This window comes from Lolium rigidum, chromosome 7 (genome assembly GCF_022539505.1).
Source record: "Lolium rigidum isolate FL_2022 chromosome 7, APGP_CSIRO_Lrig_0.1, whole genome shotgun sequence".
In the NCBI taxonomy this organism is placed as follows: Eukaryota; Viridiplantae; Streptophyta; class Magnoliopsida; order Poales; family Poaceae; genus Lolium; species Lolium rigidum.
Genome location: NC_061514.1, coordinates 318,278,615 through 318,419,910, shown reverse-complemented (window position 1 = coordinate 318,419,910; position 141,296 = coordinate 318,278,615). Strand labels below are relative to the sequence as shown.

Sequence of the window (141,296 nt, the reverse complement as noted above, 5' to 3'; positions counted from 1 at the left end):
CTGTACACTACCGATGGATGTATCCTTATGAAAGGTCAGTTTATATGGTATTTTTTTGGCAAAACATTATTAACTCAGAATTACATCTAAAAGAAAATTCTAACTTTCCTTAGGGCCATGGGGAAGTCCAAGAAGTGGGTAAAAAATAAAGCCCGTGTCGAGGGTTGCATAACAGAGGCTTACATAGTTGATGAGATATCAAACTTCGTAAGCTTATATTTTGCAAGTGATGTACCCTCATCACGTAACAAGAAGCAACGTGTTGATGATGGATATGACACATTTTGTACTGGCTGTAGCCTAAGCACATTTCAGGTCCCAGGCAGAAAGTACGGAAATATGGGGTCCCGTGATTTAAGCAGAGATGAGCACAAGGCGGTAATGTTATACATATACACAAATACTCTTGAGATGGAAGATTTCGTCAAGTAAGTCAATAACTTATTTAGCTAGTAAACATTTCCTGTTAACTTCAACTATTGTGGCGAGGTAGAGGGCAACCAACAAGTCGCCAACTAGATAAGTTGAGAAAGAATGGTGCAGCAAGAGGCCATCCTAATTTAATTGATTGGTTTAGATCATATGTAAGTATATGTTTGTGATTTTATACATAAACTATCAGCTTAACTCTGAATTCTTCAACTAATTATACTTGCTAATTATTGTAGTGCATGAATACATCAAGCATCAACAAAGATTTGGCTCAGATTTCGCATGGTTGTCGCACTCGAGTTCTATCACTTAGTGGATATGATGTCAATGGCTATAGATTCCGTTCTGCGAAGTATGAACGTCGAAAGCCAAGTTTGACTACAATTAATAGTGGTATTTTCACAAGTAGCACAGAGGAGGACGTTACAACAGAGTACTTCGGTATCATTGAAGATATCATAGAGGTTACTTTTGATGGCACAAGGCCATTTAAGTTAGTGCTCTTTGATTGCCGTTGGTTCCACCCAGTTAGTGGAGTTCGTCGTACTCCTAGACTTGGTTTAGTTGAGATAAAAGCACAACACCTCACTTCCAGGGTTCGAGCCTTTTATTCTACCTCACCAATGCTCCCAAGTATACTATACTCCGTATCCATGCAAGTCGGGTTCTCTCAAAGATTGGTGGGTTGTTCACCATGTCCCTAAGCATGATGATATACAAATTCCTGCGCTGAAAATCCAAGTCAACACCCTAATACAGAAGTTTACCAAGAGCGTTCTCATACTAATACATTTGGGGTGGATCCTGGCAATGGGTTAGATGATACATTCATACCAAGTGGTGCCGATATAGTGCAAGATGACACAGACTTGGAAATTTTAAATAAGCAACCAACTTCAAATGATCCTCCAGAGCCAAGTGAACCTCCGTTGGATGGCCCATCATATGATAAAGTGGAATCAGATGACAATGATGAAGGGATAATATACGATGATCCTGAAGATTTCTGATTTTTGTTATATTTTCAGACCATTCTGATTTTTATTCCATAACTAATAGCATTTTTTACTTTGTAATTTGAGCATTTAAAATTGGAGATGACATGGCTATGAGTTATTTCTGTTTTGAATTTTACCATCATATAGTGGATACAATTGTTGACATGATTATATGTAGATTACCTACATGTGTGTTGGTTTACATGACTAGCAAATGCAGGAGTCAACTTTTAGCTTCCCAACGCTCTTCTCGAAAAAAACGAGGGGTGAATGTAGATCCAGAACCATCCATTCAACAACCTGCAAATGATGATCAAGACAATGACCCATCAGATGAAGCCCAAGAAGATGTAACACAGCCTGGACAAGTGTTGTTAACTGTTAGAGGGAGAATCTGGACTCCGAGGGCTCCAACCTCAATTCCTGCCGCTCCTGAAACCCATGCTGCCAAGAAAGTTCTCAAACCTGATGGCAGCGCGTAATATTCTGTTCTAATGACATTTATTTGTTTTATGTTACTTATTCATATAATTTTAACCATATTTCCCACCCCATGTGAAAATATAGGAACTGGAAAGAGGTGCCTTTCAGTCGGAAGTCGCGCATGCCAAATATTGTTCTTGGTGCACTCTTGCGATACCATTATCCTCAAAAGGTTTATGATAAAACTAGTCGGCCACCAGCAGATGTGCCTGCAACAAAATGGCAGCATTGGTACATGAAGGGTGAGCTGGGCGACACCATGGCTGATAGGGTCAAGAATGAATTTAAGGTATGATTGTAGAAGGTCTCTACATGTTGCTCACATCGAATCAAAGTCTAAACCATGTGGTCATTCTAAATTAAACCTTGTAGGCAAGATACAAATGGCCAGATAATGAGCCCGAGCAACAAACCAAGTTTGAGAAGACGTTGGAGAACTGTTGCAACAAGCTTGCAAGACAACAAGTATATAATGCTCGTATTTTTGCGGTGCAAGCATTCTATGCAGAGGAAAAACATGAAGCAATCACTTTCAAGGCTGCTAAAACCAAGTACCCGGAGGCACGTGAATATGAGCGAGTTCCGTTCAGCTGGATTAATACTGATGCATGGATCAGTCTAAGTAGCCGGTGGGCTTCCGATGCATTTATTTCAAACAGTAAATTTAAAAGAGCCGCTCGCCTAAGCCGCCCTGAATCAGTCCACCATGGTGGATCATGTTCAGTCACTAGGAATTGCCAGCAAATGGTAATTCATCTGAAATTTTGATATATTGGTTTTTTTCTTTGTTCATTGGTAACCGGTGGATGTTTCTAGGAGGAGAAGTATGGGAGGCCATTTGGAGTACTGGAGGGATATGCTATACATGCAGGCGCGTCAAGAGAAGAAATCGCAAATTTGGAAAATAAAGACATGCCTGAAATCGCTAATACTCGTGCCCAAGAGTACATGGTATGTGCCTAGACTGAGTTATTTTGACCTCTCTTAAGAAGTAGCAAGAGCTAGTATGTCTCGAGAAGAATTAGAATCTGAGATGAAACATTTACAGGAACAATATCGTGATGCTATGATCGAGAGGAATGGTGAAGATGTTGATTGGCTTCATGGTCCCTTTGACTGACAAAGGATTAATTTGTCAATGCCTACAGATTGTAGACTAGGGTTTTGCTAGAAGTAGAGGGCAAGTAGATCTCGAAGGTTTCAGCCGAAAAGTACTCGCTGATTGTAAAAACTAGGGTTACGTTGACAATAGATTCGATCCTTTCTTTGTCCCTCGACTCCCCCTTATATAGGAGGTGGAGCCGAGGGTTTTCGTAATACACAAGTTACAGAGTCCGAGAGGGTTTCATACCCGTCCCGTAAGATTACAAGTTTCTATATTTCCTAATACAATCTATCTTTCCTTAATACTAATTGGGCTTCCGAATCTTCACATCCTTCGAGTCCTGGGCCTTCAATAAACCCCGGGTACTACTTTCGGCAGGCCCATTGGGGATGCCTATGTCAGTAGCCCCCGAGATTTTACTTGAATCAAAGAATCAAGAAAAATCTCCAACTTTAATCATTCAATAATCTTGCTGAATTTATTGCATAACTTTTAGATATGCGAATACTATATTGTACAGGGATAATGGTAGTTGGGGCTAGTTCATCTGACGGATCAGGTACTAGTTAACTGCTCTAGTGGCAATCCGCAAAAACCTACTTCAAGATCACGTCCCTGGACATGATCTCGAGATACTAGTGTAAACTTCGACATGTGCCGCTTAAGGTCTTACCATTCTGTCGAGTCCCAGTCATATTTTATCGGGTACCTAACGCGTCCGTTAGGATTTTTCTTCGCATCTGTTGATACGGAAAAAAGTAGCAAACCGCCGTCAGAGACGGTGCCACGCCGCTCAGAACGGATCTAGGGTCTTACCTTCGCAAAGTTTTGCGGCATTCAGAGATTATTCGCGACTTTTATCGCTCTGAGAATATATTGTCGAGTGCTTTTCGGCTGTTGGAATAGCACATTTTATTGAGTCATATTTTATGACTTACTTTGCCTTCCCGATGGGAGTATATGTAGAGTTATCTGTATAACTCGAAATATACTCACTTCCTTTTTCTTTCTCTATATTTTTGTACAATTTCATCGGGCACGCGAACAGCGTTCCCGATGGGAGTAACCCCCGAGGCTACAGCCAAGGACTTGTGCTTGGTTGTAGGCTCAACAGATTAATATCTTCTGTCGCTATATTGTTAATCATTCTCGAGCTTTTCATATCTATCGGGTGCGCGACCAGCGCTCCCGATGGGAGTAGCCCCCGAGGCTATGAACAAATACTTTTATTTGGTCATAGACTCTCGCCATTTCTATTTTGTCATACTCGAAATTTTCTTTCTTTTTCCAAAGTAGCCCCCGAGCATTTGGGCAAAAACTTGTATTTGATCAAAGGCTCTCGAAATAATCTTATGTTGTCGACATTCTCACTATGCTTCTTAGTCGAATTTTTCTTTTGCCAAAGTGACATCATTGCTGATGATAGCCACGATTACTGTATTGGGAACATGCGAAAACCGCTCCTCTCACTGCCTCGTGGGTCCAGATTCCCTATCCGGTGGACACGTCGTGCAAGTGGGGGACACACGTCTCCCGCTTTTACTGGCACATGCACTGCAGGTCCTGTATTTTATTGTCTTAATGAAATTACCCTTTACCCCTTGTCCACGTGTACACCATCTACTCCGCAATTTCTTCATCCAACGGTGCGTCGTTTCACCGCACCTGCATATAAGGTTATCGTCTTCCTCAATCAACACTTCCACTCGCGCCGCACCTCTGTTCCTCTGCAAAATATCCTCCATTGCGCTCATCGCTTTGTGCGCTCCTCCACGCTCGTGCTGTTCTTCTCCATTCTAGTTGAAGCCACCACGCTCGCGGCTCACTAGGCATAGCACTCCAGAATCCCCAATGGCCACCGAAGATTTGGAGTGGGAGAGATCCAAGATCTCCAGCCAGGACATGAACCTGCTGAAGAAACTGGGGTTCACCAAGAAGAAGGACGCGCTGTGCTTCCCCCATGAGGAGAGCTACCCATCTCCTCCAATGGAGTACCGGGTCAGTTTCGTTGATCATCTCATCCGCGGTCTTTCCCCTCCTATCCATGAGTTTCTTCGAGGTCTTCTCTTTGTTTATGGGCTTCAGCTTCATCAGCTGACGCCCAATTCTATCTTGCATGTGTCGATTTTTATCACATTGTACGAATGCTTCCTCGGAGTCCAACCTAATTGGGCTTTGTGGAAGCGTATCCTCTGCCTCCGCCGTAATGGCTCCCACGGCGTCGCCTATAATATCGGCGGCTGATACGTCTCCGACGTATCGATAATTTCTTATGTTCCATGCCACATTATTGATGATATCTACATGTTTTATGCACACTTTATGTCATATTCGTGCATTTTCTGGAACTAACCTATTAACAAGATGCCGAAGTGCCGGTTCTCGTTTTCTCGCTGTTTTTGGTTTCGAAATCCTAGTAACGAAATATTCTCGGAATTGGACGAAATCAACGCCCGGGTTCCTATTTTGCCCGGAAGCATCCGAACACCCGAGAGCAGCCGAGAGGAAGCCCTGGGGGCCCCACACGCCACCCTGGCGCGGCCAGAGGGGGGGCCGCGCCGCCCTATGGTGTGGTGGCCCCAGGCCCCCTCCGAGGCTCCCCTTTCGCCTATTTAAAGGTCCTGACCTAAAAACCCCGAGGGAATAAGCCACGGTACGCGAAACCTTCCAGAGCCGCCGCCATCGCGAAGCCAAGATCTGGGGGGACAGGAGTGTCAACACCCGGATTTTTAAGTCCGGATGCCTATTATGTCATACATCGCAATCCCAGGAATATTGTTGTTGCGAGGCATAATAGTTAAGTATCACAGTCATCATTCATTACAACTCATAAAGTCTTACAAATTGGAATCACATGATCCATATTACACAAATAGTTGATCTAATGATCAACGAACTGATCAACGAACGAACACAAGTTCATAGCGGAAGCGTAAGATACAAGGACTCTATAGTCCACGAGGCCAACGCTTGACGTTAGCGGACTCCTAGTTGTTGTAGACTTCCTGCTGACCGTCCTCCTCGTACTGCTGCTCCTCTTCATAGTCTGGCCATTTGAATAGCCAGGGACACAGCCGTGAGTACTTTATGTACTCACAAACTAATACTAGTGTAAGTGCTAACATTTCTAGTAAGGGGGTGCTAAGCTCTAGTTTCTTTGCATAAAGCTAGTTTGAGTTCACAAGTATTTACTAAAGACTTATTCAAGTGCTAACTAACTCAAGTGGGAACATTAGTGTCATTCCCACAACTCGTTGTGTTTCAAAATACTCAAGTCACCATTCACCATTCATATCAACAACATGATCAAATTCTAATACTGGAAACTGTATGGCCTTTCCAACCGTCCGTAACCGTGGACACGGCTATTCGAATAGATTTACACTCTGCAGAGGTTGCACACTTGTGCCACAACATTTGATTTCATCCGTCGGGATTTCCCCGAATCATCGTAACACAGTACGCGGATCATCAACCCTAACCTTTCATTTACTAACCCTAGTATGAGCACCTCTCCCCATGAGCTTGGCCTCCCAAGTGATGACCAACTCGTCATCCCGGGAACCGCACGAGGCTTGGCCGTACAATTCACCTTCAATTCACATCATTCATCAACAACGGAGGCAGCCTCGGCATAACCCCTATGATGTGTGTTCAGAGGGAACTCATACTAAGGTACATAAACTTCTAGTTAAGCCCTTACCCATAATCAGGTATTGTGGGGGTACTCAATAATTGGAAAGGTATCGCATCCAATCCAATACTAGTTTTTAATCAAAAATCACCATCTTCTCTTGGTCATATTCACCTTCAAAATCATTTCATTATTTCACCACACATGTTCCCAGCTAGATGAGTAGTCATGTTTAATTTAGCACTAGCATCTAAGGATGAGGGGTGCTAAGTAATTTGCTTTGCTTCTAGGCTAACTTTGATACTCTTGTACTAATCTAACATTAACCCTATTGCCTTATGAAACACTAGTACCAAATAACAGTAAGTAAAACTTAAAGAGTAAAACTGGGAATTAGGCTCATAATATAAAGTAAAATGGGTGGTGCTTGGCTCAGGATGAGCTAGCACTTTGCAAGAGTATTATCTTGCCTTGGTTGGGAAACTGGTCAAAGTGGTCTTCTTCTCCTTGACAGTAGACCTCCTCCTCCTCCGGATACTCCTCGGTACTAGCGTCTAAAATACGAATACGGGATACACAATCATCACACCAATTTATTTACTAAACTAAGCCCACACATGATTCACACAAATTAAACTAGCATCACATGCTACTATTTTGTTGGTGGATGGGTTTTTCTTATTAATTAGGAAAAATAATTTCCTCTCATAATAATCTTAAATGTTGCTTTGAATTATTCAGAGAAATAATTTCCTCTCATTATCTTTTTAAGATTTAATTTCTCTTATGTATAATATGTGACCTAGGTTGACCCAAGTCAACCTCTTCACACTTATCATTATGAGAAAATGATTTAAATGGGGTGTAGCACCCCATACAATTTAATTCTAGCATGGTAATGATTTAATATCATCAACAAACCACATGAGATTTTTATGACCAGAGTCTTCACCTCATATTGGATTGTTCATGACAAGATTTAAATGGAAGAAAAGCTCCCATATGATTTACTAATATTTTTGGACAATAGTTTTGACTAGAAATAGTCCTATAGTCCTTTAATGTAACTAGGCCATGATCATACACAGTAAGCATGGCATAGTTTTGTAGAAAGAATTAGTATAAGTGAGATGTGAAGTATAGGAGTTGGAATTAACTTAAAAGCATGTTTGGTTGATTTTTAATAATTATTCTAAGGCAGAAAAGTCCCTGCCTTGTTTATTTTCTTAGTTTAATTCTATAATAGATCTATAGTTAATTCCAGTGGCATTGTATAGATAAATTCCTAAGGATTCCAAATATATAAAGTTTGTAAAATTTGACTGAGTAGATTTGTCTCTATTAATTTTCAAAGTTTGCATCAGATTGCCAATTCTATTTATCTGAGAAAATCGAATTTGAACTGGTGGGCTCGCGCGGGAAAACCAGTTGGGCTGCAGAGGGAAAAGAAGTTGGGCCGGCCCAGCTCTGCGTCTGGCGCAGCGGGCCGTCTGACTGGCGGGGGCCACGCGTCAGTGGGGCTTGGCGCCCGAAGCGGTACGGGGAAGGGGAGCCGTGCGATTAGAACACGATCGCACGATCCACGCGCGTCGTCGTCGACGGCGGGCGAGGAACTCACCGGCGGCTGCAGTAGGGGGTCGGAGGGCGCCTGAGGGCTCCGGCGATCGCCGGCGGGATGCGCCGCGACGTTGTCGACGATGAGGAAGCTCCTCGGAAGCGGTTGCGTCGCTCGGGGTGGCCTCCTGCTCCGGCGGACTCCGTGTACTGGCGGCGGCGACGGTCTTGCAATTGGCGGCCTCCGGCGACGATTGGGTGAAATTGAAGTGGCGAGGAGAAGCTAGGATAGGAGAGAAGATGATCGGTGTGCTCCATTTGGTGGGAGAAGCCCTCCTTTTATAGGAGCGGGAGGTGGCTGTGGCGCGGAGCTAGGGTCGCCGGCGTCGTCGTCGGTCCAGGGCTGCGAAGGGGCAAGGCATGGGCGCGGCGTGTTGCTGGGGCACTGGCGAAGGTGACGCGCGTGATCGTGGCGCAGGAGGGGCTCTGTAGAGATGGTGCGCTTGATGGGAGTGCTCGGTACTGCGGCGGTGATCGTCGTCGTGGTCGTCGACTGCGGCGTTCCCGCGGGCAATTGGCCGTGTCCAGGCGCGTCAGTGAAGTGTGAGGCGTCGACTGGCGGTGAGAGGCAGGCTTGAGGTGATGCGATGACGCCGGGCACCGTCATGCTCGGGCGTCCGGGGTGTGCGCCATGCGCGCACCGGCGCGACATGGGCATGCCCGGGCATGTCTGGGCATGGCGTTTTCTGCCCGTTGTGGTGCACGCATTGGTCGTGGCTTGGTCTGGGCATGCTCAGGTGAGTGTGAGGAAGAGGTTTGACATGACAGGGCTTGCTGGAATTGACCAGAGAGAGGAAGAGCATGAGGGTGGCATGACATGCCACGGCATGGATGCTCTGGTCAACATGAGCACGCTCCAGTGCTTGGCAAGTGGTGGAGATGGTGCAGTGAGGTGAGAGGGAGGTGTCAGGGTGCAGAGAGGGCAAAGTTGGACCAAGTCCAAGCCAAACTTTTCAGTATGGGCACATTTGGATACCTGATGTCTACGTTCCCCCTCCTTTCCTGTAGACAGTGTTGGGCCTCCAAGTGCAGAGGTTTGTAGAACAGCAGCAAGTTTTCCCTTAAGTGGATCACCCAAGGTTTATCGAACTCAGGGAGGAAGAGGTCAAAGATATCCCTCTCATGCAACCCCGCAACCACAAAGCAAGAAGTCTCTTGTGTCCCCAACACACCAAATAGGTGCACTAGTTCGGCGAAGAGATAGTGAAATACGGGTGGTATGAATATATATGAGCAGTAGCAACGGTGCCGTAGAAAATAGCTTGCCGGCGTGTAGTTGATGGTGGTAGTATTGCAACGAGTAGTAACACGAAGAAACAAGAAACAAGCAGTAGTAACTCAGCAGTATTTAGGAACAAGGCCTAGGGATTACACTTTCACTAGTAGACACTCTCAACATTGATCACATAACAGAATAGATAAATGCATACTCTACACTTTTGTTGGATGATGAACACATTGCGTAGGATTACACGAACCCTCAATGCCGGAGTTAACAAGCTCCACAATAATGCTCATGTTTAAGTAACCTTAAGTGTAAGATAGATCAAAACGACTAAACCAAGTACTAGCATAGCATGCACACTGTCACCTTCATGCATATGTAGGAGGAATAGATCACATCAATATTATCATAGCAATAGTTAACTTCGCAATCTACAAGAGATCATGATCATAGCATAAACCAAGTACTAACACGGTGCACGCATCGTCACCTTTGCACACATGCAGGAGGAATAAAACTACTTTAATAACTTTGCTAGAGTAGCACATAGATAAATTGTGATACAAACACATTGCAATCATCAAGAGATATAAATAAGCACTTCACTACGCTCTTCAACGAGTGAATAAGTACTTCGTGAAATATAGCCTAAGAGACCCACACGGTGCACACACTGTCACCTTTACACACGTGGGACAAGGAGTCTCCGGAGATCACATAAGTAAAACCCACTTGACTAGCATAATGACATCTAGATTACAAGCATCATCATATGAATCTCAATCATGTAAGGCAGCTCATGAGATTATTGTATTGAAGTACATAGAGAGAGATGAACCACATAGCTACCGGTACAGCCCCGAGCCTCGATGGAGAACTACTCCCTCCTCATGGGAGCGGCAGCGGTGATGAAGATGGCGGTGGAGATGGCAGCGGTGTCGATGGAGAAGCCTTCCGGGGGCACTTCCCCGCTCCGGCAGGGTGCCGGAACAGAGACTCCTGTCCCCCAGATCTTGGCTTCGCGATGGCGGCGGCTCTGGAACTTTTCTCGTATCGTGACTTTCGGTAAGGGTTTTCGATGCAGGGGCTTTTTATAGGCGAAAGGGCGGCGTCAGAGGGTCGAAGGGGCGACCACACCATAGGGTGGCGCGGGCCCAGCCCTGGCCGCGCCACCATGTCATCTGGGGCCCACAGGGCCCCCTCCGGCGGCTCTCGGGTGTTCTGGATGCTTCCGGGCAAAATAGGAACCCGGGCGTTGATTTCGTCCAATTCCGAGAATATTTCGTTACTAGGATTTCTGAAACCAAAAACAGCAGAAAACGAGAACCGGCACTTCGGCATCTTGTTAATAGGTTAGTTCCGGAAAATGCACGAATATGACATAAAGTGTGCATAAAACATGTAGGTATCATCAATAAAGTAGCATGGAACATAAGAAATTATCGATACGTTGGAGACGTATCGGCATCCCCAAGCTTAGTTCCGCTCGTCCCGAGCAGGTAAAACGATAACAAAGATAATTTCTGAAGTGACATGCCGTCATAAACTTGATCATATTGTAAACATATGTAATGAATGCAGCGATCAAAACAATGGTAATGACATGAGTAAACAAATGAATCATAAAGCAAAGACTTTTCATGAATAGTACTTCAAGACAAGCATCAATAAGTCTTGCATAAGAGTTAACTCATAAAGCAATAAATCAAAGTAAAGGTATTGAAGCAACACAATGGATGATTAAGTTTCAGCGGTTGCTTTCAACTTGTAACATGTATATCACATGGATAGTTGTCAATGCAAAGTAATATAATAACTGCAATATGCAAGTATGTAGGAATCAATGCACAGTTCACACAAGTGTTTGCTTCTTGAGATGGAGAGAAATAGGTGAACTGACTCAACAATAAGAGTAAAAGAATGGTCCTTCAAAGAGGAAAGCATCGATTGCTATATTTGTGCTAGAGCTTTTATTTTGAAAACATAAAGAGAGCATAAAAATAAAGTTTTGAGAGGTGTTTGTTGTTGTCAACGAATGGTAGCGGGTACTCTAACCCCTTGCCAGGCAAACCTTCAAAGAGCGGCTCCCATTTTATTTTGTTTTTGGGTGGCACTCCTTCCAACCTTTCTTTCACAAACCATGGCTAACCGAATCCTCGGGTGCCTGCCAACAATCACATACCATGGAGGAGTGTCTATTTTTGTTAATTAATTTGGGACTGGGAATCCCATTGCCAGCTCTTTTTGCAAAGTTATTGGATAAGCGGATGAAGCCACTAGTCCATTGGTGAAAGTTGCCCAACAAGATTGAAAGATAAACACCACATACTTCATCATGAGCTATAAAACATTGACACAAATAAGAGGTAATAACTTTTGAATTTGTTTAAAGGTAGCACTCAAGCAATTTACTTTGGAATGGCGGAGAGATACCATGTAGTAGGTAGGTATGGTGGACACAAATGGCATAGTGGTTGGCTCAAGGATTTTGGATGCATGAGAAGTATTCCCTCTCGATACAAGGTTTAGGCTAGCAAGGTTATTTGAAGCAAACTCAAGGATGAACAAGTGCAGAAAAACTCACATAAAAGACATATTGTAAACATTATAAGACTCTACACTGTCTTCCTTGTTGTTCAAAACTCAATACTAGATATTATCTAGACCTTAGAGAAACCAAATATGCAAATCAAATTTTAGCAAGCTCTATGTATTTCTTCATTAATGGGTGCAAAGCATATGATGCAAGAGCTTAAACATGAGCACAACAATTGCCAAGTATCACATTATCCAAGACATTTTAGAATTACTACATGTAGCATTTTCCAATTCCAACCATATAACAATTTAACGAAGAGGAAACTTCGCCATGAATATTATGAGCTAAGAACACATGTGTTCATACGAACCAGCGGAGCGTGTCTCTCTCCCACACAAGGATGAACTTATTCAGAGAACTAAGATAACAAAACAAAAACAAAAATAAAAGCACACAGACGCTCCAAGTAAAGTACATAAGATGTGACCGAATAAAAATATAGTTTCACTAGAAGAAACCTGATAAGTTGTCGATGAAGAAGGGGATGCCTTGGGCATCCCCAAGCTTATATGCTTGAGTATTCTTAAAATATGCAGGGATGAACCACCGGGGCATCCCCAAGCTTAGACCTTTCACTCTTCTCGATCACATTATATCACCCTCTTCTATTGACCCTTGAAAACTTCCTTCACACCAAACTTCAAGCAAACTCATTAGAGGGTTAGTGCATAATCAAAATTCACATGTTCAGAGGTGACACAATCATTCTTAACACTTCTGGACATTGCACAAAACTTCTGAAAGTTAATGGAACAAAGAAACCCATTCAACAAAGCAAAAGCGGCAATGCGAAATAAAAGGCAGAATCTGTCAAAAACAGAACAGTCCGTAAAGACGAATTTAAAGATGGCACCAGACTTGCTCAAATGGAAAAACTCAAAACTAATGAAAGTTGCGTACATATCTGAGGATCACGCTCGTAAATTGGAAGATTTTTTCTAATTTTCTACAGAGAACTGTGCCCAGATTCGTGACAGACAGCAATGCTGTTTCTGCGCAGCAATCCCAAATATAACATCAACTTTGACATAGAAACTTTACTTGGCACAACAACATGATAAGGAGAGGTTGCTAGAGTAGTAAACAACTTCCAAGACACAAATATAAAACAAAGTACTGTAGCAAAATAACACATGGGTTATCTCCCAAGAAGTTCTTTCTTTATAGCCGTTAAGATGGGCTCAGCAGTTTTAATGATGCACTCGCAAGAAATAGAAGTTGAAGCAAAAGAGAGCATCAAGAGGCAAATTCAAAACACATTTAAGTCTAACATGCTTCCTATGCATAAGAATATTGTAAATAAACAAGTTCATGAAGAGCAAAGTAACAAGCATAGGAAGATAAAACAAGTGTAGCTTCAAAAATTTCAGCACATAGAGAGGCATTTTAGTAACATGAAAATTTCCGCAACCATATTTTCCTCTCTCATAATAACTTTCAGTAGCATCATGAGCAAACTCAACAATATAACTATCACTTAAAGCATTCTTATCATGAGTCTCATGCATAAAATAATTACTACTCCCAACATAAGCATAGTCATTCTTATTAATTGTAGTGGGAGCAAATTCAACAAAGTAGCTATCAAATATAGGAGGTATATTGTAATCATAATCAAATTTATCCTCCATAACAGGTGGTAACAAAAGACTACTATCATTATAATCATCATAAATGGGAGGCAAAGTATCATCAAAGTAAATTTTCTCCTCAATGCTTGGGGGACTAAAAATATCATGCTCATCAAAACCAGCTTCCCCAAGCTTAGAATTTTCCATAGCATTAGCAACAATGGTGTTCAAAGCATTCATAGTAATAACATTCCCATTAGCATGCATATAAATTTCCATGGGTTTCTTAATTCTTTCTTCAAACACATCATGTCCTAATTCAAGATAAAGTTCATAAAGATCTCTCATATTTTTGTTGTTTTCCATTATGCCTAACTAGTGTAAACAAGAAACCAAATGTCGCAATTGCAGAGTCTAAAGGAAATAGCTTTGAGTACTTACAACGGCGCCGGAAAATAGCTTAGTAGCCGAGGTCCGGAGTGTGAGTACCTTTTACCTTTCCTCCCCGGCAACGGCGCCAGAAAATAACTTGATGTCTACGTTCCCCCTCCTTTCCTGTAGACAGTGTTGGGCCTCCAAGTGCAGAGGTTTGTAGAACAGCAGCAAGTTTTCCCTTAAGTGGATCACCCAAGGTTTATCGAACTCGGGGAGGAAGAGGTCAAAGATATCCCTCTCATGCAACCCCGCAACCACAAAGCAAGAAGTCTCTTGTGTCCCCAACACACCAAATAGGTGCACTAGTTCGGCGAAGAGATAGTGAAATACAGGTGGTATGAATATATATGAGCAAGTAGCAACGGTGCCGGAAAATAGCTTGCCGGCGTGTAGTTGATGGTGGTAGTATTGCAGCAGTAGTAACACAGTAAAACAGTAAACAAGCAGTAGTAACTCAGCAGTATTTAGGAACAAGGCCTAGGGATTACACTTTCACTAGTAGACACTCTCAACATTGATCACATAACAGAATAGATAAATGCATACTCTACACTTTTGTTGGATGATGAACACATTGCGTAGGATTACACGAACCCTCAATGCCGGAGTTAACAAGCTCCACAATAATGCTCATGTTTAAGTAACCTTAAGTGTAAGATAGATCAAAACGACTAAACCAAGTACTAGCATAGCATGCACACTCGTCACCTTCATGCATATGTAGGAGGAATAGATCACATCAATATTATCATAGCAATAGTTAACTTCGCAATCTACAAGAGATCATGATCATAGCATAAACCAAGTACTAACACGGTGCACGCACTGTCACCTTTGCACACATGCAGGAGGAATAAAACTACTTTAATAACTTTGCTAGAGTAGCACATAGATAAATTGTGATACAAACACATTGCAATCATCAAGAGATATAAATAAGCACTTCACTACGCTCTTCAACAGTGAATAAGTACTTCGTGAAATATAGCCTAAGAGACCCACACGGTGCACACACTCGTCACCTTTACACACGTGGGACAAGGAGTCTCCGGAGATCACATAAGTAAAACCCACTTGACTAGCATAATGACATCTAGATTACAAGCATCATCATATGAATCTCAATCATGTAAGGCAGCTCATGAGATTATTGTATTGAAGTACATAGAGAGAGATGAACCACATAGCTACCGGTACAGCCCCGAGCCTCGATGGAGAACTACTCCCTCCTCATGGGAGCGGCAGCGGTGATGAAGATGGCGGTGGAGATGGCAGCGGTGTCGATGGAGAAGCCTTCCGGGGCACTTCCCCGCTCCGGCAGGGTGCCGGAACGAGACTCCTGTCCCCCGGATCTTGGCTTCGCGATGGCGGCGGCTCTGGAACTTTTCTCGTATCGTGACTTTCGGTAAGGGTTTTCGATGCAGGGGCTTTTTATAGGCGAAAGGGCGGCGTCGGAGGGTCGAAGGGGCGACCACACCATAGGGTGGCGCGGGCCCAGCCCTGGCCGCGCCACCATGTCATCTGGGGCCCACAGGGCCCCCCTCTGGCGGCTCTCGGGTGTTCTGGATGCTTCCGGGCAAAATAGGAACCTGGGCGTTGATTTCGTCCAATTCCGAGAATATTTCGTTACTAGGATTTCTGAAACCAAAAACAGCAGAAAACGGAACTGGCACTTCGGCATCTTGTTAATAGGTTAGTTCCAGAAAATGCACGAATATGACATAAAGTGTGCATAAAACATGTAGGTATCATCAATAAAGTAGCATGGAACATAAGAAATTATCGATACGTTGGAGACGTATCAATACCCTGCCTGCCAAGTGTTTGTTATAATGCCCGCAAGAAAAAATATTTTCGAATTTTGCAATTCTTTTTGGTGGGTTGTAATAATATATTTAATAGAGTATATTGGTGGTGGTGGTGGTCAAAATGGAATTGAAATGCAAAAATTTATTTTGCATATGATCTTACATATGTGAGTTTGTCCCAACTTTGCATGCTTCTCATTTGAAATTGGTACAGAATTTGGGGTGGTGGATTTGGGCAAAGTTGTAGTGCTTGATGTTGTCTTGGATGAGGTGAAAAGATTTGACCAAGTGTAGAAGTGAAAAGTGAAAATACAGGGGCTCAAAGTGAGCAGCAGAGTAAAAAGGGCACAAGTGACCATATTGCATGTATCTTGGAATTTGAATTTGATTTTGGTTTGAGTTGAGTTTCTTCACTTCCAAAAGTATTTAAAAGTGTTTAGTAACCATCTACACCCAATGGTGCAAACCAAATTGGCCTAGATCAAAGATTTGTAAAAATGGCCTATGCCCTATGTGTGTGTGAGATTGATTTTTATTATTTCTTTTCCCTTTTCTTTTTATTTGATTTTGGATGATCAAGTGATCATTGCTAGGGTTTTAGAGTGAGGGAGAACACATAAGCAAGTATCATGGCAATTGCACACTCAAATAATTAATCAAGTGATCTACATGCATAAACCTTTATGATGAGAAAAAGTTTTTGTTAACCCTAATTTTTGGGATCTTGAATTTCTCTCTTGTTCATTTGATTGAAATTTGGGATGTTACAAACCCTTCCCCCTTACAAAAGATCTCGTCCCGAGATCGAGAGAAAACTAGGTACTAAAGAGATCGGGGTATTCTTTCTTCATGTCTTCTTCGCGTTCCCAGGTGGCTTCGTCTTCAGTGTGATTGCTCCACTGAATCTTCAAGAACTTGATACTCCTGGTGCGGGTGGTTCTGTATGCTTCTTCCAGGATGCGGATTGGTACTTCGCGGTAGGTCAAGTCTGTGTTAATATCCACCGAACGATGATCTATATTCTTGAATACTTCAGTCTTCTCCGGTACTTCCAGGCACTTCCGTAGCAGTGAGATGTGAAACACATTGTGCACAGCTGCCATTTCTCCAGGTAGTTCCAGTTGATAAGACACCTCGCCTCGGCGGCTCAGAACTTTGAAGGGTCCGACATATCGGGGTGCGAGTTTTCCTTTCAGCTGGAATCTCTGCATTCCTTTGAGGGGGGACATTTTGAGGTAGACAAAATCTCCAATCTCAAAGGTCATCTCTCGGCGTCTTTTGTCAGCGTAGCTCTTCTGTCGGGATTGTGCAGTCTTGAGGTACTCGCGGATCTTGTGCACCTTCTCTTCGGCTTCTCGAAGAACATCTGGTCCAAAGACTTGGCTTTCTCCGACTTCGGACCGGTTCGAGGGGTACGGCATTTCCTTCCATACGGGGCTTCAAAGGGGGCCATCTGTAAGCTGGCTTGGTAACTGTTGTTGTACGAGAATTCTGCATAAGGCAAGCAGTCTTCCCACTTGGATCCATATGCTAGTACACAGGCTCTCAACATATCCTCCAGTATCTGACTGACTCTCTCGGTCTGTCCGTCAGTCTGCGGGTGATAAGCGGTGCTGAAGTTCAGACGGGTTCCTAGTCCTTCATGCACTTTCTGCCAGAATCTTGAGGTGAACTGTGATCCTCTATCTGACACAATTGACTTCGGGGTTCCGTGCAGGGCTACTATCCTTGAGATGTATAACTCAGCTAACTTTGGGCCTTGGTAGGTGGTCTTGACAGGGATGAAGTGTGCAACCTTGGTCAACCTATCAATGACAACCCAAATGGAGTCATTTCCTCTGCTAGATTTGGGCAATCCTGTGATAAAGTCCATACCGACAGAATCCCATTTCCATTCCGGAATCTGTAAGGGTTGCAACAGTCCTGCGGGTCGTTGATGTTCTGCCTTGACTCGCTGACATATATCGCACTTGGCGATATAACTTCCTATCTCTCGCTTCATTCCGTGCCACCAGAATTGTTCCTTCAGGTCTTGGTACATCTTGGTTCCCCCGGGGTGAATGGAATACAGGGTGTCGTGAGCCTCCTTCAGTATGACTTGCTTCAATTCTGAATCTGACGGTACACACAGGCGACCGTTGTACCAAAGTACTCCTTCTTCATCGATGGTGAATCCGGGTGCCTTTCCTGCAGCTATCTGACTCTTGATTCCGTCAATGCTGGCATTTCCCTTCTGGGCTTCTTTGATCTGTCCAACCAAAGTAGGCTGCAGTTCTATGCTGGCTAGGTATCCTTCACTAACGAGCTCCATTCTGAAATGTTCAAACTCTTGGTGTAGGCTAGGCTGTTCATGTGCTATCATGGAGTTTAACTGACAAGGCAGTCTACTCAGGGCATCTGCTACTACATTGGCCTTGCCGGGGTGATAGTGGATCTCCATATCATAATCCTTGATTAACTCTAACCATCTGCGTTGCCTCATGTTCAGCTCCTTCTGGGTGAAGATATACTTTAGGCTCTTGTGATCTGAATAGATCTCGCATCGATTACCCATGAGGTAATGACGCCAAACTTTCAGGGCTAATACTATGGCTGCGAGTTCGAGGTCATGGGTTGGGTAGTTCTGCTCATGCTGTTTCAGTTGCCGGGACAGGTATGATATCACTTTGCCTCCTTGCATCAACACACATCCAAGACCAATCTTGGACGCATCACAGTAGACATCAAATGGCTTGGTGATATCCGGCATGATCAATATTGGGGCTGTGGTCAATCTGTTCTTGAGCTGTTGGAAACTTTCTTCACATTTGGCAGTCCATTCAAACTTCTTGTCCTTCTTCAGCAGTTGAGTCATGGGTCGGGCTATGCTGGAAAATCCTTCAACGAATCGGCGGTAATATCCCGCTAATCCGAGGAATGCGCGGACCTCGGTCTGAGTGGTTGGGGCTTTCCATTCTGTGACAGTCTTGATCTTGGCGGGATCTACGAGCAATTCCTCCCGCGGACAATATATGTCCCGGGAATCCTACCTCCTTCAACCAAAACTCACACTTACTCGAACTTGGCATATAACTTGTGCTGCCTCAGGGTTTCTAGGATTATCTCCAAGTGTTGTTCATGTTCCTCTTCGGTTTTGGAGTAGATAAGAATGTCATCGATGAAAACAACGACAAACTTATCCAAAAAGTTCATGAAGACCTTGTTCATGAGGTTCATGAAATAGGCGGGGGCATTGGTTAATCCAAATGACATGACATTGTACTCATACGATCCATATCCGGTGGTGAAGGCGGTCTTTGGAATATCATCGTTGCACGAATCTTCGGTTGATGGTAACTCTGTCCTCGGGTCAATCTTGGAGAATACGGTGGCACCGGCTAGCTGGTCAAACAGATCTTCTATCTTTGGCAAGGGGTATTTGTTTTTGATGGTGACATCGTTAAGTTTACGATAATCCGTACATAACCGATTGGCACCATCTTTCTTATCCACAAATAAAATCGGTGATCTCCAAGGTGACGAACTTGGTCGAATCGGACCTTTATGCAACATATCATCCGATTGCTTCTTCGGTTCTCTCAATTCTGCCGGGTTCATGCTATAGGCTCTCTCGGGCTATAGGTCCTGTTCCAGGGATTAACTCGATGATAAACTCGATATCCCGATCCGGGGGCATACGGGTAGATCATCCGGAAACACATCGGCGTATCGACAAACGACCCCGATCCGATCCGAGTTGGTTTGGCTACTCCTTGGTTGCAAGTGAAATTTCGGGGAGTTTTTCGGACACATGTTCTATCGTTATTCCGGTGCTACTAGTCATGGTGATGGCCTTCTTGGCGCAGTCTATCAATCCATGATGTTTCGCCATCCAATCCATTCCTAGTACTACTTCCAATCCTTTTGTTCCCAGAACAATTAAGTTTGCAAAAAACATTATTTCTTGAATTACGATGGGTACTTCTTTGCAAAATTTTCTAGCTTTAGTTGTTGATCCAGGTATTTGAACTATCATGACATGTTTCAAGCTGATTGGTTGAATCTTACTAGTGCTCACAAAATCTTCAGTAACAAATGAATGTGATGCTCCGGAATCAAACAACACTCTTGCTGGTACTGAGTTAACAGAAAACATACCCAGCACCACATCTGGGGCTTCCTGGGCTTCTTCGGCGTTCATGTGGTAGAGGCGACCTCCGCGGTTGTGCGGGTTGTTGGGGGCGAACTTCTTGCCGGTGGAGACACGGCGTTGCTGCTGAGCAAAGGTGCGGCGGTGTTGCCGGCGAGCTTGGCCAGCCTTTTGGGGCACTCATTGGAAAAGTGTCCCACCACTCCACATTCATAGCAGGTGATTGTGGACTTGTCTTTGGCTCCAACCGGAATAGCATTGCTTCCGGTCCTTGGTGCGATGTTGGTGTTGGTGTTGTTGGTGTTGGGGGCCCGCGGCGGAGCGCGGTTGAAGTTGTCGTTGTGGTGCACATAGGAATTGGGGTTGTTGCTGTTGTGGTGGGGGCCTCCCGGCCTTGGGTTTCCTCCGCTCCGGTTCCGAAAACCGGGGCGCGACACTTGGTTCGGGGCTTGTTGTTTACGGGGGCGAAACCACTCGCTTGAGCTAGGGCGGTATCTCGGGGCATTGCTGGGCCCACTCGGTTCATCATGCGGCGCTTGCGGTTTTCATTGGCCTGGTGCAACTTGCCTTCCATTTGGATGGAAGAATCCACTAAGGCTTCAAGGTCGGCAAAGGGAATGTTGACCAAGACCTGTCCGCATCTCGTCGTGCGGGCCGTTCGGGAATCTCTCCTTCCTTTTCTCATTGGTGTCAGTTTCATCGGGGGCGTACCTTGACAGGGTGAGGAACCTGTCGCGGTATTCTACCACCGACATCCGGCCTTGCTTCAGTTCCCGGAATTCATCCCTCATCTTCTTGATCAAACCTGGGTGGTACATGGTACTTGCTAAACTTGAGCTTAAAGTCAGCCCAAGTCATCATCCGTCCGGCATTTAATGCACGGGCGCTAGTCCACCAAGCTCTTGCTCGGTCCCGCTAAGTAGTGCGTAGCAAACAGCACTTTCTCATTCTCATCCACTCCAGCCTACTTCCAAGTTATTCTCCATGGTTTGCAGCCAATCATCCGCATCTAAGGGTTCTTCGGTCTTGCTGAACACGAGTGGGTTGGTGTTTTGGAAATTCTTGAGTTTGGATCCTGGATGGTCATGGTGTCCATGGCCCTGCTGGTTGTTGGCTAACTGTTGCGTGTCTGCGAGGCTGGCTTGACGTTCAGCTCGGTCCGTCTCCCTTTCGCCATCGGGGTCCGCGCGCAGCTTGCATCATCGCATCCGAGTTCGCGTTGCGGTGAGCCATCTGAACAGATAGATAGATCATGAGATAAGAGGGAATTTTTCTATGGCTTATTTTGGGTAAATTTTAAACTTTAAAGACTTTTGATGATGCATATAACACACCAACATTCATTCATTCATAACAAGCATTACAGCTTACAAGCTAACACACTAAGGGTTTTAAGAACCCTTTCTTCTTCCTTCTACGATACAAGGGACCGGATACATACTCATACCCAGGGTTTTAAGAACCCTTCATGCTACGATACAAAGGACGGGGTACAAGCCATTCCTACACATGTGATCTAGTGCAACACTACTCGTCATCTTCATCCACATCAATGGGAATGATCCCATCTTCCGCGGCTTCCAGAAACTCGTAGTCCTCCTCATCAGTGAACTCATCATCCTCAAAGTCGTTGTCATCACTCAGGAAGTCATCGCCTCCCTGAAGGTCATCTCCTTCCTCCTCCATCTCCTGGATCTGGTCCTGCTGGGTACGGACAGTCACCTCCAACGTGCGGATCTTCTCGCGAAGGCGGCGGATAGTGGCATCCTTCTTGGCGCGCTGCAGGCGGAGTATCTTGCGGTCCTTGGCGAGCATCTGGATAGCTTCGGCATGGTGAGCTACAGTCATCTGGGCACGGTGGTTGTGAACCCGCGTCCGCTCCAGGTCCTTCCGGGTCTCATGAAGCATGAAGTCCAAATGCTGCACATGGATCATGAGCACCGGGTGCGAAGAGGGTGCCATGGGTTCTCCCATGGTGTCGTGCCTGGCGAAGTAGGCGAAGCGGCTTCCCCGGAGTGCGGCGATGTGCTGTCCGCACACCCGAGCAAGTCCCTCCTGAAGAGCGTGAGCAAGCCCGTCCGGCCAGTTGCATGCCTTGAAGGAGAAAAGGATCCTCTCCGAGATGGGAGGCTCCGAACTTCCCTTCAAGTCAGCGGTGATCATCCACTGCTGTTCCCCGGTGGGGGTGTCGTGGATCCGGACGCCATGGAACTTGGGAGGTGGACGTTCGAGCCTCTCGGACACAAGGTACAAGTCGCGCTCGAACACCAGACTTCCTCCGTTCTCCAAGTCGTAGGTCTCCGTCTGGACGTAGGGCTCCATCTGAAAGTGAAATGGATGAGTAAGTTAGAGATGTGACTAAGTGTGGCAATATTTTAGATGTATTTAAAAAGAAGAGCATGGTCATCATTTTTGAAAAGATCCGGTAGAAAAGAGAATGAGTAAGTTTTTCCCAAGTATTCACTCACTTTGTTTTAGAAATTAAATTTTTCGGAACGTCCATTCTAAACTAGGGTCTCCTAAGGTCAAACAATGGCTCTGATACCAACTTGTCAACACCCGGATTTTTAAGTCCGGATGCCTATTATGTCATACATCGCAATCCCAGGAATATTGTTGTTGCGAGGCATAATAGTTAAGTATCACGATCATCATTCATTACAACTCATAAAGTCTTACAAATTGGAATCACATGATCCATATTACACAAATAGTTGATCTAATGATCAACGAACCGATCAACGAACGAACACAAGTTCATAGCGGAAGCGTAAGATACAAGGACTCTATAGTCCACGAGGCCAACGCTTGACGTTAGCGGACTCCTAGTTGTTGTAGACTTCCTGCCGACCGTCCTCCTCGTCTTCGCTGCTCCTCTTCATAGTCCGGCCATTTGAATAGCCGAGGGACACGGCCGTGAGTACTTTATGTACTCGCAAACTAATACTAGTGTAAGTGCTAACATTTCTAGTAAGGGGGTGCTAAGCTCTAGTTTCTTTGCATAAAGCTAGTTTGAGTTCACAAGTATTTACTAAAGACTTATTCAAGTGCTAACTAACTCAAGTGGGAACATTAGTGTCATTCCCACAACTCTGTTGTGTTTCAAAATACTCAAGTCACCATTCACCATTCATATCAACAACATGATCAAATTCTAATACTGGAAACTGTATGGCCTTTCCAACCGTCCGTAACCGTGGACACGGCTATTCGAATAGATTTACACTCTGCAGAGGTTGCACACTTGTGCCACAACATTTGATTTCATCCGTCGGGATTTCCCCGAATCATCGTAACACGATACGCGGATCATCAACCCTAACCTTTCATTTACTAACCCTAGTATGAGCACCTCTCCCCATGAGCTTGGCCTCCCGAGTGATGACCAACTCGTCATCCCGGGAACCGCACGAGGCTTGGCCGTACAATTCACCTTCAATTCACATCATTCATCAACAACGGAGGCAGCCTCGGCATAACCCCTATGATGTGTGTTCGGAGGGAACTCATACTAAGGTACATAAACTTCTAGTTAAGCCCTTACCCATAATCGGGTATTGTGGGGGTACTCAATAATTGGAAAGGTATCGCATCCAATCCAATACTAGTTTTTAATCAAAAATCACCATCTTCTCTTGGTCATATTCACCTTCAAAATCATTTCATTATTTCACCACACATGTTCCCAGCTAGAGTAGTCATGTTTAATTTAGCACTAGCATCTAAGGATGAGGGGTGCTAAGTAATTTGCTTTGCTTCTAGGCTAACTTTGATACTCTTGTACTAATCTAACATTAACCCTATTGCCTTATGAAACACTAGTACCAAATAACAAGTAAGTAAAACTTAAAGAGTAAAACTGGGAATTAGGCTCATAATATAAAGTAAAATGGGTGGTGCTTGGCTCAGGATGAGCTAGCACTTTGCAAGAGTATTATCTTGCCTTGGTTGGGAAAGCTGGTCAAAGTGGTCTTCTTCTCCTTGACAGGTAGACCTCCTCCTCCTCCGGATACTCCTCGGTACTAGCGTCTAAAATACGAATACGGGATACACAATCATCACACCAATTTATTTACTAAACTAAGCCCACACATGATTCACACAAATTAAACTAGCATCACATGCTACTATTTTGTTGGTGGATGGGTTTTTCTTATTAATTAGGAAAAATAATTTCCTCTCATAATAATCTTAAATGTTGCTTTGAATTATTCGGAGAAATAATTTCCTCTCATTATCTTTTTAAGATTTAATTTCTCTTATGTATAATATGTGACCTAGGTTGACCCAAGTCAACCTCTTCACACTTATCATTTTGAGAAAATGATTTAAATGGGGTGTAGCACCCCATACAATTTAATTCTAGCATGGTAATGATTTAATATCATCAACAAACCACATGAGATTTTTATGACCAGAGTCTTCACCTCATATTGGATTGTTCATGACAAGATTTAAATGGAAGAAAAGCTCCCATATGATTTACTAATATTTTTGGACAATAGTTTTGACTAGAAATAGTCCTATAGTCCTTTAATGTAACTAGGCCATGATCATACACGGTAAGCATGGCATAGTTTTGTAGAAAGAATTAGTATAAGTGAGATGTGAAGTATAGGAGTTGGAATTAACTTAAAAGCATGTTTGGTTGATTTTTAATAATTATTCTAAGGCGAAAAGTCCATGCCTTGTTTATTTTCTTAGTTTAATTCTATAATAGATCTATAGTTAATTCCGAGTGGCATTGTATAGATAAATTCCTAAGGATTCCAAATATATAAAGTTTGTAAAATTTGACTGAGTAGATTTGTCTCTATTAATTTTCAAAGTTTGCATCGGATTGCCAATTCTATTTATCCGAGAAAATCGAATTTGAACCTGGTGGGCTCGCGCGGGAAAACCAGTTGGGCTGCGAGGGGAAAAGAAGTTGGGCCGGCCCAGCTCTGCGTCTGGCGCAGCGGGCCGTCTGACTGGCGGGGGCCACGCGTCAGTGGGGCTTGGCGCCCGAAGCGGTACGGGGAAGGGGAGCCGTGCGATTAGAACACGATCGCACGGTCCACGCGCGTCGTCGTCGACGGCGGGCGAGGAACTCACCGGCGGCTGCAGTAGGGGGTCGGAGGGCGCCTGAGGGCTCCGGCGATCGCCGGCGGGATGCGCCGCGACGTTGTCGACGATGAGGAAGCTCCTGGAAGCAGTTGCGTCGCCTGGGGTGGCCTCCTGCTCCGGCGGACTCCGTGTACTGGCGGCGGCGACGGTCTTGCAATTGGCGGCCTCCGGCGACGATTGGGTGAAATTGAAGTGGCGAGGAGAAGCTAGGATAGGAGAGAAGATGATCGGTGTGCTCCATTTGGTGGGAGAAGCCCTCCTTTTATAGGAGCGGGAGGTGGCTGTGGCGCGGAGCTAGGGTCGCCGGCGTCGTCGTCGGTCCAGGGCTGCGAAGGGGCAAGGCATGGGCGCGGCGTGTTGCTGGGGCACTGGCGAAGGTGACGCGCGTGATCGTGGCGCAGGAGGGGCTCTGTAGAGATGGTGCGCTTGATGGGAGTGCTCGGTACTGCGGCGGTGATCGTCGTCGTGGTCGTCGACTGCGGCGTTCCCGCGGGCAATTGGCCGTGTCCAGGCGCGTCAGTGAAGTGTGAGGCGTCGACTGGCGGTGAGAGGCAGGCTTGAGGTGACGCGATGACGCCGGGCACCGTCATGCTCTGGGCGTCCAGGGTGTGCGCCATGCGCGCACTGGCGCGACATGGGCATGCCTGGGCATGTCTGGGCATGGCGTTTTCTGCCCGTTGTGGTGCACGCATTGGTCGTGGCTTGGTCTGGGCATGCTCAGGTGAGTGTGAGGAAGAGGTTTGACATGACAGGGCTTGCTGGAATTGACCAGAGAGAGGAAGAGCATGAGGGTGGCATGACATGCCACGGCATGGATGCTCTGGTCAACATGAGCACGCTCCAGTGCTTGGCAAGTGGTGGAGATGGTGCAGTGAGGTGAGAGGGAGGTGTCAGGGTGCAGAGAGGGCAAAGTTGGACCAAGTCCAAGCCAAACTTTTCAGTATGGGCACATTTGGATACCCTGCCTGCCAAGTGTTTGTTATAATGCCCGCAAGAAAAATATTTTCGAATTTTGCAATTCTTTTTGGTGGGTTGTAATAATATATTTAATAGAGTATATTGGTGGTGGTGGTGGTCAAAATGGAATTGAAATGCAAAAATTTATTTTGCATATGATCTTACATATGTGAGTTTGTCCCAACTTTGCATGCTTCTCATTTGAAATTGGTACAGAATTTGGGGTGGTGGATTTGGGCAAAGTTGTAGTGCTTGATGTTGTCTTGGATGAGGTGAAAAGATTTGACCAAGTGTAGAAGTGAAAAGTGAAAATACAGGGGCTCAAAGTGAGCAGCAGAGTAAAAAGGGCACAAGTGACCATATTGCATGTATCTTGGAATTTGAATTTGATTTTGGTTTGAGTTGAGTTTCTTCACTTCCAAAAGTATTTAAAAGTGTTTAGTAACCATCTACACCCAATGGTGCAAACCAAATTGGCCTAGATCAAAGATTTGTAAAAATGGCCTATGCCCTATGTGTGTGTGAGATTGATTTTTATTATTTCTTTTCCCTTTTCTTTTTATTTGATTTTGGATGATCAAGTGATCATTGCTAGGGTTTTAGAGTGAGGGAGAACACATAAGCAAGTATCATGGCAATTGCACACTCAAATAATTAATCAAGTGATCTACATGCATAAACCTTTATGATGAGAAAAAGTTTTTGTTAACCCTAATTTTTGGGATCTTGAATTTCTCTCTTGTTCATTTGATTGAAATTTGGGATGTTACAAGGAGTCTCTGTTCCGGCACGCCGCCGGGACGGGGAAGTGCCCCCGGAAGGCTTCTCCATCGACACCGCTGCCATCTCCACCGCCATCTTCATCACCGCTGCTGTCTCCCATGAGGAGGGAGTAGTTCTCCATCGAGGCTCGGGGCTGTACCGGTAGCTATGTGGTTCATCTCTCTCTTATGTACTTCAATACAATAATCTCATGAGCTGCCTTACATGATTGAGATTCATATGATGATGCTTGTAATCTAGATGTCATTATGCTAGTCAAGTGGGTTTTACTTATGTGATCTCCGGAGACTCCTTGTCCCACGTGTGTAAAGGTGACAGATGTGTGCACCGTGTGGGTGTCTTAGGCTATATTTCACGAATACTTATTCACCGTTATGAATGGCGTAGTGAAGTGCTTATTCATATTTCTTTATGATTGCAATGTGTTTTGTATCACAATTTATCTATGTGCTACTCTAGTGATGTTATTAAAGTAGTTTATTCCTCCCGCACGGTGTAATGGTGACAAGTGTGTGCATCCGTGTTAGTACTTGGCGTAGGCTATGATTATGATCTCTTGTAGATTATGAAGTTAACTATTGCTATGATGGTATTGATGTGATCTATTCCTCCTACATGATGTGAAGGTGACAGTGTGCATGCTATGTTAGTACTTGGTTTAGTCGTGTCGATCTTTAATGCACTCTAAGGTTATTTAAATATGAACATTGAATTGTGGAGCTTGTTAACTCCGGCATTGAGGGTTCGTGTAATCCTACGCAATGTGTTCATCATCCAACAAGAGAGTGTAGAGTATGCATTTATCTATTCTGTTATGTGATCAAAGTTGAGAGTGTCCACTAGTGAAAGTCTAATCCCTAGGCCTTGTTCCTAAATACTGCTATCGCTGCTTGTTTACTCGTTTTACTCGCGTTACTACTCGCTGCGTTACTATCGCTTGTTTACTTCCTACAATATTACTACCATCAATCGCACGCCGATAGCTATTTTCTGGCGCCATACTACTGCTCATATTCATTCATACTACTTGTATTTCACTATCTCTTCGCCGAACTAGTGCGCCTATTAGGTGTGTTGGGGACACAAGAGACTTCTTGCTTTGTGGTTGCAGGGTTGCATGAGAGGGATATCTTTGACCTCTTCCTCCCTGAGTTCGATAAACCTTGGGTGATCCACTTAAGGGAAAACTTGCTGCTGTTCTACAAACCTCTCGCTCTTGGAGGCCCAACACTGTCTACAAGAATAGAAGCACCCGTAGACATCAAGCTATTTTCTGGCGCCGTTGCCGGGGAGGAAAGGTAAAAGGTACTCACACTCCGGATCTCGGCTACTAAGCTATTTTCGCCGTTGTAAGTACTCGAAGCTATTTTCTTTAGACTCTGCAATTGCGATATTTGGTTTCTTGTTTACACTAGTTAGGCATAATGGACAACAATGACCTTCTTATTCTATTTCCTGATTTAAGACATGGATGGTTTGATGCGAATATTAAAAAACCCATGGAACATATTAATATGAATGCTTTGAACACTATTGTTGCTAATGCTATGGAAAATTCTAAGCTTGGGGAAGCTGGCTTTGATGAGCATGATATTTTTAGTCCCCCAAGCATTGAGGAGAAAATTTACTTTGATGATACTTTGCCTCCCATTTATGATGATTATAATGATAGTAGTCTTTTGTTACTACCTGTTATGGAGGATAAATTTGATTATGATTACAATATACCTCCTATATTTGATAGCTACTTTGTTGAATTTGCTCCCACTACAATTAATAAGAATGACTATGCTTATGTTGGGAGTAGTAATTATTTTATGCATGAGACTCATGATAAGAATGCTTTATGTGATAGTTATATTGTTGAGTTTGCTCATGTTGCTACTGAAAGTTATTATGAGAGAGGAAAATATGGTTGTAGAAATTTTCATGTTACTAAAATGCCTCTCTATGTGCTGAAATTTTTGAAGCTACACTTGTTCTATCTTCCTATGCTTGTTACTTTGCTCTTCATGAACTTGTTTATTTACAATATTCCTATGCATAGGAAGCATGTTAGGCTTAATTTTTTTTTGAATTTGCCTCTTGATGTTCTCTTTTGCTTCAAATACTATTTCTTGCGAGTGCATCATTAAAACTGCTGAGCCCATCTTAATGGCTATAAAGAAAGAACTTCTTGGGAGATAACCCATGTGTTTATTTTACTACAGCAATTTTTGTTTTGTTGAGTCTTGGAAGTTGTTTACTACTGTAGCAACCTCTCCTTATCATGTTTTTGTGCCAAGTAAAGTTTCTATGTTAAAGTTGATGCTATATTTGGGATTACTGCGCAGAAACAGATTTGCTGTCTGTCACGAATCCTGGCATAAGTCTCTGTAAAAATTCGAAAAAATCTGAAAAATTACGAGCGTGATCCTCAGATATGTACGCAACTTTCATTAGTTTTGAGTTTTTCCATTTGAGCAAGTTAAGTGCCCCTTTCAGGTTCGTCTTTACGGACTCGTTCTGTTTTTGACAGATTCTGCCTTTTATTTCGCATTGCCGCTTTTGCTTTGTTGAATGGGTTTCTTTGTTCCATTAACTTTCAGAAGTTTTGTGCAATGTCCAGAAGTGTAAAGAATGATTGTGTCACCTCTGAACATGTGAATTTTGATTATGCACTAACCCTCTAATGAGTTTGCTTGAAGTTTGGTGTGGCAGAAGTTTTCAAAGGTCAATAGAAGAGGGTGATATAATGTGATCGAGAAGAGTGAAAGGTCTAAGCTTGGGGATGCCCCCGTGGTTCATCCCTGCATATTTTAAGAAGACTCAAGCATCTAAGCTTGGGGATGCCCAAGGCATCCCCTTCTTCATCGACAACTTATCAGGTTTCTTCTAGTGAAACTATATTTTTATTCGGTCACATCTTATGTATTTTACTTGGAGCGTCTGTGTGCTTTTATTTTCGTTTTGTTATTTTCATTCTCTGAATAAGTTCATCCTTGTGTGGGAGAGAGACACGCTCCTCTGGTTCATATGAACACATGTGTTCTTAGCTTTTAATTTTCATGGCGAAGGTTGAAACTGCTTCGTTAATTGTTATATGGTTGGAAACAGAAAATGCTACATGTAGTAATTGGTAAAATGTCCTGGATAATGTGATACTTGGCAATTGTTGTGCTCATGTTTAAGCTCTTGCATCATATACTTTGCACCCATTAATGAATAAATACATAGAGCTTGCTAAAATTTGGTTTGCATATTTGGTCTCTCTAAAGTCTAGATAATTTCTAGTAAAGAGTTTGAACAACAAGGAAGACGGTGTAGAGTCTTATAATGTTTACAATATGTCTTTTATGTGAGTTTTGCTGCACCGGTTCATCCTTGTGTTTGTTTCAAATAACCTTGCTAGCCTAAACCTTGTATCGAGAGGGAATACTTCTCATGCATCCAAAATCCTTGAGCCAACCACTATGCCATTTGTGTCCACCATACCTACCTACTACATGGTATTTCTCCGCCATTCCAAAGTAAATTGCTTGAGTGCTACCTTTAAATAATTCAAAATTTATCACCTCTTATTTGTGTCAATGTTTTATAGCTCATGAGGAAGTATGTGGTGTTTTATCTTTCGATCTTGTCATTTACTTTTGACAGACTTTCACAATGGACTAGTGGCACATCCGCTTATCCAATAATTTTGCAAAAAGAGTCGGCGATGGGGTTCCCAGCCCCAATTAATTAACTTTCATTAATAATTCTCTTCACATGTTTTGCTCGATTCATCGATAAGCAACTTAATTCCGCAAATAGACACTCCTCCATGGTATGTGAATGTTGGAAGGCACCCGAGGATTCGGTTAGCCATGGCTTGTGTAAGCAAAAGGTTGGGAGGAGTGTCATCCATAAATAAAGAAAAACTAAACTAAAGTACATGTGTAAACAAAAGAGAAGAGGGATGATCTACCTTGCTGGTAGAGATAACGTCCTTCATGGGAGCCGCTCTTGAAAGTCTGGTTGATGAGGTAGTTAGAGTACCCACTACCATTCGTTGACAACAACAAACACCTCTCAAAATTTTACTTTTTATGCTCTCGTTATGTTTTCAAAACCAAAGCTCTAGCACAAATATAGCAATCGATGCTTTCCTCTTTGAAGGACCATTCTTTTACCTTTATGTTGAGTCAGTTCACCTATTTCTCTCCACCCCAAGAAGCAAACACTTGTGTGAACTGTGCATTGATTCTTACATACTTGCTTATTGCATTTGTTATACTACTCTATTTGACAATTATCCATGAGATATACATGTTACAAGTTGAAAGCAACCGCTGAAACTTAATCTTCCATTGTGTTGCTTCAATGTCTATACTTTAAATTATTGCTTTACGAGCTAACTCTTATGCAAGACTTATTGATGCTTGTCTTGAAAGTACTATTCATGAAAAATCATTGCTTTATGATTCAGTTGTTTACTCATGTCATTACCATTGTTTTGATCGCTGCATTCATTACATATGTTTACAATATGATCAAGTTTATGACGGCATGTCACTTCAGAAATTATCTTTGTTATCGTTTTACCCGCTCGGGGCGAGCGGAACTAAGCTTGGGGATGCCGATACGTCTCCGACGTATCGATAATTTCTTATGTTCCATGCCACATTATTGATGATATCTACATGTTTTATGCACACTTTATGTCATATTCGTGCATTTTCCGGAACTAACCTATTAACAAGATGCCGAAGTGCCGGTTCCGTTTTCTCGCTGTTTTTGGTTTCGAAATCCTAGTAACGAAATATTCTCGGAATTGGACGAAATCAACGCCCGGGTTCCTATTTTGCCCGGAAGCATCCAGAACACCCGAGAGAAGCCGGAGGGAAGCCCCGGGGGCCCCACACGCCACCCGGCGCGGCCGCGAGGGGGGCCGCGCCGCCCTATGGTGTGGTGGCCCCAGGCCCCCTCCGAGGCTCCCCTTTCGCCTATTTAAAGGTCCTGACCTAAAAACCCCGAGGGAATAAGCCACGGTACGCGAAACCTTCCAGAGCCGCCGCCATCGCGAAGCCAAGATCTGGGGGACAGGAGTCTCTGTTCCGGCACGCCGCCGGGACGGGGAAGTGCCCCCGGAAGGCTTCTCCATCGACACCGCTGCCATCTCCACCGCCATCTTCATCACCGCTGCTTGTCTCCCATGAGGAGGGAGTAGTTCTCCATCGAGGCTCGGGGCCGTACCGGTAGCTATGTGGTTCATCTCTCTCTTATGTACTTCAATACAATAATCTCATGAGCTGCCTTACATGATTGAGATTCATATGATGATGCTTGTAATCTAGATGTCATTATGCTAGTCAAGTGGGTTTTACTTATGTGATCTCCGGAGACTCCTTGTCCCACGTGTGTAAAGGTGACGAGTGTGTGCACCGTGTGGGTCTCTTAGGCTATATTTCACGGAATACTTATTCACCGTTATGAATGGCGTAGTGAAGTGCTTATTCATATCTCTTTATGATTGCAATGTGTTTTGTATCACAATTTATCTATGTGCTACTCTAGTGATGTTATTAAAGTAGTTTATTCCTCCTGCACGGTGTAATGGTGACAGTGTGTGCATCCGTGTTAGTACTTGGCGTAGGCTATGATTATGATCTCTTATAGATTATGAAGTTAACTATTGCTATGATGGTATTGATGTGATCTATTCCTCCTACATGATGTGAAGGTGACAAAGTGTGCATGCTATGTTAGTACTTGGTTTAGTCGTGTCGATCTTTCATGCACTCTAAGGTTATTTAAATATGAACATTGAATTGTGGAGCTTGTTAACTCCGGCATTGAGGGTTCGTGTAATCCTACGCAATGTGTTCATCATCCAACAAGAGAGTGTAGAGTATGCATTTATCTATTCTGTTATGTGATCAAAGTTGAGAGTGTCCACTAGTGAAAGTCTAATCCCTAGGCCTTGTTCCTAAATATCGCTATCGCTGCTTGTTTCATTGTTTTACTTGCGTTACTTCTGCTGCTGCGTTACTATCGCTTGTTTACTTCCTACAATATTACTACCATCAATCGCACGCCGAGTAAGCTATTTTCCGGCGCCGTACTACTGCTCATATTCATTCATACCACTTGTATTTCAGTATCTCTTCGCCGAACTAGTGCGCCTATTAGGTGTGTTGGGGACACAAGAGACTTCTTGCTTTGTGGTTGCAGGGTTGCATGAGAGGGATATCTTTGACCTCTTCCTCCCTGAGTTCGATAAACCTTGGGTGATCCACTTAAGGGAAAACTTGCTGCTGTTCTACAAACCTCTGCTCTTGGAGGCCCAACACTATCTACAAGAATAGAAGCACCCGTAGACATCAGCGGCGTCGTTATCTGTGTTCGCTCTGACGTCGATTACTTCGACGTCAAATTCCCCGATTCCGTCCAAGGGTGGCGCAAGAAGTGGCTGTATGTGCACGAAGAAAGCTCTGATTCAGTAGAGTACAACATTGCCCCTTTCGACGGAAAAACCAAGATTCTTCGCCGCCGCTCCTGGGATGCTGAAGCTACCGAAGAAGAGAAATTGGCGACAGAGGCGCTGATGACTCGCATCCGTGAGCTTCAGAATACCCGTGGCAAGGAGCTATCGGGTATCCAAATCACAGCCTACTTCCTTAGGATTAGAGTGCAGCCTCTGCAAGCTCGAAAAAATCCCCTTTGGACGTATGCTGGTGATGAAGACGTCGAGAGGCTCTCCACAGATCTTCCTGCGAAGGACTTGGAGAAGCTGATTCGAAGAATCTCCAAGCTTAACAAAAAGGACACCATTCCATCTTCTTGCAAAGTTAAGCCATTTTGTAGCACCAATCCCCTTCCCGAGGTAATTGTTCTTCCTGGCTATTATATTGTCTTCCCGAATTTTTTTTCATCTGTCGACTACTTTATTGATGGCGCTTTGTAACATAACTGGTTTGTCGATACTCCTTATTTTTCACAGGGCCACCTTGTTCTATCTTCTCTTCCTCCCCTTCCCGAGGGTGGGGAGGAAGAAAAACGGGTTGTTGTCACCGACGACAACCAGGGTACTTCTCGCCCTGAAAGTGGAGTCGCGGGTTCCCAAAAATCCGCGGCTTCTCTTGAAAAAGAGAATGAAACAGAGGCTACCTCGTCGACACGCTCGTCTCTTCCCGCTGCTTCTCCAAAAGGCAAGAGGAAAAGGGATGAAACTGTTGACTCTGGCACCTCCAAAGCCGATGCTTCCCGTGCCGAAGAGACTGCGCCTGATGCTGGGAAGAGAGCTTTGGATCTTTACGGAGCTGCTCTTATCAGCTCGTAAGTTTTTAATGCACTATATTTGTCCCTTCTCGATACTTTTCCAAATTGCTTTCTTATCTTGTCGCCGTATTTGTTGTAGTGGCGATGAAGAAGAAGATGCACCCGTTGACGCGGCTGCTCGAACGAGCACGTCCCGTACTTTGGTTGTTTCGGAAGCTCATCCTGATGGCGATGAAACTTCGCCTCCTCAACAAAACCCGGAACATCCAACGCCAGCTGAGAGCCCCCAGGATCCTTCCCCGAAGAGAGCCAGGGTGGAATCAACCAAGGAACCAACCATATTAGCTGGTTGTTCCTCGACTTCTTTAATGGAAGAAGTAAGTTATCTTCTTTGCCCTATATTGACTTCATTTTTCTGGACTTCCGTCTCTTTATTTCTTCGTGATGTCGAACTTTTTCACTTCCTATATTGATCCCCTTTTTATGATCTTTCTTTAGCCTTTCATGAAGGAGCTTATCCGTTTCGGTACCCAATTTATCGGGTACCGCAAGTATGCCGCCAAACTTGAAGGTACCCTCTTTTTGTTTCTTGTTTTTCTTTTCTTGTCGAGTATATTCTGTCGCTATTTTGTGCTGCGGTACTTTACTCGCCTGTTTTATGTTGGCAGAAAAACTTGCGGAAGCCAACAAACATGCTGACGCTCTTGCTGCTGAGTTAGAGCAAAGCGAAACAGCTCGCATGAAAGCTGAAGCAGATGCTGCTACCGTCGAGGATCTTCAGAAAAGACTCGACGACGCAAAAAATGCTCTGAGTGAAAATGTAGCTCAGCATTCTGCCCGCGAAGAAGAAATCCTTAGTCGACTGGAGTCGCAGAGTCGACGTTTTGTTAGTAAGTGTTCATACCCCTACTGCTTTCTTGCGTCGTCTTTGTTCCCTTTTTCCTTTGATTAACTCTTTTTTATGCTTTAAGCAGGGAGAACAAATCAAGAGTATGAGCTGGAAAACCCTGAAGGTGACCAGCTCCTTGATGCACTCTCTCTTCTTGAAATCCACGGCACTGAAGCCCGTGACGGCCTTGCTGAAGCTAAGATTGGTCTATCGCGGCTTTTTCCATATTTTTTCAAGAAGAAAGAGGAACCCGCAATTTTTGTTGATCTCGCCAAGTGCTTCACTTCCCAAGAAGACCTTGGACTCCAACTTCGCCAAGAAGGGTTAAAAGTTGGTGTCGAAGGTACAATTGCCTTGGTTGCTGAGAGCCAACAAAACGTCGACTGGTCAAGGGTTGGCGATACGGAGGAGATCGAGACGAAGAAGTGGCAGTCGCTGATTAAAGCGGCGAAGCCCAAATCGAAGAAAATCCTTGCCACCCTTGGATACAAGCCAGCTCCTACCCCCAGTTCTTCGAAGCCGGAGGTCAAGTAGACCATTTTGCTTTTTCTTGTATTTTTCCTCTCTTTTGGCGCTGTCGCCTTAGTATCCTTAGCGGTGATTGCTTCAATAGTTTTCTAGGGATCCTTCTTTTGTAATAGCCATGTAAATACTTTGAGAATGAATGGAAATCTATCTTTGCTTGATGATTGATATCGAAACTTTACTTTTTCAGTTGATTTTTGACAATTATACTGCAACTCCCCGTCCTTCCGAGGTTTTTCCTACATCACGTTTGGAGAAAGCGCCTGTCACTGTCGAATTTACTGGAGATTCCTCGAGTAGAAGCTCAGCACAAGATTTGGATGAACTTCGCCAGCAGCTCCAATCCACGAAGAAGCAATCACTTATGCTCATGGAGCAATCTGGAAAATCCTCCGAGAGAGAAAAGGTTGCACTTCAACAGGCTCAAGATGCTATAGCTGAAATGGATACCGCGGTTGCTGAGGCTGCTGCAGCTTCTTCTCGAGAGAATTTCATGCTTCAGCTGCTGACGGATGCTAGCTTGGATATGGCAGGTGTGCTTCATTAACTTTGTCATGCTTTCTTTTTTTTTGCTTGTCTCCTCTTTTCCTGCTGATTCTTTCAAAAATAGGTTCCTTCTTGGACACTGCTACCGAAGATAAACGTGTTGAGGCTCGATCCAATGCGCTTCTCAGACTTGCGCGGGATCATGGTTCAAATTTTTGGGGCACGCCTGAGCGGACTCGCCAGATCGTCAGGTTTCAGGATCGCGCGCTTCAGGTTCGCGAATTTCTCGACTTTTGTACAAGGACCTTGTCTCTGGTCTATGGCACCATGTTTCCACGTAATAAAATGCCAGAGACTCTTCCTACTTTGATGGACAAATTTCGGGATGCTCCTCGAATCCACGGCTTTGTGCGGGCCCAATTAGCTGCTGGTGCAAGGTTTGCTATGATTATGATAAAAATCTGCTACCCGAAGTTAGACGTGGGTCAAGTTGTTCCAAAATGCCTGGCCAAGATGGCGAAGAGGAGAAAGAACTTCAGCAAATATGACGACGTTGTGACCCCTGTTGTCGAAGATATGATGGATGAACTTCTTCGGATGGACGCCGAATTCTTCGTGAAGGGCAGCTATGCTGAACATAGCACTCGCGCTATAAATAATGAACGGTTGACGATAGATAATATACTGGGCAACCCTTGAAGATTTGTTGCCCCAAGAATTGTATCCTGTGTGTTGTAGACATAATCTATATTGTAAAGTCACTAGATTTTTGTTTTTCAATGTCAAGCCCCCGGGCGTTTTGATGGCGATGTTTTCTTTTTATAATGCGAGGTTGTCCCAAGGCAAGATAAATTATATTGAGTGTACTATTTTTGCGGGCGCGAGCCCCCGAACTTTATGTTGATCACTATTTGGCGACACCTTTGTATTTTGGCGAGGTACTTTATACCAAGGCGAGATATTTTGCAGGTTGTATTTGTCGACATTGTGTATATATATATTGTATCTTCTGGGTGGAAGCCCCCGAGCCTGTCGAAAAGATATATAATTCCACTATCTTTAATATATTGCAGCACCGCGAGCCCGGCTCACTAAAAACATTTCCCGGCCCCACTCGGTGCCCCGAAAAAGGAAAAGAGTGCGTCTGAAAACTCGCGGGCGTTTCAGTACATTGTATGTTTACAAAGGAGACTATATTTCGGCTTCTAAGCGTAAAAACGCCTGAGCTACGCCACGTTCCAAGGATTTGGCTCAGCAATCCCCGTCTTCTTGTCCTTGATTCTGTATGCTCCTCCTTCAGTTACCTCTGTGACGATGTAAGGTCCAAGCCACGGTGACTCGAGTTTTTCATGGCTTTTTTGATTGAGTTGTAAAACCAAGTCTCCAACTTGAAAAGATCTTGGTTGCAATCGTCGACTGTGGTAGTTTTTCAGGTCCTGTTGGTACTTGGCGACTCGTGACAGTACTTCATCTCGAGCCTCATCAAGTGCGTCGACATCATCCTCCAGAGCTCTTCTGGAAGTTTCTTCATCATATTCTGTAACTCTTGGGGAATCATGATCTATTTCTATCGGCAGTACTGTTTCAGCTCCATGGACCAGGAAGAATGGCGTCTCCTGCGTCGCCGTATTTGGTGTTGTTTGGATACTCCATAACACACTTGGCAGCTCCTCTGGCCAAGTATGTCGAGCTTTTTCCAATGGACCTAACAGGCGTTTCTTGATACCGTTGCAGATGATACCATTGGCTTTCTCGACTTGACCGTTGGTCTGTGGATGTGCGACAGACGCAAAAGTCAATTTAATGCCCACTTCTGCGTACTAGGCTTTGAACTCCTTGGATGTGAAATTACTGCCATTGTCTGTGACGATGCTATGAGGGACTCCAAATCGAAAAACAATGCTTTTCACAAACTTAATTGCCGACGCGCCGTCCGGTGAATTTATCGGCTTTGCTTCTATCCACTTGGTAAATTTGTCGACGACGAACGAGCATATACTCATATCCTCCTGGCGAAGCTTTGTGTAATTTTCCCACCATATCGAGACCCCATTGAGCAAAGGGCCAAGACAATTGGATTGGCATCAATTCTGCTGCCGGAGAGTGAGGTTTTGCGGCGAATCTCTGGCACGCGTCGCAAGTTCGCACTATTTCCTTTGCGTCCTCAATTGCTGTTAACCAATAAAATCCTGCTCCAAAAACCTTGGCCGCAATAGCTCGACTGCTTGCATGATGCCCGCATATTCCTTCGTGTACATCTTTCAGGATTATCCTCCCTTCTTCGGGTGTGACGCATCTCTAGAGCACACCTGAAATACTTCGCTTGTACAACTCCCATTTGACCACAGTAAAGGCTTTAGAACGTCTAATTATTCGCCTTGCTTCAACTGGATCGTCGGGTATTGTTTTCCTTAGGATGTAAGATATATATGCCTGCATCCATGGAGTTTGCACCATCATGACTAGCTCATGTTCCTCGTCTTCTTCTTCCAGTGATTCTTTTGTAACACCCGAGGGTTTTTCATCCTTCTCCTTCTTCTTGGGTTTCATTGGCTTTGTTGATCTCTCGCTTATTTCTTCCCAAAACACGCCTGGAGGAATCGCGAGACATTGCGACCCGATATTTGCAAGAACATTTGACAAAGGATTAATTTGTCAATGCCTACAGATTGTAGACTAGGGTTTTTCTAGAAGTAGAGGGCAAGTAGATCTCGAAGGTTTCAGCCGAAAAGTACTCGCTGATTGTAAAAACTAGGATTCTGTTGACAATATATTCGATCCTTTCTTTGTCCCTCGACTCCCCCTTGTATAGGAGGTGGAGCCGAGGGTTTTCGTAATGCACAAGTTACAGAGTCCGAGAGGGTTTCATACCTGTCCCGTAAGATTACAAGTTTCTATATTTCCTAATACAATCTTTCTTTCCTTAATACTAATTGGGCTTCCGAATCTTCACATCCTTCGAGTCCTGGGCCTTCAATAAACCCCGGGTACTACTTTCGGCAGGCCCATTGGGGATGCCTATGTCATTGACCCTCAAGTGATATATGAATCTACAGGATGGAAGCCACATGGTCGCTTTGCAATTGGAGATGGCGCCTTTGATAGTGAATCAGTTCGACTTAATTGCAGTGCTGGAGATACTTCTGAATTTCACCGTGCAAAAAGACAAAGAGAAGAGAACGATTTTGATCAACGGTTGCAAGATAGGGAGAGAGAATTTGTTGAACGGATGAAACAACGTGAGATGGAGATAATAACACAGGTTAGGGAGGAAGCCCGTCAAGAGATTCAGCGGGCAAATCAAGAGAGTGACGCTAGACATCAACGACAAATGAGGGAAATGTTCTCCTACTTTCAGCTTTGCCAGGTACTTAACTATATTATTTGACATGCCACATGTTGGTTATTGATATTCATATACTGAAAAGGCACATATGCAAGATTTGACTTACTAGTTTGTTAGACACTGCAGGGCAACACGTTTCCATTAGTTCCACCTTTCAGTTGGAATAATTCCCTCAGCAACCCTTCGAATCCATATCAGGTGTTGCTAACATGTTCACTTATCGTGTGAAAAACATTTTTAGCTAGGATTAAGATATATAATCTACTTGTTAACTCACTTTTAAATATAATTTCAGGTTCATCAAAATTCAAATGAAGCTACGATTCAAAGAACCGGTGATAGTTCATTTGGGTACAGACAAGCTGAACATAACATTGCTAATGGCGGGATCCAACCTCCTACTCGTGGGACAAGTGGTACTGGGAATGGGAATATGGGTGAAAATGTGCATGGGTCAGCTGAGACTACACTTGAGACTAATGGGCACGTGGATTCTTTTCTAGAGCTCCATCATCTGACGCAGACAATGGATGGCTTCTTCGCCTTCTTAACCGTGAACGGCGTTGCCTCCTCATTCTCTAACAAGTCCGGCCCTCCCCTGCTGTGTAACATCCCAAAATTTCAATAAAGAAAGAAAGAGAGTTTTCAAAATGCAAATTTGAGAACCAACAAAAACTTTTTAATACTACAAGTGCTATGCATAGAACTCATCTTTAATTATTGTGTTAATGTGCATTTGCCATGATGATTGCTTGTGTGTGAACCATGATGCTAAAACCCTAACCTATGATCTCATGATCAACCAATAAAGAAGGAAAAAAGAAAAGAGGAAAAGAAATGGGAAAATAAAATCAACACACATATATGGTTTATGCTATTTTTGCAAATCTTAAACCTAGATCATTTTGGTTTGCACCATTGGTTGGAGATGGTTACTAAACACTTATTAACACTTTTGGAACCAAATAAACTCAAATCAAATCAAATTTGAATTCAAAATGAGCTCACATGCACTAATGATCAAATCTGCCATTTTTAGCATGATGCCCTCTTTGAGCCTCTGTTTTGGGAGATTCTTAAACCAAACAATTCTAAATCTTTGCACCTCATCCAAGACAACATCAAGGTGAATAACTTTGCTCAACACAAAAAATATTATGTGCTCCAAAGGTGGAGCCCAGATGCCATTGTATTCAACTCATGGCAGCACTACGGATGCCCAAACTACTAGATACTACACTTCTTCAAGGACTCTAGTGGCGCAACCTTTCACCCCATAGCAATGCAGATCTCCAACTATGATCAGATGGTTGCATCTGCCATTACTTGGCAGAATCCTAAAGACAAAAGCACTTACCTGAAAATAAAGGTGCTCTTCTTTATTTCCAAGTTTCACTCAGAAGACGACAAACCTTACAAAACAAATTGATCAAACACACCATTAATTTTGCAGGTCGTAAACTTCGGCAACAAAGGTGTGGATCTCAACATAACTATTACGGGGTTGGGGAGCGACATCAAGAGCTCTGGTTCGAAGAAGACCGTGTTGACGTCCTCTGCGCCGCTCGACGAGAGCTCCTTCCAACAGCCAGAGAAGGTCAGTACCCACAACACTGAGTCACTGAGAAGAGTCGATTATGATGATGATGAATTCCAGTGCCTATCTAGTGTTTGCTGATATTCTGCAATCGTGTTATAAAATTATGCAGGTGACTCCAGTTTCGAGTTCATTGGCCGATGCCAAGCAGCAGATGGGTGTGTCAGTGTGGGATAACTGTTGGTGTATCTGTTGGGCTGTCTTCTTGTTCTCTTTTGTGGCCCATCTGGCCCAGCCCAGTCCTGACCTATATAAGGTGCTTCTATCTCTGTAACCCTAAGCTGAGAAAGTTCCTCCCTGCAGCCTCCTTCTACCTCGAGGTTAGGCCCTCACCTCTGTCCACATGGTATCGGAGCAAGGGGCGGTGAGGGCAACGACGGGAAGGATCTGCCGATCCGGAAGCCTAGTCTGTCTGTGGCAGCTAGGAGGAAGAGGAAGAGGAAGAGGAAGGAAGCAGTGCTGCTGCGGCGGCCTAGGAGGAAGAGGAAGAGGAAGGAAGCAGGCTGCTACGGCGGCAAGGAGGGGAAGGCAGTGACGAGTAAGAAGACGAAGAGGGCATCCTGCGGGTAAGCCCTTTGGTGTTTCTGAGAGGTTAGTTTGGTGTCAAGCATGGGGGACAACGGGGATTTGGCCAAGGCTCGGAGAAGCTGGCAGAACTTATCACTACCAAAGGAGATGGAGGAGGAGGATCTCGCTGGAGGGGGAGCAATCGTTCCCCATACCAACATCGGTCAGAAACTTGAGCTGCCGGCGAATGAAATCAAGTTGGAAGGAGTGACCAACTATCTCCGATGGTCAAGGAGGGCGCTGTTGATTTTGAACTCGAAAGGGCTGGATGAACGTGTGAGTGGTGAAGCCGCGGAACCAGCGAGACAAGGCCAGTCCGGAATGGAAACAGTGGAATGCCATAAATTCTCCGATTGTGGCATGGTTGCTTAACTCTTTGGTTCCTAACATTGCTGCTTCCGTAGAGGCACTCACAAAAGCTTCGAGAGGTATGGGACACTCTATCAAATCTATATTCGGAAAGGGGAACATTATGTTGATTGCTGAGATTGAGGATAAAGTGCATGACTTGCAACAAGGAAACAAAACTGTGATGGCATATGTGGCTGAGTTGCAGCATCTTTGGGGAGATTTAGATCATGTTGACCCTCTGGAACTTGCCCATGGGGAATGTGTGAGAGTCTGCTTGCAAGCTGGGTTGAACGTCGGCGAGTCATGAAGTTCTTGAAAGGCCTTAGTCAAGATTTTGAGGGGAGAAGGGCTGCTTTATCGCATCAAACCACTACCCCTTCTCTCAAAGAAGCCATTGCAGCTATGTCCGGAGAGGAAGTGCGTCCGAATATGACAAAGGGAAGCGATTATGTCCCTCATCCGACCTTCTACACTATCGAGAGACAAGAGATGAGAGACTGCTATACTTGTGGACGAAGGGACACTTGAAGCATCAGTGTACCTCCTTTGCTACACCCAGTAGGGGGAGAGGAGGATACACACATGGCAGAGGAAGCTACAGAGGAAGAGGTGATGGCAGAGGTGGTGGACAACCATATGGACAGCAGTATGCAAGAGGTGATGGACAGCAGTATGCAAGAGGTGATGGACAGCAGTATGCAAGAGGTGGTGGACATCAGTATGGAAGAGGTGGTGGACAGTCATATGGACATCAGTATGGCAGAGGTGGTGGACAGCCATATGGACAACAATATGGCAGGGGTGGTGGACAACGACGACACTATATCACCCAAGGCACATATGGCAGCAGCCTTCGAGCCAACTACCGGTACCTCTCAGGGACAATCAAAGGAAGAAGGACAAAATGAAGCAACCTTTGGGAACTTTGCTCACTTTGTCTACAAAGATGAAGGTAATATTGATCGAGTTTCTATAGCCACTCATAATGCTAATTCAGATTGGATTCTTGATTCTGGAGCATCCAAACATGTTACTGGGAATATTAGTGAGTTTGACTCTTATACTCAGTATCCTCCCACACATAGAGGCACTATCCAAACAGCAGATGGCACAGCACAATCTATAAAAGGGGAGGGGTCGGTGCAATGTACATCCAACATAAAATTGTCATCAGTTCTACATGTTCCTGCTTTTCCAGTAAATCTGCTATCTCTAAGTGCCCTGATCGATCAGCAGGACTACCGTATAATAGTTGATAGATATATGTGTTTAATTCAGGAAAGGGAGAGCAGCAAGAAGATTGGGACTGCAACCAGGCATAGAGGTCTTTGGCACATAGATCGTGACAAGATGGGGCATGATGCTAGTTCCGTGTTTGCTGCGATTGTTGGAGGAAAGGAGAGTATGGCACTAGTTCATCATTGTCGAATGGGCCACATGGCGTTTGATAACATGTTTCGAGTTTTTCCCGATGTAATGAATGGAGTGGACAAAACCAAATTATGTTGTGATGCACTGCGAATATGCTAAGCATACGAGAACCTCTTATGTTAGTAGAGGAATCGAAGTGTATCCCCATTTGTGTTAGTGCACTCGATGTATGGACGTGTCCTGTTGTGTCGATAAGTGGCATGAAGTACTTTGTGACTTTTATTGATCTGCTATTCCGGAATGACTTGGATTTTCTTATGCGTCACAAAGATGAAGTGTTCACTTGTTTTCGAGTTTTTGTGCCTATGTGAAAAACCAATTCAATGTTCGAGTGCAAGTGATCGGAACCGATAATGGTACTGAATATATCAACAAACCTTTTGTCTGCTTTCTTATCTTCGCAAGGTATACTTGCACCGGACTTCATGTCCCGACACTCCTCCCTAGAATGGAGTTGCCGAGCGGAAGAATAGGCACATTCTTGAAGTGGCTCGATCTCTTATGTTTACCATGAATGTTCCCAAATTCTTATGGAGTGAGGCGATTATGATCGCTACGTATTTGATCAACGGAATGCCTTCAAAGATTCTAGGTATGCGGTCTCCTTGCCAACTCCTTCTAAATAACAATGACTTTGTTGTACCACCCAAACTCTTTGGCTGTACATGTTTTGTAAGGGATCACGAGACCATCTGTTGGCAAGCTAGATCATCGGGCTATCAAATGTATCTTTATTGGCTATTCCTCCAGACAGAAGGGTTACAAGTGTTGGAGTCCCACCGACAGGAGGACATTTGTAAGCATGGATGTTACGTTTTGCGAGTCAGAACCATTTTATGACGGTGAGAGTGATCTTAGTGGCTTGTTCCAGGGGCTTGACCATCTTGGTGATGCTCAAGAGGGGGAGCAACAACAATGTGGTGATCAAGAGCAGCAAGATGGTGACCAACATCAACATCAACATCAACAAATTCCTATTGTTGCGGAGATTCCTGGTACACCTACACCACCTAGACCCGTACCAACACAAAGATGGCTGCAGAATCCACTTGTGTACTCTAGAAGACAAGTACAAAGGGAACAAGTAGATGCACTGGAGGAGCAACAAGACCAGGAGCAGGGGGAGGAACCCATTGGACCTGAAAATCAAGGAAGCACAAGTGTAGATTCTGCTGAGGAGAATCAATCTCAGACTGAGTCCAATAATAGCCTAGACTTGCCAATTGCAATAAGGAAAGGGGTAAGGAAAGTTGGACCCCCAAAGCGGTTGAGTTATGATGACTATTGATGGCGTGTAACTCACACATTCGTTGGGAACCCCAAGAGGAAGGTATGATGCGCACAACAGCAAGTTTTCCCTCAGAAAGAAACCAAGGTTTAATCGAACCAGGAGGAGCCAAGAAGCACGTTGAAGGTTGATGGTGGCGAAATGTGATGCGGCGCAACACCAGGGATTCCGGCGCCAACGTGGAACCTGCACAACACAACCAAAGTACTTTGCCCCAACGAAACAGTGAGGTTGTCAATCTCACCGGCTTGCTGTAACAAAGGATTAACCGTATTGTGTGGAAAATGATTGTTTGCGAAGAAAACAGTAAAGAAAGTATTGCAGTAGATTGTATGCGATGTAAAGAATAGGACCGGGGTCCACAGTTCACTAGAGGTGTCTCTCCCATAAGATAAAAGCATGTTGGGTGAACAAATTACAGTCGGGCAATTGACAAATAGAAAAAGGCACAACAATGCATATACATTATATGATAAATATAGTGAGATTTAATCAGGGCATTACGACAAAGTACATAGACCGCTATCCAGCATGCATCTATGCCTAAAAAGTCCACCTTCAGGTTATCATCCGAACCCCTTCCAGTATTAAGTTGCAAGCAACGAGACAATTGCATTAAGTATGGTGCGTAATGTAATCAACAACTACATCCTTAGACATAGCATCAATGTTTTATCCCTAGTGGCAACAAGCACATCCACAACCTTAGAACTTTCCGTCACCGTCCCGCATTTAATGGAGGCATGAACCCACTATCGAGCATAAATACTCCCTCTTGGAGTTAAGAGCAAAAACTTGGCCGAGCCTCTACTAATAACGGAGAGCATGCAAGATCATAAACAACACATAAGTAATAGATTGATAATCACCATAACATAGTATTCTCTATCCATCGGATCCCGACAAACACAACATATAGTATTACAGATAGATGATCTTGATCATGTTAGGCAGCTCACAAGATCCAACAATGAAGCACAATTAGGAGAAGACGACCATCTAGCTACTGCTATGGACCCATAGTCCAGGGGTGAACTACTCACTCATCACTCCGGAGGCGATCATGGCGATGAAGAGTCCTCCGGAGATGATTCCCTCTCCCGGCAGGAGTGCCGGAGGCGATCTCTTGAATCCCCCGAGATGGGATTCGCGGCGGCGTCTCTGGAAGGTTTTCCGTCTCGTGGCTCTCGGTACAGAGGGTTTCGCGACGAAGACTTTAAGTAGGCGGAAGGGCAACGCGGGGGGCCACACAAGGGCCCCACACACCAGGCCGGCGCGGCCAGGGCCTGGGCCGCGCCGCCCTAGTGTGGCGGCGCCTCGTGGCCCCACTTCCTTCCCCCCTCGGTCTTCTGGAAGCTTCGTGCAAAAATAGGACCCTGGGCGTTGATTTCGTCCAATTCCGAGAATATTTCGTTACTAGGATTTCTGAAACCAAAAACAGCAGAAACAAAGAATCGGCTCTTCGACATCTTGTTAATAGGTTAGTTCCAGAAAATGCATAAATACGACATATAATGTGTATAAAACATGTAGATATCATCAATAATGTAGCATGGAACATAAGAACTTATCGATACGTCGGAGACGTATCAGCATCCCCAAGCTTAGTTCTGCTCGTCCCGAGCAGGTAAACGATAACAAGGATAAATTCTGGAGTGACATGCCATCATAATCTTGATCATACTATTGTAAACATATGTAATGAATGCAGCGATCAAAACAATGGTAATGACATGAGTAAACAAATGAATCATAAAGCAAAGACTTTTCATGAATAGTACTTCAAGACAAGCATCAATAAGTCTTGCATAAGAGTTAACTCATAAAGCAATAAATCAAAGTAAAGGTATTGAAGCAACACAAAGGAAGATTAAGTTTCAGCGGTTGCTTTCAACTTATAACATGTATATCTCATGGATAGTGTCAATATAAAGTAATATAACAAGTGCAATATGCAAGTATGTAGGAATCAATGCACAGTTCACACAAGTGTTTGCTTCTTGAGGTGGAGAGAGATAGGTAAACTGACTCAACAATAAAAGTAAAAGAAAGGTCCTTCAAAGAGGAAAGCATCGATTGCTATATTTGTGCTAGAGATTTTATTTTGAAAACATGAAACAATTTTGTCAACGGTAGTAATAAAGCATATGAGTTATGTAAATTATATCTTACAAGTTGCAAGCCTCATGCATAGTATACTAATAGTGCCCGCACCTTGTCCTAATCAGCTTGGACTACCGGATCATCGCAATACACATGTTTCAACCAAGTGTCACAAAGGGTACCTCCATGCCGCTCGTACAAAGGTCTAAGGAGAAAGCTCGCATTTTGGATTTCTCGCTTTTGATTATTCTCAACTTAGACATCCATACCGGGACAACATGGACAACTGTATAATGGACTCCTCTTTAATGCATAAGCATGTGGCAACAATTAGTGTTCTCATATGAGATTGAGGATATATGTCCAAAATCGAAACTTCCACCATGATTCATGGCTTTAGTTAGCGGCCCAATGTTCTTCTCTAACAATATGCATGCTCCAACCATTAAGGTGGTAGATCTCTCTTACTTCAGACAAGATGGACATGCATAGCAACTCACATGATATTCAACAAAGAATAGTTGATGGCGTCCCCAGAAGCATGGTTATCGCACAACAAGCAACTTAATAAGAGATAAAGTGCATAAGTACATATTCAGTAACACAATAGTTTTTAAGGCTATTTTGTCCCATGATCTATATATTGCAAAGGTGAATGATGGAATTTTAAAGGTAGCACTCAAGCAATTTACTTTGGAATGGCGGAGAAATACCATGTAGTAGGTAGGTATGGTGGACACAAATGGCATAGTGGTTGGCTCAAGGATTTTGGATGCATGAGAAGTATTCCCTCTCGATACAAGGTTTAGGCTAGCAAGGTTATTTGAAGCAAACTCAAGGATGAACCGGTGCAGCAAAACTCACATAAAAGACATATTGTAAACATTATAAGAGCTGTACACCGTCTTCCTTGTTGTTCAAAACTCAATACTAGAAATTATCTAGACCTTAGAGAGACCAAATATGCAAACCAAATTTTAGCAAGCTCTATGTATTTCTTCATTAATGGGTGCAAAGTATATGATGCAAGAGCTTAAACATGAGCACAACAATTGCCAAGTATCACATTGTCCAAGACATTTTAGAATTACTACATGTAGCGTTTCCCGATTCCAACCATATAACAATTTAACGAAGAAGTTTCAACCTTCGCCTTGAACATTATGAGTAAAGCCTAAGGACATATTTGTCCATATGCAACAGCGGAGCGTGTCTCTCTCCCACACAGTGAATGCTAAGATCCATTTTATTCAAACAAAAACAAAAACAAAAACAAACCGACGCTCCGAGTAAAGAACATAAGATGTGATTGAATAAAAATATAGTTTCAGGGGAGGAACCTGATGATGTTGTCGATGAAGAAGGGGATGCCTTGGGCATCCCCAAGCTTAGACGCTTGAGTCTTCTTAAAATATGCAGGGATGAACCACGGGGCATCCCCAAGCTTAGAGCTTTCACTCCTCTTGATCATAGTATATCATACTCCTCTCTTGACCCTTGAAAACTTCCTTCACACCAAACTTCAAGCAAACTCATTAGAAGGTTAGTGCACAATTAAAAATTCACATATTGGAGGTGACACAATCATTCTTAACACTTCTGGACATTGCACAAAGGTACTGGACATTAATGGATCAAAGGAATTCATCCAATATAGCAAATACGGCAATGCGAAATAAAAGGCAGAATCTGTCAAAAACAGAACAGTCCGTAAAGACGAACCTGAAAGGGGCACTAAACTTGCTCAAATGGAAAAACTCAAAACTAATGAAAGTTGCGTACATATCTGAGCATCACGCTCGTAATTTTGCAGATTTTTTGGAATTTTCTACAGAGACTTATGCCAGAATTCGTGACAGACAGCAATGCTGATTCTGCTTAGCGATCCCAAATATAACATCAACTTTAGCATAGAAACTTTACTTGGCACAAAAACATGATAAGGAGAGGTTGCTACAGTAGTAAACAACTTCCAAGACTCAAATATAAAACAAAGTACTGTAGTAAAAACATGGGTTGTCTCCCATAAGCGCTTTTTCTTTAACGCCTTTCAGCTAGGCGCAGAAAGTGTAATTCAAGTAACATCAAGAGTAGAAGCATCAACATCATAACTTGTTCTAATAATAGAATCAAAAGGTAACTTCATTCTCTTTCTAGGGAAGTGTTCCATACCTTTCTTGAGAGAAATTGATATTTAATATTACCTTCCTTCATATCAATAACAGCACCGACGGTTCGAAGAAAAGGTCTTCCCAACACAATGGGACAAGATGCATTGCATTCAATATCCAAGACAACAAAATCAACGGGGACAAGGTTATTGTTAACCGTAATGCGCACATTATCAATCCTCCCCAAAGGTTTCTTTTTAACATTATCGGCAAGATTAACATCCAAATAACAATTCTTCAATGGTGGCAAGTCAAGCATATCATAAATCTTTTTAGGCATAACGAAATACTTGCACCAAGATCACATAAAGCATTACATTCAAAGTCATTGAATTTCATTTTAATGATGGGCTCCCAACCATCTTCTAACTTTCTAGGAATAGAAGTTTCAAGTTTTAGTTTCTCTTCTCTAGCTTTTATGAGAGCATTTGTAATATGTTTTGTAAAGGCTAAATTTATAGCACTAGCATTAGGACTTTTAGCAAGTTTTTGTAAGAACTTTATAACTTCAGAGATGTGGCAATCATCAAAATCTAAATCATTATGAGCTACAGCAATGGGATCATTGTCCCCAAGGTTGGAAAAAATTTCAGCAGCTTTATCACAAGCAGTTTCAAGTAGCTTTAGCAATTTCGAGCGGTTTTGTACGCTTTGCACTAGGAGTAGAAACATTGCCAACACCAATTATTTTACCATTGATAGTAGGAGGTGCAGCAACATGTGAATCATTATCATTACTAATGGTGGTAATAGTCCAAACTTTAGCTACATTATTCTCTTTAGCTAGTTTTTCATTTTCTTCTCTATCCCACCTAGCACGCAATTCAGCCATTAATCTTATATTCTCATTAATTCTAACTTGGATGGCATTTGCTGTAGTAGTAATCTTATTATCAATATCCTCATTAGGCATAACTTTCAATTTTAATAGATCAACATCGGAGGCAAGTCTATCAACTCTAGAAGCAATAATATCAATTTTATCAAGCTTTTCCTCAACAGATTTGTTAAAAGCAGTTTGTGTACTAATAAATTCTTTAAGCATGGCTTCAAGACCAGGGGGTACACTCCTATTATTGTTGTAAGAATTCCCATAAGAATTACTATAACCATTACCATTAGCAGAAGGATATGGCCTATAGTTATTACCGCAGTTGTTCCTATAAGCATTGTTGTTGAAATTATTATTTTTAATGAAATTCACATCAACATTTTCTTCTTGAGCAACCAATGAAGCTAAAGGAACATTATTTGGATCAACATTAGATCTACCATTCACAAGCATAGACATAATCACATCAATCTTATCACTCAAGAAAGAGGTTTCTTCAACAGAATTTACCTTCTTACCTTGTGGAGCTCTTTCCGTGTGCCATTCAGAGTAATTTATCATCATATCATCAAGAAGCTTTGTAGCCGCCCCCAAAGTGATGGACATAAAGGTACCTCCAGCAGCTGAATCCAATAAATTCCGCGAAGAAAAATTTAGTCCTGCATAGAAGGTTTGGATGATCATCCAAGTAGTCAGTCCATGGGTTGGGCAATTCTTTACCAAAGATTTCATTCTCTCCCATGTTTGAGCAACATGTTCAGTATCTAGTTGCTTAAAATTCATTATGCTACTTCTCAAAGATATAATTTTAGCGGGAGGATAATATCTACCAATAAAAGCATCCTTACATTTAGTCCATGAATCAATACTATTCTTAGGCAAAGATAGCAACCAATCTTTAGCTCTTCCTCTTAATGAGAAAGGAAACAATTTCAATTTAATAATATCACCATCTACATCCTTATATTTTTGCATTTCACAAAGTTTAACAAAATTATTGAGATGGGCAGCAGCATCATCGTAACTAACACCGAGAAAATTGCTCTCTCATAACAAGGTTCGATGAAAGCGGGTTTAATTTCAAAGAATTCCGTCGTAGTAGCAGGTGGAGCAATAGGTGTGCATAGGAAATCATTATTATTTGTGTTTGTGAAGTCACACAACTTAGTATTTTCAGGGGTATTCATTTTAGCAACAGTAAATAAAGCAAACTAGATAAAGTAAATGCAAGTAACTAATTTTTTGTGTGTTTTTGATATAGAGAGCAAGACAAGTAAATAAAGTAAAACTAGCAACTAATTTTTTTGTGTTTTGTTTAGGTGCAGCAAACAAAGTAGTAAATAAAATAAAGCAAGACAAAAACAAAGTAAAGAGATTGGGAAGTGGAGACTCCCCTTGCAGCGTGTCTTGATCTCCCTGGCAACGGCGCCAGAAAAAGAGCTTCATGGCGTGTAACTCACACGTTCGTTGGGAACCCCAAGAGGAAGGTATGATGCGCACAGCAGAAAGTTTTCTCTCAGAAAGAAACCAATGTTTAATCGAACCAGGAGGAGCCAAGAAGCACGTTGAAGGTTGATGGTGGCGAAATGTGATGCGGCGCAACACCAGGGATTCCGGCGCCAATGTGGAACCTGCACAACACAACCAAAGTACTTTGCCCCAACGAAACAGTGAGGTTGTCAATCTCACCGGCTTGCTGTAATAAAGGATTAACCGTATTGTGTGGAAGATGATTGTTTGCGAAGAAAACAGTAAAAAAAGTATTGCAGTAGATTGTATGCGATGTAAAGAATAGGACCGGGGTCCACAGTTCACTAGAGGTGTCTCTCCCATAAGATAAAAGCATGTTGGGTGAACAAATTACGATCGGGCAATTGACAAATAGAAAAGGGCACAACAATGCATATACATGATATGATAAATATAGTGAGATTTAATCGGGCATTACGACAAAGTACATAGACCGCTATCTAGCATGCATCTATGCCTAAAAAGTCCACCTTCGAAGTTATCATCCGAACCCCTTCCAGTATTAAGTTGCAAGCAACGGACAATTGCATTAAGTATGGTGCGTAATGTAATCAACAACTACATCCTTAGACATAGCATCAATGTTTTATCCCTAGTGGCAACAAGCACATCCACAACCTTAGAACTTTCTCGTCACTGTCCCGCATTTAATGGAGGCATGAACCCACTATCGAGCATAAATACTCCCTCTTGGAGTTAAGAGCAAAAACTTGGCCAAAGCCTCTACTAATAACGGAGAGCATGCAAGATCATAAACAACACATAAGTAATAGATTGATAATCACCATAACATAGTATTCTCTATCCATCGGATCCCGACAAACACAACATATAGTATTACGGATAGATGATCTTGATCATGTTAGGCAGCTCACAAGATCCAACAATGAAGCACAATTAGGAGAAGACGACCATCTAGCTACTGCTATGGACCCATAGTCCAGGGGTGAACTACTCACTCATCACTCCGGAGGCGATCATGGCGATGAAGAGTCCTCCGGGAGATGATTCCCCTCTCCGGCAGGGTGCCGGAGGCGATCTCCCGAATCCCCGAGATGGGATTCGCGGCGGCGGCGTCTCCGGAAGGTTTTCCGTATCGTGGCTCTCGGTACGGAGGGTTTCGCGACGAAGACTTTAAGTAGGCGGAAGGGCAACGCGGGGGCCACACGAGGGCCCCACACACCGGCCGGCGCGGCCGGGGCCTGGGCCGCGCCGCCCTAGTGTGGCGGCGCCTCGTGGCCCCACTTCCTTTCCCCTCGGTCTTCCGGAAGCTTCGTGCAAAAATAGGACCCTGGGCGTTGATTTCGTCCAATTCCGAGAATATTTCCTTACTAGGATTTCTGAAACCAAAAACAGCAGAAAACAACAACTGGCTCTTCGGCATCTTGTTAATAGGTTAGTTCCAGAAAATGCATAAATACGACATATAATGTGTATAAAACATGTAGATATCATCAATAATGTAGCATGGAACATAAGAAATTACCGATACGTCGGAGACGTATCAACTATGACGTAGGAAATTATATTTCTTACGAGGCATTGTCACCCTCTTTTCGGGCTTTTGTTGCTTCACTACAAACTGTATCTGTTCCTAAGGATTGGAAGGCAGCCAGGTTGGACCCAAGATGGTGCAATGCTATGGTGGAAAAATTAGAGGCCTTGAAGAAAAATAAAACATGGGAGTTGACAGATCTCCCTAAAGGAAAGAATACAGTAGGCTGTAAGTGGATCTATTCTGTGAAACAAAATGCAGAAGGAAAAGTGGAGAGATATAAGGCAAGACTTGTGGCAAGAGGATATAGTCAGACTTATGGCATTGACTATGATGAGACGTTTGCACCAGTGGCAAAAATGAGCACTGTCAGAATATTGATCTCTTGTGCAGCAAATTTCGGATGGCCCTTGCATCAACTTGATGTCAAAAATGCATTTCTGCATGGTGATCTTCAAGAGGAGGTGTATATGGAGATGCCACCAGGATTTGTCAGACTGGAAACTAAAGGGAAGGTATGTAGACTGAAGAAATCTCTATATGGCCTCAAACAATCTCCACGGGCCTGGTTTGATAGGTTTAGACAAGTGATGTGTGGCATGGGATATGGTCAATGCAATGGAGACCATACCTTATTTTACAGACATTCTGAGAAGAGAATCACTATCCTTGCTGTGTATGTTGATGATATTATTATCACGGGAGATGATGATGTTGAAATCGCAAAACTGAAAGGATGCTTGAGTCAAGCCTTTGAGGTGAAAGATTTGGGAAAACTTAAATACTTCCTTGGAATAGAAGTTGCACGATCGTCAAAAGGGATATCACTATCTCAAAGAAAGTATACATTGGATCTCTTAGATGATATGGGCATGCTGGGTTGCCGAGTGGCTTCAACCCCTATTGACCAAAATAATAAAATCACAGCAGAGTCTGGAGCACCCATAGACAAGGAGAAATATCAAAGACTCGTTGGAAGACTAATATACTTATGCCACACAAGACCAGATATATCATTTGCACTGAGTGTAGTGAGTCGCTATATGCATGATCCGAGGGATGGACACTTGGAAGCAGCTCAAAGAATCTTGAGATACTTGAAGGGCACTCCAGGAAAAGGATTGTGGTTTAAAAGTAATGGACACCTAAATGTAGATGGATATTGTGATGCAGATTGGGCTAGTTGCTTAGATGATCGGAGATCCACCTCGAGGTATTGTGTTTTTGTTGGAGGAAATTTGGTGTCATGGAGAAGTAAGAAACAATGCGTTGTCTCGAAATCAACAGCTGAAGCAGAGTACAGAGCTATGTCACAGGGCCTGGGTGAAATGTTGTGGGTACGAAACCTTCTAAGAGAGCTAAAACTTTTAAGGCAAGGAAGCTTGAAAGTGTGGTGTGATAATATGTCTGCCATAAACATAGCAAACAACCCTATCCAGCATGAGCGAACTAAACATGTGGAGATAGACAGATTCTTTATTAAAGAAAAGATTGATGCAGGGATTATCTTATTGGCTTATGTGAGATCAGGACAACAAGTGGCAGACTGTTTAACAAAAGGACTAGGATCAAAGGAGTGTAATCTTGCCTGTGCCAAGATGGGGATGATTGACATTTATCACCCATCTTGAGGGGGAGTGTGGGATAACTGTTGGTGTATCTGTTGGGCTGTCTTCTTGTTCTCTTTTGTGGCCCATCTGGCCCAGCCTAGTCCTGACCTATATAAGATGCTTCTATCTCTGTAACCCTAAGCTGAGAGAGTTCCTCCCTGCAGCCTCCTTCTACCTCAGGTTAGGCCCTCACCTCTGTCCACAGTCAGTGAGCTCCTATTCTCTCACATCGTTCGATCGCCTGCTGGAACCAAGCAAGCAGTCGACCATATAAAGAAGAAAATAGCTCAAGTGTTAGCTACAGCCTATAGCTGCAGTCAGATCAGTTGCCTCCCATACGAATAGGAAGGAAAGAACAGAAAACAAATTAGTAAATGTATAGTAAGTATTAGCCTGTGCGTATGTACTGTAATTCTGTAAACAAAGATCATGCTGCCAAGTCAGGAACTCGTCGCAAGGATTGCTTGTGTTGCCAAATGGTTGTACGAAGAGTCATTTTAGAATCCAAGCTCCAGAGAGCTCTGTTAAAAAAGAAAATCAAAATCTTCATTCTCAAATCTAAGAAAAATATCTGGAAATAATATGTTGTTATTTATGTACAAAATTTTGCCAGCATAACTTGTCAGTTGTGATCTACAGGAAGACAGATGTGGAGAGCAAAATCAAGTTTCTTGTCTTGAGCCTTTTAAACAATCTTTCTAACTGCTGTCCTTGATGGTTCTGCCAATACAAATATATTAGCCCCCCCCCCCCCCGCCCCCGCCCGTATATTTATTGGATTACAAATATATTAGTCCGCCCATATTTATTGATGAGGTGACCCCATGATATTGCTACCCTCGTGTGGTAGTGTTTACCAAAAAAATAGCTGTATCGTGTACTGAATCAAAGGTTACTTTGCAAGCACACATAAATTGTGCTAGTTGTTCTCTTCACCACCATCCATCTTCTCCCTTTTTTTTCAATACACCTCCCCGGCCTCCTCGGCTCTCTTGGTCAAGCACAAGCTCACAATACACGAATCCCAAAACCTAACATTGGCGATGTCTTGACGAATATATTCATATACTGAGATATTTGAAAGAGAAACACACATGCAGGAGAAAACTTTATTCATATATTATTCCATGGTGACTACATTTATTGGTCCCATACACCGGAACAACGACAAACAATTTATTGGTCACCAAGGGAAGCTAATTAAGCTACATAACTAGCATAGCATAATCAGAAGCAGCCACCGGTGGCAGTGGTGGGAAGGTTGCAGGAGCTTGGGGTCATGTTGCACACGGAGGGAAGGCTCTGGGCCTTCTTCGTCAGACTGGCAACATAGCCTTGCCAGTAAGAGCGAACATACAGGTCAGCATGTTCCAGTAGAAAACCGAGCTCGTTCTGGAATCCTTTGCAGATAGTCTTGCAGCGGCACTGTTGCGGCGTCTCCGCCAGCTGTTGGCAGCACATGCTCTGCACTTTCTCGCAGCTTTTCCGCCATCTCCAGTCCCGGCCCGGTATACACCGATCCGTCATGTAATCCTGGCAAACGTCCAGCTTCTTTATAGTCTCATCTGGGCATTGCTCATAACCAGTATGAGGAGGAATAAGTGGGTCTTTGGTGGTAGTACCCTCTCCTTGAACATCATTGTTGCATTGCGCAAAGACGGTGGTGGTGCTTGCTGCTAGGCTTAGAGAAATGAGAAGGAGCAAGAAGAAGGTCTTCATGGTGTCAATTGAAGATATTTGTTTTGGTGAGATGCATAGATGAGAAGAACTCCCACTTCTATTTATAAAATGAGAATTCTGCTCTTGCGTGCCACTGTTTCAAAAACAAAATTAGTACGGCACTGATAAAGTTACCTTGGAAGCACGCAAAAACTCTGCAAGTTTGTTGAGATAAACCATGTTCCATGTACAAAAGCTGGCCCTTTCTAGATAGGCCAAACCACTCCTCCTTTTGGGTTTGGATTATGCTAACAAAATCGCCTGCTCCAAGCAATGCATAACTTGCGTGAAGCTGAACTTGTAGGATTGTGTGGGTTGTTGAAGATGTATCAAGATGTTTTGGTTTGTATATAAAGTAGTAGTACATGATAAGTAATGTAGGAAGATGTCATCTCGACGCGCACGTTCGGAACCTGGCAACGCGCGAGGTCGACATCCTACGCGTTAATTGCTGCCGTGAGATTAGCACGTAATATAGGCATTAATGAATACGAATCTTTTCCTTCCTTTCGCTGAGCAGATACGTGTGTGTATACGCCCCGCATCGTAGGCAAGTGGGCTGACATTAATTGCAAATTCGGGTACTTGGTGCAGTCCTTCGTCGAGACAGAACATTGATCAGAACATCTGTACCAACGCCCATTTATTCCTCGTCTACCTAAGTTCCTGTCGATCTTCTCCATCCTCTGGATCTTGTGCATCTCAGGCAGCAAAATCGGCCTCTCCAGCCCTCCCCACGACTCCACATACCCTCTCTCTTTCGCTCATCTACACGACGGTGGCGAGAACGGGGGCGACCGGAGCCGGGAGCACGACGAAGCAACGGAGAGGGAGGCGAAGAGCTCACTGGCTTCGTCCTCTCGGTCGACGAGGAGCTCGCCGAACAGGCTGGCATACCCAGCGCCGGTAAAATCATGGCTTCGTGCTCGTGGCCTGATTCGTTGTTGTCCTGCCCAGATCCATAGCATCTAGACATCTTGGTTCCAAGACAGGAAAAATGGCCAGTGTTTCATGCGCTGGGATTCTAGAGAAATTTATCATGGCCATCCCATATCTGCTCGGTGAGGATTTGACTCGATTTACTACAGATTTTTGGTTGGTTGTCGTTTTGGATCTATTTTGGTAGTATTTTGTTTTTTCAGAATTTGGCTCGTTGATGATTATCCACTGAACTTGTTCTGAATTATCGATGAAATCATGTTGATTTGGGGTTGTTTGGTGGATAATTGAGTTTAGCGAAGATTATATTCCATTGAATATATTTTAAATGATGATTAATGACACAATTAACTGCGATACTGGTTCATGTCGGTTTTGGAAATTCAGCGACCACTGATGTGCATGCTGAAAGTTGTATTCAGATTGAATGTTGATTTTGAGCTAGATGAAGCTATTTTCATTATGAGAAAAGATCCTTGTGTTTTTGTAATTTCTGAATATTCAGTAATTCTTTTATCTTGGAGATATCATGAAATCTTTCAAAATAACCAAGTGCAATTCAGAATTTTTTATGCAGATTTTAAAATCAGAATTTATGATCCAGCAAGTAATGTAGTACAACATTTTTACACGGATGAGAATTAGTAGTACAACTTTTTTATATGGCAAAAATTTGGAAAGGATCCATTTGGAGTACTAGTAGTAGTACAACATTTTACTATAGATAATAATTTGAAAAGAGCCATTTGATGTTGTACATCATTTTTACATGGGGCTGTGAATTAGTAGTACAACTTTTTTACATGGTAAATATTTGCAAAGGAGCCATTTTAATAAATAGTACTACATCATTTTACTATTGATAATTTGGAAAGAAGCTATTTGATATAGTAATATATTATTTTTTACACGGGATGTTAATTAGTAGGTGGATCAAACATGACTTGTGCGAAATAAAATTCCTCCACGAAATAAATTAATGACTAGACATTTAATGGTCAATTTATGGACATGTTCTGCCCTTAGAGTAGTTATTGATCTGAGTGGCAGAGTTGCATGCAGGTGAGCGTTGCCCCGCTTTAAAGCCTCGCCCATCCTACACGAGAGTTATTGCTAAGCGCGTGAATGAATACCACGAATACTCATCAACTAAAGCGCTGAATAAAGACAGAATACACAGTTAGTGTTTAATACATTCCTAATCTCGAACCACGGGACGGGCTCGATATCATCCTCGCCCGTTGCCGGGTTCCGTTCGGTATTTTCCGATGTCATCTGGGTTAGTTTTGTCTAATCGTGAGGCCAAGCCTAACGTTTGTTCCCGATCTTTGTTCTTCTGCGGAACAATATTTGTGGTGTTGTACAAGTTTTTAGGATGAATGAGGATGATGATGCATCAAGATTTATTTAAGGGAATAGTGCAATTAAGGAAAATAATATCCAGGTGTCTCGCGTTCTTAGTCCATCGGCCCTCTTGCAGTCCGATATCACAACACTAAAATTTCTCTCTGTCTGATTCACGATGGGCCATTGTCCTTAATTGCACCATTCCCTTAAATAAATCTTGACGCGTCATCATCCTCATCCATCCTAAAAACTTGTACAACACCACAAATGTTGTTCCGCAGAAGAACATAACAAACATTAGGCCTGACCTCATGATTTGAAATACAAGACAAAACTAATTCAGATGGCATCTTCCTGCATTACTTAACATGTACTACTACTTTATATACATGTAAGAGACAATTTTCTAGCAAGTTCTGTAGAAGCCAAACCATCTTGATCCATCTTCAACAACCTGCCATATTTTTGAAAAGTTGTCATTGCCGTTTGATACTATTTATAATTTGTTATATGAATTATTATTCGTGCAGATTTTAAATCTAGACACACTACTGACGAGGGGTGACCTCGGCAATATCCATGGTTATGAACTTGGGTTTCAGGGAAAGAGGTGCGTTGGTGATTTCGTCGGCTTATCAGACAAATAAGGAAGTCCGATGTTACTAATGGAAAGCATAAAGTCGTCGAGTTTACTAGAATCGATCTAAGGTTACGGTGAATATTCCACGAGTTAATCTGGTCCCCTCCCTGCTGGCTCCTTCCAGCCTTTATATGCGAGGCCAGAGTCCAATCCAAGTCGGTTACAAATACAAAGATAAGTTTATGTTAATGTCGGCTACTTGATGGGCTTTTACCTGTTTTTATGTCTGGTTCCTGGGATTTGGATGCTTCCAGGCCCTCTATTTTATTATGGGCCTCATGGCCTCCTTTCTAGATCTAAATCAGGAACGTTAATCATGCGGATCCAATAAATCATCCCCATGTCAGCTACATATTAAAAAAATCAAGACATGCTACCATAACAGGTGTTTGAGACTTCACCGCCGAATGTGTCAAGAAGTCTCATTGGCCTTATACAAGCATCGTGGAATGCCTTGTTACAGTGTCTAGATTCCTATGTATTTCGTTGGAATTTTCTCGGTAGCTTCTATATATAATGCTTTAAACCAACCTGATGTTCCAGTTGATCCTTCTTAAAACTAAGGTGTTTACATGGTATCTTCGTTGATGGGTAATTCTCACCAAATGTAACCTTACAAAATGTGATTGGCAGGAAAGCAAAACATGTTCATTTTATCATCACGGCGAGACTATAAAACACCTATTCTTCGAGTGCAAAATTGTAAGATCTATATGGTCAGCCTCTACCTTATACCCACCACCTAGCATTGCTAATATATTATAGAGTAAAATGCATCTATGGTCCATGAAGTTGTTGGCCATGTCTGAAACGGTCCTTCAACTAAAAAAATGCACCACTACGGTCCTTAATCTCGATCGCTACATTCACATACGGTCCTAGATACGACTGACCACTGTATTTTGCTGATGTGGCACCGCGGGGCTCCCAATCCCGCCCAGCTTCATCTCAATTCCAACCGCTTCTGCCACGTGCTGCATGACACGTTCCTCCATGTTCTCGACAACAACAGCAGTAGCTACGTCGGCAGCTCCCCTAGGACTAGACGGCATAATCCTAAGGGCATCTCCAACGGGACGAAGGAAACGAACGCAGAGCGAGCGAGCGACTGTTTGTGGCTGCCCGGTCATAGAATGCGTCTAGGTCCTGCTCCAGCGGGGCGACTCATAGTGACTTAGTCGTCCGCAGTGATGTAAATCTGGTCCAAATATGCGTCTCGGACGATGCGCGGACGCACAAAGTGTCCGCTCGCGTCTGGCAGACGTTTCGTCGGGTCTGCCTGGCAGTGACCCAGACTCGATGCGTCTTCTCAGGCGCGCCACTACTGGCGTTGAGGTGTCGCTTCGGCAGTCTGCGGCCACGTTAATGGCGATACCTCACGTGGTGCGCGGCGGTCGCCTACATCTGTGCACGAAGTAATGGCGATGCCACGCGTGCCGCGACCGTCGCCTGCCTCTGGCCTATATAAAGATGGGCGCGAGCATCTCATCTCCTCTCACACAAAACCCTAGTTGTCGCATAGCCTCCACCTTAGCGCCGCCCCCGCATAACCTCCACCTTTTGCCATGAGCAGCGCCGGCCGCGGCCAGCCTACCGCGCCTCCACCTCCGACTCCACCTCCCCCGGTCTCGAGCTCCAACGAGGAGTTGGAAGACGAAGACAGCACCGACGACCTCCTCGACCGGTCAGGGACGCAAAGTTCTTGGCTGACGCGGAGAAGGAAGCAGAGGAGGAGCGGGCGTAGGCGGCGGAGGTCCGGCGGCAGGTACCACCGCCTGCGTCGGATCTCCGCGCTCCTATATGGCTTGCGCACAGGCACGAGTGGGACAGGCACCCGGAGGTAGCTGAGCCGCCAGCCGCCAGGCATGTGCACGTCCCCCCCAGCCGTCGCACGGCGTCCAGCTTTCGTGCGTGAGCCGCGCCATGTTGACCAGCGCAGCCACCCTGTGCGGTCGCTCCACCTTCTTGGTGCCCCTGCCAGACGCCTCGTAGTCGTTCTTCTTCTTCCCCATGGTGTCGCGGCAGCGCGCGGCGGTGGTGGGAGTGGAGGTGTCCATGGTGTGATGCCACGATCGATGTCGGTCGACTTTTAAGGCCGGCCGCGTGCGGGAAATGATGCCATTCAAGGCGGCGCAGAAGCCCAGCCGCCGCCCGCCAGTGCGCGCGCACAAGAGACAGACGCGACATTGATGGCGAAAACTGCGGCGCAGACGCGGAAGCGATGCCCTTGATACGTCGCAAGCGTATCTATAATTTCTTATGTTCCATGCTACTTTTATTACAATACTTGAATGTGTTATACATACTTTACAGCATTATTATACATTTTCCGCCACTAACCTATTAACAAGATGCCGAAGTGCCAGTTGCTGTTTTCTGCTATTTTTGGTTTCAGAAATCCTAGTAAGGAAATATTCTCGGAATTGGACGAAATCAACGCCCAGGGGCCTATTTTTACACGAAGCTTCCGAAGACCGAAAGGGAGACGAAGTGGGGCCACGAGGTGGGGACACACCAAGGCGGCGCGGCCCAAGCCCCGGCCGCGCCGGCCCGGTGTGTGGCCCCTCGTGACGCCCTTTGACCTACCCTTCCGCCTACTTAAAGTCTCCGTCGCGAAACCCCCTGTACCGAGAGCCACGATACGGAAAACCTTCCAGAGACGCCGCCGTCGCGAATCCCATCTCGGGGGATTCAGGAGATCGCCTTCGGCACCCTGCCGGAGAGGGGAATCATCACCGGGAGGGCTCTACATCATCATGCCCGCCTCCGGATTGATGCGTGAGTAGTTCATCCTTGGACTATGGGTCCATAGCAGTAGCTAGATGGTTGTCTTCTCAGCTTGTGCTATCATTGTTATAGATCTTGTGAGCTGCCTAACATGATCAAGATCATCTATTTGTAATGCTACATGTTGTGTTTGGCGAGATCCGATGAATATAGAATATTATGTTAAGTTGATTATCAATCTATCATATATGTGTTGTTTATGTTCTTGCATGCTCTCCGTTGCTAGTAGAGGCTCTGGCCAAGTTGATACTTGTAACTCCAAGAAGGAGTAATTATGCTCGATAGTGGGTTCATGCCTCCATTAAATGCAGGACGAGTGACGTGAAAGTTCTAAGGTTGTGGATGTGTCAGTTGCTACTAGGGATAAAACATTGATGCTTTGTCTAAGGATATTTGTGTTGATTAAATTACGCACCATACTTAATGCAATTATCTCGTTGTTTACAACTTAATACCGGAAGGGGTTCGGATGATAACCTGAAGGTGGATTATTTAGGCATAGATGCATGCTGGATAGCGGTCTATGTACTTTGTCGTAATGCCCTGATTAAATCTCATAGTAATCATCATTGATATGTATTGAATCTTGATTTCTCAATTGCCCATCTGTAATTTGTTCACCCAGCATGTTAGTTATCTTATTGGAGAGACACCACTAGTGAACTGTGGACCCCGGTCCATTATTTTACATCTGAATACATTCTACTGCTTTTACTGTTCTTTGCAAACAAACACCATTTTCCACTCGATACATTTAATCCTTTGTTTTCAGCAAGCCGGTGAGATTGACAACCTCACTGTTACGTTGGGACAAATTACTTTGATTGTGCTGTGCAGGTTCCACGTTGGCGCCGGTTTCACTGGTGTTGCGCCGCACTACATTTCTCCACCAACAACCTTCACGTGCTTCTTGGCTCCTATTGGTTCGATAAACCTTGGTTTCTTTCTGAGGGAAAAGCTTGCCACTGTGCGTATCATACCTTCCTCTTGGGGTTCCCAACGGACGTGTGCTTTACCGTCACAAGGAAGTTGTTGACTACGCGCCAGCAGCCCTCGATACAGGCTCGCTACTAGACGGGCTAGGTGGAAATGCGAGCCACTTGGGGTGTCCGCGCAGCGTCCGCCGCGACGCATCCCAGATGCAAATATGCATAGGGTTTGCGTCGCTGCGGATGGCCCGGTCACTATGCGTCGCCCCGCTGGAGCGTGTTCCAGACGCATTTTCGACCCACACGGACGCAATCGGTCGCTCATCGTCCGTTTGCTTCGCCCCGTTGGAGATGCCCTTAGAGCATCTCCAGCAGCGTCCCCCAAAGCGTCCCCCAAACGGCGTCGGATTGAGCGTTTGGGGGACATGTTTCCTTCGTGCCGCGTTTGGGGGAAGTCGCATCCCAGCCGCGTCCCCCAAACGCCGCCCCCAAACAGAAATTCAAATAGTTTGCATTTAAAAGAGATCGTTCCCGCTGAAGTCGTCGCGATCAGAGTGGCGTCGTGGGATAGGCGGTGAAATATGTTGGGAGGGCAGAAATGCGCGGCGGGATAGGCGGTGAAATATGTTGGGAGGGCAGAAATGCGCGGCGGGAGATGCGTGATGTGGCGGGAGAGGCGCGATTTGGCGGGAGAGAGGGACGGATTTTTATGTGCCGCTGACGCATCGGGCACGCGTCTCTCCGCCTCGCTTTTCGTTGTGTCTGGCGTGCCCGGAGCGTCCCCTGTGTAGGGGGAACGTGCTCGAGGCGCCGGACACCGTATCGAATTGCGCCGGATGAAACGAGGTTTTAGGACACGCGGTTGAGAACGATTTTTTGTCCGACACGCCCCAAATCCCTTTGAGACGCTTCGGAACTCGCGGCTCGAGATGCTTTTAGAGCATCCCCACTCGTTGGCGCTCCCCACGCCCAAATCCGGCGAAATTTTCGTCCGGATTGGATCAATTTTTGGCATGGGGGGGCAGTATATTTCCAGTCGTGTGCTCCCCAAGCGGCGCTTCTCGGGGAAAAAGAGGATGGCCCGGGGAGTCCGGACGAAAGAGGAGACACGTGGGGTGGGCGGTTGGTTTTGCTCCATCCGGAGTCCCCGAGCGCTCCCCGGGGGCCGGGGATGGCGTGAGATCGCTTGATGAATTTAGGCCCAAATCCGGACGAAATCGAGGAACCGGAGGCACGACTGGACCGGATTTCGCCGTCTGAATGTAAAAAACGGCTCGTGGGGGCTTCTCGGGAAGACGAGTGGAGATGCTCTTACTCTACCCAGGATTACTTCAGTTTCCGGATGCACGGCGGCGGTGCCCGCTGTGGTCACCACTGTTTGTCTCAGCCTCACTTACTGACGTCCGACGTAGCGAGATGAACACGTTCGAAACATGCAGCTAAGCTAGATCGATTTGCACATACACGCGATTGTATTTGCTACGGAGTACCATCGAGCATGCCTTTTCTTATTGCTTCCGCGACTGGGTACACTGGAAGACCGCAGCGGTCGTCATTTGTACTGAAGATGGACCGTATATGGACATACCTAGCGAGATTGGAGACCGTAGCAGTGATGCATTTTCTAAGTTCCAGAACTGTCTTAGACATAGCCAACAACTTCAAGGACTGCAGATGCATTTCACTCTATATTATAAGCTTTTTTCTGATGTTGGATGTAACTTTTTTCCCACGATCATTTTAATATATTATACGTTTTTTTCCAGCATCATATGCAAAAGTTAATGCTATTTTATTTTTTTCTAAACTTTTTATGCAAAAAAAAGTCAAAAGTCAAAATTTATTATTTTTTCCTAATAGTAGGTTGTGTAACATATAGGAATGTCACATTTTATTTTTAAAATTTTCTATCATTTTCTTTTATGTTTTGCAGAGCTAAAAAAGGATATCCACGGAGGAGGGGGTAGAGGTGCGTGGGGAGCAGGAAACCCTTTAGTATCGGTTCATGTCACGAACCGGTACTAAAACTTCCTTTAGTAGACACGAGCCGGTGCTAAAACTCTAGCCTCTCGAACCGGTACTAAAGGTACTTTTAGTCTAGGTTCGTAGCACAACCGGTGCTAATGCCAAAAACCAAAACCTTTTTTTCTACTAGTGGAATTTTTATTCATAAGCAACAAGGCAAATTACACTTAAAAAAAAACAAGGCAAAGTACAGCCTGCAGTCTCCTCAACCGCGCGCGCACGTCCTGGAATCTCCAACAACTCGCACCGCACCGCTCTAGCTCCATGGGCGCGTGTGCGAAGAACAAGTTCCAAAACCGCCTGCGTCCAGCTCCAAATACGGCCAAGCCACAGTACGTAGTACTACGCGTCATATCTCCTGCCGTCGCCTTGTGTATGGCACCTGCGAGGAAGCTTCGTAAAGTCGTACCACCACCCGCCTCCTTCGATCCGAACTTGCATACAAAAATGTGACCAGGAACGGCATGATCTTGATGAGAAGCCTCGTTTAGTTTTTGGTAGAGTAGCTACTCGCGCTAAAAAAAAAAGGGACATCCCGCATAGTTTTGTTTCCACGCATGTGGCCGCAGAAACACCGTCGTTCTACCTGGATCGACGTCCTTCGTATTGAGAAGAATGTCTGAGCATGTTAATCACGATCCTCATTAGATTACGCTAAACATAAAATAGACAGATCGTAGCAGCTGGTAACCGGAAACCGCAGCACAACGTGATCAAGCCTAACCAAAGTCTTTCTCTCTCCCACTCTACCTGCAAACTCGAAATAGAACTATATGACCAGCGCCCACAACAAATATATCCGATAAGCTAAGAATATAGTACCAATGTGCTCGTTGAAAAACACCAACACAACTGGTGTCACACAGTCTATTCGTTGCAAAACGTTATAGGCCGGTACCGAAAAACATTCTAAAAGTCAGATAAATTACCTGCTAATGGAAAGTTTACCAATCGCTAGCGGGTTGATACCACCCCCAAAGAAATTATGAAAATATTTTTTTAGATCCACCTACTACATTTTTTGCAAACATTCCACGCTATGCACGTTATATAACACCGGTGAAAAGGCGACAATACTCCTTTGTCGCGACTTCGATCCCTCCTCCCGCCAATCGTGATTGGTGCCCTAGCCGCACATGATTTGTCGCTTACTCTCTTTCCAAACAATTCACGCCACGTCCATCATAATATTGTTGAAGAGATTCGATGCCCCTTTGTCGTCACTTTTAGTCTCTGGCCACAATACTGAGCTTCCCCCTAAGTGTGTTTGTTTCGGCCATGAAGTGTTCACGCCCCTTTGTGTCGGTGCGATCTTTGTAAAATGACTGGAAGTCTCTAAAATTATATGCAGGGCAGATACACGGAGTATTACAACAACACCCCTCTAACGGCAACTTTGTTAATAGTAAGAATCAAAAGATACGCATAAAAACATGTAATGGACCCCGAATCCATCATTCCTTTTTAGATAACATGTGGACAACACAGTAATTAAGACTATCATAAGATGCAAATAATTTGATAGTATAGAAAATATTTGGAGATACCATATTGGACGCACACACCCTCCATACTATCACACAACTACATTGGACTACCCCCTCTATCCCCAAATACATGATGTATAAATTTAGTAAAAATCAAGGTTTACTTGACGATATCACTTGGAACCTTACCAAGAATGGCAAAATTGTGGTGCTTGCTCAATATGCAAACGCACGATGTAGTCGATGGATCGCCCGTTTCACTATAAGGATTTGGGATCCCATCAAGGATTGGTGTGTCCTTCATTTCGTCAACCTACATGCTTGGCCAAAGCACTCCATCCACAATTGGTGGAACATCATGACGAGACCCAAGGATTTGGCCTCCCTCGCCCTATTTGTGTCGTGGGAAATTTGGATCGAAAGGAAACACCCGGGTCTTCAAGAACAAGCAAGCTCTACCCCCAATCATTCTAGAAAAAGTTAAGCGTGAATCGAAGCTTTGGGTTTTAGCGGGCGCCAAACGCATGAGCAAATTGATGCTACGATAGTAGAGTGTTTTGTAATATAGTCATTTTACTCTCTTGTAAAACTCATATCTTACATTGAATAGGGCAAATCTTTTGCCCTCGTTTTAAAACAAAACTTCACCAAATAAATTATGACCGTCTATTATCCTACAAACACTTAAATGAAAGCCTCAACATTACTCCCACCGTTCCATAATACAATAATACCAGTAACTCGGACATCGGTGCCAAGAGAAAAACAGAACACAACTAGAAGAGGGTTGCCGTTCCCTGGAGCCGCAGAAAAGCCAGAAACCCAAAATGCCCCATTGTATAATTCAACAACATGCCGTTAACATATTTCAACAGTGTAGGTACGAGGCTGGTGGGGCGGGTTGTTTTGTCTCAGTCTGTCAACCACATGATGCCTTTACAAAACGGAACGGCCAGGAGCCCCATCAAAACGCGAACTCTGGTGATGACCCCCCTTCCTGCCTCTCAGACACACCGCCGCTTCTCCCTCCCTTGTCCCTCCCCGTGAGCCGTCGGAGCGCCTCTCTCCTCTCTCCTCTCCGGCGGCGACTCGCCGCTCTTCTCCCAAGGTACGGCTCCAGCTCTCGTCCTTCATTTACCCGTCTGCACCAGAGGCTGTAGAGTTCTTTGCATTGGTTAGCATCTCGGGGAATTCTGCGGGATGCTTTGATCCTGGTCAGCGCTACGGGTAAGCTAAGGGGATTTCGTTTCTTGCTCGATTGCGGCCGGGGGTGTTGATTCCCTCGGCGTGTGGCGTCCATGTGCAGCAATGTGTCAGCATTTTTTGTTTCGTTTCGACCCCTTCGGAGAAAATACATTTGCAGATTTGCTAGTGATTGTTTGTCTCTGCGGGCAGGAGTTTTCAATAGTTTCGACAATGAACTTTCTACATGAGGCTTCATGCTTGTCTAGAATTTCAATGAATGAATGGCTTTTCTGAACACGACTCTCTAGGTGTTATAAACGGCAAGATCCAACCGCTGAACTTTCTTCCTAGTACTACATGTCCTCTTTCTTCTTCTTCCCGTGTTTGCCTATAAAGGGGTACCTTGACAGCTTCGGTTTGTTTGTTTGATATGGCAAAGGGGGTCCCTGACGTTCGCTACATTCAAGTAGTAACACCCTGAGGTTTAATTGCACGCCTTAACTACTACTATTATTAAGGTTTCTGCAGCTTCCGGGAAATTTCACTGAATGAAACTTGCACCTTGCAGATTTATTATACTACTACTTTTTTTGGGTAACAACTACTAGTAGTATCCTTGTCTGCCTCTACTTCCCCTCTGAACTTTCTCTAGACGACTCCACGGCATTAGATGTCTGAAGTGAGTCATCATCTCTGCAGAGATTTCAGACACACGTCCCTTTTCTCGTGCCGGCGATGATCCTGTGAATCTTAAATTGCAAGTTTTATGAGAAATAATCTCACTCTTCTGATTCAGTGTTTCCATTGTTCAGTCTTTACAGAGTAGGTAAAAGTGGCCTAGGAAAGACTCTGTTCGAAGATGTATAAGGCTAGGAGGGCAGCTTCGCTCAAAGTGAGGCGCCGCGTCGGCAAGTATGAGCTTGGGCGCACAATTGGGGAAGGAACATTTGCAAAGGTCCGGATCGCAAAGAACACGGAGTCTGGGGATCATGTTGCCATCAAGATCCTTGACAAGGTGAAGGTTCAGAAGCACGGATTGGTCGAACATGTGAGTATCGTGCTATTACCTCACATGATTTTTGCACTACTTTCGTAGGTTTTCACAGTATAGAAAAAGTCGCCTAGCTCATAGTAGGTGTTCCGATTTCTAGAAATGAAGCCGCAAAAGGTACATAGCTCCAGTTCTGTAGTGAGCTGCAAAAATAACTTTGCTCATGATATTCGGTTTCACACTAAATAGGAAATAAAGGTTAATATATATGCAACCTTAATGCTGATGACGATTCAAACCTTTTTTACGACAGATTAGACGGGAAATCTGTACAATGAAGTTGATACAGCACCCCAATGTTGTTCGCCTGCATGAGGTAAAGACCAACCTTCGGATTGCCTATATTAGAAATATTTACATTCAGGTTTACAGTTGATAACTAACTGGTCTTCTTCCGCCTTAATTATAACAGGTGATGGGAAGTAAAGCAAGGATTTTCATTGTTCTGGAATATGTTACAGGTGGAGAGCTCCACGATATAATCGTCAGTACCATCACATTTCTTATTTGATCATATCAATATGTCTTGGACGTTTCGCAGTGTACCAATACCAATGACTACAAAATTAATATCTATATCACTGTGGCTGCTATTTACATGACACTTTTATTGATTTCTACCTACTTCATAATCAGGCTGACCGCGGAAGCTTGAAGGAGGATGAATCACGCAAATACTTTCAACAATTGATCAATGCTGTAGATTATTGCCACAGCAGGGGTGTATACCACAGGGACTTGAAGGTATTACTATCAACCACTCCAACCCTTGGTTTTGGTTTACATATCAACAATTATGATCAAGCAGAATTTTTTTAATTGACAAACTGATGTGTTATGTATGCCAGATAGAGAATTTGTTGCTTGATACTGCTGGGAACCTGAAAGTCTCAGACTTTGGCTTAAGTGCTATATCTGAGCAGGTGAAGGTAATATCATATAACAATCTTAAAAATTGCAGAAGTTAGCGCACTTTTCTAGTTTTTCTGTTGGTGGAATTTAACATTTATACCACTCTTCAACTACTTCACCCCTAACAGGCTGATGGATTACTACATACTACATGTGGGACACCAAATTATGTAGCTCCTGAGGTAACTTCTGCTTCTAAAGTTGTTGTCTTTTATCCAGGATTGAAAATGCCTATAATCTAACGATATCTGATATGCAGGTTATTGAGGATAAGGGCTATGATGGTGCACTCGCAGACCTTTGGTCTTGTGGGGTAATTCTTTTTGTGATGCTTGCTGGATTTCTGCCATTTGAAGATGACAATGTCGCATCCCTTTATAAAAAGGTACATAGAAGGAATACAAAAATAAATAAATGACTATATATTTTTATTTACTCTTTTTTCTCTGAACAGATTTCTGCAGCACAATTTAATTGTCCATCTTGGTTTTCTGATGGAGCTAAAAAGCTGATTGCCAGAATTCTGGATCCTAATCCTTCCACTGTAAGTTTTTTTGACATAGCATTCCATTTGTGACATTTAAAATTACTCGCCAAAAGGTCAATAAAACTGATATCATGGAGCCTAAGGAATAGTGTTAGCTTACTGCAATTGTTCGATGTCTATCACTACATTACCTGCCCAGTTCTTTCTTACTTAGTTCTTCATTATTCTATTCAGCGGATAACTATTGCTCAACTACTAAAAGACCAATGGTTCAAAAAAGGGTACAAGCCACCTGTCTTTGATGAGAAATGCCAAACTAGTCTGGATGATGTCGATGCTGCTTTTGGAGACTCGGAAGTAAGTAATCAATTGGATAATCACTGAAAATGCATTGGCCATTTATGGGTGAAATAAGATTAAATAAATGTTTACTACATTTGCCAGGAAAAACTTGTGAAAGAGGACATGGAAGGACAACCAGCTTCTATGAACGCATTTGAGTTGATATCACTGAATAGGGGACTGAATCTAGATAATTTGTTTGAAACTGATAAGGTTAGGAACATATTTTGAAGAGTAGTTATGCAGTTGATGCAGTGAGCTAAATTTTATTAATCTAAAACAGAAGTACAAGAGAGAGAAAAGATTTACATCACAGTGCCCTCCCGGAGAGATCATCACTAGGATAGAAGCAGCAGCTAAGCCACTTGGGTTTGACATTCAAAAGAAAAACTACAAGGTATGATAAGCATCTTCCATTCAATATTACTCATACCACCTTTAACAACGGTTTGCAATTGTTTTTTACATAAACACTGGATATGAGTATGAGACTGTCCTTGTCAATCCCATGTATTAATCTGTTAAACCTTTATTTTATCTCTTATTTTCAGATGCGAATGGAGAACCTAAAACCAGGAAGAAAAGGAAATCTAAATGTTGCAACTGAGGTTAGACAAAAACACCAGCTAGAGAAATGTGTTTCAGGAAAAAGGCAATTAGCGATTAAGAGATATTCTCCTGTGTTATGTTTAGGTGTTCCAAGTGGCCCCATCCTTGCATGTTGTTGAGCTCAAAAAGGCAAAAGGAGATACTCTGGAATTTCAGAAGGTTAGTCTTTTATTTATTTTTTCCTTTTGGCCCTTCTACAGTGTAGCTTATTTCCTGAAACTTGTATGCTATGCAATTATTCATGGTGGTTTATGCAAAGGAAAATGCAGTTTTTTGTATTTATCTTGAGTCCACTGTTATAGGTACAGTACAAGTCAGTTCTCTTCCGATGGTAAATCTTACAAAATCATGTCAACTGTTTGCAGTTCTACACAAAACTCTCCGCTCAGCTGAAGGATGTAGTTTGGGTTTGTGAAGGTGAGGCTGAAGAAAGAAGCTCCGCACCATGAGGCATCTGCAGAGTATCTCCCTCGGGAAGTAGTGTTTTAGGTTCTCTTGCACATAGGTCTCCTAGGACTCCCCTACAGTGTTATGTTTGTTGATCGATGTATAGGTTTTACGTTTGGTTCATGGCCTGGAAGCAGATAAAACATAGACAGTAGGTTGAGGTGTCTTTCCTTTTCTCTTTGAAGGGAAGGCTAAATAGTAGTGTAGCATTTGATGCTCTACTATGTTAATCTTCACTCTCTTTCTCCAAAATTGATCTCAAGATGAAGGATGGACATGGAAGGAAAAAGAAAAGGCGATTGGGAGATTCAGATTCAGACAAGACTGATTTATTCTCTTATCTTAGTGAGACAATACTCGCTAAGTCACGACATATATGGGTGAACAAGTTCCATCACGTATGCTGCATAACGCTATCAAACAACAATGCTTCAGACACCACCACCACTCAACCAGCATAGTTCAGCTACTGGCTACTGCTTCAAGCTGCCACTTGTTCCATCAGGTTTTCTCCTGTCTCCACACAAACGTTGTCCTTATCGGATGGATTCACCGACTCCAAGACCTGAGGAGCATCTGAGCTCTTGAGGTCTTCCAGGATGCTGGAGCTCCACTCAGAAAGCTGCTTCACGGATGCCTCGTCTGCGGAACAAAAACAAACTGTCACTCATTCTATAGATTTTGACAGTAATCCCATTGAAAGATGGGGAAGAGTGCAAACCAAGTCTGGGAACAGTGTGACCCTGGGGATGCCTTATGATGAGAGGGTCATCAAAGGCAGCAGCCAGCTCCTCGGAAGGTATTTTCAGCCAGTCCTTCTCTCCAATGAAATGGACAGATTTCACCTTGATCGGGGCCTTGTAGGCCACATCGCAAATGCTTGGGTCCCTGAACTTGCTCCCAGATACTGACACCATGAACTGAATTGGTGGGTGATCATTCAGCACCTTGCACTAAATAATTGAGCTTAATCAGGATCCACATAGGCAGAAACATCACGCAGTAAGGAGAACAATCTCCCAGGAGAACCAAATTTTCTTTCCAAGTCTCTGTGTTCTTAGTAAATGCCTGTTAGTTAGGTTAGACAGACATAAAGCTGGTATTAAAAATTTATGTGTCAGATTAAGGGATCATTGGCATATGATCTTCAAGAAGAGCTTTCCCTTTACTTGAGTGTTACTATAAAAAAAATATGTTTAGAATAGTAAATTTCTCTTGAGAATAGCTTTCCCGATTGAATGTTAGTGTTGATATAAAAGATTATCTCTTGTCAGGATGAAGACTGAGATCCAGATCCCTATTTATTGATATAATAGCCAAAACCACTTATTGACTGGTTGCTTGCTACTGTTAGTTGATCCATGTTGCTTGCTACTGTTAGTTGATCCATGTTGCTTGCTGTACATTTTTTCCCTCCTTGATGTACTCTTTCTTTTGAAATCTTTGAAACGTTGCTTGTAAAGTGTTGTTTATTTATTATATATAAAATTACACCGTAGGGGCTTCCTCTACAGTAAAGGTGTCAAAAACAATGTAATAGCCAAAACTCACAAGTTAAAACTACCAACTGAATTTGCTAGATCATGGGGATGCTCTGCTTGAAAACGATATCTTGATGTCAAAGCAGTTGACTCACTATATACAATACAAATGCAGTCAGTTGTTCATGTTCCTTTGTATTCTCTCTGTAAATTTACTCAAACTTGCAGAAACTAAGAGTGTACAAACATGTACCTGTGCTTGGTAGCCTATCAAAAGGGCTGCAAGCGTTGCACCCTGGAAACAGAGAAATTACTAGATGAAGTACAACATACAGCTGATTTTCAACAAAAAGAATTTATATCATAAGCACCTCGAACAGCTGAATGCAGTTCTCTTGGACTTTTTACCTGGGAGAATCCGAGCAGGCCATCGAATGGTCCATTCTTCACCATGTAATCGCACAGATATGAAATGCACTCATCCAGATTTGTGTATTCGGTGAATTCCTATGCAAAAATACACGAGTATTCGGTGACCAAACTGGGCTAGATATCAAATGCCAATGGGATTTGGAAGCACTGAATTCAGCTAGGATTTTATCTGAACAGTTTACCTTGTTGAACTGAAACCACTCAAAGTACGGTGGGGGGAATATACCCTCTATATCTGATTTCCCTCCAGCTGGGTAGATACCATCAGGGAAGACCTGAAAACCACCAAAATTAGAAGGAGAGAAACCAAAGTGAAAGGCAAAACAATTGAACGTGATCTATTGTGACCATGTCGAATTGCTCGAAGATGGAAGGGTGCCATTTGCTGATCTGCTTCTTCAAGAAGCTCCCACTTGTCCGGAAGCCGTGCAGGCAGAGCACCTTGTATTTCTTCTCCTGCTCCATGGGTTCTACTCTTCCAAGCACACAGCACGTAAGCAGAAGTAGAGTCAGGCCTTAAGAAGGCCTGAATTGTGTGGTAGTTGCTACCTACCACAGCTCATGCTGCACCGCTGCTATCACAACCAACAACTTGTTAATTGCAACCCACCCAGCAGGCCAGACAGACAGGTCTCTTTTATTGTGCTGAAAAAATGTGTCTGATCCAGCATTATATACATATAGGTCTTATATCTGCAGTTTACAAAATGCATCGCACAGAACCACAAGATAACAACTTAACAACTGTGGTATGAATAAACAGTCAAGGAAATGATAAACACCAGCTTTCCATTGATACTAGAAGAGTCAAGCACAAGATGATGAAAAAATATACTACAAACGGGCCCAACAGCAATCAGGATACACCAGGTAGGGGCAAGTTCACATAAAACACAACAGATCTGGAAACACACTGGATAGAAGGAACATAGCAGGAATTGCGTTGTCCGTTTTAGCAGCAGCTACAGCTAGTAGGATGCTTAACTGGAAATCGATCAAATAAGAGTTGCATCTTAACTAATACGCAATGCACGATCCCTGGAGATGCTCATTTGGCCATCATGACCTTGACAAACTCCTCATAGTTAATCTGGCCATCACCATCAACATCAGCTTCACGGATCATCTCATCGACCTCCTCGTCGGTTAGCTTCTCGCCAAGGTTTGTCATGACATGACGGAGCTCAGCAGCAGAGATGAAGCCATTTTGGTCCTTGTCGAACACCCTGAAGGCCTCCTTGAGCTCTTCCTCTGAGTCGGTGTCCTTCATCTTGCGAGCCATCAGATTGAGGAACTCTGGGAAATCAATGGTGCCGTTGCCATCAGCATCGACTTCATTGATCATGTCCTGGAGCTCAGCCTCCGTTGGGTTCTGCCCCAGCGAGCGCATGACCGTTCCCAGCTCCTTGGTTGTGATGCAACCTGTAAGAGATACGCTCAACCAGTATCAGACACAGAACATTGAGTTGTGCTCAAAACAAAATAATTCTTCTTTGAAGAATGGGAAGTATTTTTTGTACACGACACGTCTAATTATGACAGATCAGCTTGCGAAGAAAAGGAAACAAACTGCCACTTATTGCCAGCAATGGGTAAGGTCCAAACAAGTTTGAAAGTAGTGAAAGAATATCTACGCAGGGTAAAAATATGCTAAAACTAAACGTGTCCATACTATACTGAGTATATCTTGTTCAGGCACAATTTACATATCTAGATTATTCGCTTGAGTGATTGTTCAAAGTTCACATGCTAACATCAAAACAGATTATTGCAATAATATATTTGCTGTGAAATGTTCAGACAGAGATAGTTTCTATACATGATTAACCAACTTTTAACATCAGTACATGACTAACAAATTCAGCTAATCAGGGTACGAAAATACTAGAAAAATGTTACCTGCTCTAGACTAGCTGAGGACAAAAGAAATGTCAGGTAGTACTATATAGAGAACCAAAACAATGTATCCACGCACGGTACCAAAATACTAGAGAATTGTTACCTGCTTGAGTCGCCCAGGACAAAAGAAAAATCAACTACAGTACAGAGAACCAAAACACTGTATCTACACAACTTAACTGCCAGATCATTCAAAGCTGAATAAGAAGTTGGGGTATGTTTGGATTGTGACCGAAGTGTGCCATACCATTTTGTTTGGTCATGACCAAAAGTTTGGCTCTTGTTTGCATAGTTGCCAAGTTTTTGGCTTGCCAGTGCTCCACTACCAACTATATAGTTCATTCTTTTAGCCAATGTTGGCCAGCCAACCAAAATTTTGGTAGGGCCAACTTGGGCAAGAACCAAACGCACTACGACCCAACCCTCTACCATATTTAGAGAAACAGAAGAGTCCCTTTTTTTAATCGCAAAATTACTTCAAATCTTACATTGCACCGCTAGATTCACTGTGTCATCCTTTTAACCCACCCCATAGAATATTACAGAATAATATATCCCTGCGTCAAATTTCTAAATGGTGGCGAATTTTCTACAGGGAATTCCAGATGGACTTATAACTGCCTAAACTGAATTAACCGCAGAACTAGTATTTGTTCAGATGATGCGTCCAGTAAGTAACAGTGGATACGACCGCGACGCGATCCAGACCATAAAACCTAGAAGAAGGCGACGTGATCCCCAAAATTAAAACGTAGACGGCGACGAGGTGCCATTGTCAGGAAAAGGTCAGCTCCGAAGATAAGCGTCCGGTCCGCATCAAACCGGCCACTAGGCGCAGATGACAGCGACACGGTTTGGCCCTCGATTCGGTCCAGATCCGGGCCGGATCTACAATCCGGCGGCTAAAATTTTACGAGAGGGGCATCGCGCGCTCAACAGGGCAATGCAACCGCGCGTGCAGAGGCGAGCATCTCGCATGGCGGAGAGATCCGAAGAGCAGGAGGAGGAGGAGGGAGGGGCTCGCTTACCATCTCCGTCCTTGTCGAACAGGCTGAAGGCCTCCTTGAACTCGGCGATCTGGTCGTCGGTGAGCTGATCCGCCATGGTCGCCGCCGCGGGGGTGGGGGTCGGAGGATCGAGACGGCACGAGCGCACGAACGCCGGTGAACTGGGTAGGCGCCGCGGCGGACGCGAGAGGGGCTGGCTGGGAGCGTTCTGTGGCGTGGCGTCCGGTGGAATTTTCCCGGATTGATTTATACAAGGCCCAGCCTACGCCGCTAGACGCGGCCGTTACCTTCCGCCAGCCGAGTTCCCTAAACTGCCCCTGCCCTGCCTTCTTCTCCGGTCAATGTTTTTTCTTTCTCCTGTGCTGGGATTTTGTACAGGTTAGGTGATGGCATAGTCACCATGGTCAAGATTTTATTGAATAGAAAGAATAAAACTGGTACTATCTCTATTCATAAAAGAATGTTCCAAGTTTATGTAAATTCTGATGTATGACACTCTTTAGTGTATAGATACATATGAATTTAGATAAATATCTAATATTATTTTATAGACGGAGGGAGCACCAACTTATCATTAATCACATTTTCTACTCCCTCTATGTTAAAATTTACTGCGTATAAGATTTTTTTAAAGTCAAGCCGTGTGAATTTTTACCAAGTTTATATAAAAAATATTAACACCTAGAATTTTAATTAATACCATTTAATTAATCATGAATTATATTTTAATATGGTATACATTTCGTATTGCTAATATTGATGATTTTCTTTGCTTCAAAAAATATTGATAATTTTCTCAATAAAATTGATCAAATTTAGTAGAGTTTGAATTGCAAACCATACGCACTACATTATGATAAGGAGGGAGTACCAACTCTGCCGAGCCCAAATAGGAATATAGAGTTTTGATTTTAGCCACACCTGAGCCGCACCACTTCTGATGGCATAGTCACCATGGTCAAGATTTTAGAATAGAAAGAATAAAAGTGGTACCAACTTATGGTCAACCATGTTTTCTACTCCTTTTATGCTAAATCTAGTGTCAAGTATAAGATTTTTTGAAAGTAAAGCCGTGTGAACTTTTACCAAGTTTATATAAAAGTATATTGACATCTAGAGTGTCAAATCGATATTATTTAATTGATCGTGAAGTATATTTTAATATGTTATACATTTTGTATTGTAGATATCGATATTTTTCTCAACAAACTTGGCCAAAGTAGTGGAGTTTAATTTTCACGCAAACTAATGTGTACTATATTATGGCAAGCAAGGAGCCTGCCAAGCTCAAATAGGAATGTTATTTTTATTTTATTTTAGCCACACCACTTCTTGTACCGACTTTACTAGCTTTGTATAGGTACCGGTCTCCTCGTGCTTTCTATCTGTGACATTGACTCCTTCAATGGATCGAAACAAATTTAATTCATCGGCCCTTAGCTTACTCCTCCTCTACCCTTTCTAGGAGGCCATATTTCTTAAGAATGCATGCTGTTTTTTAGGCGTGGCGCCTCATGGAATATGTCGGGCCGATTATACATGTTCGTCCACGCCACTAGACATTGGTTGCTACCTTCTCACAATTGCGTTCCTCAAATTAACCTTTTTTTTTTCCTTTTGTCAATGTGTTATCTTTCTCGAATTGTGGAATATGGTATGCGTTGGTTGATGCCATAGTAGCATGTTCAAGATTTTGGAAAGGAAAGAATGGCACTAGAACCAGCTAGCAATGATTTCTATCAACTCTGCCAATCTTAGATAGGAATGTTGATTTCAATAAGCGCGCCTAAGCCTGTACAATTGCATCCTCTACAATGCCTATTTCTTGTTCCGAGCCTGATTGTTTGATGACAAAACACAGTGAAAAGCACGAAAACATGTCCAAAGAAAAGATGAATTCGCAAAAAAAAAGTCCAAAGAAAAGATGATTAGAGCACTTGTGGGATGACATTTCTTCTCTCTGCGATGCGTGCAAGGGCATTTTTGGTAACATCGAAACGCTCCGTTACGTCCACCAAAGACTCTGTACACGTGGGGCTGCCAAAGTGAGGAATTGCTCGATGATGCACGATCTGCTGGCATCTTTCAAACAGAGCGGAGAAATGACGCAAATGACCCCCACGCGGTTGGGACGCGGAGTGCAACATTTCGCTCATCAGCCCTCCAGTTCTGCAAGTTTCTGTTTAATGGACTCCCTAGGCCTGGGCCTGTTAGCTGCTCATTATCGGGCCTTCCGATTTTTATTAGAGCATTCTAGCACTGCCCGTAAAATGCCCAAACTTTCATAATGACAATTAGTATACGGATTTTGGTCCATAAGGAGTATCCGTATACCGTATAACATTCGGCCCGTAAAAAAAATTCTAGTTCCGGTCCAGTTCAGCTCGGGAACCCCTACTAGTGAGGGCTGGGAGGGTGAACTGAACGCGACCCGCACTGCTCCCTTTCATTGCGTGCAGGGACATTTCACCCCGCCCATCTGCCATCTCCCGCCTCCCGCGCCACCGTCGCTCCCGATCTCCACGCCCCCACCCTCTCCGGCCACCACGTGGTCGGAAGTCGCCGCCATGGACCTCGCAAAGACCCCGCAGACTGCTCAAGGCGTACCGCCGGCGTCGACGGTGGTCGACGTCCCTGTGACCGTCGCTTCCACCGCGTCGGGAGGTCCGCCGACCTCGGTCTAGGTAGCGGCCATGATCTCCGCCACCATCTCGGCGAAGAGGAAGCAGGCGGGCACCCACCCCGTGTATCAAGCCCCGGCGGCCCCCGCTGCTGCGCCGGCAGTGACCCCCGCCACCGTGCCGAAGCCGGGTCGCACAAAGACCAAGTCCACGGGGTCGAAGGGAGCCGCAGCGCCCAAGGTGAAGAAGCCGGTGAGTCGTGTCGAACTTGCTGCCCCGACGCCCAAGGACGCGCCCCCTCCTCCCTGACGCCTCTGGTTCCCAACGTCGTCGACGCTGACAAGGTGTTCGGTGATGCGTCCACATCAGAGTTCATGGATGTCCTCAATGAATCCGCGATGAACGTTGATGATTTCATCGGTCCGTTTGGTGATGAGGTTCACGTCAAGGAGGTTGCCGACGAAGAGGTTAACGATAATGATGTCGATGACGATGATGTGATCGAGATCGACCAGGGAGTGTCCATGCCGGCGAAGCACTTGTCCAACTACATCGATGTTGAAGACGCCACTTTTATTCGTGCTCAATGGTTGTTTTAGGGTTCCAGTTTGGTGGTGGCGTAGAACAGCCCCCTTAAACTCAACCCGTAAAACAGGGTTTACAGGATTGTTCTGCACCACCAGTTTTTGCCCCTTATAAACCGTTTAGCTCGCCGTGTACTCGTCTTTTAAGGACCTAACTTTTACGGGCACTCTTAGGCCTGGACCTGGAGATCGATCCCCTTGTTTTTCTGTACCAAATTGCACAGCAATAAAATGAGTAGTTTAGCACGACAGTAGCCAATGGGAGCTCGGGGTAGGTGAACCGATTTTTCAAAAATCGACAAAAATGATATTTCAAAGTTTCAAAAAAAATAAGTATAAGGTAATATGTACTTGCATGAATTATTTCATTTAAAAAAGTTTGAAAAAAATCGAATTTAAAAAAAAAACAGGCAAGTCTACACCTGCGTCTACCAAATCGGTGACGCAGTTGAGCACTTGAAACACTATAACCTTTTGTGAAAACTGAGTTTATTCTTGGGCACTGTCATCGACTTTGTCTCAATAAAAACCTTCACAATTCCATAACAAATTTAGGACCAGCAAGAGGCTAAATCATTCCTGCATATAGTACACATAACACATTGGTTTATGTTTGTTCTAATCGACAATGTCTTCAGGAAGTCGGCAGCAGCAGCTTTTACACGCTAGCTATCTCTCAATGGCTTTGTAGAGGACGGTGGTGACATACTTGGATCGGAACCGGTGCGTGTGGCCGAGCGCCACCAATGGCTGCGCACCCCACCCCTTCTCGATGTACAGATGGTTGAGCACGACATGCCTCGGCCTCGCGCACTCACGCTCCGAGCTGCGAGAGTTGAGCACGCCGAGGTAGAGCTGCGACGGGAGGGTGGGAGGCTCCTTGCTGAACTCCTTGTCATCGGGGACCTGGAAGCCGTAGCTGGAGTCCGGGGAGGAAGGTGCCATCAGCTCCGATACGCTCTCCACGCTTTCCGGCACAAAATCCTGCATCCACATGCCCAATCGTCAAGAGTAAGAGCACAGTACTTGGTTCAAAGATATGATCAGCGTCAGTGTCCGAAGTGATGCTCTATATATGCTTGGTATGATCATAAATTGATACTCACATTGACGTCAAGAAGATTCACGATGTTACCCATGTTGTCGGTTTCGCAGGGAAGGTCGGGCAGGAATCTCCTTTCTCCGTCGACGATGAATCTGTACCTGTAAACTCCAGATGGAAGCTCTAGCAAGATGGTGTGGTCTTTCCCAGATTTCTGAACAGTTTTCCTGTCATGTATGCTGAAAGTGTCAGTCTTCCATTAAGTTGATCAGTTTTAGGGGGAAAGAGAATATGAAAGTCTTCTATCTGGCTAATGAAAAATGTACTTTGATGTCCAATTATCCCAGGATCCTTCCACGTAAATGTTCTTCCCTCCATGAGGCCACAAAAGCAGAGTAGGAATCCTCTTTTGAGGGGGCCCGTCAGAATCATCCTGTTGATCACGCATCAATATCTGGTTGAACACCGGAGGTGGTACATCTGTAGCTCTTTGCAGTGGAGTTACAGGACTCTGCAGTGTACAATTATATATCAAATCTGTTTCAAAATAATTAAAATCAAACGTATTGGAAAGAAATGATGTGCAAGAAGAGCTGGACCAAATGAGGGGTTGATAAAACCGTTGAAAAGAGAGCAGACCCTGACATGTTGGATAACAAATATACAACTTCTTTTCTAGAACAAATTAAGGCCATTAACAGATCTAACTGTATTGTTCGTTAGAAAACTGTATACAGCAACAAACAGATCTAACTGTATTGTTCATCAGAGATGAAGGAGTAATAAGGACATTGCCGGGAGTGTCTTCGACTAAAAATCTCTCGGCGACCTTCTTTATATACATGCTCTGTACTTTATGTTCAGATATAAAATTGATTTTTATAGATTCAAAACCAGTTGGCATCAATAAAAATTAGCCAAATTAATAACTGTTATTTTATGGGCATAGTTACAGACAGAAACTATGTTATAAACCTGGGGCAAACATCGAGTTGGCTGATACATGTGAATTTATGTTGTTTTTCCTTGTTCATCTCTGACTAGAAACCAGTTCAGTTATACATAATAGCAAATCATCTGAACAACAATAAGTTTCGGATCAACACCTCTTCAGACACCAACGGCGTAATTCTGATAGAGGTAGCAGGGCTCAATTTTTTTAAACATAAGACCGTAGCCCTTCCTTATTAAATTAATAAGGCCATTTCTGGCAGATACAAAGTGCATTACACGGCTTACTAGACTACGAGAAACAAACAAACAGAAGATAAGAAAGAAGCTCTGCTTGAGGATGCCGAGGCTATCGTCTTCCCGAAATTCGACACTAGGGGAGGAGGGACCATAGGAGGCACCATCAATGGAAGTAATCCTTACATCGCTTCGAGATGAACATATTCGACCAGCTCACGGTCTCTGACTCCGAAGAAGGATCACTTCCTTCTCACCCCGGATCGAAGAGCGCCGCACCGTCGAGAGAGAGGCTCCCCCAAGAACGCTCCAGAGCAGAGTCAAGGTCCATTGAAGAAATTAGGATCAGCTGCCGCGTCAGACAACACTATAAACCACAATGGCGCCACAAAGAACACGCAAGCAGATGAGCGAAGAGGCATCGGGGAGATTAGCAAACAAGGAGCAGCAACCACTGTCACCAACAAATGAAGCATCACCAAGCACCATCACCTATGAATGGAAGCTCGCTAGCCATCACAGCAGTCCCGGACGGTGCCTTCAACAAGGTCAACGACGTCATGATGCCGCCACCGTCGACGCGGGGCTTAAGGTTTTCACCCGCGGCAAGGGTGGGTGGGGGAGACGGGACCTCAACGAAGCCTCGGAGGAGGGAACCGGCGCCAAAGGCATCGACAACAACGTGGCTACCGCAAGCTAGGGGTTTCCCCTGGTCCCAAGCACCCCACCACCATCCACCCGGTCAAATCGGAGATCCGGCCGGGGAACGAGATCTCTCATGTATGACACCACTAGTCGACGGAGAGGCCAACACGCCACATCATTAGCCCGCTGCAGCCCCACCGCCCGCACGTCCGGGGACGCAGAGCAGCACTCACGTCCACCGCTCTCGTGAAGAAGACGGTGCCGCCACCACCATCCGAAGCCGCCGCCGGCTTCTAGGACCACCGCCGAGAGCACCACCAACAGCACCTCCACCACCACCACAGGCCACCACCGCCAGATCCCGAGAACCACCCACCGCCACAGATGGAGGGGCGGCCGCCGGTAGCCTGAGGAGAGCGCCACCGGGCAGCGTCCTCAGCCCCGGCAAGCCCAGCACGGTGACCTTCCTTCCATGTGGCCGTGCAGGGAGCCAGGGCCCCAGCCAAGGGCCAGATCGCCGCCACGGCCTTCGGCGGGCAGCACCTCTGGGGGCGACGGGTAGGGGGACAGGGGAAGGAGGACAGGGCGGCAGCGGGCTAGGGTGCGAGAGACGATGCGGTCCGCAGGGCTCAAATTAACCATAGTCATCAGCAAGTAAATCAATGTCTTGCAAGTTCCAACCCCACTGTAATCTAATAGAATCATTCCTCAAAAAAAAAAAATCTAATCGAATCGAGAGACGGTATCCGCCAAACAGGCGCGCGAGGGATCGAATCACTCACACGCTGATCGTGATCAAAACAAAACTGAATTAATCGCAGCACAATTCACAAATTAACCACGCCCTCAATCGCATTGCATTAGACAGATCGTGCAAGACTGCAAGAGAAGAATCGAGAGGGAGGGAGAAAGGATCAGTTACGTGATTGATCGATCTGACTGACCTGGGGCACGAACATGCGCGGCGAGTGCGGCCGCGGCGGGCTCCCCGGCGAGGACGAACCTCCCGCTCCGCCCCCACCCCTTGCTCCTCCGACGTAGCCCGTCGAGGACGCGCGCCGCACGTGGCCGCGCCCACCCTCGTCCATCTCGGCGTCCGCGATGTCCTCCAGCCTGCCGCTCGCGTTGCCCATCGATCGATCTCAGGCCGAGATCGACAACCGCCTCCGCCGCGCGCGGGGCGGGCAGAGGACGAATCTGTAGCAAAGCCAAGCCGGTCGGGATGTCGTCTCTCTCCGTCGTGCCGCCGCTGCGATCGCGGCAGAGAGGGGGAGGACGAAGCGGAACTACCTATGGATCGATCAACCCGGTGCTACTGGGTTTGCCCGGGAAACAAACGAGTCCAACGCGCCGGATGTTGTAGATATAACGTGGCAGCCCAGGCCCATTGGTTTTCCAAGTCCGGTCGCATGTTTCCATTTGTGAAAAGTTTGTATATTCTTCTTTCTGAATTTCTCACGGAAACATCTCATTTTTGGAAGTTTTTTCTCACATTGTACTCCTACTTAGCTGCTAATAATAAATCTGGACCGTGGACGTTTGTGAAAGAATGAGTTTCATATGAGCTCCATGGTCGTCATTTCTTGGGTCGTCCCAAGACATTTAATGGGTTTACGAATAGCTGAGGTGGCATCTAGTGGTAGCCATTTCTGCAAGGTGATCAAAATTTACAATCCTCTAATATTTGCTACTATATACCGAGAAATTTGGGTTATAAATAACCTACCATAGAAGGCGAGCAAAATACTAGAAATGTGGTTAGTAAAAAAATAGACTTGACACAAATGCCATGGTTTTATGGTAATTACTTTTTTTTAAAGACACATGAGAAACGTTAAACTTGTGTAGGGTGAATTGTGAGCCGAATGTGTCACCGACGCGAGGTGTAGTCAATCGTTTGAGACTGCATTGGGGAGATAAGTCTTGTCAAGGACGCTAAAGTGGCTATAATAATGATGAAATAAGGGACGTGGCTATGGGCGTAAAACGTATGCATGGGAGCTTGAAGCTATATAGATTAAATATATCTCTTGGACCGAGAGGTGATGGCGACAGCTCATTTGGATGTTTGCATTGAACCTTGGTGTTAGACATTCGGGAGCATTGTTAAAAAAAACATTCAGGAGCATTCGGACCCGAATACCCCAATTGTATGTGTTTGGTGGGTCAGTGTATTGGACCTAGATATTTGGTCTCAATATCTTGGCCCAGGTCCAAACGGGAAAAAAAAGAACATAGCAAATGCCTAGGGGTTAGAGCATCTCCAGCCACGTCCCCCAAACCGTCCCCTAAAGGAATTTGGGGCGCGTCGGACAAAAAAAAAACCGTTCCAGCCGCGTCCCCCAAAGACCATTTTTGTCCGGCGCGGCCCGATACGGTGTCCGGCGCCCCGAGCCCGTCCCCGTCCCACAGGGGACGCTCCGGGGACGCCGGACACACCGAAAAGCGAGGCGAACCGACGCGGGCCCGACGCGTCGGCCGGCTGTGACGATCGGCCGTCGCCTACGTAGCGACGGTGCAGCTTGCCGGAAGCGGAACCATCGCATTGGCAACCGCGTCGACGACGCGGCAACCGCCGGAATGGAGTCGGGACTCCTCGGAAGAGCAACCGCCGCTCTTTTCAACTCTCGCGCCGCCGTTGATCCGCGCTCAATAAGACCCGTACGTCGGCGCTTTTGGATCTTCACCGGCCGCATCCGACACCTCCGGCGACGATGAGCTACATCTCCGAGCTCCCGTCCGACACCTCCGAGCAAGGGAAAGCCCGCTGGATGGCGCCATTGGTGGGAGAAAGCTCCGACGCCCAGCAGCGACGACGATTCCCTCCCGCCACTTGACAGCGCGGAGGAATGGATGGGCGTGGAGGAGGACGCGGAGGAAGGAGGGTCAGAGGAGGCGGCGGTGGCCCGTGCGAAGGCGGACGCGAAGGCCAATACCGCCAAGGCCAAGGCCAAGGCCAAGGCGCAGCCGGCGAGCACCGACGACAACAAGGAGGACTCCGACGCGTCGGCAGACACCGCCTCTTCGGAAGAGGTGACGAGCAGGAAGCGCCATCGTGATGACGACGACGAGGCGGGGCCATCATCGAAGAAGAAGAAGTAGTAGTTTAAAATAATTTATATGTAATTTAATTATGTTTTTTCGAAGTTTTATATGTATTTTGTTTATGTTGAACCGATTTGAATATTAGTAAAGAGTTTTATTCTACCTATTTAAATTATTTTTAATGTTTGGGGGCGGCGTTTGGGGGACGCGACTGGGGAGCGACGTCCCCCAAACGCGGCACCAACGAAATACGTCCCCCAAACGCTCAATCCGGCGCTTTGGGGGACGGTTTGGGGGACGCGGCTGGAGATGCTCTTAGGGTAGACGTTGTTGGGTATTTCGGTGGCTCCACATCGACTTAACGTCGTGTTTCTCCTTCCCCTTCCGAACTCGTTCGTCTCCCTCTGTTTGGAAATCGACGTATCCCTCGAACACCCTAGCGTCGCCGGCGGTGGCGCAAATACCCTTGAAATACCGATTTCGAGTCTTTGAAATTCAGTTCTAGCTAGATCCATATTCTCGTAGCTATTTTCGAACAGCTTTTTTAAAGGAAAATGAACACTCCATGCTTTTAGACCAAGGGAATACTCCATTCTATTTTTCCGAGATTTTTTTTTTCAAAATCTGGAAGCCCTCAATTTGTTTTTCTTTATAGCATGGAAGCCCTCCATTTGTGGTGTAAGAAGGGCATACTCCATTAGCTGCAGGCCCGTTTGAGCCCATGGCCAAGACCATCATAGCCCACAAGCGTAAACGTGCGCAGTTCTGCGGCGGGCCCAGAAACAGGCTCCGGCCTTCTCCAAGCAACAGCATATTCCGCATCCCATCTTTGTCTCCCTTCGCCGTGGCAAGCGACGAGGAAGACAGCCATGCTTGGTCTCCGAGCAACTAGGGCGGCGCGCTTCCCGTGCCCGTACTCCCCTTCCTCCTCTCCCCAGGCGGCGTCCCTCTCCGGGTTCGCGCGCCTCGCCCCCCTCGCCGCCGGCAGCCCCGCGCCGCCGCCCGCGGCCCTCTCGCTCCTCGCGTCCGCGTCGCCCATCTCCGCGACGTGGGGCTCGGCCATGCGTCCCGCCGGCCAACCCAGGCCCAGCACCAGGGGTGAGTGAGCGCGATTGCCCGCGTCGCGTGTCTGTCGGTTCGCTGCGGAGATTGGGGAGCGTTTTGTTCAGTTTTCGACCGTGCTTCCTTTTATCTTTGCTATATTGTATGCATCAATTTGGGGGTGATTATTAGGTTGTGGCACGGGATTGATTGATTGCTTGGCATGAATCTATGTTTGGCAGTTCTCTGCACTGCTGCCGGTAGCCCTCCGACTCCGAGGGAGGGGAAGGAAGTGCTGGTCCAGCATCTGCTTGTTGGCGAAAAGGATGCTAGGCTTCTGGTCGATCTGGAGAAGAGCATCGCTTCAGGTGACTACTTAGATTGTTCTTATTTTTCCTTCGGGGTGCTTTACTAGTTTGTTGTTTTTGTAATACTGTATCTGATATACTTAGTCTAGAGATTTATACTAATATCCAATGTGAGGTAACATGTACGCCTTGCAAAATGGGTGTCTTCAAGTTCTGATACACGAAACCACTCATGCTTGAATGCATCCAATCCATGTCATTGTATATGTTTAATGTCATAATTCAAGGCCATGTTACAAAATTAAAAAATGCTGATTGCTGAGTATACATGCCAAACTGAACTAACATCATTCATGTGGAATGGATGGTAACATGTATGTTTACTTTTTTTTGGGATAATTATGGAAAAAATAACACTAGCAAGTACAAGACATTAAAAGTGCTCAACAGCTGTTGTTACAATGAGAATCATGTTGTTTATTTTTGCATTTCAGGGGTGGACTTGAGCGATTTAGCCGTGGAGCACTCCTTATGTCCATCAAAAGATAATGGTGGTATGCTTGGGTGGGTTCGGAGGGGGCAGATGGTACAACATTAACTTGCTTTTCTTGTACATACTAGTAGAAGAGTGCTGTAGTAGGACTTCACATATTATTATTGTTCAACTGGGATACCGATGTACCTATGCTGCATCGTGGAATTGTACTGATTATCTAACTATTGCTGGGCATCGGTTGTGAAATCCATGTGGGATTCAATTGGGAGTGTTATTTTTCATAGTACATGTTGTTATTTAGAATTGAATTTATTTGATTCTGTGGTGGTTTTTACTTCTTCTGACCTCTAAATTATCAAGAGCTATCAACATCATTAACTGGCAAACAAGAACATATAAAATATTATTGTTGGTATAGTTTATTCGTTGTTTCCATATTTGCGGGGAACTGCTAGTCTTACAACAAGTTTATATTCCATCTTGTTGAATACATCTATATGTTTATACACATCTAAATCACTCTACCACCAATTCCACTGTTATTGACTGACTCGGTGCTCTCAGATATCTAAGTGTCTTGCTATAACTAGCTAGTTTTCCCCCCACGAAACTCGCATCCTATCATCGATTGCCATCATCTAAATGTTATTCTTTTTATTGTTATATGCACATGCATTCCAGGGATACTGATATTTCAGTTTCTGTTAGTACTCTGGCAATGTGTTCAGCAAACAGTACTTTAGTGTTATTACTTGACTTGAGCAGGTACCAGAGTTTGAAGAAGCAGCATTTAGTGCTCCTTTGAAAAAAGTTGTACGGTGCAAGACAAAATTTGGATGGCATTTAGTGCAGGTCCTCTCTGAGAGGTAGTTGATTCTAACGACACAAGATATTGTATCTCTGTATAAATGTACAAGTATTCATATATTTTACGCCAAATGGCAGGGACCAATGCATGCTTCAAGATATTGCACCAGAAGAGCTTCACGCAAAAATGCAAGATCCTAGTTTTATCGAAGAAGCTCAATTGATTGATGTTCGGGAGCCTGATGAAGTGTAAGATTCTTCACCATCGCATCTATGTCTCAGTTGTTGGCCATACACTGATCCAAAATTCCGAATGACAAGTCCCTCACTAAGTCATGATAATTCATGTATGAAAAGTAATGACACATCTGCGAGGATGTAAGATGCTTCTCCAGTATTTTGCATTTCGCTCAATAGCACAATAAACCTTGCAATAAACTATTAGGTGACAGTCATAATCTTGCCTTCCACGAGAAGATGATAGAGGTTTATGTGGTGTACCAGGATGTTAATGTGGGGCCTTTTTCAAATCTTTTAAAATTGGGTCCTTACAGTGGCATGATCTCAGTGGATAATCAATTTTGCTTGTCTCTTCTGAACAATTATAATGCAAAAGTGTTTGGCAGTTACCGTGTCTCTATTGTCTTTCGGAAACACCTGTCTATATTATCAAGATTAAACTGTTGAACACCAACATAGCTTGCAGGTTTATATAGACTTGCAGAGGTATAGATCCTTATGTAGACTTATAGTGTGCTAATCCCCTTAGACTCGCAAGACCAAATTGGATGCAGAATTCCATGATTCATCATGTACATTCAGATAATTGCCTAAGTTTTTGCATTGCGGGTATATTATTGTTATGACCCAGTTCGGTGTGCTTGCTTATCCTAAATGTTCACTCATTAGTCCATTCCCATGGAGTCGATGCTGACTTTTTACTTATGCTTGGCAGGGAGAGAGCGTCCCTTCCAGGTTTCAAAGTTCTACCTCTCCGCCAATTTGGAACCTGGGGACCAGTCATGGCTGATGAATATGATCCTCAAAAGGACACATATGTTCTGGTAAGTTCGTTAGTACGATTAAAATGGCCTCCAGTATGCTGCATAAAGGCCAGTGACTAAATAAACTGAAGTATTATAGTACTCCTACTTCCTACACATAAAGATTGAGTTGATTCAGTGAATGTGGAAGGGAACTAGCAACTGCATCAGTGGATTATGCCAGTTTCTAACTGTATTTTGCCTCTTTCCTTTGCTTCAGTGCCACCATGGCATGCGGTCAATGCAGGTAGCTAAGTGGCTGCAGTCACAGGTAATTGAAGTATCAACATAAATCTTCAGACTCCTTACCTGTGTAGTGGTAAAATAACAGTATCCTCTGACAAGGTGAACCGTTGTTTTGCAGGGATTCCAAAAAATTTACAATGTTGCGGGTGGAATCCATGCCTACTCGGTGAAAGCCGATTCTTCCATCCCGACTTACTAGCCATCTGGATGATCACCACTCCAAGTACAGAGCCTTCTCTGCATTCTTCTTTACCATACCAAACTAAAGTTATGTCCGGCTCCTATTGGTAGAATTTGGCAATGGTTTTATTTTGGTGTCAGGACTCGGAGCTACAATTTTCTTCTCACGCGAGATCTTGTATGAGGAGTTATCTTTCAAGTTGTATATGGAATTATGGATCATATCAATATGAATAGAAAAGAAATATTTGAGAGATTCTTATTGGATTGATGCAGTCATGTATTGGATTTCGCTTTTGGCTTTCTGAACTTGCGATATAGCAAGTGAAACTCAAAACTGATCCCGGGTGCCTACAAAACATATTTAAAAAAGTTACAAAAATTAGTAATTTTTTCGTATGTAGAGGTACATGTTCTACGTGTGCATGTAAAGTTTCACATAAAACCAACAATATTTGTGCCTTCTGTAAAAAAAAGACAAAAAATGTCTCAAGAAATAGACTATTTTAGTACCAAAAGTTTCTCTTTTTTACATAGGGCACAAAACATATCGGTTTTTGTTGAAACAACTTTGTGAACGTGTAACACGTGAAGATATACACGAGATTTTTTTGTATTTTTTTAAAATTTTTAAATATGTTTAAAATGCATTTCAAATAAAGGATGCATATGCACCCGAGGTGGAGAAACACCTTGTCCATATAGCAAAAGTTTTTTTGTTTCGTTCTTTCAAATACAAGCAGACAACCAAGTGCAGCCTTGGCAAAAATAAAAATCAAGTTAACCCAAATTTGTAAATCGAATCATGTAGAATGCAGTCATGTATTGGATTTTGCTTTTGGCTTTCTGAACTTGTGATATAGCAAAGTTTTGTTTTTTGTTTCGTTCTCTCAAAATACGAGCAACCTAAACATTTTGTTTCGTTCTCTCAAAATACGAGCAGACAAGCACGAGCAGCCTTGGCAAAAATAAAAATAAGTCAAGCGAATTTTGTAAATTCGAATAATGCAGAAGAGAAAAAATCTTGGAGGTGCGGGGAATCGAACCCCGTGCCTCTCGCATGCGAAGCGAGCGCTCTACCATATGAGCTACACCCCCTGTTCTGGTTACTTACCTCGCAAGGAGGTATATGAACAAATGTTTAGTTTATTCGTATGATTTTCTATTTTTCACTACCGAGAAGTGATCATTTAGTCACTCCGTCTATTGCATCTTCCCTGTCTATTGCGTCTTCCAACTTATGCAATTATTTGCGTACCATCGACACTTTCCTGTTTCTTTCGTTTCCCTTCAAATGACCTCTATAAACCTACACTAAAAGGTATTGAAAAATTACAGAAATCTGGTAAAGACTTGTCACCCAAAACAGATACTAGTATTTTTATATTTTTGGAGATGATACAAAAAAAAACACTAATTTGCAGTCACAAGCAACTAGATGGATCGATCAAAACAAGTGCAGCTATGGAAGGCATGGCCTTGGCCATAAAGTAGACTGATTTATCAGCCATCGTTCAAACGGATTGCGCTATCTTGATTAATACTGCAACTTGATTGGTCAAGTTTTGGCCATATTATATGTAAGTAATTGGACATAGATTTTGGCCTCCCGCGGTGGTGACATTCCAAGAAAGGATTTTCCCATCAACTTTGTCTTGTAGGTGTTGAAAGTCCGATCTCCGTATGTACCAAATGGATAACGGCAATCCAATATACTTTAAGGGAAAAGGCGCCCTCTATACCGGAGGCCGTTGAACAATTTCACCAAGGTTGATTTGCCCACATCGAATCGGGACGATGGAGCTCTTTTGGATATTGGTGCAAAGGCCGATAACTTCCCCAAAACCATGCAAACATGAAGAAGCGTTTTGGATATCTAGCTTGTAGGGGGTCACAAAGATAGCCGCATAATCCAAATAACACGAGGTCCTCAAAATGGTTCCACGTGCCCAAATCTTGTGAAAGAGCCCATGAGTAGTGGCAATATTAAGGATTTGAGTGAGAAGGTCGATGCCAATGGCGAAGAGAAGCAGCGAAAGGGGGTCTCCTTGGTGGATCCACATACGAGCTTGATAGGAAGGCCGGCCACTCCGTTGAGGAGGACTTAGGAAGACGAGGTAGCAAACAAAGCGGCAATCCAATTCTAGAATCTACTCGGGAAGCCACCCTTTTGAAGAAGGTCAAGAATATAATTCCAGATAATAGAGTCAAACACCTTGCGAATTTCAAGCTTGAATGAGAGAGTCGTGGTCTTGCACCTGTGAAGCTTTATCACAAGATTCTTGATATAATTTTTTTGGCATGGTACTTCATTTTTTATGAAGGCACTTTGCGCACTAGAGACAAGCTCATTCATGAGTGGCAGAAGAAAATGTCTCAATCTAAACGAACTAGTACAATTAATCAACGTTTCGATATGCAACTACTAAGGATATCAAAAACAAACTACAATCCCTTTGGTTTGAAAGATTTTCAAAGGAATTTTTGAGTAATCCAATCCATAGGTTTTTTTTTCTAAGTAAGCCATTTTGATCAAAGGAATGACATCTTCTAAATATAGATTGCAGTTCTACACCTCAATTCGTACGATTTTTTTTTTTACATCTACTCCATGAGTTGAAAAGTCAAAAGATTCCATCTTTCTCCTTATATATCCTAGCTACAGTAGCCTTGAGAGTCTCCCCTCTCTGCCGATCTCATCCAACTCGAATTCGGTGGCGTTGCCGCCCATAGAAGAGAAGGATGTAGTGCTTGGTCTGTTCATCGTACATTTAGGTGTTTTGGCTTTATGCCGGTAGTTGAGGGGAGGCATGCCAGATCCAAACAGCCGGATCTTGGGCGGTGTAGGGCTTCTGCTTGTGGTTCTCTTTCTCTTGACATTGGAGCTAGGAACGACGAGGAGGGCTTACGACTCCTTCAATAAGGCCGTGGTGTGTGGCCAGCTCTCGGTGTGGAGCACATGTGTGGATAAGCTTCTTTCGGTTGACCATGGCTGTGCTGGGAAGAAGAGTGGTGGTGCTCTATCCTACACATCGAAAAGGTAGCGAGGAAGATCCGAAGGTGCTTCAATTTGGAGTTCATCCTCGGCAAATGTTGATTGGCGGCCTACTAAAGACTTTGGCTGGTAACAACTACAGGTCTCGACGTTGATGCGGCGCCATGCTCTGTTCAACCGACATCAGAGGCTCTATGAAGGTGTTGCGACGTCACACCACTTCCTCCCTACTCCAGATGTTTTCGTCCCCGGAGGTGGTGATGGAGGCTGTTGACGTGATTGCTTTTCGTTGTATCCTTTTATGGTCCTTTTTTTTAGAAACACATAACAAACGCGGTAGCTCTTTTTTTTTTTTTTTGCTTATTTATATGGTTGGAACATACTTTCGCCTTTATTTGGGGCCTAGTTTGCAATTTAGTATGCAACCGCGTTTGATAGACTATTACCGATTTTCCTAAATATTATTATCATCTAATGTATTTTATTCCAACATTGCTATCAATTTTTTTTTTGCTACACGAGTTTGGTAACACCTGAAATCCCCTGGAGCAAATCAACAACGCTAATCATTTTCACTGTAGCAATCACGTGTTCATCGTCGAGCCGTGGCCCGTGGACCACGGTAAATTGGCAGCAGTTCAACCCTCGCGGATAACGCCGTAGCTTCCTCCTCCGTTGCAGTTGCAGCTGCAGGTGGAGAAGTCAAAGACGTGACGAGGGTGAGGACGAGGGCAGGGTTGGTGAGGCAAGCAAAGCACGTGGGCCCCTCACACTGACGCCACCCCGCGCGGCCCCAGATCCACGTCCACGCCACGCGTCCCCGCGGTCCCCACGCGTCAGCGACACGCCGAGCCGTGCGCCGCGACCACGCCAGCCGCCGTCCCCTTTGTTGGCGCCTTCCCCTCCCCCGCTCCGCCTCCACTAGTCCACCTCCACCAGAAACAGCTTCTCGAACCTTCCCCCTGCCTCAATCCCCCACCAAATCCGCGAGCCGGAGCGACGACGCGCCGCCAGCCTCCGGGGAGAACCCGTCGTCGATCCGGTTGCTGAGCTCTGAAGCTCCCCACCCACCACAGACGGACTGGGCGGAGGCGCGGGCTGACCTGACCATGACCGCGGCCCGCCGGCGCCACGCCGAGCCCCGCTCCGGACGCCACCGCCGATCCCACGCGGTATGCCCCCCGATTTCAGCTCCACACCCCCTCCCTGCTACTGCTTTCGGTTAGCTCTGCTGTTTCGGATCAGGATAGTTGGTGTACCTACCTGCTGTTGCTGTACTCAAACGGCGGATGAATCGTGGCTGGTGATGCTGGAGATGGTTTTCTAGTGGCTGGATTTGTGTGTGTTTACTCGGGGTGTCACAGACGGGAGTAGTAATTAGTATGCAGCACTGCCACTGTGCAAACTACTTCTGTGGCCCTCCAGGGAGATTAACCATCACATCCTACCTGTATGTAGGGTTTCAGATCGGCACAAGTGCATAAATGTGCATATCCTTGCTCCGACAGCCTAATTATTTTGATTGCCTTGCCTACTTCGTACTTCCTACTAAGACGCCTATTTCTTTTGCAGACCATACGGCTGTAGCGAAACCCTGAGCCGCCACTGACTTGGATCAGCGAGAAGTAAGTACACACATCTAACTGTACTATGTCGCTATGCATATGCAGCTACTGTCTTCCTGTTGCTAATTTCTCCAACTTTGCTTCGCTGTGCTGTATAGGTTCGGGCAGTGGTTGATCTCACACAACACAGGGCTGGGCTCACCGCCTTGCTGTTAACAAGGGAGGGGCAAAGTGATTTGCTGTCTCCTGGTGAATGTGCTCTGCCGAGGCCCGGTGATGGCAGATGCGAGCTCGAGGACTGACAACTCAATTGTTGTAGACCACGACGGCAAGAACCACAGGGTACTCGTTGTTCTTTTCTTTATTTTATGGGTTTAACCGTTTCCTCCCTCTTCTTTTCTACACAAGCTTCCAGTTGAACTCAACTACTTAAGCGCCTGTGTCTCTTTACCTGCACCAGTTTCTGGAGACAAATAGATAACTGTTATGCTCAGCGTCGTGTTAGCATTTGAACTGTGAATCGCACTGTGGTTGGAATTGATTTCTAAAGCTCAACAACAGAGTTGATAATCTTTAAGTAAACTGCTGGAGACATTTCCGTGTGCTATAACGATTGTAATGAATGACCTGGACTTTTGGGTCATGGTACTAGCAGAGGATGGCATCCAAACTGTTGGCTGCTTCGAGATTAGCAATGTATTCATACCCCCAAGAGTGTATAGCGCATTTCAGTCCCACGTTTAGTTTGGTGTATATTGCTCACACTTATTAGCCCAACGGGTCCACATATGGCCACCATATATAATACAGCTCTGGGGAGATGCCCAACGGTTGTATGTTCCAGTATGACTATAAGATACAGCAATTAATAATCGTGAAGGCTGCCAACAGTTTTTTCACACATTTCATGATTTATTGTGTTTTAAAATTACTCCCTCCAGCCCTAAATATATGTTGTAGATTTAGGTAAAATGTAGGCTAACCTGCGACAAGTATTTAGGGCCGGAGGGAGTACCATTATTTGAAAAAATAATCACTGCAAATTCTGGGCAGCCTACAACTACAAAAAATAGATCCGCTTAATAACTTTCAGGTTTTCTGTATTTATGTTTGAAATATTGTGCAAAGTAAATTTTAACCTTGGACATGAAGAGGAATCAGCAAATAAACAAAAACTAAAATGAAAACCCACTCGACAGCTTTCCTTGGTCAATTATAAATTCTAGTTTTCAAATTGGCATCAATTATTTTTCTATATTTGGAGTTTCATTTGGTTATTGCAAAGATTTCATGATATGTTCAGGACAAATAGTTACCAAATATTTAGGAAGAATAAAAATACAAGAATCTATTCTCATAACGAAATCCACTTTATCAACACATAAAAAGGCAATTCGAAATCAACACTCATTATGCTTCTCCGGTCTGAATACAATTTTCAAGGCAAGACATAATGTAGGTCTTCGAATTTTGAAAAGCAACATTATTCAGTATCCCACTTAATATGAAATAACCATCATGGTGCAAGTAATGTGCAGATATCTAGTCAAAACATCGACGAGGAGATGCATCCATTATTCATATAGCTGATGACGATCTTCATGGCGGAATAATGCCAACCCATTTTCAAAGACCCAGTCAATACAACCAAATGAATCCCAGAATCTTCATGGTACCCCAGTTAATAGTAGACGACTGCCATTTTAGATGTTTTCAACAGAACAATGATTTGTGACCACAAGAATCTTCAGGAATTCATTAATAATTCACACAGGGAGCTTAGTGAATAATCACTAAGCAAGCTATCCAAGCTAACAAAAAACTGTGCAATCAATCGAGACAAATTCTGGAGAAGCCTTAGTAAAAATACAGAGCTTGCAATCAATCGAGGCATCTTGACGGCCGAAACGCCTCTGCGATGCATCTCACTGGTGCAAGAGAAGATCCATCAACTGAAATTTCAAAGAATTCAAAACTAAATAAAACGCTCAAATGTCTGCAAGAAAACCCAAATGTGCAGACCTTCCTTAGCAACTTCATTTGAGAAAAAAAAAGTTCCTGGATTCTGTAGCAAGCTGATCGTTTCGGCAGTACGTCAATCGATCTGCTACTCAACAAATAGATGAAAAAGTTAAATAGATATGCAAGTATACGAATCTAGCTTTTGTCTGGTCGATGAAGATGTCGCGTACATATCTCAAGTAATCTTTTTGGCCACCAAGCGCTATGCCTTGGATACATGAGGTTTTTTGGCAGCTTTCGTCCTGACGAATTGTCGTAGCCTCCGGTGTTGCCGCCACCCGCAGCCGATATGACATAAACCGCATGCAACACTACCGCTATTTAGCAGTGCGGCAAGAAGCAGACTGCGGAGCTGGATCCGCGACGACGACCACATATTTGCACTGTCTCCCCTTCAATGTTGCCTTGTTGTGCACCTCCTCGCTACTCCGGTCACCTCCGCGCCTCCCATCACCGTTGTCAAGAGAGATGAGTGAGACTATGAGAGGGGATACTTTTCTGAGCAGAGAGAGGGTGGTTGGCAGGTAGCGGAAAGCAGAGAGTTTTCCATGAGATGCTGTCCGCATTTGTTGCTTGCCATAAAAACGGTGGTCCATTAGGATTGATTGCTTCACGTATTCCAAATGTATCACACGATTGTTGCGCAGCAAAGATGATGTATTACTTAAATGACTATATAATGGAAAGCAGAGAGTTTTCCATGAGATGCTGTCCGCATTTGTTGCTTGCCATAAAAACGGTGGTCCATTAGGATTGATTGCTTCACGTATTCCAAATGTATCACACGATTGTTGCGCAGCAAAGATGTTGTATTACTTAAATGACTATATAACCTGCTGATCTTATAGCACAAATGAGTCGATTTGATATCATCCTCTGCTAGTACCATGACCCAATATGTATTTTCGTTGTAATGAAATATTAGTTAGAAACAACCCCCTTTAACCTAGATTCACATGCTGTTTCACCTGTTCATATGTACCAACTGCCGACCGATATTCCAAATATGCCAAAGTTATCAAAGAAACTTGCAGTTCTTAGTCTGCTTTACTTACTCATTATGAATTCACTGCCAAGTGATACCCCCAAAATGCTCAAGTTCTTAACTACTTGCAGCTAGAACACGGACAAAGTGGGGCAATCATGGCTTCTAATTCTTCAGATAGGTCTGACAGGTCCGACAAACCTTTGGACCAAAAGGTGATATTCCTGTTACTTTTCTTGTACGTTGCTGTTGTTGTGTATTCTTGCGTGTTTTTATGTTATTAATTGCTTGTCGTATTTGCCATCCGATAGACACTGCGTCGTCTTGCTCAAAATCGCGAGGCGGCAAGGAAAAGTCGGCTGAGGAAAAAGGTATCATTATAAATCTTGCCCTTATTTGTCGTTTGTTCTCTGATGTAAGGAATTTTCCTTTTTTACTTAAATTAATTTAGCAACTTAACCTGATTCAAGCTAGTTCTGTGTAATTTGAGAGTATGCTTATAAAGGAAAGGCATCAGTTATACTTACAGAATTAAGGAGTTTGGAGGTTCTGAGCAGAGCTGTTTGTAGTTGTGTTGATGAACTGAACTGAGTGTTTCTTCACTGTAGTTCTATGTGCCACCATGCCTCCGTTTTATTTTTCGGTTATAATTTTCTTATTGTGTAATAAAATTGCACATTGCATTAAGGGACAAATAACATGTCATATTGTCAGGCACTACTTCATGTGTCTCAGTATATAGGACTTAAATGAATTCTTAGTTGTCTCTGCATAGGTAATTGAATTGTATAAACTAGCCATTGAGGCCAGGGGGGTATTCCTGTTTTCGAAAAAATAGCTGAATTCTTCATGCATGAGCCTTGTGTGTTACTCCCTCCGTCTCATAATATAAGATGTTATTACAACCGCTATACTCCTATATTTGTTGTAATAACATCTTATATCATGGGACGGAGGGAGTAGTATTTGTAGTTTCCACTCAATGATGACTACTTGATTGTTCATTTGGTCTGAGCCAGTAATAATGTTTTTCTATTTGTTTGAAGTCATATGTGCAACAGCTTGAAAGCAGTAAGCTGAAGCTTGCACAACTAGAGCAGGAGCTCCAGAAAGCTCGCCAGCAGGTAAATCTTTACTGGCTGAATGTTGGTTGCGATATTTTTTTGCAGTAGGTTATGCTTTTACTGTAATTAAGATTAATGCTGTATATTTATTTGTAGGGAATCTTCATTTCTAGCTCAGGAGACCAAACCCATGCCATGAGTGGAAATGGTATTTCCTTCTCCAAATTTCCATATGTGCCCATAAATGTTTGCAGCGGCACTCTTTGTTACGTGATGTTCAATAGTATGTGATGTCAATCTATGTTAGAAGTTTATCTGAGCAATAAACTTATCTTTGCAGGGGCAATGACTTTTGACATAGAATACACTAGATGGCTTGAGGACCAAAATAAGCAAATCAACGAGTTGAGGACTGCAGTTAATGCTCATGCAAGTGACAGTGACCTGCGCCTTATTGTAGATGGGATAATGGCACATTATGATGAAATATTCAAGGTCAAAGGTGTAGCTGCCAAGGCTGATGTGTTTCATATACTGTCAGGCATGTGGAAGACACCTGCCGAAAGGTGCTTCCTTTGGCTTGGGGGTTTCCGTCCATCTGAGCTTTTAAAGGTGAGTGAAGTGTGAAATCTCAGGGTTTGTTGTAAATTCAATGCCCTTACCGGTCATGTGATATTTACTGATATCTCCATACGATATAAAATTTCAGCTCCTGGCGAATCACCTTGAGCCGCTAACCGAGACACAGTTGGCTGGATTAACCAACCTCCAGCAATCTTCCCAGCAGGCGGAGGATGCCCTGTCACAGGGGATGGAAGCATTGCAGCAATCCTTGGCAGATACTTTGGCTGGATCGCTCGGTTCCTCTGGTACTTCAGGCAACGTGGCAAACTACATGGGTCAGATGGCTATGGCCATGGGCAAGCTTGGAACACTTGAGAATTTTCTTCGCCAGGCAAGCCTTTTTTTCCTTAAATTCTTGCAGATGTGATACTTCAGCATTTTGACCGCCGTATTTTTCGGATAGCTTTAATCAGTTCTCATTTGGTTCGACCTATTTGAGACTGATGAGAATTTTTGTTTCCATATCTATCAGGCTGACAACCTGCGACAGCAGACTTTGCATCAAATGCAGCGAATTCTGACTATCCGACAGGCCTCCCGTGCTCTCCTAGCTATACATGACTACTTTTCGCGTTTGCGTGCTCTGAGTTCTCTCTGGCTCGCTAGGCCGCGGGAGTGACCAAGGATCGATCGTCGCTCAGTGGAGTTCTGAGTTCCCCTATGCTGATCTGTCCAACACTATGGATGCTCACTATATGACGTATTGCAGATTATGGCTACTCGGCTTCTCCTGTAAAATTATGTGTAGCTATTAATTATTGGGTGTACTCAGGTGGTATACAAGTAGGTGGGATCCTGTAATTTACAATGATTGTGTAACTCCGTCAGTAATAAAAGTTAGATAAATCAGGATCGGTTGTAAACAGTGAACTGTTGATGTTTTGTTGTAAGGAAGCAAACTGTTAATGTGCACTAGAATCTTAGTTGGTTGCTGCAAACGCATTGCTCCATGCAACTCATCTTTGGGGGTAAGGGAAGGGTGGAGAGAACAATAAGCTTTTACATGTCTCATTCTGGTTTGCTGAATGTCTGCTCCCCACTTCGCAATGCGTAAGCATGTTCTGAGCTGGTACAGTAGTACAAATCATCAGTTGTGCATGAGAATTTGTTTCAGACTTCGCTGTCAGCTATGTACTCTGGTTGCAGAGCGTCTGCAGAGGAAGCCGAGGGGTGTTGTGCTCTGAGGACAGTATCTTATCGGCGACCATCCGGTTCGCCGCCTCCGTGTAGTGCACCCCGTCCCAGCTGATGTACCTGACGCCGTCTGCCTCCGGGCAAGCCTTCGCCTTGGCACTCCCGCACGCCGCCCCGGGCTGGTAGTTGTATGGCGGCCCGCCGGCGCCGCAGCACGCCGTCAGCGGGCTGCTGAACCCGTGCGCCGTGTGGTTGGCGACGAGGCCGTACTTGATGGCGTACATGTCCACGCCGACGACGGTCGCGCCGGGAAGCTCCGCGGCAAGGTCGCGCCGGAGAAGGCGCAGGCGCGCGTTGAGGGCCTCGGCGGCGGCGTTGTGGCGGGCGAGGCACCCCACGTCGTCGACCTCCTCCTCCTCGCCGTCGTCGCCGCCTCTTCCACGACGTACCCGGAGCTGCGATAGCGTGCTGGGCAGGCACCCGAACGGCCCCGTGTCGTAGAGCACGAACTTGCGCCCGCCGGCCCCGTACACCATCTGTGCCATTACGCACGCGATCGATGAGCAGCAAGACATGCCCATTCTGATGCTGGCAAATGTGAATTTTGGAGTGCAGTGCGTAGCACTAGCAGCAGCTCAAGTCACCTTGACGGCGTTCCTGATCCTCGCGGCGATGGCCGGGACGACGGCCTGCAGGATGCGTTCTTGCGTGAGGTTGGCGGTGAAGGCGAGAGAGATGTCGTTCTGGCCGATGTCGAACGAGTACACAGCTTGTCGGAATTCATCCTCCGTGATGCCAGAACCGAGCCCTGCATACGGAGTGCATTCCAGACTTCCAGCACATTCAGATTTCAGACCGACTACCGACATGTAAGGAGCTCGGGGTTCATGAAAGATTGAAAGTTCGTACCTAGCGGGAGGAGCTCGGCCGTGCGGGCCTTGAAGTGCCGGAACTGGCGGAGCTGCGTCGGCAGGCTGAACTGCCCGGAGTCCACGGTCTGCGCCGTGGCGGCGCCGGCGGCGGCGAAGTTGGCCCCGTGACTGAAGGACACGCCCGACGACTCCAGGTACGGGCTCAGATAATCCAGCCCCAGCCTCTCGCCTAGATCCATGCAAATATGAATTCGAGTGATCAGTCGTCTGCACTATCCAGTATCCAGTTCACATTCAAACTACACGGAACCGATAGCGAAAAAGCCAATGTACAGATAGTGCATGCATGATGTGCCTGAGTTCACTCGTACAGAGGAAGTCGATGTAGAGGCGGCCGTCGGAGAACCGGCCGCTGGGCCTGCCGAAGAAGCGACGGCCGAAGGGCCTGTGCAGCCGGAACCCCGCGCCGGCGGCGAGCCCTCCGGTGTCGGAGTTGGAGTCCCCGAAGTTGAACATCACGCACGTCGCACCGCCACCTGCAGCAGCTCGCCGTGGTGCCGATGCATACCAGCTGATGATGGGCAGGAGCTGTCTCGACGATGCCACTGCGACTGCGATGGTCAGCAGGGCCACGACAGCGAGAAACCGGAGCACCGCCGGCCCGAGCCGAGCCGAAGCGGGAGAGCTGGTCAGCTCCATGATCCACCGATATGTACAGGAGCTACCTATCCCCGGCCACTGAATTTTGACTAGCACCGATCGGCCGGCAATACTGGCATACTGTAGACCGGTCGTGTACATAATCGTTGCATCGTTGCATGTGCTTGCTGCTCAGTATCTTAATGTACTCCTATTAGAAAGAATTTTGCTGATTTATTTATTGCTATATCCAATTTATGGAATTGATACATCATTTAATTGATATCATTTAGCAAAATGAAACACAGCATATGCATCCATCTTTCGGTTCGAGAATTTCACGGGATAGAGATATGGTATAAGAAATAGGCTAACTCTAAATGAATTGTGGATACATACTTATTTTTCAGTAGTAAGCTTCCATGCTTAGCTATTCTTTAGATCGATCGCAGCTTCTACTAGAGTACACCAAGTTGGTACAGTATCAAGTGTTAAGCGCCTGAACGGTAACTCGGGCTAGCTAGCTCGTTGACTTGGGCACCAACACCAAGAGTAGCTGTTGATTGCAGCACTAACTAGCATGAGATTAAACTAGTTGTCGTGCAGATTTTGTATCATAGAGAAATCAAGCGCAGAGCTGACACCTTCAGTTAGCTCGGATCATGTTTGCTAAGTGAATGTATAGCCAGGCTGGGATCATGGCACATGCGCTTCCATGGATATGGACCTCAGCTCCATGATGGACACGATCACCTATAACTATCTCTGACTTAGTCAAGTACTAATTACCTCTAAGAGCAATTTCAATAGTGTAGTCAGCTGCTGGGTATAAGCCAAGTGCCATGTCATGTATAGCCAACTTAGAGCCAACATATACAATAGTGAACTATAAAAATGTACTCACCTTTATCAATGTATGACCCACCTTTCACTCTCACAAAGTGCCTAGGAGCACGTGCTAGAGCTGGCTCTTGCATAAGAGCCCACTATCCTTCTCTCTCCTCCTCTCTCTCCTCCAACTAAGCAATAATATACTATTTTAATCCTTATAGTTAGCTGACTAGGATTTATTGTACTTGCTCTAAGGCTCTAACACTGAAGCGTCGGTATCTTTTTCTTGTATGGAAGAGTAGTGTTAACTTGGTTCCAATCGAGTAAGTGGTAACAAATTCTCTTTGACTATGATGGTAGCATTGCAGTTTCTTGTAATTATCGCTGACCTCGGATTAAACTACTTATCATGCATCATGCCTGTTGTATAATCTATGTATAGTATCATAAAGCAAATTAAACTGACACCATCCGTAAGTTGAGATCGTAGAACATGCGCCTCCAAGGTTATCGATGGATTGAGATAATGTTATGCTTACGAGTAGCCAGTCGAATGAGTAGATATATATGGGCATGATTTCACGATTAGTCAAAATGTATAAAAAACTGAACAAAAAACGTATTGGTAACGTGCATACAACATACCACTAACTGGCTCTATCAAGTGGGCCTAATGTACAGTCTGGATAAAGGCATGTAAATGGTTGATAAGATAAAAAAAAAATCTTGATTCATGTCACTTAGACAAGACGAAAAACATAGCATACAATGATTACCTCTTATTTTATCTCAAGCAAATATTGTTTGCATGCTCCCAATTGTTAAAATTAAACACAAAAACATATGTGTAAGAGAAGGTGATCTCGTACAATGGCAAAAATATCTTATCTTAGCCAAGAGATCATCTCTTAGATATGAGAAGGCAAACCTCTTTTTTCAGTTTCCCTCTCTTCTAACTCATCAATTATTCTAAATTGCTGCTGTTTATGCAGATTGTGTGAATTACATTAATGTAATAGGGAAAGTCGAATTTTCTTATCACCGTAGAGATGCAAATGGAGTGGCTCACACACCAGCTAGGTCTTGTTTTGAGTTAAGAAAAGTTCGTATAATTGGACCCATGAGCCCCCTAGCCGTGTTCTGAGTTATGATGCTCTTTGTTGTAATGTCAACTTTTGTATGTCTAATATTTGTTGCCATTCGTGGCTTTATATATAGAGATAAGCTAAGGCATTCCATTTAAAAAAACACACTACACAAGCTAGTCCAAACACAACCTTTCTTTTTGGGTTTAACTATTTCTCAGTCGACTCAGTTAGATGATGTCATCAAATCTCAGTTGCAACTCATGTGAAACTTATGGCACAAATCACAATGTAAATTAAATGATGTAGGATTTAACTGAGCACGAAGTTGAGAACTAGCAAATTCCTTTTTTTACTGCAAACGATGCATCTTTCACCATGAGAAACGTTTCTTTCAGAAAAAGAACAAATTCAATAATAAGGTATTTTCAGCCTAGCTGAGAACTAGTAAATTCCTTTTTCTTTTTTTTACAAAAGATGCATCTTTCACCATGACCCATGAGAAACGTGGCTTTCGGCGAAAGAACAAATTGAATAATAAGGTATTTCCTACCATAGGCTGATCTCTGCCGTCAACTCGTCATATGTCGGCCGAAAGGAAGTTATCAGACAATGTAACCTGGCGATCCAGAAACAAGAAGGTCAGTATACTGCACAAAAAGTATTTCAACCTGTGCGCTGAAGCTCTTCAGCCCAAATAATGAACGGGAAAGAGCGATTACCTTCTGGCCCAACTTGAATGGTGCGAGGCCTCTGTATGGGCAACCACTGCATCTGAATGCATCGCCCAACCCACACTGAAATTTGGTTTTAGAGAATTAGGTCAGATATAATCAGTGACGCGAGTCAGTTGAGTGCATGGATTATCACAAAAAGATTCACGAGTAGCACTGTATGTTATGTCTATGGTAGTGATTTTACTTACACTGCCACAAGCTGACACAGGGTTATCGATCTGGTCTGCAGTGAGCCCCAATTTCTCCACCTTCTGCTTAGCCTCAGCCCTACCACAACTGCAGTTCTTGCATGCCTTCCTTGCCTTCTTTGTGGCTCCGACTTCACAATCTCCTGCTAGCGAAATAACATAAAATCTGTCAGTGGCGAAATAACATAAAATCTGTCCGTGCCGAAATCTGAAATACGCGTATCTACAAAAGAGTAAACAAAGTCAGACGGTTTGTTGACTATACCAACTGGAAGTTGCGGTTTCTTCAAGTCGTCCTCAGTCAAGAGGCTGTGTTCATCAATCAGTTCATCATCATCAATTTTAGTCTTTGGAAGAGCCTTTATTGCTTTCTTCAGGGGGAAGGATGAACCCATACTCCAAGTCGGCTTCTTTGCCCTGATCTGAAAATGATTCAATTTAGCAATCACTGTAACAGAAAGAAAGCCTACAGGAGCAGCCTTAAATGTGACATACTCACAGTAACAGACTGCACGCTATCCGGCGAGTTTGTAGCAGAAGCTTGCACTTCAACAAAACCTCCCATTAGTAGCTGGCGCTCGATATAATTGTTTGGCTAATATTGCAGAGGAAATATAAAATCAAGTTGGGCTAAGTTAATGTTACAGTAAACAGGTGTGAGCAACTGAGCAACAAGGGTTCCACGAATTACCTTCTGATCAGATGAGGGTGTGAAGCTCTGTACCAGCACAATGCCCCCAGCTTGCAGCACTTGGTTAATTTCAGCAACAAATTTATCCCCAAAGCTCTCCATATTTTTAATGACAGATAGAACAGCACCAACTGACGAGTCATCGTAAGGCAACTTCCCATCTGATAGGAGGTAACAACAAGGGTTTGAAACCGGTTTATGAAAAGATGAAGTTTATACATGGTTAGCACATGATGAATAACCAAATAAGCATCAAAATCCAAATTAGAGCCCAAGGAGCAAATCCCAGATTTGATTGTAACCTATCCCTCCCGACCCTTTTACAAGGTTAGCACATGACGAATAACCAAATAAACATGCATGCAGGTCTTAATCCTACAAGGCTTCCATGCATCCCGTAGCAGCAAAGAAGGGGATGTGATTCGGAACCTTACCGAGCGAGGCGCACTGCGTGATGACCACCATGTCCTCCCAGGAGACTCCGGCGGCCATTGCCAGGCCCCGCACCGCGCGAAGCGGCAACACCAGCTCGTCCGTCACCGCGAGCGCTGCCGCCATGGATCCAATAACTGGAACCCGGCCGAGGAGAAAGCGAGCGACCAGACCGGAAGAGCCGCGGAAAGGGGGCTCGAGCAGCTTACGGATGTATACGACGAGGAAGAGAAGAAAACCCCGAGCGCGCGCGAAAGAGAGGGGTTTTGGGGAAGGGAACTCCATGTCTAGGATGGTCGGTCGAGAGCTTCCTTCGGAGCAATGCAGGGGGTTCGCAATGAAGGGGGGCGGTGGGCGGTGGGCGGCGGACTCAAGATCGGTCCGACGGAGGATTGAGCTTTTGCCGCTGCCGATCACCGGACAGGAGGACGTGGTCACCGCGCGCCGCCGGGGAGGAGGAGGCCGATTGTTCTAGGTTACTTTTTTTTTTTGACGATTACTTTTTTTGAGGGCGATTGTTGTTGTAGGTTACTGATTGGCCGAGGTCACGAAGGGCCAGTGCGAGTGCCGGCCCATCCCGTACATGGGCCAGTTTTCACTAATCCAACGCTGGGCAGGCCCAACCGAACTAACCAGAGGCCTCAAACAAGGAAACACACACAAGCAGGGTGACTGACTGGTCACACCGTCACAGTGTCTGTGATTCTCTGTGTGTGCACGCGCTCAAAGGATATTGAGCTCATTTAAAAAAAAGGATATTGAACTTATATTCTGATATTTTATGGCGAAACAAAATTCTGAACTCAGATTAATTGCTGCATATAATTTTTTCACTCGTCAAAGTTGGAAGGATCATTTTCATGGAATCGACTGAAAGTTTTCGAAGTATTTGACACAGCTAACCTTGCTTCAAGGAAACTTAGGTGAATGCACCCACCGATTGCACTAGAGAAATTCCTTGATCTCGAGTTTTAAGTATGGAGAAGTTGAAGAAATCCGAGTTTAGGGAGGGATCTTGATGGAAGTCGAAAGTTAATTAGAGCTCGGATATTAGGTGTTGACTACAAATACTAACGGGTGAAGTCTTGGTAACAAGACCAATATGATATCATGATACTAGTTGATGGCGCACCAACTTGGCCTGCAATTATTTTTGTTCGCCATTTTTCAACAAGGTACCTAATCAGGACATATCAGAGAGATATTTCCCCACATGCAAATTATAAGGATCTAAAATTCTTTTATAGAGCACTATAGGATCTCATACATCAATATACACACATAGTTTGGATGCCAACAACAAGATTTGGGGCACAAGGGGGTAGGGATTGGAGAAGTCTCACCAAAGACGGTGGAACCACAACTTGAAGGAGACAAGTTTGTAGATATGGTCTTCAAATCTTGTAGGGGCAGCGTCGGGTGATTGATTTAGCTTCGTCGTTCAACTTCTTATCCCTCTCCTTTCTCTTATTTTTCTTCTCCAAGGAGGCCAACCTGGATTTTCTCCACTACACCTAGTGGTGGGTAAATGGTAGGCTTATCCTCTCCCTTCCCTCACGTTCAATGTCCAAAATAACCCTCGGTCATAACCCTAATGAGTAAAGGCTTCAATAGCCTCACAACCCACGTGGGAGGATACCCACCAATCTAATGGATCCCATCTAACAGAAATTTAAACAACTTGAATTGAGGAAACTGAACACCTTTATACACCAATTGGTAAGGAATCAACATTAATTTTACTAGTGGCCAAAATGAAATTAGGATCTTAGCAGTGGCATGTAGGTAATTTTGGTACTACTAAAATACAAAGCAAAAGTGTACCCGAAGTGATGAAAGACATCACATGACCTAAAGGTTTGTCGGTGATAGCAAGTAAACCATCTTATCTTGGCTCCTCGATGCACCAAACACATAGAATGTCATCAATTGCTATTTCCTCAAACCATCCATGTGTTGTGCTTTTGCCAGTAACCTGAACACCCTTCTTTGAGCTAGCTCAGCTACATAGTTGCGTGTTGTTTCTGCATGTTCATGTTTTGGTGCTCGTGGAATGAATCCCTCAGCTATCCATAGTGAAAGAAGAATGGATATATCTATTCTAAAATACTTGGGAAAATTATCAATATATATGCCACAAGATCTTAAATAATGAAATGGCATGTCTTTGTAACTGCGAGGCGGTATGATACACATGAGTTGTGTGCACCAGTTGATGGCCAATACATCAATATATGATACCATGCTTTCCGATTAAGTTTTTATTTGATAGATAACCTCCCAAAATGGTAAGTGCATGGGGTAATCGATCACACTTTAATGCAAAAATTCTACCTAGTTCTTCAAACTCACCCACATCATCTGTCAAAGAACTTTTATATGATGGTAAACATGTGGTACTAAGAAGTTCCCAACTTTTCTCATGGTCTAACTCGTACAAAATATGAATGTGGCTTGGCATATCAATACGTTTTGCATTTTTGTCTTACATGTAGTCAAGAGTATCCTACTACCACTATTTGAATCTGCAAAGTCTTTAACCATTCTATTCAGTTGGTCCAATATGTCTTATTTTAATACATCAACAAGAACCATCAGGTATATTTTTTGTAACTCCTTTCTCACCTCATACTCTTTCTTTAGGTCATTTGACTCTTTGTCCCCTATGATTTGCTCCATAATAGTTTTTAGCATACCAACACCCTTGAACTTCTGAGATACAGTCAATCAATCAGTTGTATTGAAGTGTTGCTTTACTCTAGACGATATGATGCTTAGTTTGTTTGATTGAGTTGAACAAATTGTGACATGTTAGTCCACTCAAAGATATTTTTATTTGTCAATCGATGCACATGTCTGTGTTTTTCATTTGCACACGTATATGAATCCATCGCCATATTTTGTCGGACTTCATGTTGCGACCTAAAACGTTGATAGCTATGGATTTATAATCGTAGACCACAAGTTGTCAACTTGTAACTAATAGTATTTGGAAAATAAAAATAAATAGTTTTAGATTATGTTTAATAATACATAATATTTGGATATACATATTAAAATTTATAGTAAATAGTAGTTCTTTGAGAGAGAACATTACAGAACTATATTACAACAAATAATTAGTACAGAACACACGGATGAACCAAAGCGGTTTGAACTAATGTCACCTAAACATTACTAAGGTAGTATTGCTCTTGTTGATCGAGTATCACACACATATTAAATAATGCTTATGAAACATAGTGCTTTGCGCCCACCCTACATTTTCCATATATATCGAATGCAACTTTGGGTGGTTAAATAATTGGTCACCGGGCTAGTCAGATCGGGGCTTCTCGAAGCAGCCAGCATCTGCTCGAGCGGCCTGGTCCGGTGGCTAATATAACGACGCTTGTCAGATCATCCACGCTGCGCCGTGTGCCATGGCTCATACGGAGCAGTGCAGTGTTGACGATCGGGTCCGATTGATCGATACGGCGCTTGTTCCACGCGTAGTACTCTGCAGATTGGTTAGTCTGGATTTCCGATCTTGTGTACGTGTACGCCGGTGGCGGCTGAAATGCCCTGAGCTGCGCGCATGCCTGAATGCTGCCCTGACGGGCCGAATTGGTGTTCGTTCAAGGCTCCTTGACTTGGCAGTATAAACAGGATGACATGTTGTAGCAATATAAACCCTGCAAGGCATGCAACTGGATATATCACTGTTAGTTGCCACAATTGACGTATGCAGTGTACTTTCGGTCTGCCAAGACAGTACGTGGCTAGCTCTGCAATCCTCTAGAATATATAGTGCTACACTTGTCCTCGAGAAAATGGATCCCAAATTTAGTAATGGCTTGGGTGACCGTTGGTGCACGGTAACGAGGAATGCAATTACGGATAGATGCGGCGATCAGCGGCAGGCTAAGTCGATGAGGCTGCGAACGAGTTGAGTTCGAACGAATTAAATTAAGCTTAGCATGCCTCACTCACACAGTACGTGCCTGTATGCAGCTAAACGATGCTTAATTGCTTACATGTGTATTGTTTTCTTCTGGATAAGGCGCATCGAGTCAACATGTGGGAGGTCACCTCGACGGCGACGGCGACGTCGCGCTATCCGGCGAACCGTCGGTTAGATGGCAAAGGCCGTACGGGCGCGGCGACAGGTGTGATTCTGACACGCCGATCGCAGCGCCGGCCACCCGCACAGTATAGGCCCGAGCAATGGCGGTTGTACCTGGACAAGGTGGCACAGCCGTCGCCTCATTACTGGGCTACAGCAATGGTCATCGAAAAAGACTTCGATCCATCTCAGTGGAAGAAAGTCCACTTCTCAGCCTTAAACTCTTTAAACTCTGGGGTAAGTTCACTTTTCGTCCTAATAATTATTTTTTTGTTTAGAATCAACCTTAAACTTTTAAAATAGCTTACTTTTCATCCTTTCTGATTAAGTCGAGAAAATCGCTAACATGAAAAGAAAAACAATCAACCAACTGAACTGGTTTTAATCCAAGAAAGCCCAAGCTAGCAGAGATCTTAGTGCAAAAAATTTAAATCCTTAACTCCCCGTCTCTCTCGCTCGATTTCTCTCTCTCTCTTCCGGTTCACCTGAAGCTTGCTTTGCCTATCAACATGGTACTGTCTATGCCCTTGCACTGTTGTCTTGTTTTTTCCCAACCGTGGCAGATATCTACTTGGCTCAACCGGGATAAGAACTAAAAGTGAATGATTCTGAGAGTTTAAGGTTTATTTTAAACCAAACAAAACTTTTATAATCAAAAGTGAACTTTCCCTATAATTCAAGAACCAAAAGTGGAATTTCTTCATCTCAGTTTAATGTGCGCCGGATAAGGCCTGTGGCTGGGTAGGCCAACAGCTCGAGTGAACAAATCCTCCGTTCATAAATAGATGTTTTGGATTTTTCTAAATTAAGATATATCTATATATATATAACTCGAGTGAACAAATCCTCGACATCACATGTACATTATTATTTTTCTTTATTATCTTTGTCCATAAATATATGTATTAGATTTGTCAGAACTTACATATATCTATATTTATGAATGTAGGGAGAAGAATCCCCTCATTGCACTGGTGTAGAATCTTTGAGATACTCTGTATTTTAAAGAAGCACTAGTGTAAAATATTTTAGATACTCTGTATTTCAAAGAAGAATATATACGGAGTAAAATGAGTAAGCTTCTTTATTCCCCTCGGTCTGAAATAATTTTCTTAACTTTATCTAAATGCGGAAGTATATAGACGCATTTGAAAGTGCATGGAGCCCCCATGTGTGGTTTTGATAATTAATGACAATCCCTATGGAGTAATGTTTGCATTGAGTTATATTTGTAGGAGTTTTCCATATGCAATGCTTGAACCATATGTTGGCTTCAAGATTGCAATAAGAAGCAAATGAAGAAGATCAAGTGTCAAGTATGTCTTTAAGATGAAGATGAAGTGGGCTCTCAAGGTTAACTTCAAGACATCAACGAAATGAAGGAAAGTTCAAGATGAGCCAACTCGAAGAGATCATATGCTTGAAGCTTGCCATGAAGAAATGAAGTGCAAGTTTAAGATGAGCCAACTCGAAGAGATCATAAGCTTGAAGCTTGCCATGAAAAAATGGAGTGCAAGTTCAAGATGAGCCATCTCGAAGAGATCCTTTGTTTGACTCTTGCCATCCATATGGTGATCATGGATATGTAAAGATGTACCGAAGAAGAAGCTCTCACATGGTGGATTATGGGGGAGCAATCCATATGGTGTTCATGGATATGTGAAGTTGCGCCGAAGAAGAAGCTCTCCCATGGTGGATTATGGGGAAGCAATCCACAACACTTCGTCAAGCAAGCATAATCAAGAAAGACGTTTCATCTTGCTGCGGTCAAGATCGTCATTATCGAGCTCAAGTGGAATGCGCAAGTATAAGGTTTGCTCTTGATAGGGTTTCTTTCTCACCGGTCTCATAGTGTAGTTGGAGACCGGTTTATAGTTTAGTTGTCGTACTATCAAGAGGGCTCTCGAGTGAGTAACTCGATCGTATCGTTCGGAGAGAGCTCAAACCTTTGCATCCTTGCATCATCTTTCTTGGTTGTTATTTGGATCTTATCAATGTGATGTTTTAGAGCTTGTGCTTATTCTCATGACAAGCTCTAGTTCACCGAAAACGGATTTCGCATAGATCACTTGTTGCGTTTTCGAGTTTGGTGATTTTCTCGGTTTCTCATGTTGAGGTGTTGCACCTCTAAATATAATAGAAAATCACCCCCACTAGTTTCCATATTTTTGTTGGGTATGCTCTTGTCGTCCTCTTTCCAACAAAATTGGTTTCACTCTATTCGGAGCTACCAATCTTAAGTTTTGGATTTTACAAGGTAGCAGGTCTATATCACCAGGCCGGATTTTCTGGGCCGGATATTTGCAAATATTCGGCCCCTGAAAATCGGCTAAGGACTTTTGGCGAAGTGGCTCAGTGATACCCTGGATAGGGGCCGGATTTTTGACCGGACTTTTGCCCGGATTTTCCCAGGGCCGGATATTTCAGGGGGGGCGGATAATCTGTCCCTAATTTACACCGGATAATCCGGCCCTCGTTTTGTTCCAACGGCTCGATTTTCTTGGGGGGGTATAAATACCCCCTTCTTCCTCCTTGGGCTGTTGCTTCTTCCACTCTCTCTCTCTCCTCCATTGTTGATCTTGAGAAGCTTGCCCTATATCTCTATCCCTCCATGATTCTTGCCCCATTTTGAGGGAAAAGAGAGAGGAGATCTAGATCCACACTTTGACCAAACCAAATCATCTCTTTGTGAGTGAATCTTTGGGATCTAGATCTTGGAGAATTTTGTGTTCTCCTCTTTGTTCTTCCTCTCCTATTCCCCAATAGCTTTTGTAGCTTTGTTGGAATTTGAGAGAGAAGGACTTGAGCATCTTTGTGGTGTTCTTGCCATTGCATTTGGTGCATCGGTTTGAGTTCTCCACGGTGATTCGTGGTGGTGAAAGCAAGAAGGTTGTTACTCTTGGGTTCTTGGAACCCTAGACGGATTCTAGGCCTTTGTGGCGATTTGTTGGGAGCCTCCAATTAAGTTGTGGAAGTGTGCCCCAACCTTTGTGTAAGGCTCGGTTTCCGCCTCGAAGAAAATCTCTTAGTGGAACCGTGACCTAAGCCTTTGTGGCGAGGGTCACCGGAGATTTAGGTGAGGCACCTTCGTGGCGGTCGGTGTGTGGTGTGACTACCGCATCTTGGGGTGAGGCCTTTGTGGCGTTGGTGTGCATCGAGCAACCCATCTCAAGGTGAAGCCAGTTGTGGCGTTCGGGAGCACTAAGCCACCGCACCTCTCCACCGGAGATTAACACTCGCAAGAGTGTGAACTTCGGGATAAATCATCATCTCCCGCGTGCTCCGGTTATCTCTATACCCGAGATCTTTACTTATGCACTTTACCTTGTGATAGCCATCGTTCTTGAAGTTATATATATCTTGCTATCGCATAAGTTGCTTGTATTGCTTAGCATATGTTGTTGGTACACATAGGTGAACCATTGCTTAGAATAAGTTGTTGGTGCACATAGGTGAACCATAGTATATAGGCTTTGGGCTTGACAAAGTAAACGCTAGTTTTATTCCGCATTTGTTAAGCCCATCTCGTAAAAGTTTTAAACTGCCTATTCACCCCCCTGTAGGCGACATCCGTGTCCTTTCAGCATTTTCGTTATAGATAGATGCCGTTGGCAAACTAGTAGCCATAGTTGTATCTTGTATGTGTGTCCGTTTGCTTGAAATAGCACTGATGGAGCTTCACCCATTGCAGTCCTTGTCATGAGTGGTGAGCGTTGAAGGACGTTGAGGCCATTGCAAGAACCGAGCATTCCAAAAAAGCATGCCAAATTCAAGTCTCATGATCGACCACAGATTCAAGAATGCTAGTTGAATCCTTCTTGTCTCATTTGAATTGTTCATGCCATACTGCAATACTGCAGACAGTTCTTTCAGCTTCAATGCATGCAATCAATTGAGCCAATACATGGAAATCCATGTGCTTTATTGAAAGCCTGAAGCCTTGTTGTGTATTGAGTATTGGGAGCTCTCAAGTACTTTTCACCGAACATTCGGACAATTGCTAAGTGCTTCACACACTTGATGGCTTGACTCTCACCCATCGCCAAGTGGTCATAAACAAGATCCGCTGTAACACCACATGGCATGATGCACAATGCGATCATGACTTTTTGAATTGTGCTATGGCCAAATTCTCCGATACAATTCCTCTTTTGCTCGAAGAACCGATCAAACTTAGTCACCTTCTTCATAATGTGTTCAAATAATTTGATTCTGATCCTAAAACGGCGCCGAAGTTATCGCTCCGATTAAAATTGATTCTCTATGAAATAGCGGTGCATCAACTTAGCACGTGTTCCTAGGCACCTTGTGAGAGTGAAATGTGGGCCACGTATTAATAAAGTAGCACAAGTTTGTAGCTTACTATTGTATAAAATTACTCTAAGCTGGCTATAGATAGCCAGCAACACTCTACACTCTTGAACTTGCTCTAGCAATGCTCTTGAACTTGCTCTAGCAATGGTGGCAACGTACGGGTAGGTTTAGCACGTGTTCCTAAGCACCTTGTGAGAGTGAAAGATGGACACATATTGATAAAGTAGCACAAGTTTGTAGCTCACTATTGTATAAAATTACTCTAAACTGGCTATAGATAGCCAGCAACTCGCTACACTATTGAACTTGTCCTCAAGCAATGGTGGCAGCGTACAGGTAGGTTTCAAGATGGCAGTTGGGCTGCACGCAAGCGATTCGAAGTTTGCAGAGCGTACAAGATGGCACCGCAAATATACGGCGTTGGATGAGGCAATATTTGACGTGACGAACTTTTTTTAAGCGCACAACAAAATACGTCCTCTACTGGAGCACCGATTTAGCCACCCCATGCCATATATCTGCGGTTATTTCAGCCTCGCCGTATTTTGCAGAGAGCATCTCCACTCGCCCCGTCCTAAAAGCCCCACAAACGGGTTTTGGGGGCATCAACGCGAAAATTTGCGCCCAGCCGTGGCCTCCAAAATAGTTTTGCACCGGTGCGCATACTATTCATCCGGCGCCCCCAAACCAACCCCGATCTGGAGGGAGGCTAGCGGGGCGTAGGCGGGAGGGGAAACGTGTGAGCGGCCCAGCCTTGGCGTAGGCGGGAGGGGAGGTGGTCGCGTGAGTTTGGTGGGTGTCGGTCATCGAGAGGTAGGACATCAAGCTCGACCTGATCAAGGCCACCGTGGCATCGAAGAAGAGGACGGAGGACCTAGCGTTGTTGATGGTCAACACAAGCGGCATGGACGAGACGTCAAGGCCTGGTGCGTCCTTTTTTTCCACGGCTATGTAATGTCGGCTGACGTGCGCCCTTTTTTTTGGTTCGCTGGACATTAATTTGTGACGATGTGTTTGTCGAGACTATTCACAGGCGCCAAAACTATGTGATCAACTATCTATTTAAATTTGTGTTTAAATTTATTTGGGAGGACGCGTTTGTGGGCTGCGGGTGCCCCTCATAAGGCCACGTGCCGGATAATTTAGGGGTGGTGGGGGCGAGAGGAAATACTCTTAGTGAATGGAGAAAGTACTACTATCTAGGGCATTTGACTGCACAATAGAACGTCAAATAGCTGGGGAGAATTTCATACTAACTCGTGTTCCTAATTAAGTGATATAGTAAAAAGCAATGTAACATGTATTAACTGCATCACCTAATTCGAAATGGAGAAAATATTATATATATAAACTTATAGGTTTCAAGCATATAGTTAGAGCAACATGTGCATGCATGCACGTATTTACAAACTTGTCAAAACCCTAGCATACTGCTCGATAGATCTACAACACCAAAACGTGCAGATCTGTCCACATATTATTTCCTTTCGGCAAAAACCCTATATGCGCGCGGTAGATTGTAATCTTAATTATGACGCTTGATTGAGCGCCAACATGCCGTGTGCGCCAACGCCGGTCGGCATGCAAGGCACGGGTCTATGCGGCGGACGGCGCAGGGAAGTACTTGCCGGCCCAGGCCTCGGCGAGAGCCGCACCAAGCGGGTCGGTGACCTCGCCGCCGTCGGCGCCCTTGAAGTCTAGGCTCTCGTCGTTGTAGATGCCCCACCACTTCTTGACCAGCATCTTGATGTCCTCCCTGTCCATGTTCGCCTCCTCGCCGGTGAACCTCCAAGGCTTCGAACCCTGCAAGAATGGAATGGAAACATTTGATCATAATCATAAAAATTAAGATCAAACCTAGAGAGATAAATTCATGGCGGTTTGTACAAATAGATGGATTGACCACAGTCACTTACGGCAGCGCAGTAGTGCACGGCCTTAACCTTGCCGAGCTCCACGTTCTCGGGGTGCCTCCAGAGCATGGCCAGCACCAGATTGTAGACGTTCGGGATGGGCTTGTACACGTCGTTGAAGAACATGTTGAGAAAATCCTGCTCGGCGAAGGGGGTCGGGTCGGTGACGACGAGCTTCTCGAGGAGGGCCTTAGCGGTGGCGAGGCTGGGCTCATGCACGAACATGCCGGCGTTGAAGTAGAGCGGCGGTGGCGGCACACCAAGGTCGCTCTCTGGCCAGGCGACCCTGTCGGGGCACTGCTGGCAGTACCCGATCTTGTACTGCGGCGTGTGGCTCCATGTCTTCTCGCAGAAGCAGTCCTTGACGGCGTAGAAGCTGCCAGCCTCCAATTCGAACAGGTGGTCGATGTTGTCGAAGACCTGGATGTCGGCGTCCAGGTACACCATCCTCTCGTACTCAACAAACTATACCACAAGTCCAGAATCAATCAATCACCATCTATCGATCCAAGATTGAATAGAACAAGAGATCGACCATAAACTAGAAAGTACAGTACCTCCCAGATGCGGAGCTTGGAGTAGTTGATGACATAGTACGCCATGGCGAACTGGGTCTGGCTCTCCGGCGGGTACACGGGCTCGATCTCGCGGACGACGCAGCCCTGGTCGACCAGCGTGCGGCGGTGGTCCTCGGGGACGTCGGGGAGCACGGCCACCACCAGCGGATAGGCCGACTTGACGGCGCGGAGGCCCTTGGCGAGGCCCACCACACCCTTCCAGTACTCGCCGGAGCCGGCGAGGAACGTCACGTACGCGCCCTTGGCCGGCGTCTCCTTGGCCGCAACACCCTTGAGCGCCATAGGAGCCATTGCTCGAGCGATCTCCTTCCTTCTTGCTTGGAGGGATGAGAGGAACTAGAGACAAATTGTCGTGTGTTGTTGCTGTGCCTGTTGGTGTATGGGTTGTGCAGCTTGCTGGGCTTTATATAGGCGATCGATGTACGGGATGCTTTGGTAGCACGTCGGTGGGGTGGGGGCCGAGTAGTTGGGATAGAATGGAAAGGTAATAAAATGAAATCTCGATTCGAATGACGACGATGGCTTATTACCCGGTCCTTGATTTTGATATTCCATTGTACTAACGCAACTTCCGTTTTTTACTCTGTGCGGATTAGCCGGCATTTTAGAGGCCGGTGAATGAATGATGTCGTAGATGTCCGCTTCTGCCTTATTTCTCTCTTATTACTGATGATAAGAGGTGATTTGGGTGTTAACCTTGGAGGATAATTTGTTCTAGAATAAATCGGAGGAGGATAATGGCTGTCCATTTTACCGCATGACTTGTCGCTTAATTGGTGGTATATTCTTCCGATATGCAGGGTATATTCTACTGTATTAATTGGCAGAGTACATGAGCGACAATTGCGCAATTCTTTGGCTATCCTGATAATCCACATAACTGAAGTTGGCCATTCCTTTTACTACTCCTCCGTCCTAAAAATATAATGCTTCTAAGGTTACTTAAAAGTCAAATCATACAAACTCTGACCAAATATTTAGGAAAGATATCTACATCTACAAAAATTGAATGAACACATTGAGAAAATATACTTTATATGATGAAAGTATTGATATTGATCTAGTATATATTGTAGATGTTTATATCTTTTGGTATAAACTTGGTCAAACTTAGAAGATGTTGACTTTTTACTACCCTTAGACCCCTCACATTTTGGGACGGAGGGAGTGCTAGAGGTGTAAGAGCATCTCCACCCGTTGACGCTCCCGACGACCATATCTGACGCTAAATAGCGCCGGATTGGACGAAAGTTTCGACCGGGGAGCGCCGAAATTCTAGCCGTATCCCAGGTGGACACCCGTATTCGCCGTTTTTGAAAAAAATGTCCCAGAAAACGTCCAAAATCAAATATCCAGCATGGTTCGGCGATTTTGACCAGTTTTGCCAATATTTCGCTTATTTTTACAAATAAACATTACAGTTCAATAAAACAAGAAAGTTTTCAAACAAATCAAATGGAAACTAGTTGGTGTTGCCTCGAAGCATCCATATGTGCTCCACCAGATCATCCTGCAGCTGTTGATGCATTGTGGAGTCTCGGATCTCCTGACGCATAGCGATGAACGCAACCCACGATGCCGGCACCTGGTGGTTAGGCTGTGCAAGAGGACACTCTCTGTCATATGATGCAGCTTGTTCGCTCAGAGGAACCAGATACTTCCGCTCATTCTTGATAATCATGTTGTGTAAGCACATACAATAGTTCATCACATCCCACATCTCGACCAAGTTAAAGCGGGGAACCGGACAAAAGCACTGCTGGAGGACACCAAATGCACGGTCAACGTCCTTTCGGCAACCTTCTTGTTCCTTGACAAACTGTTGCTCCTTCGGGAGGGCTGGGTTTGAGATAGTCTTCACAAATATTGCCCATTTTGGATAGATACCATCTGCAAGATAGTATTCCTTGTTGTATTGCCGGCCATTGATCACAAAGTTAATCGGGGGAGCATGACCCTCAACAAGCTTGGAGAAGATCGGCGAGCGCGCACTGCAAGACATTGGTGTCGTTATTGGATCTCGGTATACCAAAGAAGGAGTGCCAAATCCAAAGATCATGGGCTGCCACTGCCTCAAGTATCACAGTGCATCTTTTTTTGTGACTCTTGTACATTCCCTGCCAGGCAAACAGACAGTTCTTCCATTTCAAATGAATGCACTCAATGCTTCCAAACATCCCTGGAAATCCTCGAGCTTCATTGACAGCGAGGATCTTAGCAGTGTCTTCGATAGTGGGTGATCTCAAGTAGATGTCCCCGAACACTGCTATCACCGCCCTGCAGAACCGGTAGAAACAATCAAGGGTGGTGGGCTCCGCCATTCGAAGATAGTCATCGGCAGAATCATCAGGAGCTCCATATGCCAGCATCCGCATAGCCACCGTGCACTTTTGGAGGGCGGAAAACCCTGCCATGCCGGTGCAATCCAACTTGCATCTGAAATAGGAGTCGTACTCTCGAAGGGCATACACGATTTTTAGGAAGATCTTCCGGCTCATCCTGAAACGACGCCTAAAAACAGCCTCACCGTGCAATGGATCGTCGGCAAAGTAGTCGGCATAGAGCATGCAGTAGCCCTCCATTCGCTGCCTCGGCTTGCACTTTCGGCGACCTGGTGCCGAGCCACCACGGCGACCAATGGCCGACTTGGCGTACAAGCCGGACAGGCAAGCTAGGATCAGCATGTGCTCCTCGTCTTGGGTGGCGACTGCCATTTCTTCTTCAAAAAGCTCGGCGAACATCTGCTCTTCCTCCTCCTCAGAGTCCATGTCCGACCAGGCAATTGGACGAACACCTGTCGGGCGTGTTGACGAGGAGCGACGCAAGGGAGCTGCCCGACGGCGGAAAATAGGCAGAGGGCACGACGGGCAGCGGAATATAGGCTGCTGGGTGGAGGAACGGCGGAGGTGAGGCAACCAGCCGGCGGATTGGCGAGGGGTGGTGCCGGCGGCGACAGAGCAACGGGAGGGAAGGGAGGATTTGCGTCGACAAAGTGGTGGGGTTCGTGTGTTCTCTCACCGACAGAGCGGGCCCGTCCCCGCTTTTCTCTCGTTCGGAGTCCCCGAGCACACCCTAGGGGGCCGGGGATGGCCTGGGCTCTCCGGATGGATGAAAGGACAAATCCGGGAGAAAAGCGAGGAGCCAGGGGCGCGGCTGGGCCGAATGACAACACACATCTGTGTTATATATGCAATTCCAAAAATTTGCAACTTCAAATTCGGCGTACACTTAGAGAGACAAAAAAGATGAATCTGGATGTGAATAGTGTGAAATACTATTCAACCAGATCTGACTCTATTCACAATAGAATTTGTTTTTTTTTGTTTCTGCAAGTGTAGATCAGCTTTTGAGATGAAATTTCTTGGAGTTGTAGATACAACCTATATGCATGGTGTTTATTATTTTAAGATTTTTTTGCATTTTCTAAGTACGATTTCTCTAAGTTGGTCATATGATCCTACCTAATGGAGAGATCCTAAACAAGTCTCTCCCAAACCATTGATCTGATGACACGCATAAATTCCTCTTCCTCGTTCCTTCTCTGTCTTATATCATCCACATGAATAGGATTGGGTTTATTTGCCTTGAAGATATGAAATAATAAAAATTCGGAAGATATTCTTTGTGATGATAATGCCAAAAAATATCAAGTTGGCTCATCTGTCTTTCTTCCTTTCCCTTATGCCAGTCATTAGAGGCCTCTTGACTTTTCTCTTCTCTATTTTGGATTTGTTTTTTTTTTGCATAATCGTAATATAAAAATTATCTTGTTGCGATCCTATGAATCAGTTCAATTAAAACCTTAGATTCATACTAGAGCCATGATGATTGAGTCTAAAGCTAAACCAAGGGTTCTTCGAATAAGAACCACTTGAATCAGTGTAATGTTATATGACAATCTGCTGCGACAGCCAAGGCCCAAGGGATTGATGTAATCTTGTGTGGTTTAGCTTTTTTTTCAAAATGGGGGAAATATCGCCCCAGCTTCTGCATCCAAAGGATGCACACAACTTTTTTTATTAGATTATTCGCAACACCTTACAAGAGCAATACAAAAGATCAAACTCGAAGCCACCTCGCTAAACCTACAGGGGGATGAAGGGGGTGACAATTCACCAACTCATATCATCCAAAAACCAAATGCCTTCCCAGGCCGCCGAATAGCAGATGAGAAGGACATTCAGTCAAGCAGACTCTCAGCATACGCCAACACACACGCCATAGAAGTTGCTACCGCCGTCTTCCTCGACTCCATCTTCAAGAGAGATCATCGCATTGATCTTGCCAGGCCTGCCATCGATGCCGCCACGGCGCCAGACGACTCCACCATCCTGCGCATGTCCATCAAACTGCATCCGTCCCGAGACACCACTGCATCATGCCGCGGCGACTCGACGACGCCGACACAGCAAAAGCACACCGCTCCACCTCAGCATCCGTTGTCTGCTCCGAAAACGATACCCCCAACAGGGAGAACGGCGTTGCGCGCCGCTATCATCCGATCCGGGAGACCCGGGTCTAGGTTTCCCCTGGAGCAGTCCAGGCGAAGAAACGCAGACTACAGAGACAATGCCTTCAACAAGGTAACGACGAAAGGGGATGCCATCATTTGTATGGTTTAGCTAGCTCAGCCTTTCAATGTGATCCATGTGGAGGAAGATCTCGCCAGAAAATCACTTAATTAGCAGAGAGGATATGTGGTCAAACGGAACAACGATAGTAGCTAGCGATTCCCATGTTATACTAGTAGCGCTAGCTGCATCATCAGTTGATAAGGATAATGTAATGATCATGCATAAGAATTAGAATTACTGTTGTGACGATTGTCTAGCACGTCCGTGTGTGTACCCCTGCGTGGAACAATCAGACCAAATCCCCAACCAACTTTGTCCGTACTCAACTGCTGTCTACTGAAGTGTTGGTCATGGCCGGTGCAGCGGCAGTTGCTGTGACTGTTTCGTTGGATAACGTACGTGCTGTGACCAATTTGGCAACACGTGCCGCGAAAGCAACACGCACGTACGCGGCCTCCCCGTTGATCGAAAATACGACGTCACTCTCTGACTCTCTATCCAGTATGTATCCAGCAGCTTTCAGAAATTAATAAAATGAAAACGAAAACGAGTGTCGAGCGAGAAAGATTTGGACGGTGAGCCCTGAAGTCCTTGGCACGCACATGGCACTTGGTACCGAAGATTGGTACTCTCACGATTACTTGGGCCGGCCGGAAAACAGCGAGCAACTGGTCGGTAGTATGCAAATGCTGGGGCCACGCTCGCGACGGCGGCCTGCCTGGCCTCCGCCACCCTTCGCCGCTGCGCTCACAAGGAAAACGCGGAGAAGCCGACGGCCCCACGATACGCTGATGACTGTTTGTTGGGGCCGTTGGCACATAGCTTGGAAGCCTACGACTTGTAAATAACGGTCTTACAAGGGGTAATCTTATCAATGTCTATGGATAATGTGTTTGGGTTTTTCAGGAAAGGAAAGCGATGGTGATTTCGAAAACTAGTCAGCCAAAGTAATTAGCTGACGAAAAGTATGCCAAAGGGCAAAGTCATCGAGATAGTATTATGAAACTAGGGTTACAGAGGTGGTGCACGTTGTGAATCTAGATCCCCCCTCGGCGGCTCTTCCTAATCCTTATGTAGTGGGCTAGGTCTCGGAGTCAACATTCAGGTCGGTTTAACCGATATGAGCCTAGCCTGCCTATTTTACATAGCAACTAGGCTTCGGTTCCGTGATGCATTCTTCATGGGATTTGCCTGTTCCTTCTTGGATCCACACCAGAGATGATAACGTTGAGTACCCAATATGTTATACCCATGTCACCGTCAGTGTAGCAAAGCCGTCAACGTAGCTATAACTGGGTGGACGGCCACCATCGGCATATCATGACCGTCGGCACTGCGATAGCTAGCCGACGGACGACCACTGTCGGTTCCACCTGGTCATCGGCACATATCTTAGACACGTGGCACCGCGATGCACGAATTGACAAGAACTAGACGGCATGATTTGTGCCGAAGCTATGTCGTCGACATAGCTCGTGCAGCTGCAGTCGGCACAACTATTTTCCATCTTTCCAATTTTCCTCTTTTCTTTCCCCTTGCTCAATTATGTTTGCAGTTGAATTTATTTGTCGCATGATACTTTTACTTTCTGGTAATATATCACATTAAATGAAACGATAAAAAATTGCATTTAAAAAAAGATTCCCTTGTTATTCCCCCAGTTGTGACCCCTTCACGCGCAGATGCGCTGAAACTTACGAAAAGTTTAGGACGTATAGGGGGAACTCCCTCTTCGGGCAAACCGGAGGGAGTCTTGAGATAAGATGGTCCACCCTTGTTACTACATGTTCCTATGAACTAACCAAACTCAAAGGAAGGCAAGAGTCCATTGGAATACCATCGTTGGGTAGTTGGGCTCGGGTCAAAGGTTTAGACCTTGGGGACAACGGCTTAGGGTTTCGCTGCATCCATCTCTTCGAAGGGTCGGAATCCTGCCAAAACTTGTGTGCGTTCATATGGTATGCATAAGTGTGGAGGGACGTTGGTAGGTCAAATGTTTATGCCGTAGGTGTGACCCCCTTCACGCGCACATGCGCTGATACTTAGGAAAGGTTCAGGAGGTATAGGGGGAAACTTCCGCTTCGGGTCAACCAGAGGGAATCTTGAGATAAGACGGGTCCATCCTTGTTACTACATGTTCCTATAATATAACTAAGATAAATGTAAGGCAAAAGTCCATTGGGAGGCCATCGTTGGGCTTAGGTCAAAGGTGTAGACCTCGCGGTCAACGGCTTAGGGATTCGCTACATCCGACTCTTCGAAGGGTCGGAACCCCACCAAAACTTGCGTGCTTGCTTATGGTATGTGTATAAGTGTGGTGGGGGTTGGTAGATTGAATGTTTATCCCCAAGGCGTGACCCCCTCCACGAGCACATGCGCTCACACTTAGGAAATGTTCAGGACGTATAGGGGGAACCTCCCGATTGGGGTCAACCGGAGGAAAACTTGAGATAAGATGGGTCCATCCTTGTTACTACGTGTTCTAGGGCGTCTGGCCGGCATGTATGTTCATCAACAAGCTTCTAAGTAAACAAGAGTAAAATACATGGTGGGTACTTGTACTTGTCGACTCGGTTCAATTAAGTCACCGTACATAGAGAATACGCATTCACGGTAACTGAAGACGACTTAGGGGCTGATAGACGGTCACCGGTGAAGATGTCTCAATGTATTTGCTGACGTGGCAAGCTGCAGACCCCCTCTGTCAGTCCACCTGGGATTCCACTAGTGTATTTTCTTGCAAAAAAACCATAAACATTTTTGATAAGCTTATAAACACCATGCCTCCATCCCCAACCTATCCTCCCTGTCCAAATCATGTGCGCCGCTTAACCGCCCTGCTTCTCCTGCTGGTTGCCGCCTTCGGCCCTCCACTGCCTCTTTCGAGTGTCGCCCGCCCCGACCTCCTACTCCGCCATGTGCTGGCCCCTTTCTCTGGCCCTTCCCCATGCATCTGCCTACCATCTCCATGGTTACTCACCCCACCACCGCCTAGGAGTCCACCATCGCTGGAAGCCTCTGCCCCTGCTCCAACAGCGGCCCACCGTCCCCGACCTCGTCTTGCTCAACTCCGGTATGGTGCACCGTGCGAACGATTTCCCTCTCCTCCGCATGCCGACCCTCTTAGCTTCCATCTTTTCCACCCCGAGTCTCCTTTAATGCTTCAGAAGCCCTCCCCAAATGCTTGTGCGTCTTAGAGCAGCTCCTTATCGTAGACTGTGTCTCATCGTCGCCGCGGGTGACTGTTGATGCATGTAAAATGCATACATGAATTTTGCACTTTATTGCCTCATATTACCACATATTTGCATCTTATATAATGTTATTTCCTTGGTTTATGATGTTTTAGGGGATTTTCTAAACAACCCCCCCCCCTCCTCCGGTTCTAATTTTGTCTGGCAGAAAACATCATTTTTTAGTATTTTTGACTTTCCAGGAGCTACGGGACTCCAAAAAGGGCAAGGTCAGGGCACACGCTTCGGAATTTTTGAGACGAAAAAATGAGCTAAAGTGGGCCACCAAGAGGTCAATAGGCTGGGAAAGATAGAGGGTGGCGCGGCCTCCTTTTCTAGTCACACCACCAGGGCTCTTTCGTCCCTTAAGCATCCATTTCACCTCATCTTTGCGCGAACCGACTTATTTTTCCCTAAAAACTACTATATATACGACCCCAGGGGGGTTAGTTGAGGCTACGTAAGTGTAGATAAAAAACACAGAAACAGAGAGTCGGCGGGGTGCCGCCGGTGGCGATCAGAAGGGGGAAATGCTGTTGGAATCGCCTCTGGTGGACTCCTCCCCCCTCCGGTGAAGGCATCAACACCATCTTCATCAAAATCTACAGTAACTCTTCATCACCCCCCTTTTTAATCTCTTGGCAAACGCTGCCCATGATCTATTGTATCTCTATGTTGATGTTTGAGTAGTGAATTATTCATGGCAATTGTTATATAGTTTGTTGTTGGTTGCATACAAGTATTTGTAATCTTCTATGATGGTCTTATGTATTGATATGTGAGTGCACACATATATCAAGTGATGCATAAGGTTTTACCATTGCATGTTGACGGGATGAGGGATTGTGGGAGCGAGAGAAACCCGGTCCCGATTCTTAGATGCATGTTAACGGGAGGACCAATTGTGGGGACCTTTAAACTTACAACGGTGGTTGGACTTCATGTCTTAATAATTCCTTTGCTTGTATATTTCGATGGCCTTAGGGTCAAACACTAGGGGTGTCCTTGCTAATGTATATGGCTACACCTATCTATGGCTCCTCCCTAGAAGAAGCACTATAAAGACTATAATGAGCTTCACTAATTATGACAACCACGCAAACGAAATAGCAATTTTCCTGAGAATTTACTATCTTGAGTTACTCTACTTCACTTCACTTCATCTCATTGCATTTTACTTTATTGGACTTCACTTATTCTTGCATTAGTTTTACTTCTTGCATTTTAATTTCAGCACTTGTAGTTTCTTAGTAAAAACCTCTACACCCTAACCCTAATCTTAACCCTAAATCCTAACTCTAACCATAAACCTAACCCTGACCTCTACACATACCATATCTCCTATAGAAGGCCATATAAGTGGGTTATAGGGCTTTAGAGAATAGATAGTTTACCTTCAGCTCATCGTGGGTTCAACACTCAAATACTCATCGAATTGTACTGCGGTGATCCCCTGCACTTGGGGGTTATCAACTGCGCCATTGGATCCTGCCGAGCGGCAGGTTCAGTTAGCTAATTGCAAACAAGAAAAATTGTGCCATTGGATCCATAGAACGGTCTAGTATGCTACTCTGGACTACTAGACCGTTCTGATAAGTCGGGGTGAGCTCCTGCTACTCCCCTCGCTCTCTCCCTTTCCATATACCATCCTTGGTCGAGCGTCGCTAGTCCCCGCTGTTGTGAGCTTTTCGCCAGCCGCTCCTGGCCTCCCCGGCACCCTGCGCAACCGGCGGCATGAACCGTCGTGGAATCGCCCTTGCTTGCTCCTTCACGTGTGATGCCTCTCCTGCGCGCTCATGCGTTGTCTCCGCCACGCTGTAGGTCGCCGACGTATTGATGTCGGTGAGATTTTGCCTTTCCTCATGAACGACAAAGTCACAAGCACACACACCAATAGGAATGCTAGCTAGCCCGATCGATCGATTTGGATCTAATACTATTCGTCAAGCGAGGGAATCGATTGATTGATTAACTACGTGGGTATGGCGTCGGCATTGTCGCCGCCTTTGAGCACGCCAGCGTCTGGTCTGCTCTGATGGCCCGCATCTGCATATGGGATAGAGGAGGAGGAACAACACACACACACAACTGGAGATTGAGGGGGCTTTTTGGAAAAAACTCGCTTGGACTGGTCAATGTATTGACACATAGAAACTGACATATGGGGTCTACAGTTTGCCACGTCATCAAATACGTTGGGCCATAACCACCAGTGACCGTCTATGAGCCACTAAGTCGTCTTAAGTGACCATAAATGCGCGTATTCTCTGAGTACGGTGACCTAATCGAACCCCGCTGATAAGTTCGAGTACCTACCATGTATTTTACTCAATAAAGAAGTTGCGCCGGTCAAGCTCTTTATTGACAAAAAATCTGCCATCTCCATCTGCAAGCATCTATTTCTGCATGATTGTAGTAAGTACATCGATCTTCGATATCATTTCATTTGTGATTGTGTCGAGAGAGGGACGATTGTGGTGGAGTTCATCGACATTTCAGAGCAGAAGGAAGACATCCTGACAAAGCCACTTTGTCATGTTCTCTTCTAGGAGCATCGTGGCAAGATCGACATTGTCGACACATAGTTTGTTCGCCAGGGTTAAGGGGGAGAATGTTGTTTAAACCCTAGTTTTGTAGGTATAGGAAAGTGTTCCGTTTTGAACACTTTTTTCAGTTTGTATAGGTTGGGATAGTTAGCCGTTTATTTCGGTTTTGTTTCGGTACGTTCTGGTTGTTGCGATTTGTGCAGCGCCAAGACCTAGTCTAGATCGTTGAGCACGATGCTCAGATCGTGGGATGGCACGATCGGTAGCTCGGCATGTGGCTCGACATGTTTCCCTTTGCAATGAAACAAAAGGAAGAGCGAGAACAGCTGCAGAAAAGTGTGGCACAAAATTAACTCTTTGTTCATTCTCTCTAATCTCTCTCTCTCTCTCTCTCTCTCTCTTGTGTGATCGAGTGTTGATCCCTTGAGCGGCGGGAAGGCTTTCTGGAGGTGCAAGAGGTGTGGCGGTGGTGGATGGTTGGTGGCGGTACGGAGTCGGCCTACTGTAGCGTGGCGGTGAGGACTTTAAGGCCAGGTTGGGCCTGGTCATGCAAAGTACTGGCCTGCTGTGTCATTGCTGCGACATCTGGTCGTCTACCGTGAGGGCGGTGGAGCTAGTTCCCTCTCGCGTGGCTGTGGTGCGGTTACCTCCATCCCTATTGCCCCATGTTCTTTATCTAGGCCTCATGGCGGTGACCACAGTGAGACGTCGTGAATGGCTTCAAGACAGTGGTGGCGTGTGCTAGTGGACGACGGCTAGGTGGAGCACTACAGATCATCCAGGTGGTGGTCTTGGGGGTCGGGAGAAATCCTTGCCGGATCGTCCTGGACCGACGCGGTGATGCTTGCGGGTGCCATTGTTTCTTCTTGAAGGGCTTCGGGTGTACCCCCCTCCCCATAACCTTCCTTGGTGAAGGTGTTGCTTGGTATGCTGCGATTCGGTATGCTAGGATGTGGTGGGAATTCGCTGGAGGGCACAGCGGTTGACTGTCGTCTTCATTTTTGTCGATTTGCCACGGTGGGCATTTGTTTCTCTTTTCGTTTTCTTTTGGCCTTGGTTGTGCTGCACCCAACATGTTTGTTGTATCGTGTGGTTGCTACATTAATATAGCGGAGCGAAAGGCTATTTCGAGAAGTGGTGCACGGGAGCAAGTTTCCATTCCAAACCAGGACGAAAAGGAATGGATGTTTGAGAGGGACGGGTCATATTCAGGAGACTGGTAACTAGGGGGGAAATTGTCTTATACTGTATTATAAGAAGTTCCAAAATGTTTCGAACTTACAAGTACATACGCAGCAGGTAGATCTCTATAGTGTTAGGGCATCTCCAACCGGGCGACCCATCCCGCGCCCGCGCGTCCGGATGGGTCGAGCCGGACAAAAAACCGGCCCAGCGCGCGGACCCATCCCTAAAACGGATGCCCGCGGCGTCCGGATCGACGCAAACCCGGCCCAAATCTTGGCCGGGTTTGCGTGGCCGCGACGCGAAAGGCTGGTCGCTCGCGTCCGCCCCTTGTCCGCCCCCGGCCCGCGTGTCATAGGCATGAACAATATTTTTCATTAAAAAGAACTCATTACATTTTTTTAGCTACTACTTCTACCCTATACGTATGGGGCCGGCGGTCTCGCCGGCGACTCCTCGCCGGCTCGTCGTCGGGGCCGTGGATTTCACTCGACGCGGGCGGCCTTTACGCGTGAGGATTCCACTCCAGCTTACGGGCTGGGTGGCGCGGCGGCGGCGGCGCGGGCGCGGGCGGCGGCAGCGGCGGCTTGGGCGGAGGCCACCATCCTCCTCCTTTCCGTCCGCGCACCTCGGGCGCGCTCGCGCTCCGCCTCCTGCGGCGGAACCATCCGCTTCCCGCATTGCTCCACCTCTCCGCGGAGCGGCGCGTTCCACGGCGGTGCGCGCCTCCGAGGCGGACGCGGGCGGGTGCCCGGCCCTCGTGGATCTCCTCGCCGCCGGCGCATGCGCTCTTGCCGGCCACGCTCCGCCGACGCAGCATCCTCCCGGGCGCGCCGCTCGGGCGACGGCATCCGGATGAGGTGACGGGCTGCTCGCATAGCGAGCAGCTCGTTCTTCGGCCGAGGAGGTCGCCTAGCGGCGGCGGCCGGCCCGCCGAGATGCCCTCGTGCTCCTTCGTCCACGCGCGTGAGGTCGGCGAGTCGCTCCTCGATGGCGGCGTTGATGTTCGCCGGCGCGAGGTCCTCCTCGTTGACGGGCTCCTCCGCGGCGGCCGCCCCTCCTCCGCGGCCTCGTACCGGCCGTCCCGCGGTCTCGTGCCGGCCCTCCGCGACCGCCTCCACCATCTCCGCGTCACCGGCCTTCACGTGCCGCCGCCTCGGCAGCGACGCGGAGCGCCTCGTCGTCGGCGACCCACCGCGAGTCCGCGCGCTCCTCCTCCACCGTCCCGCGGGAACCCGGCCCGGGCGGCGAGGAGAGCTTGGCCCATGTGGCTCGCGGGGTGCGCGGCATGGCGACGGAGAAGGTGGGGGGGGTGGGGAGGATGGTGTTGCGGTCCGTGTGAGACCGCCGCCGTCTTTATAGCCGGAGGCCTGGCGGGAAACTTGGGCGGTCGCTCGCGCCAATGGCGTTTTCGCGCGCGCGGGAACCTTGGTGCGCGCGGGAACTTTCCCGCGCGTTCCACCGCCCACCATGGCTGTCCCGTCGAGGCCTGCCATGGCGCAGCGCCGCGCAAGGAAGACGAACCACGTGGCGTCTGTTTGGGTCGCCGCGTTGGGCGCAGCGTGCGACCCAAACGGACACGCGGACGTGGGGCGCTGTCCGCGTGTCCGGGCGGCGACCCAAACGGCCCAAAACGGACGGCCCAGCGCATCCGTTTGGGTCGCCCGGTTGGAGATGCCCTTAGACCAACCGTGTGCATGCCTGTACGTACTTGTCCTACTATTGCAAACAAAAACACACTGATATACTGATCGTAGATCTACAACACCAAAACCGTGTAGATCGATCTTTAATCGATAATACATACTGTATTATTCTAATCTGAAATATGACGCCTGATTGAGCGCCAACCAGCAGTGTACTTCAACGCCGCCATGAACGGCGCAACGAGCCTATGCGGCTGAGGGCGCTGGGAAGTACTTGACGGCGAGGGCCTCGGACAGAGCCGCACCAAGCGGGTCGGTGACGGTGACCTCGCCGGCGACGTCTCCCTTGAAGTTTAGGCTCTCGTCGTCGTAGATGTTCCACCACTTCTTCACCAGCATCTTGATGTCTTCACGGTCCATGTTCGCCTCCTTGCCCGTGAACCTCCATGGCTTCGAGCCCTGCACGTACGCACAGTGGAAACAATGATCCTAATCATAAAACTGAAGAACCGACAGAGAAAAATTCATGGCGGATTGTACGAAGACGTAAATTACCGCAGCGCAGTAGTGCACGGCCTTGACCTTCCCGAGCTCGACGTTCTCGGGGTGCCTCCACAGCATGGCCAGCACCAGGTTATGCACGTTCGAGATGGGCTTGTACACGTCCCTGAAGAACATGTTCAGGAAGTCCTGCTCGGCAAAGGGGGTCGGATCGGTGACGACGAGCTTCTTAAGGAGGGCCTTGGCGGTGACGAGGCTGGGCTCGTGCACGAACATGCCGGCGTTGAAGTAGAGCGGCGGCGGTGGCACGCCGAGGTCATGCTCCGGCCAGGCAACCCTGTCGGGGCACTGCTGACAGTAGCCGATCTTGTACTGCGGCGTGTGGCTCCATGTCTTCTCGCAGAAGCAGTCCTTGACGGCGTAGAAGCTGCCCGCCTCCAGGTCGAAGAGGTAATCTATAGGCATTATAAAAAGGAACGGAGGGAGTACTATATAGGGCATTTGACTGCACAACACAACGTCAAATAGCTGGGGAGAATTTCATACTAACTCGTGTTCCTAATTAAGTGATATAGTAAAAAGCAATGAAACATGTATTAACTGCATCACTTAATTTGAAATGGAGAAAATATTATATATATAAACTTAGGTTTCAACCATATAGTTAGAGCAACATGTGCATGCATGCACGTATTTACAAACTTGTCCTACTCTTGCAAACCAAAAATACACTAGCATACTGCTCGATAGATCTACAACACCAAAACGTGCAGATCTGTCCACATATTATTTCCTTTCGGCAAAAACCCTATATGCGGTAGATTGTAATCTTAATTATGACGCTTGATTGAGCGCCAACATGCCGTGTGCGTCAACGCCGGTCGGCATGCAAGGCACGGGTCTATGCGGCGGACGGCGCAGGGAAGTACTTGCCGGCCCAGGCCTCGGCGAGAGCCGCACCAAGCGGGTCGGTGACCTCGCCGCCGTCGGCGCCCTTGAAGTCTAGGCTCTCGTCGTTGTAGATGCCCCACCACTTGTTGACCAGCATCTTGATGTCCTCCCTGTCCATGTTCGCCTCCTCGCCGGTGAACCTCCAAGGCTTCGAACCCTGCAAGAATGGAATGGAAACATTTGATCATAATCATAAAAATTAAGATCAAACCTAGAGAGATAAATTCATGGCGGTTTGTACAAATAGATGGATTGACCACAGTCACTTACGGCAGCGCAGTAGTGCACGGCCTTAACCTTGCCGAGCTCCACGTTCTCGGGGTGCCTCCAGAGCATGGCCAGCACCAGATTGTAGACGTTCGGGATGGGCTTGTACACGTCGTTGAAGAACATGTTGAGAAAATCCTGCTCGGCGAAGGGGGTCGGGTCGGTGACGACGAGCTTCTCGAGGAGGGCCTTGGCAGTGGCGAGGCTGGGCTCGTGCACGAACATGCCGGCGTTGAAGTAGAGCGGCGGCGGTGGCACGCCGAGGTCGCTCTCCGTCCACGACACCCTGTCGGGGCACTGTTGGCAGTAGCCGATCTTGTACTGCGGCGTGTGGCTCCAGGTCTTCTCACAGAAGCAGTCCCTGACAGCGTAGAAACTGCCTGCCTCCAGGTCGAACAGGTGGTCGATGTTGTCGAACACCTGGATGTCCGCGTCCAGGTACACCATCCTCTTGTACTCAACAAACTACACCGCAATCAGTCAGTCAATCAATACCTAATGATCCAAGATGGAATAGAACAAGAGATCATAGACTAGAAAGTACCTCCCAGATGCGGAGCTTGGAGTAGTTGATGACATAGTACGCCATGGCGAACTGGGTCTGGCTCTCCGGCGGGTACACGGGCTCGATCTCGCGGACGACGCAGCCCTGGTCGACCAGCGTGCGGCGGTGGTCCTCGGGGACGTCGGGGAGCACGGCCACCACCAGCGGATAGGCCGACTTGACGGCGCGGAGGCCCTTGGCGAGGCCCACCACACCCTTCCAGTAGTCGCCGGAGCCGGCGAGGAACGTCACGTACGCGCCCTTGACCGGCGTCTCCTTGGCCGCAACACCCTTGAGCGCCATTGGAGCCATTGCTAGCTCGAGCGATCTCCTTCCTTCTTGCTTGGAGTGATCAGTGGATGGATGAGAGGAACTAGAGCCAAATTCTCGCGTGTTGTTGCTGTGCCTGTTGGTGTATGGGTTGCGCAGCTTGGTGGGCTTTATATAGGCGACGTACGGGATGCTTGGTAGCACGTCGTGTTCCTGGGGTGGGGGCCGAGTAGTTGGGATAAAATGGAAAGGTAATAAAATGAAATCTCGATTCGAATGACGACGATGGCTTATTACCCGGTCGTTGATTTTGATATTCCATTGTACTAACGCAACTTCCGTTTTTACTCTTGTGCGGATTAGCTAGGATTTTAGAGGCGATGTCCACTTCTGCCTTATTTCTCTCTTATACTGATGATAAGAGGTGATTTGGGTGTTAACTTGGAGGATAATTTGTTCTAGAATCAATCGGATGAGGATAATGGCTGTCCATTTTACCGCATGACTTGTCGCTTAATTGGTGGTATATTCTTCCGATATGCAGGGTATGTTCTACTGTATTAATTGGCAGAGTACATGAGCGACAATTGCGCAATTCTTCGGCTATCCTGATAATCCACATAATTGTCCAATTGAAGTTGGTCATTCCTTTTACTACTCCCTCCGTCCTAAAAATATAAGGCTTCTTTTTTAAACATAAGGCCAAAGGCCCAGCTTTAAATTAATAAAGCCAAAACGGCAGATACAGAGTGCAACAAGGCATACACAGCTTACAAACCAAAGAGAAAAGCACAAATGCTATTAACACTAAGGCCATCGTCTACCCGAGCAGCCACCAGAGGAAGAAACAAAGCTAGAAGGAAGCACCATCAGCGGAAGGAACGAGCTCGCCAGCTTCCAGAAGAGTGATTAGTGTCCAACTCATGGCCTCTGACTCCGAAGAGGGACCCTTCCCTCTCGCCCTGGTCCGAAGAGCGCCGCCGTCGGCGAGCAGAGAAGCTCTCCCAAGAGCAAACCATAGTAAGAACACCCAAAGAACATGGAAGTGGGCAAGTCGGCTACCACAACGAGAGCTCCCGACGAGCGCCGTCGGCCGCCTCGGCACCACCATGAGGAGGACGCAAGGCTGGCCGGGCGTCGGCGCACCACGAAGACCGGCAAACAAGAGCATCAACCTGGCCAAGCGCAGGGTTGACAAAGGAGAGAACGCACTGCCAAGCACCACCACGACCAACCGAAACCCGCCAACCACCCCTGCAAACCTCAGACGAAGCCTCCAGGAAGGGAACGCCATCGCAATGCCGCCAACGCCCACACGAGGAAAATAGGGTTTTCACCCCGGGCAGGGGTGTGGGTGGGGAAGAAACAAGGGATCTCAACGCTGCCTCAAAGGAGGAAACGGGCGCCGGGAGCGTCGCCGGCGTCGTGGCCACCGCCGCCCGCAGGTTTCCCCGGTCCTGAGCCTCCCGCCACCATCCGGCAAACCAGAGCAAGCAGATCTGGCCATGGGATGCAGGTTTCACCGGCCGGAAAAGGGGATCTTTCGGGGACAGGCACAGAGAGCTGGCGGCAGCTCCCCGGCCACACCAGACGCCCGCCACCCCTCCGCCGTCCGCACGACCAGAGAGGAGGGCAAGCACTCACAGCCACCGCTCGCCGCAGAGCCGACGCCGTCCACCAGATCAGGGCCGCCGCCCTGAGGTCCAGAGCCCCCTCCGAGGACGCCACCGGCAGCACCCTCCCTTACCTCCGGCTAGGCCAGAGGCCAGCCAACGGCGACGGAAGAGCCACCGAGCAGCCCCACCGGCCGCGGCGAACCCAGCGCGAAAATCCTCCACCTATCTTCCGCGCGGGGGGCGAGGGCCCAGATCCCCGCCGCCCCCTTCACCGGCGTCGTGGGCTTAGCCCGGCGGCGCCTCTAGGGGCGACGAGGAGGTAGAGGACGGCTGGGGGAGGCGGCGGCGCGACTAGGGTTTCGCCTCCCTGGTCGCCTGGAGGGGGCGACCCGAGAGGCGTGTGTCTCGTCCCCCTATTAATTCCCTCAATATAAGGCTTCTAAGGTTACTTAAAAGTCAAATCATACAAACTCTGGCCAAATATTTAGGAAAGATATCTATATCTACAAAATTGAATGAACACATTGAGAAAATATACTTTATATGATGAAACGTATTGATATTGATCTAGTATATATTGTAGATGTTTATATATTTTGATATAAACTTGGTCAAAGTTAGAAGATGTGGACTTTTCACTAACCTTAGACCCCTCACATTTTGGGACGGAGGGAGTACTAGAGGTGTAAAATCCAGACTTCCAAACCATTGAGGAGAAGACTTAGCTAGGATCAGATCTTAGATATGATGTATGAGAATAATTTTTTTTGCAAAGACAAAACATGTTCAATTTTTCTGAAAATAAATGACAACACACATCTGTGTTATATATGCAATGCCAAAAATTTGCAACTTCAAATTTGGCGTACACTTAGAGAGACAAAAAAGATGAATATGGGTGTGAATAGTATGAAATACTATTCAACCAGATGTGACACTATCCACAATAGAATTTGTCTTTTTTGTTTCTGCAAGTGTAGATCAGATTTTAAGATAAAATTTCTTTGAGTTGTAGATACAACCTATATGCATGTTGTTTATTATTTTCAGATTTGTTTTGCATTTTCTAAGTACGATTTCTCTAAGTTGGTCATATGATGCTACCTAATGGAGAGATCCTAAACAAGTCTCTCCCAAACCATTGACATGATGACACGCATAAATTCCTCTTCCTCGTTCCTTTTCTGTCTGATATCATCCACATGAATAAATCATAATCAGAGGATTATTCGTAAAATTATATGACAATCTGCTGTGATAGCCAAGGCCCAAGGGATTGATGTAATTTTGTGTGGTTCAGCTAGCTTAGCCTTTCAATGTGATCTATGTGGACGAAGATGTCGCGAGAAGATCACTTAATTAGAGAGGATGTGGTCAAACGGAACACCGATACTAGCTTGCGACTCCCATGTTATACTAGTAGCGCTAGATGCATCATCACTTGATAAGGATAATGTAATGAGCATGCATAAGAATTAGAATTACTGTTGTGACGATTGTCTAGCACGTCCGTGTGTGTACCCCTGCGTGGAACAATCAGACCGAATCCCCAACCAACTTTTGTCCGTACTCAACTGCTGTCTACTGAAGTGTTGGTCATGGCCGGTGCAGGAGCAGTTGCTGTGAATGTTTCGTTGGATAACGTACGTACGTGCTGTGACCGGTTATTTACTACGCCGCGAAAGCAACACGCACGTACGCGGCTTCCCCGTTGATCGAAAATACGACGTCACTCTCGGACTCTCTATCCAGTATGTATCCAGCAGCTTTCAGAAATTAATAAAATGAAAACGAAAACGAGTGTCGAGCGAGAAAGATTTGGACGGTGAGCACTGAAGTCACTGGCACGCACATGGCACTTGGCACCGAAGATTGGTACTCTCACGACATCCTGGGCCGGCTGGAAAACGGTGAGCAACTGGTCGGTAGTATGCAAATGCTGGGGCCACGCTCGCGACGGCGGCCTGCCTGGCCTCCGCCACCCTTCGCCGCTGCGTTCACAAGGAAAACGCCGAGAAGCCGACGGTCCTAGGTGATTGTTTGTGGGGCCGTCGGCACATAGCTCAGAAGTTTATGACTTGTAAATAACCGTCAGCGTAGCAAAGCTATCGGCGTAGCTATAACCATGCGGACAACCACCGTGGCATACCCTAACCATCGGCACCGCGATAGCTAGCCGATGGTTGATGTCGGTTCCACCTGATCGTCGGCACATATTTTAGCCACGTGGAACCGCGACGCACGAACTGGCAAGAACCAAACAACGTGAGTTGTGCCGACGGACATAGCTCATGCAGCTCAACTAGTTTCCATCTTTCCAAGTTTCCTCTTTTCTTTCCACTTGGTAAATTATGTTTGCAGTTGAATTTGTTTGTTGCATGATACTTCTACTTTCTTGTAATATCATTCGTTCCTTTTTATAATGCATATAGATTTTTAGCATTTGTTTCAGAATATAAGGTTATAGCTTGCTTTTTTTTCAATTACCCCCTCTACCGGTCAGCTCCCACACGACATGCATGAAAAAAATTCATACAACAGGGAAACAATTAATTGAGATTCCTAATGCATGACCCCAACGATTCCTTAGATTTAAGAAGCATTGTTTTTCTTTCCTTAATAGTAGAACCTGGCTGCACATATATGGAGAGTCAACCAGAGAGATTTGTGGGATTTGTTACGTTGATTTAGAAAGTTATCGATTTCTCTCATTTTACTCTGAACTCAAATCGTTAAGCCAAGGGGTTTTATGTAAAGAATACTCTTGCGCTAATTTCTGTGCCAAAAAACTATAGGCACTATAGAATGGAACGGAGAGAATCTTACGAAAACAGATTTGCATTAAAAAAAATCCATTGTTATTCCCCTGACTGCGACCCCCTTCACGTGCAGATGCGTTGAAACTTACGAAAGGTTCAAGACGTATAGGGGGGAACTCCCTATTCAGGCAAACCGGAGGGAATCTTGAGATAAGATGGGTCCATCCTTGTTACTACATATTCCTGTGAGCTAACCAAGCTCAAAGGAAGGCAAGAGTCCATTTCGAGACTGCAGTTGGGATCGGTTCAAAGGTGTAGACCTTACGGACAACGACTTAGGGTTTTGCTGGATCCAGCTCTTTGAAGGGTCGGAATCCCGCGAAAACTTGCGTGAGTTCCTATGGTATGTATAAAAGTGTGGTGGGACGTTGGTAGGTCAAATGTTTATGCCCCGGGTGTGACCCCTTCACGTGCACATGCGCTGCCACTTAGGAAAGGTTCAGACGTATAGCGGGAAACTCCTGCTTCGGGTCAACCAAAGGGAATCTTGAGATAACATGGGGCCATCCTTGTTACTACATGTTCCTATGACCTAACAAAGCTCAAAGGCAGCCAAGAGTTCCTTGGGAGACCGTCGTTGGGCTCGAGCCAAAGGTGTAGAGCTCGCGGTCAATGGCTTAGGGTTTCGATTAACCCGACTCTTCGGAGGGTCAGAATAACCCCAAAACTTGCGTGTGTGCTTATGTTATGAATGCAAGTGTAGTGGGAGGTTGATAGATCCAATGTTTATCCCTTGGCTATAACCCCCCTTCATGCGCACATGTTGTGATACTTAGGAAAGGTTTAGGACCTATAGGGGGAAACTTCTGCATCGGGTCAACCAGAGAGAATTTTGAGATAAGATGGGTCCATCCTTGTTACCACGTGTTCATATAATATAACCAAGCTCAAAGGAATGCAAGAGTCCATTGGGAAACCACCGTTGGGCTCGGGTCAAAGGTGTAGACCAGCGGTGACAAGAGATTAACTTGTCAATGCCTACAGATTATTGTAGACTGAGGGTTTCGTGGAAAGTAGAGGGCAAGTAGATCTCGAAGGTTTCAGCCGAAAAGGTGCTCGACTAAAGATTACGGTGGCTCTGTTGACAATAGATTTGATCCTTTCTTTCTCCCTCGGCTCCCCTTTATATAGGAGGTGGAGTCGAGGCTTTCCGTGTCGTACAAGTTACAAATTACAAGAGGCTTATGGGCCTTTCCTATATTGCTATTGTATTCCTATTACATCTCTATTTTCCTTATACAGAGTTCTTTGGCCTTCCGAGCTTCTCAACCTTTGGGTCCATGGGCTTATCCTCTTTTACAGATAACAGCACGCCTGCTAGACTTACATATGTCAGTAGCCCCCGAGATTTTGCTTGAATCGTAGAGTCGAGTAAAATCTCCATCATAAAAATCGCAGTATACTTTTACCATAACAATTATTTTACTCAGTGTCTATCTTGTTTACAGGGATATTCGTAAATGAGGCTGGGTCATCTGACAGATTAGGTACCAGTTAATTGCTCTTGTGGCAAACCTGCATAAACCTACTACAAGCTCGAGTCCCTGGACTCGAACCCGGGATACTGGCGTAATTCGATATGTGCCGCTTAAGGACTTATCATTATCGAACTCCAATTTCTATTTTATCGAGTACCCAACGCGTCCGTCAGGATTTTTCTTCACATATGTTGATGTGGGTAAAGTGGGAGAGCGCATTCAGGTGCGATGGCACGCCACACAGGACGGATCCTGGAGTCTTACCTTCGCACTCTTTTTTTGAGTAACGGCATTCAGAGTTATAACCGCGGCGGACACGCTCTGAGAATATTTTGTCGAATACCTTTATTCGGCTGATGGAATACCTCATTCCTTCGAGATGATATATTTATATCGAATAATATCTTGATCTCTCGATGAGAGTACATGACAAGTTATGTATAACTCGAAGATGTACGATAATTTCTTCGACTGCAGCTTTTTATATTGTCTTTGCACACTTTTCTCCTCTTTTTTTATTTTTTTTATTTTTCGGGTGCACGACCAGCGCTTCCGATGGGAGTAGCCCCCGAGGCTACAACCGAGTGTTTGTACTTGGTTGTAGGCTCAACTTCTCTTATCCATTCACTCTATTTTTTATCCTTTAATCGAACTTGTTGTTTCCTCCTTCTCTGTGTATTTCATCGGGTGCGCGACTAGCGCTCCCGATGGGAGTAGCCCCCGAGGCTACAGCCGAGTGTTTTCACTGGGTTGTAGGCTCATCTTATGTTACCTTACCACTTTATATTTTCATCCTTAGCTGTTATCATAAACTTTACTCAATGTTTCTGATAAGAGTAAATCTGGGTCGATTATTTTGTCTACTGGAGCTTGGTGTATCTGTGTGATCACTTCTTTGATCGTTGCTCCTGTGGTAATCCTCCCGATGATTTCCTCCGCTATTTCCTCGGAAGCTGGCCGAAACTTGGCCGGGACCATCGTAATCCGAAATGTTACGATAGCGTCGTCTATTTTGATTGTTGTTTCTATGGCGATCAGCCTCCGATGATCTTTGCCTCTTATTGTGGACAACATCCTCTCCGTCGGCCCAGCAATTTGCTATCTCCATAAGATCTGCTATTATTCTTGGGTTCGATCTTCCACAATCTACGATTAGGTCTCTCCTTCGGATTCCTGCAATGAACGCATCTATTGCTCTTTCATCAGACACATGCTCAGCCAAATATTTGATAATGCTCCAGCGCTGGATATACGCTGTTATCGTTTCGTCCGGTTTTTGCTTGGACGTCCTTAACTGCTCTATTGATGCTGGTTTTTTGCACATTGATCTGAAATTCTTCACGAACAAGTCCTCAAAAGTTTCCCAGCTGTCGATGGATCCTTCTGGTAGCTTCTTCATCCATGATCTTGCGGCTCCGCTGAGGTGAACTTGGATGCTTTGCATGGCTCTTGCTTTCATTCCACCCATCAGTTTTACTGTCTCCAGATAATCTACCAACCAGTCCTTTGGGTCTTGTAGCCCGTCGAACTTTTTATAGTTGTCGGGTAACTTGAAGCTGGACGGCACTCGGGTTTTTCGAACCCTTTGGGTAAAGCAAGGGAGCCTGCATGTGTCATCGTCGCTATCTTCTGGTGTACGTCGACGTTCTCGTGCTCTGGTTTCGCGATCTCTCTCCTCGTGTGCCATGTCCACTCGAGCTTGAGTTACATTGTTTCTTGCGTCAACCTCCCTTGGAGTGTCTCGCGGATCTCGCGTTGCTGCCACAGTTCATCGAGGACTATTTTGCCTTGGACTATTTCTTCGTAGAGTACTTTTGGGTTGCGGTGCTACCTCCCTTCCTACTAGTGCTGCCCCCATAACGCCTACACCTGTCATGGCCATATGATACAATGACTCACGAGGATCCCCTGACCGAGGTTTGGATGCCAGTATGAAAGCTTGTGCCGCCATGTATCCTGCCTCTAGAGTTTTTCGTATGATGTTTCCTCTTGTGTCTATTGACATAAACGACATGTCGAGGTTTTGAATCAGGTTTTCTCGTTCTCCTTCGGGTATATTTTCCAGTCTGGACCTTGCTCTCCTTCGGTGACCTTCTCCATTGTTTGCCGAGCTTCCTGAGTGTCGGCTCAGGTTGTTTCTGCGCTCGCTAGACGCGTCTGCCGTAGCTTTTCTTTCATCCAACTTTTGCCGCATCTTTTCTAACTTGCGCCCGATGCGCGCGAGTTTGTACTGGTATGCTTGCAAAGCTTCTGGTGTAACCTACATAGTCATCGGCTCCACTCCGCTCATGGCCCTGCCAGCCCTGTCCCTTGCTTCTTGTGGCAGCATGTTTGTTGTATCATATGGTTGCTATATTAATATAGTGGGGTGAAAGACTATTTCGAGAAGTGCTGCGGGGGAGCAAGTTCCCGTTCCAAACCAGGACAAAAAGGAATGGATGTTTGAGAAGGTCGGGTCATATTCAGGAGCCTGGTAACTAGGGGAAAAATAATCTTATTATACTAGGTTCCAAAATGTTTCGAACTTACAAGTACGTACGCAGCAGGTAGGTAGATCTCCATAGTGTTAGACCAACCGTGTGCATGCCTGTACGTATTTACAAACTTGTCCTAGTCTTGCAAACAAAAATAAACTGATATACTGATCGTAGATCTACAACACCAAAACCGTGTAGACCGATCATTTATCGATAATACATATTATTTCCTTTCGGCGAAATCCCTAATTGCAGTAGATTCTAATCTGAATTATGACGCCTGATTGAGCGCCAACAAGCAGTGTACTTCAACGCCGGCATGAACGCAGCAACGAGCCTATGCGGCTGAGGGCGCTGGGAAGTACTTGACGGCGAGGGCCTCGGACAGAGCCGCACCAAGCGGGTCGGTGACGGTGACCTCGCCGGCGACGTCTCCCTTGAAGTTTAGGCTCTCGTCGTCGTAGATGTTCCACCACTTCTTCACCAGCATCTTGATGTCTTCACGGTCCATGTTCGCCTCCTTGCCCGTGAACCTCCATGGCTTCGAGCCCTGCACGTACGCACAGTGGAAACAATGATCATAATCATAAAACTGAAGAACCGACAGAGAAAAAATCATGGCGGATTGTACGAAGACGTAAATTACCGCAGCGCAGTAGTGCACGGCCTTGACCTTCCCGAGCTCGACGTTCTCGGGGTGCCTCCACAGCATGGCCAGCACCAGGTTATGCACGTTCGAGATGGGCTTGTACACGTCCCTGAAGAACATGTTCAGGAAGTCCTGCTCAGCAAAGGGGGTCGGATCGGTGACGACGAGTTTCTTAAGGAGGGCCTTGGCGGTGGCGAGGCTGGGCTCGTGCACGAACATGCCGGCGTTGAAGTAGAGCGGCGGCGGTGGCACTCCGAGGTCGTGCTCCGGCCAGGCAACCCTGTCGGGGCACTGCTGGCAGTAGCCGATCTTGTACTGCGGCGTGTGGCTCCATGTCTTCTCGCAGAAGCAGTCCTTGACGGCGTAGAAGCTGCCGGCCTCCAGGTCGAAGAGGTAGTCGATGTTGTCGAACACCTGGATGTCGGCGTCCAGGTACACCATCTTCTCATACTCAACAAA

At 45.3% G+C, this 141,296-nt stretch overlaps 11 protein-coding genes, 1 non-coding gene and 1 pseudogene across 13 annotated transcripts in view; 3 read left to right on the top strand and 10 right to left on the bottom strand.

Annotated features, from left to right (window-relative positions):
- Positions 1–55,566: 55,566 nt before the first annotated feature.
- LOC124673221 (puroindoline-B-like) lies at positions 55,567–56,058 on the bottom strand. Its single transcript, XM_047209338.1, has one exon. The coding sequence runs from the start codon at positions 56,056–56,058 to the stop codon at positions 55,567–55,569; it is 492 nt and encodes a 163-aa protein (XP_047065294.1).
- Positions 56,059–67,212: 11,154 nt separating this feature from the next.
- LOC124669383 (CBL-interacting protein kinase 31-like) lies at positions 67,213–71,768 on the top strand. The gene is made up of 15 exons (XM_047206005.1): positions 67,213–67,320; positions 68,210–68,445; positions 68,702–68,764; positions 68,861–68,932; positions 69,085–69,192; positions 69,297–69,377; positions 69,489–69,542; positions 69,620–69,745; positions 69,815–69,904; positions 70,082–70,204; positions 70,292–70,402; positions 70,473–70,586; positions 70,741–70,797; positions 70,883–70,957; positions 71,164–71,768. Exons 2-15 carry the CDS (start codon positions 68,257–68,259, stop codon positions 71,245–71,247), a joined length of 1,347 nt encoding a protein of 448 aa, XP_047061961.1. The 5' UTR covers positions 67,213–67,320; positions 68,210–68,256; the 3' UTR covers positions 71,248–71,768.
- LOC124669384 (dihydrofolate reductase-like) lies at positions 71,559–73,656 on the bottom strand. Its single transcript, XM_047206007.1, has 6 exons — positions 73,507–73,656; positions 73,341–73,433; positions 73,135–73,233; positions 72,980–73,021; positions 71,967–72,198; positions 71,559–71,887 (listed from the first exon to the last, which is right to left on the bottom strand). The coding sequence occupies exons 1-6, from the start codon at positions 73,621–73,623 to the stop codon at positions 71,727–71,729; spliced, it is 744 nt and encodes a 247-aa protein (XP_047061963.1). The 5' UTR covers positions 73,624–73,656; the 3' UTR covers positions 71,559–71,726.
- Positions 73,657–73,930: 274 nt separating this feature from the next.
- LOC124669385 (calmodulin-1) lies at positions 73,931–76,276 on the bottom strand. Its single transcript, XM_047206008.1, has 2 exons — positions 76,086–76,276; positions 73,931–74,580 (listed from the first exon to the last, which is right to left on the bottom strand). The coding sequence occupies exons 1-2, from the start codon at positions 76,159–76,161 to the stop codon at positions 74,207–74,209; spliced, it is 450 nt and encodes a 149-aa protein (XP_047061964.1). The 5' UTR covers positions 76,162–76,276; the 3' UTR covers positions 73,931–74,206.
- A 3,662-nt stretch (positions 76,277–79,938) lies between these two features.
- On the bottom strand, positions 79,939–83,277 carry LOC124669367 (SNF1-related protein kinase regulatory subunit beta-1-like). The gene is made up of 4 exons (XM_047205991.1): positions 83,089–83,277; positions 80,638–80,822; positions 80,376–80,538; positions 79,939–80,253 (listed from the first exon to the last, which is right to left on the bottom strand). The coding sequence occupies exons 1-4, from the start codon at positions 83,275–83,277 to the stop codon at positions 79,939–79,941; spliced, it is 852 nt and encodes a 283-aa protein (XP_047061947.1).
- A 2,760-nt stretch (positions 83,278–86,037) lies between these two features.
- On the top strand, positions 86,038–89,585 carry LOC124674908 (rhodanese-like/PpiC domain-containing protein 12, chloroplastic). The gene is made up of 8 exons (XM_047210959.1): positions 86,038–86,287; positions 86,473–86,598; positions 87,033–87,124; positions 87,800–87,900; positions 87,980–88,090; positions 88,797–88,905; positions 89,105–89,155; positions 89,249–89,585. Exons 1-8 carry the CDS (start codon positions 86,059–86,061, stop codon positions 89,327–89,329), a joined length of 900 nt encoding a protein of 299 aa, XP_047066915.1. The 5' UTR covers positions 86,038–86,058; the 3' UTR covers positions 89,330–89,585.
- Positions 89,586–90,335: 750 nt separating this feature from the next.
- On the bottom strand, positions 90,336–90,408 carry TRNAA-CGC. The gene has a single exon. It is a non-coding gene; the product is annotated as a tRNA-Ala (tRNA).
- A 3,626-nt stretch (positions 90,409–94,034) lies between these two features.
- On the top strand, positions 94,035–99,477 carry LOC124673769 (transcription factor TGA2.1-like). The gene is made up of 8 exons (XM_047209808.1): positions 94,035–94,212; positions 97,009–97,092; positions 97,189–97,248; positions 97,924–98,001; positions 98,098–98,149; positions 98,282–98,553; positions 98,651–98,896; positions 99,038–99,477. Exons 1-8 carry the CDS (start codon positions 94,147–94,149, stop codon positions 99,182–99,184), a joined length of 1,005 nt encoding a protein of 334 aa, XP_047065764.1. The 5' UTR covers positions 94,035–94,146; the 3' UTR covers positions 99,185–99,477.
- Positions 99,478–103,706: 4,229 nt separating this feature from the next.
- Positions 103,707–105,306, bottom strand: LOC124670724 (anamorsin homolog). The gene is made up of 7 exons (XM_047207199.1): positions 105,177–105,306; positions 104,743–104,903; positions 104,551–104,646; positions 104,317–104,473; positions 104,052–104,197; positions 103,849–103,923; positions 103,707–103,745 (listed from the first exon to the last, which is right to left on the bottom strand). The coding sequence occupies exons 1-7, from the start codon at positions 105,298–105,300 to the stop codon at positions 103,707–103,709; spliced, it is 798 nt and encodes a 265-aa protein (XP_047063155.1). The 5' UTR covers positions 105,301–105,306.
- A 2,095-nt stretch (positions 105,307–107,401) lies between these two features.
- Positions 107,402–108,065, bottom strand: LOC124673220 (annotated as a pseudogene).
- A 6,851-nt stretch (positions 108,066–114,916) lies between these two features.
- On the bottom strand, positions 114,917–116,448 carry LOC124673978 (galactinol synthase 2-like). The gene is made up of 3 exons (XM_047210019.1): positions 116,064–116,448; positions 115,510–115,971; positions 114,917–115,396 (listed from the first exon to the last, which is right to left on the bottom strand). Exons 1-3 carry the CDS (start codon positions 116,373–116,375, stop codon positions 115,190–115,192), a joined length of 981 nt encoding a protein of 326 aa, XP_047065975.1. The 5' UTR covers positions 116,376–116,448; the 3' UTR covers positions 114,917–115,189.
- A 12,893-nt stretch (positions 116,449–129,341) lies between these two features.
- On the bottom strand, positions 129,342–131,929 carry LOC124674886 (galactinol synthase 2-like). The gene is made up of 4 exons (XM_047210939.1): positions 131,529–131,929; positions 130,988–131,449; positions 130,716–130,874; positions 129,342–129,724 (listed from the first exon to the last, which is right to left on the bottom strand). The coding sequence occupies exons 1-4, from the start codon at positions 131,838–131,840 to the stop codon at positions 129,512–129,514; spliced, it is 1,146 nt and encodes a 381-aa protein (XP_047066895.1). The 5' UTR covers positions 131,841–131,929; the 3' UTR covers positions 129,342–129,511.
- Positions 131,930–140,189: 8,260 nt separating this feature from the next.
- The window catches only part of LOC124674884 (galactinol synthase 2-like), a 1,589-nt gene continuing 482 nt past the window's right edge, over positions 140,190–141,296 (bottom strand). The window contains exons 2-3 of one of the 2 annotated variants that reach the window (XM_047210938.1): positions 140,835–141,296; positions 140,190–140,738 (exon numbers count right to left, since the gene is read on the bottom strand). In XM_047210938.1, the coding sequence (XP_047066894.1) occupies positions 140,526–140,738; positions 140,835–141,296 (675 nt within the window). In that variant the 3' untranslated portion in view covers positions 140,190–140,525. The other variant, XM_047210937.1, reaches the window with a different exon arrangement.

Excerpts from the sequence above, each read along its gene's own strand:
- LOC124673221 (XM_047209338.1), bottom strand. The coding sequence starts at position 56,058 with ATGAAGACCTTCTTCTTGCTCCTTCTCATTTCTCTAAGCCTAGCAGCA.
- LOC124669383 (XM_047206005.1), top strand. The coding sequence starts at position 68,257 with ATGTATAAGGCTAGGAGGGCAGCTTCGCTCAAAGTGAGGCGCCGCGTC. Across the intron at positions 69,193-69,296 it reads TATACCACAGGGACTTGAAG|ATAGAGAATTTGTTGCTTGA; the intron begins GTATTACTATCA and ends TATGTATGCCAG. Across the intron at positions 69,378-69,488 it reads CTATATCTGAGCAGGTGAAG|GCTGATGGATTACTACATAC; the intron begins GTAATATCATAT and ends CACCCCTAACAG.
- LOC124669384 (XM_047206007.1), bottom strand. The coding sequence starts at position 73,623 with ATGGAGCAGGAGAAGAAATACAAGGTGCTCTGCCTGCACGGCTTCCGG. Across the intron at positions 73,022-73,134 it reads GCCTGCTCGGATTCTCCCAG|GGTGCAACGCTTGCAGCCCT; the intron begins GTAAAAAGTCCA and ends CTCTGTTTCCAG. Across the intron at positions 72,199-72,979 it reads TGATAGGCTACCAAGCACAG|TGCAAGGTGCTGAATGATCA; the intron begins GTACATGTTTGT and ends TCAATTATTTAG.
- LOC124669385 (XM_047206008.1), bottom strand. The coding sequence starts at position 76,161 with ATGGCGGATCAGCTCACCGACGACCAGATCGCCGAGTTCAAGGAGGCC. Across the intron at positions 74,581-76,085 it reads GTTCGACAAGGACGGAGATG|GTTGCATCACAACCAAGGAG; the intron begins GTAAGCGAGCCC and ends TATCTCTTACAG.
- LOC124669367 (XM_047205991.1), bottom strand. The coding sequence starts at position 83,277 with ATGGGCAACGCGAGCGGCAGGCTGGAGGACATCGCGGACGCCGAGATG. Across the intron at positions 80,823-83,088 it reads CGCGCATGTTCGTGCCCCAG|AGTCCTGTAACTCCACTGCA; the intron begins GTCAGTCAGATC and ends TGTACACTGCAG. Across the intron at positions 80,254-80,375 it reads TGAATCTTCTTGACGTCAAT|GATTTTGTGCCGGAAAGCGT; the intron begins GTGAGTATCAAT and ends ATGTGGATGCAG.
- LOC124674908 (XM_047210959.1), top strand. The coding sequence starts at position 86,059 with ATGCTTGGTCTCCGAGCAACTAGGGCGGCGCGCTTCCCGTGCCCGTAC. Across the intron at positions 86,599-87,032 it reads GGAGAAGAGCATCGCTTCAG|GGGTGGACTTGAGCGATTTA; the intron begins GTGACTACTTAG and ends TTTGCATTTCAG. Across the intron at positions 88,091-88,796 it reads GTTCGGGAGCCTGATGAAGT|GGAGAGAGCGTCCCTTCCAG; the intron begins GTAAGATTCTTC and ends TATGCTTGGCAG.
- LOC124673769 (XM_047209808.1), top strand. The coding sequence starts at position 94,147 with ATGGCAGATGCGAGCTCGAGGACTGACAACTCAATTGTTGTAGACCAC. Across the intron at positions 97,093-97,188 it reads ACAAACCTTTGGACCAAAAG|ACACTGCGTCGTCTTGCTCA; the intron begins GTGATATTCCTG and ends GCCATCCGATAG. Across the intron at positions 97,249-97,923 it reads AAAGTCGGCTGAGGAAAAAG|TCATATGTGCAACAGCTTGA; the intron begins GTATCATTATAA and ends ATTTGTTTGAAG.
- LOC124670724 (XM_047207199.1), bottom strand. The coding sequence starts at position 105,300 with ATGGCGGCAGCGCTCGCGGTGACGGACGAGCTGGTGTTGCCGCTTCGC. Across the intron at positions 104,904-105,176 it reads CACGCAGTGCGCCTCGCTCG|ATGGGAAGTTGCCTTACGAT; the intron begins GTAAGGTTCCGA and ends ACCTCCTATCAG. Across the intron at positions 104,198-104,316 it reads GAAACCGCAACTTCCAGTTG|CAGGAGATTGTGAAGTCGGA; the intron begins GTATAGTCAACA and ends TTATTTCGCTAG.
- LOC124673978 (XM_047210019.1), bottom strand. The coding sequence starts at position 116,375 with ATGGCTCCTATGGCGCTCAAGGGTGTTGCGGCCAAGGAGACGCCGGCC. Across the intron at positions 115,972-116,063 it reads CCAAGCTCCGCATCTGGGAG|TTTGTTGAGTACGAGAGGAT; the intron begins GTACTGTACTTT and ends CTTGTGGTATAG. Across the intron at positions 115,397-115,509 it reads CCGTGCACTACTGCGCTGCC|GGTTCGAAGCCTTGGAGGTT; the intron begins GTAAGTGACTGT and ends CCATTCTTGCAG.
- LOC124674886 (XM_047210939.1), bottom strand. The coding sequence starts at position 131,840 with ATGGCTCCAATGGCGCTCAAGGGTGTTGCGGCCAAGGAGACGCCGGTC. Across the intron at positions 131,450-131,528 it reads CCAAGCTCCGCATCTGGGAG|TTTGTTGAGTACAAGAGGAT; the intron begins GTACTTTCTAGT and ends ATTGCGGTGTAG. Across the intron at positions 130,875-130,987 it reads CCGTGCACTACTGCGCTGCC|GGTTCGAAGCCTTGGAGGTT; the intron begins GTAAGTGACTGT and ends CCATTCTTGCAG.